Below are 115,724 nucleotides of genomic sequence, written 5' to 3'. Positions count from 1 at the left end.
AGAACCCAGTGGGCTGGATTTGGCTTATGGGCTGTGGTTTGCCAACTCCTGGTCTAGGGCATTAACTCTGACTCTTTCCCATCTGCCTCCTAGAACAATTTGTGGCCTGGAGTTCCCCTCCCGCTCTTTCTCTTCTCTCTTTCTCTTTCCTCTCTGTGCCTCTCTTCTTCCTCTCGCCCAGTCCCTCCTGACAGCTGTCTGGCCCAGCCTCTGCGGAGCATGCGCTAAAAATATCCCGTCAGTAGCCGAAGCACCTGGGGACCCTGGAGCATGCGGCGGGAGCCAGATGTGCGATCTTGACCTGGGCACCCACTCTCTGCGCTGCCTGCTCGTCGGCAGCCCCTCCCCGATACTCACCCAGAGCCCGATCCGCAACCGCCCCCTGATTTCTCTGTGTTGCTTCAGCATCCACATCCTGCCTCCCCAGGCCTTTGCACCCGCGGTGATCCACTCCCTGGAATGCCACCATCCAGCCATTCATCAGTCAGCACATACTGGATGCTGCCCTCGCGGGGCAAACAGTGTCAAGTAGGGGAGTCAGACACATAGGTGGGGACAACAACCCACAATGAAGGGTGTGGTGGGTGGCACGGGGCGCCAGAGGAGCCCCCCAGGCCTGGGGGTTGGGTAAAGCTTCCTGAGGATACAAAGGATTAAGCCAATGTTAGGGAATGACAGAGAGCATGGTTGGCGGAGGGACCCGCAGAGGCAGAGGCTTGGTCTTTTAGAGGAACCGAGAGGAGACAGAAAATTGAAGCTCCCGGAACACTGGCAGGCCGGGGGCGGTGCCGGCCCTACAGCTGCGTGGACACCCCACCGAGCAGTTGGGACTTCCCCTTCAAAGGACTGGGAGTCAGGGAGAGAGGGGTCCAAGCTGGGGAGCTGTGAGCATGCCAGGGTTGGCATTTGGAGTTGATAGAGGTTCCCAAGGGGACAGAGATGGGGCTGGGGGGACCGGGTCCCTCGTGGGGCGTGGCCAGGGCACTTTTCTGGAAAGATGTGGACTCTTTGAAGGCCACGACGGAGGAGGAGGAAGGGGTAGCCTTTCTCTGAAAGAGCAACGCAAAACCTCTATATCTTCCAAACCCCACCTGCTAGGGGCCCTTCTCCAGGAAGCCCTCCCTGTTCTTCTTCTGGTCCCCACCTCCAGCCCAGGCCCTTCTCTGGCTCTTCCTGACCCACTCCCTTTAAAATGCCACCCTATCCACCCTCTTGTGCTACCTTCTGGTCTGTAAGCTGGGTTGCTGCTGGGACAGGACAAGGTCGGCACCCGCCTACACAGTATGTGCTGTTCCCCTCCCTGGCACATTGTAGGTGCTCAGGAAATGTTGGTTGTGTCCCAGCTTGGCATCACTGGGAATGTGACCTTGGAAACGTTACTTAACCTCTCTGGACCCCACCGACCCCCCACCCCACACACAATCTCAGAAAATTGGCCTGAACCTCCAGGGGCTGTATTGGAGGTGACTGGACACCTGAGTTTCCTTCCCCAACCCCAGACAGGCCTGTTCTGCATCCTGTCTTCCCCATCCTCACAGCGTCTTTTGGGATCCAAGGTCAGGACAGGTGAGAGCTTAGGCATCAGTGCACCTGGATCAAGCCCTGCCTCTGCCATGTCTTCACTCTCTGACTTCAGAGAGTAGTCTCTTGTCCACCAGCCTTGGTCCCTTCACCTGTAAAACAAGAATCAAAGCCCCCTTCCCAACCTTGCCCCTGGCCCAGGCTTGAGAGAGGCTTGTATGGGGGTATGAATGCAGTTCAGCCCCCACCTGGCTGGTGTGGGTGGTGCCGGGCCCCCATGGATCTCCCAGCTTCTGGCACGGAGGGCGCCAAGCCTAACACAATGCCCCAGCCCTGGGCGTTATCACTGGGCTGAAAGGAAGCCAGACCAGAGCTTCCATGCAGGAACTGAGAGCTAAGTTACCAGTCAGATGGGGAATTGGGAAGAGAGCACTCCAGCTGGAGGGAACAGCTGGAGGGAGCAGCAGGTGCAAAGGCCCTGAAGTGGGGCTGATGGTGGTGGGACTGCCGCAAGGGACGCGTGGCCAGACTGGGCTGGCCTGGAGGGCTTGGTGGGGGGGCGGGGGTCTTTACTGAGGGTGCTGGGCACTCAGGAAGGGTTTGGAGCTGGAGAGGCAGGTGATCAGTTTCTGTTTGAAAACCCCTCTGTGGGTACAAGTTAACATCCTGAAGCCACTACACCTGTGCCCCTGAATGGAGTAATTAAGCGAACGGAGAGCGGTTGGTGGGAGCCAGGTTTCTCACCACTGGAGTGGGAGGTTACAGACAGGCAAGGGAGGAGGCTAGGAGGATCCATTTGGTAATGGATCAGGTGTAGACATATCTGTATGAACTCATGTTTAACTTAATATAGATACAGTTACATATGGAAATATTTACAGATCTGTGTATATACACAGGTTAGTATACAAACATATATGTCCTTGCTCTGTCAGCCGCCTAGAAGCAACTACACCCCAGTAGTGATGAGCAAACCTACTACCCAGATCTTGGTTTCTAACAGTATTCTCCAATGAAAGGCACCAGGGCTGCTCCTTGGAGAAAAGCTGATTCTAGGACTGGGGCAGGAAATATACCAGATGAGCTTGGAGCATTTTGTAGTGACAACATGAGGGAAGTGCTAAAAAAAACAAACCAAGGATGCGATGGATGGGGGCATGTCAAAGGGACATGAGAGCCAACTGAATGAGCTTCCGGGGGCCAAAGCTGGAACAATTTGAGTAGGAAAATCAATAAAGTAGTATTGGATTATAACCCAAAATGTAGAATAAATATCCATGAGTCCGTACTGATATGAATGATTGAATAGATAAATAAATGGGGAGAAGAGACATATTTCCCATCAGAGGAATTCCAAATAATTTTTGCCCTCGAGGTGGGGGAGAGTGAATACTTATCCCTTAGGTGTGGGCTGTAAATAGTGACTTCCTTCCAAAGGGTACAGCAGGGAAAGGGGGAAGAGACTACCTTGACAGTGGAGACACCTGACAGATGCTACCTCAGCCAGGTGATCTCAACATCAGAGTGAAAATTCACGTTGATGGCATGTGCCCCGGAAGTTTCACCTCTGTGATCCTCTCCAAACCCATCCCCCCAGTCTAACCCAGAGAAAAACATCAGACAGATACCAATTGTGGCAAGCATATTATGGCATATAAATGTATCAAATCCACATGTTGTACACATTAAGTTTATACAGTGTTATATGTCAAATATAGTTCAACTTAAAAAAATTTTTTTAAATCCTGATTGAGGGGCATCCTACAAAACACCTGACTAGTTCTCAAAACTGTCAAGGTCATCAATACCAAGAAATTCTGAGAAACTACTTAGCCCAGAGGAGCCTGAGAGATATGATGATATGATGGACATTAGGGGAAACTGAGGAAATCTGAATAATGTATGTATTTTAGTTAATAATAATGTCTCAATATCGGTTCACTAATTGTGAAAAATGTACCATATTAATGTAAGATGTTAACAACAGGGGAAATTGGGTGTAGGACACACAGGAACTCTCTGTATTAGCTTCACAATAATTCTGTAAATCAAAAACTGCTCTAAAATTTAAAGTTTATTAAGAAAAAAACCCTATAGTTGCCATGGGGAACAGGGATTGTCGGGGGAAGAGGTGGAGGCAACAAGAGGCCCAAGTAGAAGCCCAGGCAGCAACCAGGCTGGAGATGACTGGGCCCAGGCCACTGCAGGGTACAGGAAAGTTAGCAAATTGGGGGTGTTTCAGAGACACAGGGCCAGCAGGACCAGTGTGGATGATGAAGGGAAGAGAAGGCTCTCAGGATCTCCCAGGCCTCTGGCCAGCCTCCTGAGCGGCCTTTCTAAGCTGGGGAGGCTGGTGGAGGAGCAGGCCTGTGGGCAGGCAGATCAACCAGGAGTGGAGGTTTGAATGGAGGACCGGCAGGTGCTGTGTAAATCTCATTTTATGAGGACTCACTTGAGGGCGACCGGACCCTTTCAGACTTGTGACATGACAACATTCTTAAGGATGGTTCTCCCCACCTCTGGGACCAGATCCTGAGGCTGCCCTTATAAGGCTGTGGACTTGCTCTGTGGCCTGCAGGAGCCTTCTCTGAGCCTCAGGTTCCCCATCTGTAAAATGAGGATCAATAATGTCCCGCTCACAGGCTTGTAGAGGGAATCAAATGAGTCCTTCTCAATGCTTGGCACACATTGGGAGCTCAATAAACTATAGTCACCCTTCCCACCCAATCTCAGGTGAAAGGAGCGGGACCTGTCGCTTTAAATTATGGAGATTCAAAAAAAAGGAGCCGCTTCTCCGACTCAGCCAATCAGCGCGCTGGGCTGGCGGAGCTGGCCTCCTAAATGGTCCAATGGCTGGCCGCGCTCTCTCAGAGCCCGCCCCTGCCTCCAGGCCGCCGCGGAGGTGGGGACTCTCCCGGCCACGCCCCAAAGGCGGAGCCAGCTGGCGGCCCGCGCCGCACCGCGGAGGGAGGGAGGGGAGGGGAGGGGCGGGGCGGGGCGGGCTCGCGTGTCAGCGACCGAGCCGCAGGTGGCGGCGGGCGCGGGGCTCGGCCCGAGCTCGGGAGGTAAGTGCTGTCCACCGAGACACCCCCGAAACCCCCTGGCCCGCGCAGCCCCCCATGCGCACCGCGCCTGGCAGCCCGGCGGTCCCGGGGGTCAAAGGCGCGGCGGGGTGTGAGGGATGGAGAACAGGGGGTGGGGGGGCTGCGCAGTGGGCTCCGCGTCCTTGCCCCCCGCTCCCTCGTGATAATCGGGGATCCGCGGAGGGAGCTAGAGACCCCTCCCAAATCCTCCATCTCCTGGCCTAGAACTGGAGCGTGCAGCGGGGCAGCTATGAAGCGAGACCCCTCCCCAGATCCCTTTATTCTAAGCCTGGATCTGGGTCTAGGTTCCGGGGCAGAGATGGAGACGCCACTCTCCCTCCAGCCTGGGACCCAGGACAGCCGAAACGGGTCCCAATTTCCCTTTTCCCAGCTCTGGCCTGTAGACCCCTGGGGACCAAGATGAGGAACCCCTTTTCTCTGCTATGAACCCCGATCTAGGCCTGGCCGAGGAGCTGGGGGTCCCCTGGTCCCTCCTCTAGAGTGTCCTTTTCCAGCCCCCCCCAGCACAAGGATGGGCGGTGGGGGGGCCTTTCACTGGCGTCCTCTGCAGGGACCCCAAGTTTGGAATTCTAGCAAGGGGTCAGTGTGGGGTCCCTTGCCTGCTGGGCCAGGCTTAGAGAGACCTGGAGCATGGACTTGGTGGTGGTCCCTGCTTCAGTGGGGTTGGGCAGCGAGCATCTGTTCCCAGGGATTAAAATAAATCGTAAATTAGGATCTTGCTGGAGGCTGGCTGCAAGTGAAGTGCGGAGGAGTGTTGGGGGGTGGGTGGCCCCTCCATCTGCCTCAGATCCCAGAATTTGCCTGCCCCAGCCACAGTGGGGACCTGGAGGTGGCTTTGGTTGGACCTGACTCACTGGTGACCTTGGGCAGGTGACAGACCTCCCTGAGCCTTGATTTTTTTTTTTTTGAAAGTGGGCTTTGGAGCCTATATTCTACAGATTCTGAAACCCACCCACCCTATCTTTTGCCAAATGTAACTCCACCCTTTTGCTAAAGATGTTGGTGGTTGGAGGAGAGAGAGCAATAGGTTTGGAGATCTCCCCATATGCCTTGCTGGCCTCTGAGCCTCAGTTTACTACACTGCAAAATGGGTTGATGGTCACATTCTGGCATTGCTGGAAGGGTTGCTCTGCCAGACAGTAAAACATATTGCCAAGCTACCATCATCAGAACAGGGGCTCCTCCACCCTGGTTGCACCCACTGGACTGCCTGGGGCACAGCCTGACCCACATACCTTCACCCACACCAGGGGCAAAGCTGGTACCTGAGCAGGATCCTGGGCAGGAGGAGGTGGGAGGCACTGGGCCAGTCTAACCCCTATCCCTTGGGGCTCTTTCCCTGTGGTGGGGCTGGGAGTCCAACGCTCCCAGGTTCAAACCCAGCTCTCCTGTGCATGGCTTTGCCCCTCTGCACCTTGATGGGTTCTTCTGTGAAATGGGCTGAATCCCCCTTGGAAGATCAGAGCAGACTGTGAGAATGGGAGTGCTGCAAGTGCAGACATGATCATTATAAAACTCCAACCATTATCATACAATATTATTATTATTATAATATTGTAATTATAATACTAATTACAATATTAGTGAGCATAAATGGGGTCAACAGCTGACTCGGGTTGGGGCAGGGGTAGGAGAGAGGGAAGTCTGCAAGGGTATTGCCTGCTGTGTCTCCAGAGCTCGGTAGTCAGGTACACAGTTGGTGCTCAATAAGTGTTTTCCAAGTGAAGTGATGGAGAGGGAGGAGACCAGGGCGGGAGGACTGAAAATTCCTGAGCATAAGCTCAGATGCCATTCACAGCCCGGTCTGTGTGACATGGGGCCGGTGCCTCAGTTGTCTCATCGGGGTAATGGCTGAGATGAGACACTGCTTCCAAGTGCCATTGTGAGAATCAAGCCAGATTGTGTAAATGGGCACAGCCCTGGTGGTCAGCCTTAGAGGGGAGGAAGCACATGACAGAGCTGGTCCTTGAAACAGCATAGCCAAGCGGCCAGTCACAGGAAAGGAAGAGAAAAACCCCAAACTGGCCCTACTGTGAGCAAATTGGAGTCCGAGGGGGAGCAAAATGACATCCTGTTTCGCAGAACCTTAGAGGCCCAGAGAGGTCAGGGGCAGCCCAGGGCCACCAAGTGAGAGGTCAGGAGCTCCAGACAACCCATCAGGAACAGGAGCCCTGCCTTCTTTGCTGACTTGGTTCCTGTCTTGTTTTATCTGCTCCGAGACCTGCTCTAATGCTGAACCGGCAAGAAGCCCCAAGGTTTTGGGAATTGGTGCTGGGGAGGGTGGATCTCTGGGCAGCACCCAGAGCCTGTGTCAGCCACCTCCGGAAGGACTCTTCCCCACTTCCAGCAGCCAGAGGATGGGGACATCCAGGTCCACTGACAACCTGCTGTGTGACCTTGGGCAAGTCCCTGTCTATCTCTGGGCTTTGCCCTGGCTCTGTGGAGGCTGGGAGACCTGGGTTCACGCAGGGCTGACTTCATCAGACACAGTGACCACCGTGTCTCAGGCACAATATTTCAGGGGTCTGTAGAGGTGTTTTAACTTCTTTTAAAATCAGAAGGGGAAAAACAAACAAGCTTTGGCGTCAAAGCAAACATTTAATATATGGTATTTATATATTCGTCTCTATGCCAAATGTAATTGTAAAATATAGTTTAAATTCTCTTTTTTTAATGGAGGAAGGGGCCCATGAAAGCAAAAGTGCCTCTGGCCTATGAACGTCCTCATGCGGCCCTGGGTTCGAGTCTTGGTGCTCCCATTCATGGGCTGTGCAACCTTGGGCAGGTGGACTCCCCTCTCTGAGTCTTGGGTTCCCCCCCAGTGAAGCAGGCATCATTGGCCCCCCTCAGAATGGTGAGGTGTGGAATGTTTAGCCCAGGGTTGGTGCTCAATTTGTGGGTACTATTATTTCACAATTGTTGTCAAGATTATTTGCTTGGTAATAATAGCCCCGGCTAGGGGCCTCAGTTTATCCACCCAGGACCTGCACGGTGCCAGGGAGGTCCCATGGGTGCTGTCTGGAGGGGGAGGGGAGGTGGCTGTTGGGCCGTGGGCGGGGCAGGGTGAGCTTCCTGTCCCCCAGGCACAGGGGCCTCTGCTTGGTGCTAACGGAAGTGGCAGGGGCCACGTGGCTGTCTCCTGGTGCCTGCCCCAGCTGACAGGGGCTCTGGCCCCATTCACTGTCTGGTGAGTTTGAGCCCAGGCCGGGAGGCCCCCACTGCCCCTCCTTGCCCCGCTCAGGAGCAGAAGGGAGACTCTTCTACCTGGCCCGGGTTTCAGGAGAAACAGTAGGTGTCACTTCCTGGGCCGGGCTGGGGCCTGTGCAGGGCCACCCTTTGCTCTGCCACCCCGACCCCCATTACGACTCTTGAGTGGCGGGAGGGATGGCAGGGTGGTCGGGGGAAGATGGAGATCCAGAGCCATGTGTGGAAGTTTCGAACAGGAGTTCTTTTGCAGACAGGTCAGGGACAAAATCATAGTGACCTGGGGCCAGTGAGTGACCTCTCTGTGGCTCAATTTCCTCATCTGTAAAGTTGGGATTGAGCCTTGCGGTGTGGTTGTGAAGGCTGAATGAATGTGTGGTACCTGTGAAGAGCTGGGCACAGTGCCACGCACACATTCGTGCTCAGTGTATGTGTTGGGGGAGGGGCAATCTAATGGGAGTTGTAAAAACAGTAGCAAGATGCTTGGTTTCTGGGGAACTTGGGCCCGGTGGCTCCTAGGATCCTCTAGAGCAGCACTGTCTAGCAGAACTTTATCTGTGCTTTCCAGTTGGGTGGCCACCAGCCCCATGTGGCTCCTGAGCCCTGGAAACAAGACTGGCACAACTGAGGAACTAGGGGTTTAACTGTATATAATTTTATCTAGTTTAAAAATAAGTTGCCACGTGGGACTAGTGGTTCCCTTATCAGTTAGCATAACTCTAAGGGATTTGGAGATGCTCAGGGTCTAGGTCATGGCCAGGAACTAAGACATGAGATGGGAATTTAGGGCTTTTCCCCCTTGGGATGTCAGCTTAGCATATCCCCAGCTAGACTGGGTTTCCTCAGGGGCTACACTAGGAGCTAGAGTTTCTCAGGGGCCCCAGCATCACCCAGCACAGGGTGGTGGTTGGGAATGTTTGTTGAATCAAATAATTGTTTGCCTGGTAAACACCTATTCATGCTTTAAAACCCCAACTTCCACGCCCCCTCCTTTAGTCCAGGTCCCCCAGTCCTTGTTCCTCCATTTGGTTCAGCTTTGACCCTGCAGGACTGGGGTATCTGTGTTCAGCTCTGTTTTCCTAGACTGAGGGCTCCTCAGGAAGCAGGCCCAGGGCTGAATCATCTCATGGACCCTGGTATTGTCCTGGCCAGGTAGGCACATGGTGGGTGCTGGGTGACTTACAGAAGTCAAGTGACCAGGGGCTAGCTGATAATGGGTCGAATTAAACTCACTTTCAAGATTAGAAAACTGAGGCTCAGAAAGGGACAGCCTTGTCCAAGGTCCTTGCTCAGTCCTTTCCTGGTGAGGCCCAGGGAGCTTTCCCATCCTGCGGTCACCGGCCCCGTCCCTGCTGCTACTGTACCTCCTGGGCTCCCAGCTGCTGCTGAGCTGCCTGCGGGGTCATGAATTATGGATGAGGCTTGCGGGCTCCAGTGACAAGCCCAACCTCAAGTACATGCCAAGGACACCAAGTGTCCCTCCCTCGTCTGGTGGCTTGGCCCTGCCCCCTCTGCAGGGAGGCCTGGGGTCCTCCAGCAAGACCCCTTCTAGGCATTCCCTCTTGTTTTGCAGATGGGGAAACTGAGGCACGGAGCTGGACAGTGACTCAGATACCAGGTGAACATATTGGCTTCCAGGGGGTAGGGTTGGGACTCATAGGGGCACCAGTGTCAGCTGGGTCACCATGGTGAGGGATGAGCTTTCCATTACAGGAGTGTGCATGACATGGAGACTGTTGTAGAGGGATTCAGGAGAGCCCGAGAGAACCTTAGGGGCACTTCAAGGACCCCGACTGCCATGTGGCCGATCACAGTCCCAGTGTCCATCTCTCACCAGACCCTCTTCCCACAGGAGCTGCCCAGCGTGGGGCTGAGTGCTCAGGTTGGGACTCAGCTGGCACGAGTGCAAATCCACTGTCATTTCCTGGCTGTGTGACCTTGGCAAGTAGCTTCGCCTCTGGGCAGGGCTCAGTTTTTCCATATGTGAAATGGCCTAGAGCTTTTCTACCCATCCCCGACCATGAACTCCTATTCATGCTTTAAAACCCCAACCCCTATGCCCCTTCCTCTAGTCTAGGCTCCCCTAGCCCGTATCTCTTCATTTAGTCTGACCCCACAGGGCTTGGGCATCTGTATCCAGCTCTGTCCCCTAGGCTGGGAGCTACTTGAGGACCATGCCCAGAGCTGTATCATTTCAGGGGCCCTGGCATACTCCCAGCCTTGGGGTTTTTGGTTCCTTCTCCATCCTCTTTCTCCCTCCTCCACAAGGAGAGCAGTTGGAATTTCCCTTCCTCAGGCCCGAGCTGGCTATGACTACAGCTCAAACTTGCCTCTCTCTTCAGACAGGCACCAGACGGGAGCCTTCGGGGGTCTCCATAGAGGCCATCAGGATGTCGTATTTTGGGGAGTATTTTTGGGTAAGTAAGATCTGCTGTTACTTTGGTGGGGGCTCCTGGAAGGGCTGTGCGGGCTTTTATGGAGATGGAGGGACCTGGGGGGCTTGTGGGCAGAGTCTTGGGCAGATAGAGGATCTGCAGGGGATAGAAGTTAAAGTGGGAAAAGTCAGGCTGGGGTTGAATCTATACCCCCAGATGTCATAGGCCTTGTGATCTTGGGCAAGTCACAGGTTGAACAGGGAGACTGAGGCCCAGAGTAGGAATCTCTCACCCGAAGTTGCCCAGTGAGAAAGTGCAGAGTCAGGGCTCAAACCCAGGGCCAGACTGAACTTTCAGGATCCAGGATCATTCCAGCCAGGGAATTTCCACATCTTCCCCATCCTGGAGAGTTGGGGGGTTTTCTTCACTTGACCCCTAGGGACCCGCTCACCTGTCTGCCCTCCGAGCTGGGGACCACGTACTGTGCCTCAAGGAGCCAGTGAGACAGACTTGTTTTTATTCATTCACTCCCTCCCTCCCTCCCTGTCACCACCACCCCACACCCAGCCAACTCTGGGAGATGCTGGAGCTCCCAAGAGATTCCATCCAAGCCCTGACCCTGAGAAGCCTCCAGTCTGGGGGACACAGAGCCAGTAAGATACACCCAGCCCTGTAGGGTCAGGGCTGAACCCAGCCTTGGGTATGCCCAGAGGAGGAGCAAGGACACAGAGCTGTGTTTGCCATGGGCTCTGAAGGCTGATTTTCCAGGATGTCAGAAAGGCATTCTGGGCAGGGGGAACAGCCTGGGCAGAAATCCAGAGAAGTGACACTGGGTGGCCAGTTGAGGGCACAAGGACTCCTCCCGCAGAGCTAGGCTAATGGGGAGCCACAGAGGATGTGTGAACAGGAGAATCAGGCAAGGACCAGGGCAGAAAGCCCCTTCCTCAGTTGCAAGCCCAGAGCTTGCAGAGGAAGCTCAGTTGCTAGGCAACCCGTTGCCCATGGCAACAGGCCTTGCTCCCTCCCCAGCTGGGGCTCCTCTTACTAGCACTTGCTTTCTTAAAGGGGCTGCATCCCCTTGCCAATTGCGGAGTGGTGGCGGGGGAACGGACCTCCACCTCCTTCCCAAGGGTCAGAGTCCCTGGATTTGCCTCTGAATGGCTGTGTGACCCCATCAGAGTGCTGCCACTCTCAGAGGCCCTGGTGGTGATCTGTGTAAGGGGTGGGGGGTGGACCGTTTTCAGGATCGGTGGTCGCCCAAGTATTGGAGCCCTGACAGCGGCACCTACATTTATTTTAAATTTCTCTTAATGGCATGCGGCACCTACATTTCTTCTAAATTCTTTTTCATTGTATGAGGCATGCAAGTTCGCTGCAGAAAATTCAGACCAGCAAAGAGAAAATAGAAGCCACCCCCAATTCCTCCTTCCAAAGATAGCCTGGTACACAGTGGATAAAAGCTTTGACTTTGGGATTTGAATTGGGCTCTTCTGGGAGCCCTTGGGCAGGTGGCTTTGCATCTCAAAGCCTCAGGTTCTGCATCTGGGAAAGAGGGATGAAACTCCTGCTTCCCCAGGACTAAGGTAGTACCCCTGGAATGTCTGTTTCTTTTAATTAATGTTTCTTTTTTAATCTATCGTTAGTATTGGTGACTCTTTGCTGGGTGACGCTGGGGCCCTGACTGGCCTGAAGGGCGCTCCAGTCAGGGGAAATCAAGCCACACAGGGATGCCCCAGTCTTGTTGGACCAAGTCAGGTCTGGAGGCATGGACGGCACTGGGGAGCCACGGGGGAAGTGTGAGCAGGAGAGGGACATGATCAAGCTGTATTAGAAAGATCTCTCTGGGGCTGGCGTGGGAGCAAGATTGGAGTCCAGAGGTTCTGAAAGAAGACACAGGCCCGAGACAGCCCCTCCCAGGACCCTCGGCTGCCAGCCCAGCCTGGGGGAGCCAGACACTGCTGGGGGCTTTGCCAGATCTGGGAAACGGGCCAGCAGTTGGCTCTGAGTCAGCTCCAGATGCTGGCCTGGGCGGCGGTGCCTGGTGCAGCCTCACCCGAGGATCCCCTGGGCAGGGTGGGCGGAGGCCTGCTGGGGCTGTTTGCTGAGCCCTCAGCACTGTGCAGGAGGCCCTGTGTCTTGTACCAGCCTCATCTCACCAAGACTTTTGGGAGGTGAGTGCTGTCATTGTCCCCATTTGTCAGATGAGGAAACTGAGACCCAGAGAGGTGAAGTCACTGGCTCAGAGTGACCCAGTGCATAAGAGGAAGATTTGACACTTGGGCCTTGAAAGTATGTTTCTAGGGAATTCCCTGGCCGTCCAGTGGTTAGGACTGTGTGCTTTCACTGCCGAGGGTGCGGGTTCAATCCCTGGTCAGGGAACTAAGATCCCGTAAGCCGAGGCCAAAGATAAAATTAAATTAAAAAAAAAAAAAAGAAGTATAAGAGAAAATATATTCCTGGGGAGCTGGAGGGATCAACAATGCATGTTGGGAAGTGGGGGTCTGAGGAGGGTCTAAGAATGTTCCTGAAGGAGGAGGGCCTGGCAGTGATCCTTGAGAGGTGGGAGAATTTGGATGGGTTGAGAAAGTTGCAGGCTAGTGAGCCAGGTGACAGTAACAGCCCCAGCAAGGATACCGTGGTGGGAAAGAGCAGCATGTCTGCACCATTTGCTGTTTGCTGGCGAGGCCAAGAGGCTGTCCTGGGTCTTCCCCAGTCTTGGCCTCCATTTTTCCATTTGCACAGCAAGAGGGATCATCTGGTGGTGACTTCTGGCTTTATCCTTCAAGCTTCCAGGTAACTGGGGGGCTGAACCCCTCAGGTTGGAGGAGGATGGAGGAGACCATCATTTCCAGAGGGGCTGTGAAGTGTTCCCAAAGGGATCACTTTAGTGATTTGTGTTGGGAATTAAATAACATTGGATCCCTCCATGAGCTTCCTCTTTCAGTCTAATTACAAGGCCCCATTTGCTGCTAAAATATCTCGACTTCCCTCCGACCACAGCTGATCACCCTTTTTAACTGACAGCTCAGCGTTCAGACATGTTGCCTTTCACGTGTGACAGGATCGGGCTGGCATTAAAACATAGTCGTTGCCTTATTTTTTTCCCGTCCCCTTCATTATGGCAAGGGGTCCTGGCTTTCCACTTAGAACAGTGGTAGGGACTTCCCTGACAGTCCAGTGGTTAAGACTCCACACTTCCACTGCAGGGGGCATGGATTCGATCCCTGGTCGGGGAGCTAAGATCCCACATGTCGTGTGGTGTGGCCTAAAAATAAGAAAAAAAATTTTTTAAAAAAGAAAAAAGAGAATAGTGGTAAGCGTTGCCCTTTTAAATCAATATATTTGGAGAAGAAAACAAGAGCAACCTTAAAGCAATGATAACTAAGTAATACCATGAATCAGCAGAAACTAGGGTTGCCTTGGGGCTTTAGGGGAGCGTGATGTGGATCATCTTGGTATTTACTTCATCCCCATATGAGAGGTAGGTGACTCCCTGCCCCCATCTTAATGAGGAGCCACTACAGGTTCAGAGAGAGACGGTGACTGATCTGGATCACACAGCACAGGCCTGGCCTCTCCCACCATGGTGACCCCAGAACTAGGAGGAAAGAGGTTTGGTGCAAGGCATCAGCAGGCACCAGGGTAGAGGCTCTGTTCCCACCAGTCCCAGGTAAGAGCAAAATAACTTTGTCCATCTATTCGACAAACTGAAATGCCCTTTCTGTGCCCCACCCTGTACTGGATATTGCTGGGTCCTGAGAGAGGTGTCAGACCTGCATCCTGCTTTGTGGGGTTCTCAGAGAGGGAGTTTTCATGTTGAAGGGAACAGAAAACACAACTACAGTGACTTAAGCAACAGGGGTCATATTAGTTCATAAAATTGAAAAGTTGTGCAGTAGTGTGGCTTTCAGGGTTGGTTTGATCCAGCAACTCTACTCAACACACTTTTTATTCAGACCCTCTCAGGTTCAGCTTCTTTCCAAAGTTCATGGTTTCCACTTGGTTTCCAGTATCTCCTGTGATCACACAATCATTTATGGAAAGATAGAGAGAAAAACAGGGGAAGAGACTGATAGAGAAAGGAACAAACAGAGGCAGAGGTACACACACACACAAAGACAGAAAGATAGTGACAGAGAGAGACAACCAGTGAATGAGAATGTCTCTCCCTCAACTATGGGAGAAAAATCCCAGGATTCTTTCTTTTTTTGAATTTTTATTTTATTTATTTTAAAATTTTGTTTATTTATTTATTTATTTGTCACGCCTCGTGGCTTGTGGGATCTTAGTTCCTTGACCAGGGTTGGAACCCGGGCCCCCTGACTGTGGAAGCGCAGAGTCCTAACCACTGGACCACCAGGGAATTCTCCCAGGCTTCTTTCTGATTGGACCAAATTAAGGCCCATGAACCAATCCTTGTGACGAGGGGGAAATGCAACAGGTTGACTGGCTCAGGCCTGAACCAATCCCTACAACCAAGAGGATGGACTTCTTCTGGTTAGCTCCTCAGCCCAGCCCCTGTTGCTAGGTAACCTTGAGGTCCTCTCCATCCCCTTTCTCAGTCTCCACCCCCATTCCCTGCAGGGAGAGAAGAACCATGGCTTTGAGGTCCTGTACCACAGCGTGAAGCAGGGGCCCATCTCCACCAAGGAGCTGGCTGACTTCATCCGGGAGAGGTGAGGTCCCCAAGCCCCACCCACCCCATGGCCATGTCCCACAGTCCACACAGCCATGCTCATCTTGTGCCCCAACCCTGGTGCCCCCCTTTTCCCTTGCCCATTCCATCCTCCCACCACACCACACCCTGCCAGAAAGGATCCAGGCCCCTGGGGTCTCCAGGAACCAAATGGGCTTGAAGACCCTCCAAACCAATGGTTCTCAACACTATCAGCCCCACGCCCCATCTTAAATGACAATCACCAGGTTCTAACGCCTCCCCCTGAAGAGACGCTAATATGACCTACTTACAAGGAGAATTTTGAAAACTCAATCTCGGGGCCCTGAGTATGATAAAAGAAAGATCATGTGTAATGAAATAATCTACATCTCAGCATGTCAATGCTCCGACGTCTGAGAAAACATAATAAACTCAAATTGCAAGGCAGCCTCTGCTCCCCAGCTTCTCAGCAGCTGAACGCCCGTTAAATCTGGGCAGAAAGTCCAAAGGATTATTAACCAGGTTTTTCTCTTTGTGGCTGTCACGTGGGACCTGTCGCAGCCATACAGGACAGGGGCCACTCTTTATTTTATGGGCCTTCAGACCCTGGATCCATCCACTGTTGCTTATGCTACCCCACGGGTGCCTCTCTCAGAAAATACCCCAATGGGTAACTGGTTTTAACTGGGCACACTGCTACCCTAAACAAAACTGAGGTTCTATTAGGATGAAAATGTGAGTGGATATTAGGTAGGCATTTAGCAGTGTCTGTCTAGAGGGAAAAAGGAAATACGAGTTTGTCTTCTGCAATTAAAGGAGACAAAGCGTACAAAACATTTATATTATGTGCTTAAAAGTTGGTTTATCTGCTGCTACTACTGATGTTTTTACTTAAGGATTAAAACCTCTCCCATGAATTTCCAGAACACCTCTCCCTGTCAGGGGACTGTATCATTCTCCTGGAGAGACACCGCTCAGATGCTTGAGATGGGGAAACTGAGGCCCAGGGGTGTGGGGCCTTTCCCAAGTGTGCTCAGAACCTTCCCCATCCTTGCCTTGTCCTCCTACCCAGGGCCACCATCGAAGAGACCTACTCGAAGGCAATGGCAAAACTTTCCAAGCTGGCCAGCAACGGGACCTCGGTGGGGTGAGTGGGCTCTGGGTGGGGCAGGAGTGGCCAAGGGTGTGGTGCGCTGGTGGGGGCAACAGGAGCCTGCCCTTGGGTGGACATCTCTTCACGCTTGTGATATGTGGAACAGGGAGTCATCCCCCTGCTTATGGGGCTAATTGGACAGAGGAATATAGTTCATTCATTCACTAGTTCATTCATTCATTCACTGGATATTGACTGAGCACCTACTGTGTGCCAGGCACTGTTCAAGGCACCAGGGGGCCCGGGGCAATCAAGACAGATAAAGCCTCCAGTCACCTTCATGCCCTGTTCATAGATGTACATCTGGGATGTGTGGCGAGACGGTTGTTAACCACAAACGTGAACAAAGTCCTTTCCCAGGGAGAAAAGTGCTAGGAAGAGAACAGAATAGGCGCATTAGAGGCTGGACACTGTCTCTGGAGCTGAGACCTCAGTAATGCGAAGGAATCAGCCATGGGGGTGTCTGCGGGACAGAGACCCAGGCAGGTGGCTCAGCTAGTGCAAAGGCCCTGAGGCAGCAACGCACCGTACATGTTCAAGGAAGAGCCAAGAGACTGGCATGGCTGCAGGGCCTGGACGAACTGGAGATGAAGTAGGGAGAAATAGAGGGAAGTGGCCACAGGGCCCCAACACACAGGTGACTTTTAAACCAGGATGTGATGTGGTTCCATTGGCATTGCAAAGTTCCCTGTGGCTCCCGTGGGGCAAAGGTTCTGTCGGGGGCCGAAATGGCGGCAGCAGAGAGCGAAGGCAGTGGGGAGGCCAGAGGGGTCTTCTGCCGAGGTGGGAAAGCCCCTCAAACTTGATTTGGGCAGGTTGAGTCTCAGCTGCCTGTGAGTATCAGGCGGGGCCTGGAGTCCAGACAGAGGACTGCGGGGCCTCGGCCTGGGTTTAAATTCCAGCTCTGATATTCGTTTGCTGAGGGCCCTTGGGTGAGTTATGGAGCCTCCCATGCCTCAGTTTCCCCATCTGCCACAGGCCCACCTCACACAACTGCAGTGGGGATTATTAAATGAATTCATATGTGTTCATGCTTAGCAGGGCCCGGCACACATTCGATGCCTGAGCCAATGCCAGCCATGCTGTATGAGGGGTCCCTGGGGGGCTGGGCCTGCTGGGCCCGGGATGTGTGACCCCACCTGTTTCCAGGACCTTCGCCCCACTCTGGGAGGTCTTCCGAGTCTCCTCAGACAAGCTGGCGCTCTGCCACCTGGAGCTGACACGGAAGCTGCAGGACCTCATCAAGGACGTGCTCCGCTACGGCGAGGAACAGCTTAAGGCACACAAGAAGGTGTGTGCTGTGGGTACCACAAGGCTGGTGGATGGGGGATGCCAGTGGCTCCCAGGATCCCAGGACTTCTGGGGCCTTGGAACCTCCAGCCCCTGGTGTGTGCCTCTGAGAATTCTGTTAATTCCACGACATCAAACTCAGAATCTCACAGACCTGAGCATTGGTGAATTTCAGTCTCAAAATTCAAGAGCAGGGATTTGCAAACTACGGCCCGCGGGCCACATCCAGCCCACCACCTGTTTTTGTGCAACCCTCGAGCTAAGCATAGATTTTCCATTTTTAAGTGGTTGAAAAAAAAACCAAAAGAAGAATATTTTGTGATGTGTGAAAATGACCCCTGATCTAGAGCATCAGGGGCTACAGATCTTGTTATTTGACGTTTCTAGACTCTGGAAGAGCCAGACCGTAGACTCTCAGGATCCCAAAATATTTGAAGTTTATAATTCTAGAGTCATAAAGGCTTTGCATTTACAGATCCCTAGAACCTACAGGGGTTTTTGTTTGTTGTTTTGTTTTGTTTTGTTTTCTGGCCGTACCGTGCGGCATTCGGGATCCTAGTTCCCTGGCCAGGGATCGAACCTGCGCTCCCTGCAGCGGAAGTGCGGAGTCTTGACCGCTGGACCGCCAGGGAAGTCTTGAGTCTGTGGTTTTTAACCCCCGTTAAAAAAGGGAGTTGGGGGCTTCCCTGGTGGCGCAGTGGTTGAGAGTCTGCCTGCCGATTCAGGGACCACGGGTTCGTGCCCCGGTCCGGGAAGATCCCACATGCCGCGGAGCGGCTGGGCCCGTGAGCCATGGCCACTGAGCCTGCGCGTCTGGAGCCTGTGCTCCGCAACGGGAGAGGCCACAACAGTGAGAGACCCGCGTACCGCAAAAAAAAAAAAAAAAAAAAGGGAGTTGGTAGTACTTCATACTGTACAGTTAAAAATGGTTAAGGGGACTTCCCTGGTGGCGCAGTGGTTAAGAATGCACCTGCCAATGCAGGAGACACAGGTTTGAGCCCTGCTCCGGGAAGATCCCACATGCCGCGGAGCAACTCACCACAACTAGAGAAAGCCCGTGCGCAGCAACGAAGACCCAATGCAGGCAAAAATAAATAAATAAATAAATTTAAAAAAAAAAAAAAAAATGGTTAAGATGGCAACTTTTATTTTATATGTATTTTACCACAGTTTTTAAAAAATGGAGGAACAAGGAAGTTTTCTACAGGCTGATCTGGAACAATCTTGGGAATGAATTATTAAGTGGAAAAAGCAGTGAGTTTAACAGTATGGACTGTTGCCATTTGTCATAAAAAATGGGCACATTTGATGGTCCATGTGCCAGTTATTTCTGGAGAAGTATCATGGTAATAATGGGAGGTTTTTACCTGAACTCATCCCTTAAAACTTTCTGAAATGTGAATTATGTGTAAATATTACCTATTTAAAGAGTTAAAAATTTTGAAATTCATAGAATACTCAGAAAAAGTATTCTCTAGGACCTGGAATCCCACAGAGTTTGGGAAGCTGGGAATTTCACGGCATACACCTGGGGTCTGCTCAGGTCCTGTACCCCAGCAGGGGCTTCAGGTGGCCCGCATGCTCTTCTCCGCCCCCACAGTGCAAAGAGGAAGCAGTGGGCACCCTGGACGCTGTGCAGGTCCTTGCAGGCGTCAGCCAGCTCCTGCCCAAGTCCCGTGAGAACTACCTGAACCGTTGCATGGACCAGGAGCGGCTGCGGAGGGAGAGCACCAGCCAGAAGGAGATGGACAAGGTGGGCACACAGCTGCAGGTCCCCAGCCACCGCTGGCCCACACAGGTCAGAGGAATTTGCCGAGGGGTGACGGAGCTGCCTGCTGGGAGAGTGAAAACGTATCACAGAGCGATGGTCATTGAACCTGCATGAACCACATACATGCTGGGCACCCCAAGGAGTCTACGTGCTGGGGGATGGGGCCGGGGGAAGTGCCCTGAGTGTCACCCTCTCAACTCCGTCCCCTCCCTGTGCCTCCTAGGCAGAGACCAAGACCAAGAAGGCAGCAGAGAGCCTGCGGCGTTCAGTGGAGAAGTACAACTCAGCCCGTGCCGACTTCGAGCAGAAGATGCTGGACTCAGCTCTGGTAAGAACCAGGCATCTGTACCTTAGAGACCTACACATTCCTGGGCCCAGGATGCTCTGGCCCCAGAAGTCCAGAACCTTCCAAACCCTTGACTCCAGAAGCCTTAGAATCACAGGCTTAAAGCCGTAGAATTCTAGAGCCACTTAGCTCTTTTTACTGTTATTATTATTTCAGAAACCAGATCAGTTTTGTGCCTTAGTTTCCCCACCTGTAAAATCGGGCAGTAATAGTACCTGCCTCATAGAATCGTTGTGAAGATTAAATGAGTCACCATATGTGAAGTCTTCAGACAGTACCGGGTGCGTAGAGACCACTCTATGGAGTATTAGTATTAGTATTTTTATTATCACTGATGAGGTTTTTGAAGAAGACAGTGCAGAGTGTAGAAGCCAAGAGTCTCCTGACATGTCATGGTAGCTGAAAAGCCTGGATTCCTGGTCCAGCCTCCATCTCTCCCCAGCTCTGCCACCTTTGGCAAGGCACTGCACCTCTCTGGGTCTCTGTCTACCCAAATGTTTGAAAAGCAGATTGGGATCTCAGGATTAAGAATCAGATTTTTTTTTTTTCCGATTTTGCAGTGGTAGAAAGTTGCAAGTGATAGAAATCTTCATTCAAACTGACAAGGAGACGTATAGGCTCAGGGAACTGAAAAGTTCAGGGGGCAGAGCTTCAGGTATGGCTGGATCCAGGTGCTCCAATGGCATTGGCAGGAAGTTTTGCCTCTCTGTCTCTCAAGTCTGTTTTTCTCCCTGAGGGCTTTACTCCCAGGTAGACATACCCTCCCGGATGTGTGTGTGTGTGTGTGTGTGTGTGTGTTGCAAAGTAGCCACCAGCAGCACCCACATGCATCCACCAACACATTGACTTAGGGTATGAAAGTGTTTTCTTCCATGGTTCCAGCAGAAGTCCCAGAGCTCTTCCCCAAACCAATCACTGAGGCCAGGGATTGGAGCATCCTTATTGGTCAGGCTGGGTCACATAGCCGCTCCTTGTGGCCCCACCTTCCCATTTGCCCCTCCCCTCCTGCCTCAGCGCTTCCAAGCCATGGAGGAGACGCACCTGCGGCAAATGAAGGCACTGCTGGGCTCTTATGCTCACTCAGTGGAGGACACCCATGTGCAGATTGGGCAGGTGAGTGGGGCCAGGGGTGGGGAATGAAGCTGGGGTTCTGGGAAAGAGGGCCTTGGCCCTGCCTGATTACACACTTCGTCCGCCTGGCCCAGGTACATGAGGAGTTTAAGCAGAACATAGAAAACATCAGCGTGGAGATGCTGCTGAGGAAGTTTGCAGAGAGCAAGGGCACAGGCCAGGAGAAGCCTGGTGAGTCTGGGCGTCTGTGGGGGTTGGGCTGTGGAGCTGTAGGGAAGGAACAGGACTCAAGAGGGAAGAGAATGAACCTCTCTGGGCTTCGTTTTCCTCATCAGAAAAATGGGCTGATGACAAATCTAACTCAGCAGCCCACAGAGGAAGAGGATTTGCTGACTGATCTTATGTGTAAATCTCTTACAACTGGATACCAGAGGGGCCTTGAATGCCGAGCTCAGCCTTTCACATTTTTCCCTGAGGGCCCAAGGGAGCCATTGAGGGTTGCTGAGCAAAAGACCAATTTGAAATGTCCAGATACAGAGTTGAGGAAGAATTGAGAGCAGAAGTTTGGGGTCACATCTGGGTTTGTGTCTTTTCTTTGTCGCTCATTGTGTGACCTTGGACGTCTGTCTTGCCTTCTCTGAGTCTCAGTTTCCTCATCTGTAAAGTGGGGATGATAATAACCCCCACCTAATGGTGTTGTGGATGCTCAGTAATTTGATGCAGATAAAGGGCAAAATGTGTACCTGGCACATAGCAGGCACTCAGTAGATGCTGGTGCACAGTTTACGTCCCTAGCTCTAGTCAAACCACTAGGGTCTGTCTTTTCTCCCTCCTGTCTCTATAGCTCAGCACCAGCTCAGGTCACCTCTCCTTGTGTGGGCCCCCACTCTTGCCCTTCACTGGCTCCGGGTTTGTCATGCCCTGCTCCTGCTTATATACCCTCTATGGCTCCCCATCACCCTTGAGAGAGAGTCCCAGGTCATCATCCTGGCACCTGATGCTCAGCCCACCTCACAGACTTATGGTCCATCCCCTGAACCACCCAAGTTCCATGCAGAAATGCTGGAGGTAGAAGAAGTAACTCAGGCAGTGCCCCCTCCAGTCCATCCCAAGGTGGCAACCATCCAAGGCAGGACCAGAAACGCTTGGCCCATCCCACTCATGACCATCTCTGGGGCTGGTTCAGCATCTTGGCTCAGGCCCTGGACCCTGACTGGTCTTGAGCTCAAATCCAGGTGCCATTGTGTGGCCGGAGGTATACTGCTACCCTTGCCAGGCCCAGCCTCCCCGCCCAGCTGAGTGTCTCAATCTTTTCTGTCTCAGGGCCTTTGGACTTTGAGACGTACAGTACGGCTGCCCTGCAGGAAGGCAAGTACGTCTGGGCCTGGATGCCCAGGCTGGACCACAGGGATGAGGGAGACAGAGCTGAATGGGAAGGGGAAACCCCCCAGGGCTCAGCTGCAATCCCCCTCATCTGTCCTCAGCAATGAAACGTCTGCGGGGAGCCAAGGCCTTTCGTCTCCCAGGACTGAGCCGGCGGGAGCGGGAGCCACCTGCAGCTGTGTGAGGAAGCACCCCAACCCAGCCCTGGCCCAGGCTAACCCAAGATCCCTCCCCCTGCCCAGGGGTATCCCAGAAGGGCCCTGCTTAGGGTAGCCCAGGAGAATCGTGTTCCAAGCTAGCCCAGGAGTCCCTCTACCCAGGCTAGGCCAGGAGCTCCTCTGTCCCAGACTGGCTCAATATTACCACTGCCCAAGCTAGTCCAGGATTCTCCTTTTGCCAAGACTAGACCGGGGCCTGCCTGTTCCCCCTTCCCCGGCTGGCCCAGGATTTCTCCCTCTGTCAAGGCTAGCCTTACTGTTTCCCCACCTAATCTAGCCTGCAATTCTTGCTTTGTTAAGATGAGCCCAAGAGTCTCCCTGCCCAGACGGGTATCACATTCCTCCCTATGCCCATGGTCTCCCAGGCTAGCCCAGGATTCTTGGCCAAGGCTAGCCCCATTATTTCCCTGCCAAGGTGAGCCCTCCATTCAGACTAACTCCAGGGTTCCTCCCCTTCCAAGTTGACTGAGAACACCCCGTGCTCAGCTAACTCCAGATTCACTGCCCCGGCCCCAAGCAAGCCCCAAGTTCCCACCACCTGCAGGGCTAGTTCAGGACAACATAGCAGCCCAGGGGCTGGCCCCAGGTTCCGTGTCCGGTGTTGGGGGCAGAGGGGAGGGCCAGAGGAGGTGGGGGAGCTGACACTGACACCTCCTTCTGCATTCCCAGAGAATTCCCTGGAGCCCGATTCAGGGGTGAGTGCCACGGGAGGGGCCAGGCCGGGCTGCAAGTGGGAGGGGTCCATCCCACCTTGGGCCCCCCACCCCACCCCCGCCCAGGCCTGGAAGCCAAGCCTGGAGCTCAAGGGGCAAGAGGTAGCACAGCTTAGGGACCAGGTTCAGATCCCACCGTGGCTGCAAACTCCCACGGACCACGTGGGAGGGACCAATGTCCCCCCTTAGCCCTCGATTTGCCCCTCAGGACAGGTTGCGGCATGTTCTGTTCCTCCAAGAACCTGCCCACGAACTGCGAGAAGATCGTTATTGCCATTGGGGTTGTTCTTGGTCTGAGTGAGGGCCCACAGGTGGAGGGGGGCATGGCAGGGTGAGATGGGAGGTTTGGTACCAGAGAGACTAACTCACCACTTGTCCCCCCAGACATGTCCAGAGGTGGATGAAGAAGGTTTCACTGTCCGGCCTGACGTGACCCAGAACAATATCCTCCTGGCGCCTTCTGGGGGCAGTTGTTGGCACAGCAAGGACAGAGCTCTGTCCACAGTGACCCACCCACCATTAGCAACCCTCTCTGTGTACATCCTGAGGGGAGCCTCCGGCTGTGAACCAAGCAGATTCAAATGCAGACACTTGCCCCTGCGGGTCAGGGCTGAACAAGAGGGAGAGAGGGGAGCTTGGTTACCCCAGAGGGGGAGCCAAGGGGACTTCCTGGAGGAGGGGGTCACCAGTGTTGGGGTTTAGCAGCTGAATAGGAGTTTACTAGTTAGGACAGGGCATGCTTGTATGAAGACTTGTGGGGGGAGGCGAATGGCAAATACATGGTGTCGAGGCAAGGGTGGCAAGTGGTGAGAGATGGAATTGTGGCAGTGCCTCGAAGGGATGTGAGCAGGAAGAGATGGATTTGAGCGCTGACTGGAGGGAAACCCCGTGTTAGAATCCGCTTGGGCCCTTGACTGCAGTGCACGCACAGCGGAGCCCTCCCGCTTCTCATCCAGCGACTCCGATTTCGATGATGACGAGCCCCGCAAATTCTACGTGCACATCAAGCCCGCCCCGGCCCGGGCCCCAACCTGCAGCCCCGAGGCAGCCGCAGCACAGCTTAGGGCCACAGCTGGCAGCCTCATCCTCCCTCCTGGCCCAGGGGTGAGGCGTGGGGAGGTGCTGTGTGTGGGGCAGGTGGGGCTGGCTGGATGCCACCGACCTCATGCCACCCCTTTGTCCACAGGGCACCATGAAACGCCATTCTTCACGTGAGTAGCCTGTTAAGGGGTCTTCAGTTTGATGAGGAGCACGTGGAAGGGAGACTGGCCTGGAGTGTGGGTGTGGGTTTGAATTCCAGCTCTGCTGTGTAACTTGGGGCAGGCTGCTTACCCACTCTGATCTCCTTTTATAAAATGGGGTCATTATGAGAATTAAACGAGAGCCAAAAGGGATCGCTGGGGCTGGGAAAGAAGCCAAAAACTGGAGACAAGTTGGCTCAGGTTCGAACCCCTCTCTGCCTGATTTGCTGGTCACCTTGGGTAGCTGACTAGACAGCTCCAAACCTTGGTCTCCTTGGTGTGTGGAGTGGGAAGCAGTGCAGGCCTGGCGACAGAAAGTCTCAAGGAGGTACATCTCTTGCAGGGGACACCGCTGGGAAAACTACAGAGGCCTCGATCTGCCCCAAGGGCTGGCAGGTGGGTTCCATGGGAGGTGGGGCACTGGGCCCACATGAGTGGGCAGGTGAGGGCCGTCCCTGCCTCTCTCCTCCTCCCCTGTTGCCTCCCCATGTCTCCGACTCCCCTTCTCTTATCCTGGCAGGGAGTTAAGGGCGTGCCATCTTTGAGGGACCACTCAGTCATTCACTTGATGAACGTTTATTGAGCACCTTATGTGTACTTGTGCTATGCTGGGTTCTTGGAGATAAATGACCAAGACAGATGCTCCTCAGAGTCCCATTCTAGAGGCTCAGATTTTTTAAATAGTAAATAAGTTAGAGCATATTCGATGCTTCCAAGTGCTGTGAGAAACTGAAGCAGGCAATGTGATGGAAAATAGGAGTGGGTGACTTTAGTTGGGGCCGTGGTGGAGGGGTAGCAGGGAGGTGCGAGGACTCTGAGCTGAGCCCTGAAAAGGAGCAGGAGGTGGCCGCAGGGAGATCGTGGGGGACAGAGCTCAAGACCAAGAACAGCAAGTACAAAGGTCCTGAAGTGGGAGGAGGCATGGAAACACCCCCTCTTGTCCATTCCCTGTCCCCAGCTGTGCAGAGAAGCTGCAATCGGATGAGCAGGTTTCCAAGAACCTCTTTGGGCCTCCCCTAGAGTCCACCTTTGACCATGAAGATTTTACAGGTGATGGGGGTGGGGCTTCGGGACACGGGCGGCCAGCAGGAGGAAGGGTGGGGCCACTGCAAGGATAGGAGGCTCAGGACCGTGGGCCAGGCCGGAGGGAGGAGTGTGGGTGTCCTTTGTGGGTCAAAGTGAGGGTGGGCGAGGCCATGGCACGAATGGGCGGAGCCGGCGAGAAGGTGTGGCCTTCGTGGGAGTGAGGATGACAATGAGTGGATAGGCAGGCATCAGTGGAGGTGAAAGTAGCCAGACAGCATGGCCTGGGGTGGGGGTGGGGTGGGGGAGACATCGATATGGGGGCGGACCTTCCTCGACATGGGCGTGGCCTGCGGGAGGATGGACGGGACTCCGTGTGAGTGGGGTCTGGAGCTGGCTGTCCCCTTCCCTACCCCAGGCTCTAGCAGTCTTGGCTTCACCTCCAGCCCCTCGCCTTTCTCTTCCTCGTCGCCCGAGAACGTGGAGGACTCTGGCCTGGACTCACCGTCCCACGTGGCACCCGGCCCCTCCCCGGATTCCTGGTTCCCCGCCCAGGCACCCCACAGAGCCCACCTACCTGTAGGGTGCCGCCCCCAGAGTCGAGGGGACACAGCCTCTGCTGCCATCAGACTCACCACAGCCCCTTGCACCATCCCCGGGTCCCTGGGGGGGTGGAGGCTGTGGCTGGAGGAGGTGAGTTCCTCCACCCCTAGTCTGAGAGTTATCTGAGTCCTGGGGGAGGATTGAGCACCTAATGTGGCCAGGGTCTGAACAGGGTGCTGGGGACACAGCCGGGACCCAGGCAGGCAGAAACCGTCACCCTTGCAGGGACAATAGTGATATGGATATTTAACAAGGCAGGAGGTGGCAGGTGCCTGGTGAGGACTCAGAAGGGTAGGGCCTCCCTGAGGAGGGAACATCTGAGCTGGGATTTGATGGAGGTGAGGACGCAGCCATATGGACATGGGTGGGGGGGAAGGCATTCCCAGCAGAGGGCACAGCCTGTGCAAAGGTCCTGGGGTGGAAGCAGGCAAGACCCTTTGAGGAACAGTTAGGAGGCCAGTGTGGGTGGAGCAGAGTGATGAAGGGAGAAGGAGGGAGTGGAGGGGGAGATGTCGGCAGGGAGATGGGATCAGGGTGGGGGCTGGTGGTCCCCAGGGAGAAATGGGAGTTTTACCGCTAGCAGGGTCAGAGCCACAGGAGGGAGGGCTGTGAGCAAAGAAGGGGTGGCACCTACTTGGATTGCAGGCTCTCTCTGACCGCTTGGTAGGCAAGGATGAGAGCCAGAGACGAGGGAGGTGAGTCCAGGTAAGTGGTGATGGGGTAACAGTGGGGAGAAGGCCAGAAGAGAGTCACGGGACCCAGAGAACAGAGGAATCGGGGCAGAGGGCCTGAGGGCAGCTGAAAGGAGAGGGAAGGGCAGAAAGAGCAGGGAAGATGGGGCAGAAGAAGCTGGGGTGGGGGGCGTGTCAAGGCTGGGCCTTTAGATGGCAGGTGGATGGGGGAGGCCAGGCTGGAGCACCCTGTGGACAGCTGTATGAAGACATCATCAAGGTGAAGTGGGATGGAAGGCTGCCCAGGGAGAGGGTAGGAGAGCGCCCAGGGTGGAGCAGGGGCAGGGCTAGAGTGGGGGAGGAAGGAGGGGATTGGCTACTGGTTGGCTCCTGGGGGCCCGAGTCAGAGGGACTGTGGGCTGTGACCACATGAGGTCCCCAGCAGTGGTGACGGGGTGGCGGGGGGTGGGGTGGGGGGCTTGGTACCATCCTTGGTTAAAGAAAGAGCCTGGTTGGAGCTGGTTCAAGGGAGGGCTCAGGGGAGTGAGTGTAGACCATGAGTGTAGACAGATAAAGTTGTCTGCGCTTTACAGAAAAACTAAGGTTCTCAACTGGGCCAGTTATGCCCCTCAGGGGACACTTGGCAATGTCACCACTGTTACTTGATCGTCACCACTTGGGGGCGGGGTATACCTGACGTCTGAGGGGTGGAGGCCAGGGAGGCTGTTCAACACCCTACAGTATTCAGGGTGGCCCCAGCATCATGAAGGATCCAACCCTGTTGAGAACCTTGGCACAGCCTGGGGTGTAGGTAGGAGGGGAGATGGGCGAGTAAGCGTTTGTAGATGGAGCAAAGCAGGGACACTAGTGACGCAGAGAGCGAGGGGAACCTAGGTGTTACACCATGATTAGTTAATTTAGAAGGGTGTGACTCAGACGCAACCCAGGGTGGGAGACTACCCTTGGAAGTGCTGAATGTTGGGTAAAATGCCTCTGCCAAATCCCCACCCCCCCCACCCCCCGTAGAGTGCCTGCCTCCTGAGCATCCAGCCCTTGCTTGCATACCCCCAGTAATGGGGAGCTCACCCCTTATTGAGCCACCAGTGTAGTGTCTGGGAGACTCAGGGTTGCAGATGGTGTCTACAGTCCTGTCCAGCACCTTCTCTGTAGCCCTAGGACTCCAACCATCAGGGGGTCTCCTCCTATAAGCCCAACTCCCAGTTTGGGGCTGAGTTCCTCCCCTGGGGAGGTTGGAGAGGCCCAGGCAGCAGCTCAGCCATGTCTGTTCTTATGCTCATTCCCCAGACTTGATGCCTGTACCTGCTGACCTTGCAGCCAGGGAGGGCCTGGCAGCCCCGCCCCGGAGACCTCGCTCCAGAAAAGCATCCTGTCCCCTCATGCGCAGCAACGGGGACCTGGTAGGGTGAGGGGGGTGGGCAGGAGCCGGGCTGGGGGTCGCCTCCAGGGTCAGCATCGGGGCACTGCTGCTAGGGTGTTCACAGGCTGGCCTATCTTCTTCCCTTCCAGTCTCGTTCCCTGAGCCCCTCCCCACTGGGCTCTTCAGCCCCCAGCACCATCCCAGAACGGCCCAGCTTCTCATCCCAGACAGGACATGGTACGTGGGTCCTCTCTGGGCCTCAGTTTCACCTTCTCTGATCTGGGTGTGTGGCTTAGTGATACAATGGAGGCCGTGTCGGCAGAGGGCGGGTTCTGGAGCCTGGGACCTGTGCTCACTCTGCCTGTCCCTCGTTCCCTCCCTGCCACCCCCAGGAGTCTCCCGGGGCCCAAGCCCTGTGGTCCTGGGCTCCCAGGATGCCCTGCCCGTGGCCACTGCCTTCACTGAGTATGTCCACGCCTACTTCCGTGGCCACAACCCCAGGTACACAGTGGTGGGGCACGGTGCAGATGGTGACAGGCAAACGTAGGGCTCCCTGGGGGCTGTGCATCTAGGTTCTGGCAGGGACAGCTTTCAAATGGGTTTCATGATCTGCTTTACCGTGGAACAGCTTTGAACACTGAGCTGAACAACCAGACCCATCCTGAGGGCTGTAGGAGCCATGGAGGGCATTTGAGCAGGGCTAGGCATTGATGTAGCCACGGTTTTAGAGGAACTCCTCTGAGGCTGCTGTGGGCGTCAAACTGAAGGGAGCAAGACCAGAGGCCAGGCCCGTGGAGGGAGCAGGTTAAGGGTGAGTGGAGGGGGCAGGGATAATCTGGGGGCGGTGCCCAGACGAAAAGACCTTAAGATCAAGCCACAAAGAGGAGGAGAGTATTGGACCGGAAACCTAAGCTGAGGACAGTTACAAAAACTGAATGTTTTGCTTTGAGCTTCCTGGTGGCCTGGGGAAAAGAGAACTGGAGAAGGGGGGTGTTCCTGTCTCCTTCAGCCCAGTGTGGATTCTTCCTGGTGTCTGGATTGCTGTCCAGGCAGGGACACAAGAGGTGGAGGCTGGGGCTGGGAGGCTGGCCATGGTCAGAGCCTCGTTGATTCTGAGGGACCTGGTGAACCACAGGCTACAGTGAAACTAGGAGAGAGGGGAGCGTGAGGTGCCAGGCAGAGCCCTGAGCCAACGCCCAGTGCCTTCACCACCCGCCCCCACCAGCTGCCTGGCTCGAGTAACTGGGGAGCTGACCATGACCTTCCCTGCTGGTATCGTGCGCGTGTTCAGCGGAACCCCACCCCCACCGGTCCTCAGCTTCCGCCTCGTGCACACGGCCCCCATTGAGCACTTCCACCCCAATGCTGACCTGCTTTTCAGGTACTGTTGAGGAAAGGGAGAAAAGTTAGGGGGTTCCAGGGACTGGTGGGGGCCAGGAGCACCCCGGCTCTGAATTCCTGTTCTGCCTCCCGGGATTTGCTGTGTGACCCTGGGCAAGCTGCTCTCCCTCTCTGAAACTCACTCTCCTTCCGTCTTTTGCTTCCCACCCTCGCCCTTCCCTGGGAGTTATGCTTTATTGGTCCCAAGGATAGCCTGGTAATCTGCATCTTTAGGAAGCCCTTGGTGTAGGTGGGCTTTGGGACGGCATCTCCCGAGGGTTGGGGTGATTATTCCCGGTCTCTGCAGTGACCCCTCCCAGAGCGACCCTGAGACCAAAGACTTCTGGCTCAACATGGCGGCTCTGACTGAGGCCCTGCAGCGTCAGGCAGAACAGAATCCAGCTGCTTCCTACTACAATGTAGTGCTGCTGCGGTACCAGGTGGGCCAGGTGGATCGGGGGGCGGGGGCGGGGGGCAGAGGGGGGCAGGGAGGGGATGGTGAATGGGGACAGGGTGAGCAGGCAGCAGAAATGGAGGCTGATAGCAATGACCGTGGGGTGAGCTGTAGGCGGGGTGGGCAGTGTAGGGGGGCCTGGCCTCCACTAGTGCAGATGGCCCCATCGTGCAGATTAGAAGAGGTCCGATCCCAGGACCTGGCAGCTGGCACCTGTCCCCAAGACTTTGTTAGAATGGGGCATTCGTCTGCCCTCTGCTGGAGACGTGTTGTAACACAGCCTCTCATCAACAAAGGGCCCCTGGGGTGTCCTAGGCAGTGCAGTCAGGTCAGTTGAATGGCGGGTGGCGTGGCAGGGGCAGTGTGGCTGAATAGTATGCGGTGTGGCAGGACAGGACGGCTCAAGCCGTGTCTTCTCTCCTGCTCTCCCTTCCCCTAGTTCTCCCGCCCCGGTCCCCAGTCCGTGCCTCTGCAGCTGAGCACCCACTGGCAGTGCGGGGCGACCCTCACTCAGGTCTCGGTGGAGTACTGCTACCGGCCTGGTGTCACAGCCGTGTCCACGCCACTCACCAATGTCCAGATCCTGCTGCCCATAGGGGAGCCTGTGACCAACGTCCGCCTGCAGCCGGCTGCCACCTGGTGAGGGCATGGGGGAGGCCTGGGGAAGCTCAGCAGTGCCCCCAGAACCTAGCAGAGCTCCCTTTGATACACCAACTGAAGGGTCCACCCTAGGCCTGACCATTCACCGTGGGCTCACCTTGCTTGGAGCTAAGGGTGATATTACTAGCAATAATAATGTCTGACACCGAGAGCTTCCTACATGTCAGGCTTGTTTCCCTGTGTTCTGCACACACTGACAGGCTTGGGGCTTTTAGCAATCCCTCAAGGGGTTGGCCACCATCATCCCCACTTACGGAGGGGGAGCTGAGGCACACAGAGACTAAGTCACTTACCTAGGTCACACCAGGATTTCAACCCAGCCACCCACTGGTGGTCCCTGGCTTTTAGTCACCGCACAATGTTTGCCTTTGTTTTGTACAAAAGGTAGGACCTGCCAACCAAGAAGCCAAATTGATAGGGCCGAATGCATCATCTAAAAGTGCTGCAAGGCTGTAGAGCCTTCAGGAACCAGCTGCTCCATACCCCACCCCCATTTCACACATGGGAAAACTGAGGCCAGGAAGGAGACCCGGCTTCCTCGGGTCATGTAGCCAAGAGGCAACTGAGCTGGGACCCTGGGCTCCCAATGTCCTTTCTGGTGGAGACCGGACCAATCTTCTCTTGATGCCAGGAACCTGGAGGAGAAGAGGCTCCTTTGGAAGCTTCCGGATGTGTCCGAGACAGGGGGGTGAGTTATGATTGTGCTCAAGGTCTTGGGGTCTCAAATGGGAGAGGCTTCTTCAGCTAGGGGAGAGGGAATTCCCTGGCAATCCAGTGGTTAGGACTCCACTTTTCACTGCTGAGGGCGCAGGTTCAATCCCTGGTCGGTTAACTAAGGTCCCGCAAGCTGCGCGACACAGCTAAAAAAATTTTAAAAACAAACTAGGGGAGGATTGGGGATGTGCTAGGAGCAGGGCAGTGTAGGCATCAAGGAAAGCTTGAGAGGGCTTTGATGAAGCTGGAGGAGAGGGCATCCCAAGGGGTGGGCACAAGAGGTGTAAAGGCCCTGAGGCAGGATTCCTTTGCAAAACCACACACAGCCCCGTGGGGCCAAAGGAAAAGGGTGCAGGACCCAAGAGGAAGTCAAACGGAGCAGACAGAGCCACAGATCAAAGGGCTCGGGTGCAGGGCTGAGGGAGGAGCCCAGGTCACAGCAGGACTGGGGTCGGGGAACAGGACACAGCTGACCTCAGACCTCCCCAGGCTCTGGCCGCCTGTCTGCCAGCTGGGAGCCATGCTCGGGGCCCAGCACACCCAGCCCTGTGGCTGCTCAGTTCACCAGCGAGGGGGGCCACTCTGTCCGGCGTGGACCTGGAGCTGGTGGGGAGTGGCTACCGCATGTCACTGGTAAAGAGAAGGTTCGCCACAGGTACGCCCTCGCCCTGCCGCTGCGCATCCCCGGAGCCAAGGACCAGGCCGGGCTCTGAGCCCCACTCCCTGCTTCTGCCAGGGTGCGGGGGTGGGGGAGGCATTTGGGGTGTTCGGAAAGGATAGGTGGGTGTTGGGGCCTGGAGACCCAAGATGGGGGGCACAGGTGGAGAGGGGTGGTCAGGGCCCCAATGAGAGGGATCAAGAAGTGTCCCCTACAGGACTTCCCTGGCGATCCAGTCGTTAAGACTCCGAGCTTCCACTGCAGGGGGCACGGGTTCGATCCCTGGTCAGGGAGCTAAGATCCCATATGCCGCGAGTGCAGCCAAAAAGGGAAGAAGTGTCCCCTGGCCGGCATCCTTGCAAGAACCCAAGGCAGGGAGCCAGAAGCCCCTCTGGCGCACCCATCCCCACCCCCATTCTCCCGTCCCCACAAGGGGCTGCTGGGGTCCATGGGGCAGTGGGAACAGTGGGTTACAGGGGGGTGTTTGTAGAGGATTGGGGGATCCCAGGGTAGGGGCAAGAGCCCCCCCTGCACCCCTCACAACCCTGCCTCCACAGGGATGTATCTGGTGAGCTGCTGAGCCTGCAGACGTCGACCAGCACCACTGGCCCCAGCTCTGCACTGCGTCCTGGTGCTCACTGACTGCTCCCTGGCCCTCTTGCTAGACCCGAGGGTCCCCCCACCCTGGCCTCCCCTGAGGCCCCTGACTCCATGGAGAGGATCCCAACACTCAGTCTGGCTGAGCCTGAGATCCTCTCCTGCCCATGCCAACTCTCATGCAGGTCCTTGGCCTTTTAATGTTCTTTAAATAAACACTCTATTTTCTAATAAAATAAATAACAAGCCTTTTCCTGCTCCAGGAAGTTTCCTTCACGTCGCCAGAGAGGAGAGGAAGAAAAGACGGATGGGTGGGAGAAACCTAATATCCTTAATAATCCTTAGCCCTGCCCCTCCACCCCACCTAGCCCGTGCGGGGCGATACTGGGGGGAGAAAAAGCCAGACCTGAACACCCCCAGCCCCATGGACCCCTCCAGTCCCGTGGGCTGGTGGAAGAGAACAAGGGCCAGAGGAACCTAGAGGGGGATGCCAGAAAGACTTCCTAAGCAGAAGGCATTATAAATGGGGCTTTGAAGTTTGAGTAGGAGTTTGCAGGCTGGATATGGGCATGCCAGGCGGAAGGATGGTGAGTTGTGAGTTCTGTGAGAAAGCAATTAGTCCACAAACACTGATTGAGCACCTACTATATGCCAGGCTGTAGAGACACAGCTATGAGCAGGAGAAAGCTCTTAGAAGCCGTGAGGCTGCAAAGTCAAAAGGTGTGGGTTTAGAGCCTGCCTGACCCCCAGTGGCTGCGTGTCTGAATCAGTGACTTGACCTCCCCAGGCCTCATTTGTAACCCACCTCACTGGGTGGTTGTCAAGAGCTCACATACTTTGAAGAGTACCTGGTACAGAATAAGCACCCCAGAAGTGCTGGTATTCTTTTATTTATTGGGGGTCCTGGGGTGGAGGGTGGTCCTAAGTGCAGGTGTGCAAGGGGTAGCCCGAGGTGGGCCCAGGACAGGTGTGGTAATCAGCACGCTGTGGTGGAGAGCAGGTCTGAACTTGATGGCAAGTCCTGGGTCCCAGTGGACATGTGGGTATGCTGGGTGCCTGACCCTGAAGACCACGCAGATTCCAGGGACCAAGCCAGGGCCAGATGGAGCTCGGGAAGCAGAAAGCAGGATTTGGCCCGTGTGCTCTGATCCTCACACCCTGTCCTCCAAAGTCAGGGTGTGTGTGGGGGGGAGAGGGGCCCGGCTGTACCTCAGTTTCCTCCTCTGTAAAATGGGGGGAAATTCTCTAGTTGGGAGAGGTCTGGGGAACATCCTCAATTCAGAGCAAAGTACACGATCAACACTGTCTGTACGAAGGGCAATTACAGTGGCCTCTGCAGCCAACGGGGGCTATTTCAGGCAGTGACGTCACCAGCACACACACTTCACTGCCTCCAACAGCTAGGACTTTGGAGCCACTGGAGGTGGGGCCCTTTCCCTTTCCGGCCCTCAGCTCCTCAGCTGCAAGTTCATAGTCCACGCTCGCCCTATGGGGCTCTGCGCCCTGAGCTCACAGGCCCCATAAAGAAGCTAGAATCAAACATCTGAGCGTATGGGATTGTCCCCTCCATCCAGGTCTTTGCACACATGCGTGCACGAGTGCGTGCAGGCACAGTGGCTCTGAGCCCTCTAAGACGGTCCCTTTGCTGGTCCTGAGGCTGAGTGGCTAGGGTGCCATATCCATGCTGTGGGCCACTGAGTGAGGAGACACTTTGCACGGCTCTGAGCATTATCTGGGTTTGGGTTCTGGCCCATCTGATAAGAGAGTGGGAAAATGGCACCTCCTGGTGGCTTTCATTTGCTTTCTTTGGGTCACCAGTGAGGCTGGGCAACCTTTTAAAATACAGAAGGCCTTTCTGGGTGCGGCCTCTTATGTGCCCAGACATTCAGAGCTGGTGTGACATGTGCCTACCCGGGAGGGTGAGTCCAGGAGGGAAGGTGGTATCCCCATTTAATGGCCAAACCCCAGGCAGGTGGGTTGTCATTTGGTGGTTTACACGCCCTGGTCTCCTACACCGGGATGCCCCAAAACCTCAGTTTGGGGCACAAAGCAATTAGGTGACCAGCCAGAGGCCACACCCAGTAGGTGAATGGCCTAATTGAGATAATTTTTTTAATTGAGGTGACATTCACATAATAGAAAATTAATTATTTGAAGTAAACAATTCAGTGGCCCAATCACAATGTTGTCAACCGTCCCCTCTATCTAGTTCCAGAACATTCCCATCACCCCAAAAGGAAACCCATTCTCATTAGCTGTCACTCCCCATTCCCCATCTCACCTCCAGCCCGCAGGCCTCTCATTGTTGTGGCGTCTCCCGTTGCGGAGCACAGGCTCCAGACGCGCAGGCTCAGCGGCCACGGCTCACGGGTGGCATGTGGGATCTTCCCGGACCGGGGCACGAACCCGCGTCCCCTGCATCGGTAGGCGGACTCTTCAACCACTGCGCCACCAGGGAAGCCCCCCTGACGCTTTTGAAGCCACTCTGGCAGTATAGCAGACTCAAACTTCTGACCGGGCACATCTCAGTTTTCCACGTTGCAAGCAGGGCTGGGTGTGACCCAGCTCCCAGGGCCCTCACGCTCCCCGGGAGATGACACAGGAAGGGGCCCTTGCCTGATGTGGAGGTAGATGGGCGGAAGCCCACGCCCACCAGATCCGGTGTTTGATTCCGGCTCTTTTATGGGGCTCATGAATGCAGGAACCCAAGGGGGACCCTGTAGGATAGGAGAAGACCTTAAGCCCAGGAAACATCAATGGGCTCCAAAGTTCAAGGGTTTTGCCGCCGCAAGAAAGTGTATGAGCCAGGGCCTCTGAGGCCTGAAGTGCCCCCATTTGACGCAGACATTTAATGTAATCGACCTTCAACCGCTATAGTTGTAGTATAGTGTACATCATGCAGTTGCTCTGTGCTGACCTTGCCCCCCAGACCTGTCCCAGCTAGAGGAACCGGGGTTAGTTCCTCCACTTTACAGACGAGGTAACTGAGGCACAGCCAGAACCTGCCCCTTTTCCTCCACGGGAAGAAATCGCGATGGGAGAGGAAACAGGGGATGACTATGAACCATCACCTGGCTCACACTTGGGGACCTGGATCTTCCCCCTCCCCAGAGCCCCCAACTCTAACGTGTCAACACCAGAAACTTCTAGAGGCTCAGACGCAGCACACAGCAGGGTTCGAATCTTCACCAGCCCCAATCCCAAGAATCTTCCAATCTGACTTCTGAAAATGCCAGCTCACGGCATCCAGACGTCTGGGGTCTCAGGATAGCTTACTGGGTTCTGAAACATTCTAACCTCTTGAAGAGCCACTGGGTTCAACTCGCCTCCCTGCCCCTCTTTTTTTTTTTTTTTTTTTTTTCCTGCCCCTCTTTTAATCATTTCTTCATCGAACACACGTTGGACCAACCCTGCCGGGGCCCTGTGCCGAAAAAGGCGCTGTTTGCACACCTCCAGCCGCGGGGAGCTCACTTCCTGACTGTGGGCAGGACTCAAGTGGGGTCGTGAGCCGGGATAGGGGCGGGGGAGGCTAGAAGCGGCCTGGGTGGTGCCCTGCGGTCAGTGGAGGGGAAGGGCGGGGCCGGGGAGGGAAGAGGGAGGGGCCGGCAGGAGAACTTGTACTGGACCCTGCAGAAACGGCCCAGCTGGGAGTGGGGGCTCCGGCGGAAGGCAGGCAGGAAGCAGCGAAGCCGGGAAGGGCGGGGGCGAGCCAAGAGGAGAAGGGATAGGGGTCGGAGGCTGGACGGCAGTCTGGGGGTGAAGTACTGGGGCCCCGGAGGATCTAGCGGAACCCTGGTGGGGAGCGAGTTGGGGCTCTAGGGAAGCCCCGGCAGGTCCCTGGGGTCGGGTATCTGCCGCGTCTACCCTGAAGAGGCAGGGAGATCCTGGAGCCCCGGGTCTCAATAACCCTGTTGCCTTCACCCATCGGTAATAGTACTCGCCTGCGTCCCAAGGCCGGCTCAGTCTTGGCTGGGAAGGAAGCCTCACCCACGCCTGGGGAATGGGGGGAGACCGAGGCCCACGTGGAGCTGTGGCATCCCCTGATCCTGGACAATGTCCCGTCGCAGTCGTGGACACAATGAAGCGACCCTGGAGCCCCACCTCCCATCCTCCTCCTAGGATAGGGTGGGATCCGAACCCAGGAGTGGAGGGAGCTTTGTATGTGCTGGCCGTTACTATTACTGTTATCGTTATTGTTGAGATTGTTAGCATACTGATTGAGAGGGTATAGGCAGGAACAGCACCCGGGTTCCCAGGTTGGGTTAATTATTGTTTCTTGAGGGAACCACTGCTGAACCCCAGCGCTGCAGGCGCTGGACCAGGTTCCAGCCTGGGCACCCCAGTTCACAGTTTCCTCTGGGATCCATTCCGGTCCCTGCTCAGCCAGTACCTGGCTGTGTTGCTTGCTTTTGGTTGCTCCTGGTCTCTGGATGTACCTCAGTGTCCCCTCTGGGAGGTAGCAAAATGACCTGGCTTCCATGAGGATGCCTGAGGTGTTAGGCAGTGGAAACTGTTACGATGGGGGCGCTTCTGGTCCACTGAAAGACCCCAAGTGAGTGATTGTAGGTCTCTGAGCCTCAGTTTTGCTATGTGTCAACTGGGGCTCATGATACGGAACTGTGGTGAAAGTGAAATAGGTCAGTAAGTGCAATGGCCACTCAGTGGGGCCCACAGAATGTCAGCCATCACCGTAAGTATATTACAGTTACGTCATTAGCCACCTTTCCAGGTTTCTCAAGCAACTTTCCCTCTGGGTCAGATTTTTTTATCATGGCCACTTTTCAGATGGGGAAACTGAGGACCCATCCCCCTCCCCTCAAACCGTCTACGCCAGCCCTCCCCTCCCCCCTCTCCCTGCCCCCCTCCCTCGCCTCCCACCCCCTGGGGCCAGGGCCTCCCTGTTGTCCAGATCTGGAATTCAGGGCCCAGAGGAAGTTTGCTGGATTTGGGGCTGGCCCTGGGGCCACCACTTTCTCCCACTGCCCTTTCAGTTCCCAAGGTGGCCACCATGACAGACAGGGCTGAAGAGTCCAGAGGAAGAGGTGTGGCCCCTGCGTCAGGTCACTGGGCCCCCACCTCTTAGCAGCCTAGGTGAGCAGTTCATGTTTGCCCAGACCAGCCTGGACACCCTCCCTTTCCCTCTCCCTCGCCCCCAGGGCGCAGAGAGTGATTCCTGCCCGTACTCGGGTGTGGGGAACTGAGAAGGGGCCTTGGAGCTTCTCTGCTCCAGGCCAGAGCTTGGGGAATCCAGACAAGCCTGTTGGCCCAGGGACCCTGGGGCTGGGCTGGGTTAGCCCAGGAGGAGGAGATAAGACGTCACTGAGCGTCTTCTCTTCCTGCCAACAGCCTCTGAGGCCCCAGAGTGGGGCAATAACTTGCCCCCCACCCCCCATGAGCCAGGGAGGATGCCCATTGTGGTCCCTCCACCCGATGGGAGTCTGGCTCAGCTTGATTGCCCCCCCGTGATAGGGAACTCACTACCAAGATAGCAGACTAAAGGAGGTCCCACCGGGTGGTGGTTAAAGGCAGGGACTGGGCTACAACTTGACCTCCCTTGAATGGGTTCCTTGACCTCTCTGTGTCTCACTTTCCCCATCAATAAAAATGAGGCTAACATAGCCCTACCTCCCAGCGCAAGTGTGGAGTGTCGATGAGCTGATGGTGGAAAGGCTGCATGCAAGATATCGCATGTTAACTCTAATCCTGATTATGTGGCTCATTGGTGATATTTATCTTTGGCATGAAAGAAAATTGTGTCCGACAAAGCCTGGATTGAGGGCCCTGACCAGGTGTGGAGGTCCTCCAGAAGGTTCCCAGAGGTTCAATTTGCACATCAGCCCTGGATCTTTGGAAGATTCTGAGGTTGAACTGCGATGCACAGCCTGCCTCCCTAGCCTCAGTTTCCCCATCTAGGAAATGAGCCCAGAGATGCCGTTTGAGGCTCAGCTGGGAGCAGGGCTGCATTTAATCAGAGGCCTATGTCCAGCCTCAGAATCCTTCCTGGACTCATCCTAGGTACCCCGGGCAGTTCCTGCAGTGGGGGAGGGCAGGCTTATCCAATGAGGTCATCCATTAGGAGGCCCTGGGACCTGGAAACAGAGGACTCAAGGGTCTAAAGTGTGTGTGTGTCACCCTGCCCCCTCCCACCCTTTCTTCCACGCCCAGGGGTTCACCAGAGTGAATGTTGGACGTATATTTGCACACTTACACACATGGTAAGCAGAGTTGGCCCGTAATGAGGCTTTCTTACGAATTATCTTTACTGGGCTTTCTCTTCTTTTTTGTCCTGTTTACAAAAGCAACTCATGGTCCTTGTAAAAAGGGACCAGCCCGTCATTACTGGAAGGCCAAACTGGTATGGAACTGGTGAGGGATGGCCCGCAGGTCCAGCTCATCAGTGTTCAAATTCCAGCAACCTGGTCTCTGGTAGGTGGGTGCCTTCTCTGTGCCTACCTTGCCCCCCCCCCGGGAACTGGAACAGGGGACCTCCTTGGGAGGCTCAGTGAGAGCCACGGGGGCCCATCCACAGGCCAGTGGTTCGCACCCTCTCCTGCAAGCACCCCTGGCTCCCGTCCTTGGGTCTTCATTCCTGGGACTTACCCTTTTCTGGAAAATTGTCTCCTTCGCTGCCTCTGTTCCCCATTAGCCCATTGGCTCCCCACACATGGTGGTTTGTCTCCATCAACTTGGTTGGGTGCCCAGAACCTAGACCAGGGCGTTCAGCTCAGAGCAGTGACCAGTGTGCAAGTGACAGCGGTAGCTGCTGCCGCCGATACTGACATTGTCATTGTTGGTACTTCGTATATGTGTGACTTGGAGGAAAGGTGACCGCTGAGTCCTCTAGCCTTTCCCAGGGCTCAGGGGGTTATACACACAAATGAGGTTCTCCTGTCACCGCCCCCCACCCCTCACGTCTCCTTGTGGCAGCCCCAGAATGTTCCAGGCCCCCATCCCTATCCAGATCCCAGCTGAGCGTCGGTGGGGAGCGAAGGAGCAACTTAAGCCACGGTGGAGCTCGTATTTAGCACCTGCTGGGGGTGAGCCGTGAGTGGGCAGCTGACGCCAGGCAGCCTCACAGATGAGGCTGCTGAGGCCTGGAGCGGGCGGGGGGCAGCCACTTGCCCCGAGTCCACAGATGACCAGTAGCCGGGTCAGGCCCTCCTTCCCCGGGGGCCACGGTGGCTGTCTTAGGATCATCAGCTCTCTTGGTCCTCACGGCTGCTGGGTGAGGGCGGGGAACGAGCCGGCCTCACGTTCCTGATTCAAGAACTGAGCCCAAGTGACTGGGCTGTTTGGGAGCACCCAGGCCTGGGGGGTCCCCGGAGCTGGGGTAAGGAGGGGGTCGCGCATGGGTGTGTGTCTGACAGGCCTGGAGAGGGACCCAAGATTCACCCTCTCCAAGCCTCAGTTTCCTCATCTGGAAATTGGGAGCGTCGTGTGGGGAATCGCCTTGATGTGATGGAGGCCTCCAAGTCAGTGTCAGGCAAGCCCCCACTGTCCGTGAAATAGTGCAGGGTGGGGACGGGGGGGGTGGCTGGTCCAGGCCCCCCAAGGGTGCTAACGGGTAGGGCCTTGCCACCTGGATTGTGTGACATTCTCACTTCCCCATGTGTCTCAGCTTCTCTGCCTTCCTGGCCTCCCCAGGGGAGGTGAGGGGGACAGAGGTGCCTGGAGCCATACGTGCCTGGGTCCTTGACAGACCTTGACTGTCACTTGGGGGTGTAGGCAGAGGCTGGGGGACTAGAGCACTGTCACCAGCGGGGGTCCCTAATTAATTCTGCCAAGTGGTCAGCCCCTTCCGTTCATCTAGTGTCTCATTAATATTCAGTGGGTTATTAATATTTAGTACTGTGTGTATATATATATATATATATATATATATGCAACGAATCATGACTATTCATTGTTGCCTTATAAGTAGTTCATATATTATAAATACTGGGTGCCTCCTGCATATTTAACAGATCATTAATATTCAGCACTTCACTAATATCCATTGCTTCTTGCTCATTAAACGCATCCTGAATATTTTAGTGCCGTGAATATTTGGCCCTTTTAGCACATTAGGACTATTCGGAGTCAGGAATATCCAGTGCCTCTTGGTCCTGCCCCCTTGGCTCCAAGGATGTGCTTGCTGACTTCTCAGGACTGAATCATCTGCATCCCCAAGGTCCCGGGTAGGGGATGGTGGCAGCTGCTGCCTAGAATGGGGTTAGCCTGAAGTGAGGCACAAGGAAATAGCCAATATGTGAGTCATCGTTAGTATTATTCCTCATGCAACAAACAGCAGTGAGCACCCACTGGGGACACAGCTGTGAGGGCCAAGATGCTGGGCCCCACCTCCCCAGGCTGGCTGGGGAGATGGACAGGAGGGAAGTGAGTGGTTTTGTCTAATGGTGGTGAGAGCAGCAGAGGAAAGCAGAGCCGGGGTGGGGTGTTTTAGCTGGGAGGTTGGGGAGTCTCTAAGGAGACGATGTTGGGCGGAAACCTGAAGATCAAGGAGAACCAGGGGGAAGAGCGGGAGAGAGGGGTGTCCGAGGTGGAAGGAAAGGCAGGTGCAAAGGTCCTGTGGCAGGGCTGAGTCCGGGTGTTTGAAGGAGCTGTGAAGAGGCTGGTGTGGCAAGAGTGGAGGAAAGGGGGCAGTGGACATGGGGCGGGAGGAGAAGGAGATTGAGAGCACCCCAGGGGGAGGCTTTGGGGTTGCAGCCAACGAAAACAAGTGGTTTTGCTGTGTGCGCTGCAGGAAGCAGGGTCTGAGTGATGGTGAAGTTGCAACAGTGCATGGAGGGCAAACAGCCCCGAGCAGGATTGGCCAGTATTGCAGTGGGGGGACTGGGTGATGGGCCCTGAGAGTCAGCCCGGACATCACTGCTGTGACTCTGTACACCGTGGCACTGCGGTCCTTAGGGAGGAGCATGGAAGAGGCCCTGCCACGTGCAAGCAATATATGGATGTGTTCAGCCATCAAATGCCTGATGGATCTTCCTAGTTTACGTGGCATCGTGTCCCGAAGGCTCTCGCCCAGACACCACACCTGGGTCACCTGCTGCCCCATAAAGTCCCCTTGTGAAAGGCTCAGAGACTTCTCACATTTTGTTCTCCCTGGTCCATCCTTCTCTGTCCCCCACATCCGGGCTCTAAAATTTTTTTTCTTTTTTTTTGGCCATGCCACACTGCATATGGGATCTTAGTTCCCCAACCAGAGATCGAACCCGTGCTGCCTGCAGTGGAAGTGTGGAGTCTTAACCACTGGACCGCCAGGGAAGTCCCAGGCTCTAAATATTGATGACTCCCTTCATCTTATTTGCTGAACTCACCCACGTCCCTGTACCCCGCCAGCCAGCCCCTGTCCAGGTCCCCAAATTCTTCTTCCTGGTTGCTGCCCTGGCCTCTAACTCCTGCCCTGATCGCCTTTTCCCCCTTCAGTGGCCCCACAGGGGACTTCTTCAAAGCATAACTCAATCTTGTCCTTCCCCTGCTCACACACCGTCCATGGCTCCCCATTGCGCCTCACCTGCAACAGAAGAGCTGCTTTGTGGTCTGCCCCGTTTCCTGTTCCTCCCCCACCATCATCTGGCAACCCTGCCTGTATCTCCCTCCTCCTCCACTTCTCCAACCACACCGCCTCTCTCTCCCTTTGATAACCTAAATTTGTGCCCACCTCAGGGCCTTTGCACTTCCTGTGCCCTCTGCCTAGAATGCCCTTCCCCTGGGGCTCTGCCCAGGTGATTCCCCTTCATCCTTCAGGATGTCCCCAGGCTGGTCAGGTCCCTCCCCTGCCAGGGATCCCTCCTTCTTCAACAGCATTTATCGAAGCTGCGACCTAAAACAAATCACTTCCTCATGTATTAATATCATAAAAGAAGGGGCTGGCTTGGCCATGGCTATGTCCCCTGCACCCTGCATACAGTAGGTGCTTAGTAAATACTCTATGGCCCACAAGTCAGTGCAACAAGTAAACGGTTGGATTCGTACACATTCATAGACATTCCTGCTTTATGCTGAGCCTCAATATCCCCATCTGTAAGTGGGGGCACTAAAGGAGCCAGGACAATGAACCAAGGTCACTGAGGTTGTCATCGCATAGTCAATGTATGCCGAGCCCTTAATACTCAATACAAAGTGACCCATTGTGTGTCTGTGGGGCAGGGAGTATTCTCAGCACTTCCATGTGCTAATGAGGAAATAGACCTCCCAAGGGGAAGTGACTCACCAAGGTCAACTCAGAGCAAAGAGGTACCATTCAACAAGGAATCTGACCTCTCTGCTCCCTGCTCACACACCTCCATGGCTCACCCATGCCCCCAGGAAACAGCCCCACTACTCAGCCTGGCGTTCAAGGGTCTTACAGGGTCTGGCCCCACCTCTTAGCCTCAGAAATCAACCCCTCTCCAAATTCTGCTTTTCAGCAAAATAAACTACACATGATTCCTTGAATAGGCTTTGTTTTCTTTCCCTTCCTTGCTTTTGCATTTGCGCCTGAACTCCCCTTGGTGAACTCATATGCATCCTTCAAAAACCTCAGCTTCAATATCCTGATCCATTCTTCTGGCCCAGCCTGATCCCACAGGTGTCTGGACTTGTCTCCCCCAGATTGAGGGCTTCTGGGGGCCAGGCCCAGGGATGAGGCTTCTCAATTCCTCCAGAACCTATTTGTTGAACGAATGAATAGTTTTTCATATATGTATTTTGAGATAAGAGCCACTGAGACCCTTCTCAGAGCTGAAGGACTTGGAGATAATGTGGATTTCTGTGGCAATGTGAGTCACCCACTGGGCCACCTTGGGACGACTCTCTGAGCTTCACTTCTCCAGCTATGAAATGGGGGTGGGGATTCCCCCAGAGTTATTCAGACCCCACAACTTCAGAGTGAGTAGCTATTTGGGCTTCCAGAAGCCCAGTCCTTCCAGAACTGGAGAGGGTAGACAGGAGAGTCTTGTGTGGGGTCAGGGAATCGAAAGCAGACCTGAGGGGAACTTCTCACCAGCCATACAGCCCCCACCAGCAAAGTCCCCAGAGCTGCCGCACAGTCGCTTAGGAGGAAGTAATACCAAGAGGCTTCCCGTCCTTGGTTAAGTGGAGCCCGTAAGTCCCAGCTTTTCCCACGGTAGGTGTGAGGTCCCAGCCCATTTAGAAAGTAAGGCCTGTAAGGAGAGGCTGGGGACTACCTGGGATACAGCCCCACTGAGACACCCAGCAAGGTATCCTGGACCAGTAAATCCGCAGCACTTTTAACCTGGCTGAAAGCGGGGCCTGGAGTTTCTTTTTTATGCCAGTCTGGATGTGGGATGTTGCGAGTTTGGAAACATTTGCTGCTTGAAGTTCTAAGGGGCCATGAGTTAGGGGTGGAGGTAGCCTTGGTGGCTGGAAAAGGGAAGGGAATCTGGGATGCATTAATAGAGGTCTAGTGTAAGGGGAAGGGGACGTGAGCCTCCAGCCCCTCCACCCCCAACTTGAGCTCTCAGACCCCAGTCAGGAGCCTTATCGGGGTTGGGAGGGTGAAGTCGCTGTAAGATCCCTCCATTTAAAGAAACCAGAGACCCCGCAAGAAAAAGTTGGGAATGCAGGTAGCCAACAAAGATTAAGTGTTTCATATGCAAAGGGATCTTACAAATAAACAAGAAAGAAAATGCAAGGAAAAGAACTGGCGTTAATGGATTTAATTAAAACCAAATGGCCACCCCCAAGAGCTTCTATTTCACCCAGATACCCTGATCCCAGTGATATGAGCCATTTAATCATTTTACCTCTTCTCACACCTTCCCCCTCCCCAATGTCCAGGTTTGGCTGAGTTGTAAATATTCCTATTTGTTGAGGTATCTTTCTTTGTTTTGGAGCTCTTGTTTGGCACTAAACACATTCCCAGCCAATAGATCCTTGGCCATTTAGGTTTGATTTCTGTTTAAATAGTAATAAATACTCCATCTAATGAACTTAACTAAACCTATATCAAGCTTCTTTGTTCAGTCCCTCATTCTCCTCTTTGGATCCTTCCTCCTTTTGAGTTCTCTGTTCTGGTTTCTGTGTTCGTTTAGACCAGGATTTCTCAATCTTGAAAAATGCTGGATCATCTTCTGTCATGGGGCCGTCCTGTGCCCTATAGGATGTTAATTTAAGCAGCATCTCTGGCCTCCACCTGCTCGATGCCATTAGCAGTCCCGTATCTCCACCCTGCCCCAATCATGATAACCAGAAATGTCTCTAGACATTGCCCAGTAAGTATCCCGTGGGAGCAGAATAACCCCTGATTGAAAACTGATTTAGACTCTAAACTGCAGATGGGGTAGGGGGTGAATCACCCTCTAAATTTTCATGGGATTCTGAATGAGGGTGTCTCTTAGCCAGAAGTTAGGGTCCCAGGCACACCCTTGTCTTCCAGCATCTGTGAGTCTCTGGCCACCAGTGTCACCGAAGAGAATGTTGGTGACATCTCTGGTCTTATTTTTTGGTGACTTGGGCTTTCTACTGCAGCTCTTGAGTTTTTTCCTGTCCTCGGAGCTCAGGGATCTGCCAGGTTCACCTGGGAACGCTCCTTTCTTGTGGTCCACTCTGGACTCGGGCCCCTCTTCAGCTCAGGAAAATGTCCTTCTAGGATTCTGTTCGTTCTTGCGTCATTTTTCAGTTCACAGTCTCCTCTCAAGATTATGATTTGCCTTTTTGGGTCTCCAAAACCCTCCAGATGGTGAACCACCTGCTGAGGCTGGCAGCTAACCCAGGGACGCCATGGAAACAAGACAGGCTCTGTGCCACCCGCAGACAGGGTCCCCAGCTGCTCGGACTCCACCAGCTCATTCCCACCTCAGGGTCTTTGCACCTGCTGTTCCCTCCCTGGGGATCTTTCCCTCACAACCTCAGCCATGATGGCTCCTCTGTGCCATTCACATCCCAGCTTAAATGTCATCCAGATCTCAAAATCCACGCCCCGCCACCCAACCCCATTTCCTCCCGTGGCATTCATCCCCTTGTATCTCTTCACCGAGGTTTTTATTTAGTGTTTGTTCCCCCTCAAGCATGTGGGTCCCAGAGTGGCAGAGGACATTGAGGTATCCCGTGCCTGTTCACCACTGTGTCCCCGCTCCCGGGAGGTGCCTGGCACACAGGAGAAGCACAGTAAATATTGGCTCGAATGAATGAATGTATAAATTCACTCAGAGAGTCAATATATATATATATTTTGGCCGCGACTTCCAGGATCCTTAGTTCCCTGACCAGGGATCGAACCCGTGCCCCCTGCAATGGAAGCACGAAGTCCTAACCACCGGACCTCCAGGGAAGTCCCAAGAGTCAATATTTTTTCAGATGCTGTGGCATGCCAGCATTCGTTTGTTCATTCATTCATTCAACACACGTTTACTGAGCGCCCTACTACGCACCAAGCACAGTTCTAGGGGCTGGGGATAAAATGATGAATAAGACTATTGCATGGAGCCTGTATTCTGGTGGGGAAGATAGATGAGAAGCAGTACATTTTTTAAGGTTTTTTAAATTCATTTATTTTTGGCTGCGTTGAGTCTTCGTTGCTGCACGCGGGCTTTCTCTAGTTGCGGCGAGCGGGGGCTACTCTTTGCTGCGGTTGTGCCGGCTTCTCGCTGCGGTGGCTTCTCTTATTGTGGAGCACGGGCTCTAGGCGCGCGGCTTCAGTAGTTGTGGCACACAGGCTCAGTAGTTGTGGCTCGTGGGCTCTAGGAGCGCAGGCTCAGTGGTTGTGGCGCACGGGCTTAGTTGTTCCGCGGCATGTGGGATCTCCCCAGACCAAGGCTCGAACCCGTGTCCCCTGCACGGGCAGGTGGGTTCCTAACCACTGCGCCACCAGGGAAGCCCCATTTTTTAAGTTTTTATTTAGGAGGTGAAAAGTGCCGTGGAAGAAAGAAAAAGTAGGCTAGGGTGGGGGATCAGGGCTGCCAGTGAGATGGTGTGTCCTTCCTGACGAGGTGTTCCTGAGAAGGGGACATTTGAGCAAAGACAAGGAGGAGGGGGAGGAGGGAGTTGTATAGAAATCTGGAGAATCAGGCAGAGGAAACAACCTGTGCAAAGGTCCTGAGGCAGGACCGTGCTCAGCACGTTTGAGGTTAAAATCCCAACCACACTTTTACATAGGGTTAATTCCCATTTTACTTTGAAGCTCAGAGAGGTCAAGCTTCTTTCCCAAGGTCACACAGCAGAACCTGTGGAGTGGGATCTGAGCCCCATTTCGGGGAGACACCTGGCTGGAGAGGTCTTGGCCAGGCAGTGTGCAGAGACAGTGATGGGCACGTTGCGGAAATGGCCTCATGGATCAGGGAAGGAGCCTCTGTTCCCAGCACCAGCACCCATTTGTGGCTCTAGATAAAATGGGAAACTACTCTCTTCTTGCTCCCAGGCAATTGCTGGGTGGGTTTGCTTGGAGCTCGAGGGGCCTACCAGAATCCACTGACTACCCCACAGTGTTTCAGGTGCCAGAGGGGAGAGCGAGGAGACCCCAGACGAGCACAGACATCCTGAGGCAATCTGAGGTAAGTGCTGGGGTTCACATATTCATTCAACAAATACTTGTTGAATACCCGCTAGGTACCAGGTGCCGGGAACTCCCTTCACACCTGCACACCTAGTGAGTTGCTCAGATGCCCCCTTTATAACTGAGGAAACTGAGACCCTAGGTGTGGAGGGCACACAGCCAGGGAGTGATGGAGTTGGGATTTAAACCCAGGAGTTGGACTCCAGTGGGCATCTCTCTGAGGTGAGACAATAAGTGTTTACTGAATTGGTAAGTTCTGCCTTGGGTCTAATCTGGCATTTTCATGCTGCGCTGGAAGATAGATCTTCAAATTTAGGGCTGGAACACAGCACAGATACCACCTTTCCAGACGAAATGACATTGAGGGAGTCCAGGGAAGCCTGGGAAAGGGATCTGGACAGGAGACCAAAGGCTCTGCCTACACATGGGAAAGGAAATCTTCAGGCGGGGTTGGGGTGGGGGATTGATGGATAAATTAAGAGTGTGCCAGGCTGCTCTCACCTTCTGAGCTGGCCCACACTCTGTCGAGCGTGTTTCTCTCTAAATAAATCCACTTCTTACCTATCACTTTGTCTCTCACTGAATTCTTTGTGACGAGACATCAAGAACCTGAGCTTTGTTAAATCCTGAGACCAGAACTAAAACCCCAACAAATGGAAAATGTTAGCATTCTTCACTCCAGAAAAGACCACCTGAGACCAGATCAAAGGAGCGCAGGCCCTGCATACACCCTAATCCTTATCAGCAACCCTGCCCTTGAACCATTGCCAAGTCCTCCTGGGTTGGGACACACAGTTTTGAGGGGCACTGCTTCCCCCTTTTCCCTGGCAAAGCAATAAAGCTCTTCTTTTCTACTTCACACCCCACCCCCGCCCAAAAAAAGTGTGCCAGAGAGAAACTCAATGAATTTACTTTTATTCATAAATGCATTCATTCAGAAACTCTCTGCTTCCCCCATGTGTTTGCCTCATGCTGGGCAATGCCAGGACCCTCAAGAAGCCCCAGTCTTGGGACGAAAAAGTTAGAGATCATGATGAAACCGTACACCTCAGATTGGGACTCGAACCCAGCCTAAACCCAGACTGACACTTGGACTCGTACCCGGCCAAAACCCACAGTCTTCCTGCTGAGATCACACACCATATCGGGTGAGAAAGGCACCAGGGTATGGGGTTATCAGTTTTTATAGGGGTGGGTAATTTTATAGGCTAATGAGTGGGAGGAGTATTCAGCTATAGAGGAAAGGGCGGGGATTTCCAAGAATTGGGCCACTGCCCACTTTTTGATCCTTATGGTAGGTCTTGGAACTGTCATGGTGCCTATAGTGTCATTTAGCTTGCTGATGTGTTAACAGTGAGTGTATACTGAGGCTCAAGGTCTAGTGGAAGTTGACTTGTCTGCCATCCTGGATCCATCGGGTTCTAGTCAGTTTATGTCATGTCTGTGGGCTATGTCATTCTTTCAAAGGTTGTGCCCTGCCCCCTTCCCTCCTGTTTCAGTGACTTAGCCAGAGAGGGAGACAGGGCTAAATAGGAGACCAGGACTCTTCCTGAGAGGTCCAAGAGGACTACCCAGAGAATGGATCATTTGAGATGGGTTTTAAAGGAGGAAGAGGAGTTTGCCAAGGAAGATAGCTTTGTTTGAGACATGCTGGGCCTGAGGGTTCTGTGAAGAGCCAGGGCCCATGCTCAGCTCACAGGACCATTAAAAATAGTCAAGAAGAATGAGTGACGGTTATATCAGAATCCCAGAAGCTCAGAGCTTCCTGGAGGAGCAAGTGAAAAGGGAAGCAGGAAGGATCCCAGCAGCTCTCAACTGCTAAAAAGGGAGTTCTCTGCCTCTCTCGGGGAGGCTCCTGGGCCATCTCTGAGAGAGGGATATAAAGAGGACCCGCTTGGATGGGGGGGGTGGGATTCTGGGCACACTGAATCTGGGAGGCTCACCTTGGCATTTCCATGCCTGTTTTCTCTGTAACTACTGATCCCCGGTAGGACCTGGGCAACAGTCAGAGCCAACATGGGGTACTGGAGGAGGTGGGAGCCGGGGGAATCTCTGGGGGTGAATTTCAGTATTTTTCCAACTTGAGCAACCGTAGGGCTGCAACCAGGTGTTGAGGTCCACAGGTAGCTCTGGAAAAGTGCTTGGCCCATCTGGCATCTTCAGGCATCTTCAGTGAGTGTTATTGTCTGCAGGAGCTGCCCAGGGGTCTCTTCGGACCAATCCCAAACTCAGGCGGACCAGAATGAGGTGTTCTCGGCACCTGCGGACAGAGTTGGGCCTGGCTGTGGCTCTGGGCACCTTCACCCTCCTCCTTCTCTTCAATCTGCAGGTCACCACCCACCTGCCCAGGCCTGAAGGAGCCACCGGGCACCCCCGTGGCTCTGGTCTGGCCCTCGCCACCCTCCCGCCCACCGCCCGCCCCCTGCCTGGCCAACTCCTCCACGGCCGCCCTGCCGGACTTCGCCAGGCAGCCGCAGCACATCCGCAACTTCCTGCCGTACAAACACTGCCGCGATGTCGTGCTGCTCCAGGACGAGCCGCCTGACAAGTGCGTGCAGCCAGTCTTTCTGCTGCTGGTGATCAAGTCCTCGCCCGGCAATTACGAGCACCGGGAGCTGGTGCGGCTCAGGTGGGGCCGTGAGCGCCAGGTGCACGGTGTCCAGCTGCGCTGCCTCTTCCGCGTGGGCACGGACCCCCAACCCGCTGGAGACGCGCAAGCTCAACCGGCTGTAGGCCATGGAGGCGCGGATGCACGGTGACATCCTGCAGTGGGATTTCTACGACTCATTCTTCAGCCTCACGCTCAAACAGGTGGGCTGGGGGAGGGAGGGTGTCACGTGATTGGGGCCACCTCTTCTTCCTGTCCAAAGTTGCTACCACCTCCTCTGAGGAGCTCTGGGGACCAGAAACTCCCATCAACCTCGCCCCAACCTCGCCGCTGTCCTCATGGTGATCCGAAGTCTTCTTTGTCCAAGGGAGGCAGGGAGAAAGGACTTACAAGCCTGGCTTTCCAAGCCTTGATGACCTGGGCTCAGGTCCAGACTCTGCTGCTTATCTGCTGCTTGCCATGATCATTCACCTCTCTGTGCCTCAGTTTGCTCATCAGGGAAACGGGATATTAATTGAACTCACCCACCTCTGAGGGCTGCTGTGAGGATTACATGAGATGATATTCATAAGGCACCTGGACCAGTGCCAGGTGCTCAGATAACATTGGGCAATGGTGCATGGGGAGAGCTGGACAGAACACATCTTATTTCTTTTTTCTGGTTCTGTCTCCCCATGAGACCCAGGTCTGTGTGGAAGATACTCAACAAAGACCTTTCTGATGGAAAGAAACCATGAGAGGGAGACAGAAACTTGCGCATGCTCAGAGGAGGAATTGAAGGCTCCAAGGACCTACCCAGGATGTGGAGGGCGGGGGATGGAGTAAGCTGAGTAGAGACACAAGTTGAAAGGGGGCCCAGTGCAGGTTCCTGCTCATAGTAAGTACAGACAGATCTGGGTTCAAGACTTTGAACAACAGACCTTCTCTGTTGTATGACCTTGCTCAAGGCACTTTCTCTGGAGAGCCTCTATTTCCTCATCTGTAAATGGGATTGAAGACCACACCTGCCTCTTAAAACTGTATTAAGGATTCAAGGTAGAGCAGGCACTGAGTACACTGCCTGGCATGCAGCCAAGGTTATGGAGGTAACTGAAGCCGAGGTGGGTAGAGGGCCCAGAACCTCTTAACATGCCACGTTCTTTGTTTTTTTTGGTTTTGTTTTGGGGTTTTTTTTGCCATACGCCTCTCACTGTTGTGGCCTCTCCCGTTGCGGAGCACAGGCTCCGGACGCGCAGGCTCAGCGGCCATGTCTCACGGGCCCAGCCGCTCTGCGGCATGTGGGATCTTCCCGGACCGGGGCGCGAACCCGTGTCCCCTGCATCGGCAGGCGGACTCTCAACCACGGTGCCACCAGGGAAGCCCACATGCCACATTCTTAACGCAGAGCACAAAAGCATGTGATAAACATCAACTTTGACAACATGAATCCAGTGCCTACAAAGTATTGACCCCATAATGGGTGCCGAAGAGATGGCACATAGGAGAGACACAGCTCCCACCCAGGGGGACCCCAGAGTCTGGTGGGGGAGGTAGATGTTATATAACAGTCATACAAGTAATTATTTAATGGTAGTGCTTGGCAAGGCAGAGTCAGAAGGAATAGCAATAAATGTAAATGTGACAATTTTCAAGCACTTCTTGGTGCTTTATGGAGCATCATCTCTGTAGATCCCCAACACTGCTGGAGGCAAGTCCCATGATGTGTCCTGTCTGGAAAGTTGGAAACTGAGGCACAGAGAGGGGCAGTTGGTTGCAAAGGGCCACAGAGTGAGTCCTTTAACCCAGAATAGCCTGACTGGAAAACACATCCTTGCCTGGCCTCACTGGGCTGGGGTGGCCGACAGGGACCCAAAGCTGATGGCCCCAGGCATCAAGCCCGTGTGCCCTGTCCACCCCCCTTTGCAGGTGCTCTTCCTACAGTGGCAGAAGACACGGTGCACATGCCAGTTTTATGCTCAACTGGGATGATGACGTCTTTGCCCACCCAGACAACGTGGTCACCTACCTTCAGGGTGACAACCCTGACCACCACCTCTCTGTGGGGCAGTTGACCCGCAGTGTGTGCCCCGTCTGCCTTCCCTGGAGCAAGTACTATGTGCCGAAGGTGGTGACAGAGGAGGAACGCTACCTGCCCTACTGTGGGGGTGGTGGCTTCCTACTGTCCTGCTTCACAGCCACCGCCCTGTGCCACACACCCCTGCCCTGGACCTCTTCCCCATTGATGATGTCTTCCTGGGCATGTGCCAGAAGCAGGAGGGCCTCACACAGTGGTATCCTCACGGCCGGTGTTCAGGCCCCCTCCAGCTGCTCTCTCCTCCTTCGACCCCTGCTTCTACCGAGAGCTGCCGCTGGTTGCACCGCTTCCTGCCCTACGAGATGCTGCTCATGTGGGACGTGCTGAACCAGCCCAACCTCACCTGTGACAAGCGGACACAGATCTACTGAGGTTGGAGTCAGGGCCCCAGCCTCGAGGCTACTAGTCTCCATCCCCATAGAAAGGGCAGCAGCTTCCTCCCCAGAAGCTGAGACCTTTGTCCTCCAAGTGGGAAGGACCTAGGAGAGTACCAGGAGGTTGGATGAGTCTGGCTGGTGAATTCCTACACATCCTTCAAAACTCACCTAGTACTGCCTAGACCGTGTTCCATCATCCTCCCTAGACTCTCAGCTGGAAGGACCATCTCTTTCCATGTCAGCTAATGGCAGAAGCACTTCTGCTAGGGCCGCAGCTGCCTGCTGCTGCATCTATCCCTTTTCCATGTCCCACTTCCTAGCCCTGACCTTGATCATGGGCTAAAGCTAAAGCAGTGACCAGCCTCTCCTTGGTTGTGAACCTGCAACAGTGGGTGAATCCCTGCAATGGTTCAAGGCCAATTGAGGACACCTGGGTCCACACGCAGCTGAAGCAAGAAGGATTTTTCAGCTGGGAAGAGAGGGTTTCTTCTTCTCCACCCCTCCCTGGATCTTGGACCCCTCAGACGGTGGGAGGGGCCAGAGAGTCTGGGAATGGGACCGCCCCCTCCCTGCTTGTGGCTTCAAGTGCTCTAATGGTGGAAACATTGGCAGAGGAGGGAGGGAGCTATCTGTCTCAGGCTATGGGAGCTCAGAGTTTCTGGAGTCCCTGACAGGACCCAGCCCCACACTGGTGCTCCCCGACAATACAGGAGAGAGTATTGGGGCAAGAGGGGTCTTCCCTGGGCCCAAGGCCAGCACACACACCTTAGTGCCCAGAGAAGGGGGATATTCAGGTCCTTGGGAAACCCTAAGTTCTCGGACCCAGGACTGGCCCCCGCCCCTGTGTGTCTCTCAGACTGGGGAGATCCAAGTGAACTGGTGACCCCCCCCCCCAGCCCTGCCACCTCGGACAGGCTTCACAGGGATTGGGGCAGTGGCAAAGGGGGCTTCACACAGCAGAGTGAGGACTGGAGACCAGGTCCTCAGGGAATAAAATGTTTTGCAAAGACTTAGAGGTCTTTTTTTTTTTTGTTTTTTTTAAAGTGATTTACAAGTTTTAACTCAGATCAGTCTACATTCATCCTTAAAATCTCACTTCCAGAGAAAATATACACCAGTAAAACAGGGCAAGGATGAAGTAGAGGCTATGGAAGCTTCTCTCAGGCAGATCTCACATCATCCTCCCCTGCCCCCCCCACCACAACCTCCATGGCTCCCTATTGCCCTCAGCCTACATTCCCCCCCGCAGACTGATTCTCACTGCCAGCTTGATGGCAGGCTCCGGAGAGAGAGGCACAGCGGTGATACCGCTCCTAGCTGCATGGGGTGCTGGACCCACCTGCTTCTGGCAAGGCTCCTTCTGAATCCCGCCCCACCACCACACAGCCTCCCCTCTCTTCCCCGGGCTCACCTCCTCTCACTGGGACTACAGCTCTACTGTCCTCTGTCCCCACTCCTTGTGTCCCCTCTTTAAGTGTTTATTGTGCACCTACTGTGTGCTACACACCCTTGCCCCGTGCTACACAACCTTGCCCCGTACTCCTCCTCCCAGCCCCATGGGAAAGGTCAGTGGGCACAGACCCACCTTACAGTGAGGACACAAACCTGTGAACAGTGAAACAGGAAGTTACCAGAAGTGGTAAGAACTTTGAGGAGAATTAAAATGAGGTAATTGGACACACAGTGATGGGGACCGGGCGCTAGCCAGGAAGGAAGTCAGGGTTGGGACTGCAGAGATGGGGCCTGAAAGAGGAGGTTATGGCCTTGGGGAGAATTGGGAGGAGGATGTTCCAGGCAGATGATACAGCATATGCAAAGGCCCTGAGGTGAGCCGATCTGAGAGCATTTAAATTGCAGCCAGGAAGCTGTGACTGGAGGTGGGTAAGGAGGAGATGGAGGGAGAGGGGACAGGAGATCACAGGGACTAGTCGCATGGGGCCTTGTGGGTTTGGGTGAGGAGAGAGGGTATTGTTTTGAGGGTTACGGCATCTTTGGAGCAAGGAAATGACATGATTAATTTTATTTATTTATTTATTTATTTATGGCTGCGTTGAGTCTTCGTTGCTGCACGCGGGCTTTCTCTAGTTGCGGTGAGTGGGGGCTACTCTTGGTTGTGGTGCGCGGGCTTCTCATAGCGGTGGCTTCTCTTGCTGCAGAGCATGGGCTCTAAGCACACGGGCTTCAGTAGTTGTGGCACGCGAGCTCAGTAGGTGTGGTGCACTGGCTTTGTTGCTCCACAGCATGTGGGATCTTCCCGGACCAGGGCTCAAACCCATGTCCCCTGCATTGGAAGGCGGATTCTTAACCACTGCGCCACCAGGGAAGTCCCGACATGATTGATTTTTAAGTTTTAAGAAGCCCTGCAGCTGCCATGGAGACTGTTGGAAGGTGGAGGCTGAGGCAGCCTCCAAGCCAGAGGAGGCAGGCCTGGATGAGGCAGGGGCTGCAGGGGTTTTTACCAGGTAGATGTGATCTCATCCTGCCCCTGCTCCAACACCTTCTGTGTCTCCCCATTGCCCTTGGGAAAGAGTGCTACTCCCCTGCTGCACCGGATTGAATAGTGTCTCACAAAAGTTCCCATCCACCTGGCACCTCAGAATATGGCCTTATTTGGAAATAGAGTCTTTGCAGATGTAATTAAGGTAAGGATCAAGATAAGATCATCCTGGATTAGGGTAGGCTCTGAATCCAATGAGAGTGCTTTTAGAAGAGACAGAAATGAACACACAGAAAGACATGGAAAAGAAGACGACGTGAAAATGGGGGCAGAGCTTGGAGTGACACACCTACAAGCCAAGAATTGCCAGTAGCCCCCCAGAGATGAGAGAGGCAGGGGGACAGAATCTTCCTCAGAGCCCTTCAAAAAGAATCAACCCTGCAACACCTTGATTTCTGACTTCTGACCTCTAAAACCGGAGGGAATAAGTTTCTACTGTTTTAACCCACCCAGTCTGTGGCTGTTCCAGCAGCCTTAGGAAACTAATACACATGTGAACAGATCACATAGTCAAATGCCCGAGCATTTTTTTTCAAGAGGGTCAAATCATACAATTCCTATCTCAGGATGAAAGGAGGATGCAAGTGAAAAGAATGGTGAGAGTTGGATCACTAAATATCCACTGTGAGGGAAATTCCCTGGCAGTCCAGTGGTTAGGACTCACGCTTCCATTGCAGGTGGCACGGGTTCAATCCCCGGTCAGGGAACTATGGTTCCACAAGCCCCACGGCGCCGCCAAAAAAAAAATTAAAAATCCACTGTGACTCATTCAGACATTCATGTGTTGTGTTGGACGTTCAGTGAGGTTAAGGCCCCCCATGAGCCATGACAGAGACCTGGATTCGAATCCTGAACTTGACCATTCCCTCCCTGTCTGACCTTGGCAAACAGCCAGCTCCCTTGGCCTCAGTTTCCCCACTTTTTATTGTGATGATTCTCCAATTGTTATTAAGTTCCTGAAGTGTTGGTGGGTCCACGGCTGCCAGAGGACAATTCCACACAAAGGCTGACCCAGGCTTCTGCCTTTTCTTGAGAAAATGCAAAAAGTTTCTTCAGATTCTGCAGGCATCTTATTTATTTACTATTGATAAGACAGCAAGAGGGGTGTCAAATGCAGGGAGCGGAGTAACTGGGGCTCCTCTGAGGTGAGAACATATGAGAACAGGTGTCTGGCATCTCCACGAAACCAAGGATCCTCCAAGCCAGGTTTGGGATCTGGTGTTTTCCTCAGTTGGCCCCCCAGAGGACAGGTGGCCTCGGTGAGGTGGTGAGCGCCTTGTCCTAGGAGGTAATCAACAAAGTCCCCCCAGACATGGGGCTTCATGGCACTATGTGGCATTAGGAGTTCACCAGACCGGACCCCTGTGGGTCTCGGGCTCCCCCAAGGCCACACCGCAGGAGGGTTCAGTGGGGACAGAGGGTCAGTAGGTCTTGCCGGGTGCAGCCACTGAGGCAGCAGTGACGGACAGGGTTGGTGGCAGCTGCCCGGTGGCGGCGGTGGTGGTGATGGCGAGAGGCCTGGGGCAGGGCCTGTGGGGCGAGTACCAGCACGGGGTCCTCACTAGCCATCAGCCCATGGAGGAGATGTTGTCCTTCCAGCCACTGTAGCAGCTCACCTGGGGACAGGGAGGAATTCAGCATAGAGGGGGGGACCCCAGAGGACCCCACTCACACTGCACACACAGCCTCCACTCATCATGCACAGAAACAGAAAGTAAGCATTTATTGAGTGCCCAGTGTATACCAGGCACAGATTGAATCCCCCATCCGGACGTGTGCAGTCTCGACCCACACCACACTTAAGTCTCCAGCTATGCACACTCCCACGTGTCACCTATGGTAAGAAGGCACAGACACTTCACAGAGCAGATGACAGAAGGGGTGACATACGACGTATACATGTACACACAGACGCAGGCGCACACCCTCATAGCCCCTCCCACTTCCCTGCGCACCTCTGCACACCCATCTGTACCCGTGTCACACACACAGGACACACACGCATGTGACAGACGTTGTACACAAAGCTGTTTGATACTCCCTGCACCAGGGCCGGGACTAGGGTGAAGAGGGGCCCGCGATTTTAAGGGGTCGCCAAAAAACCTCAACAACCAAGATCAAACATATTGTCACGGAATATTTTAAAATTAAAAGGAATGCAGAAATTCCTGAAGATCAAAATATTGACATTGTAAATAAAGACAGGATCTGATCTGGCTACGCACTTGTTAAGACTCGCTCGCGTGGCTCGCCGCGCACTGATTCCCGCTCCTGGCAGGGGGCGCATCCCCTGTGGACTTGCACACACCCGCGCAGCCGGCAGGTGGACCCCAGAACATGCATGCAAACCCGTCTGCATGCACCTGCCCCACGCCCGGCCCCAGAGACCTCACAGCACAGTCCTCGCCCGCCCCTACTCACGGTCGCCGCCAGCCACAGGTCGCCCATCCTCGGGGGACCAGCGCGGGCCCCCGCACAGCCGCACCAGCGCGCGCACGAAGTGGTGGCCGCACAGCTTCTCGGGTGCTTCCTGGGCGGGGGCAGGGCCTAGAGCGAGCGCCAAGGCCGGGCCCAGCAGCACCAGCGCCCAGGTGAGCCGACGGGGGTCCATGGCTGCGGGAGGCACCGGGCCCCAGCGGGGATCCCCCTTATAGGCGCTGGCCCGCCCCAGCTGGGAGCCTTGGAGGGGGAAAGAGCGTTCCTGCAGGATGGTCCAGGGAGAAGGTCAAGGGCAGGGTCAGGGCAAGCATACTGGAACCCCTGATAGTTAGGTTTCCTTTTTTTTATGATATATGAGTGCCTGACAGTCTTTGAGTGCGGAGGCATTGGCTGCATAGATGGCTCCCCAATAAATGTGACTAGGTAAAGGGCCAGGCCACCTCCTCCCGCTGAGGCACCTTTGTTTTACACATGTCAGTTGATTTCAGTCACTGTCCACTCGGGCCACTTGGTTGCTTGTTTTGTTTTCTCTTCTTATGCTTTAAATTCCAACCTATGTTAAATTCACCAATAAAGAGTGAGCCCACGAACTCTTAGGCTCCCACCCTTGACCCCAACGAAAGCAGGACCCCAGACCCACACTGCTCTCTCTACCCAGGACCTTGCTCTGTGGCCCCGGGAGTGCTGTGTAATTTCCAGGTGTGCTGTGTAATTTATAAGTAATAAACCTTTATTTTCTCAAAGTTTCCTGATGGTTGCTGCTGAATGGCATGTTTCAGTCATAATAAGAACTCAAGGGCCGGTCCAGCCACAACATTGATTTCTTTTTAATTAATTAATTAATTAATTTTTTTAATTTTATTTTTTGGCTGCATTGGGTCTCCGTTGCTGCGCGCGGGCTTTCTCTAGTTGTGGTGAGCGGCAGCTTTCTCTTCATTGCGGTGCGCGGGCTTCTCATTGCAGTGGCTTCTCTTGTTGCGGAACACGGGCTCTAGGCGCGCGGGCTTCAGTAGTTGTGGCGCATGGACTCAGTAGTTGTGACTCGCGGGCTATAGAAGGCAGGCTCTGTAGCTGTGGCGCTCAGGCTTAGTTGCTCCGTGGCATGTGGGATCTTCCCGGACCAGGGCTCGAACCCGTGTCCCCTGCATTGGCAGGTGGATTCTTAACCACTGCGCCACCAGGGAAGCCCAACATTGATTGTTGATAGGCCGAGATCCATACAAAACAGCCATGGTCTCTCTCCCTGGGCCAGGGCCTTGGGCGTATCTCTCCCAGGGGGACCACTGGTTGAGGAGTCTTTATTTTTTAACCATTTTAAAGAGGAGAAATAGATAAACTGAGATATAATAATTCCATGGGATGGTGGCAGTGGGCATCCAGCCAACTGAGACCAGGGCCATTCAGAACCTTGTTGTCCTTATTAGTGGACAAATAAGGAAACTGAGGCTCAGAGAGGGGACCCCCACACTTGCCCAAGGTCACAAGAGGATGGGCCCTGGGGCTGCGAGTCTTGGTCGGTTCTGCCTCTCCCACAGCAGGGTCTCCTTGGGTTGGGCAGGGGATGGAGGGCCTCTACCAGGTGCCAGTCTGGATGCCAGTTTTACCAAGGAGGGAAACTGGCAGAGAGGGAGGTTACTCAACCCAATGCGGGTGAGACCCTGAGCTGAAGACCCTGCCTTGCAGCTCCTCCCCCTTTTCACCAAAGCAGGCTACGACAGCAGGCACAGAGATCTCTGTCTCTGTCTCTCCCCTGCTCCCTCTGTCTCTCTCTTGAGTCTCTCTTGGCCTTTCTCTCTCTGTCTTTGTCACTCTCCAAATCTTTCCAGCAGTGCTGAGCAAACGAGGGACTGGTTTGGCCCCCACTAATGTTGGACCCCTCCCCATAGCCTAACCCTCCCAACCAGGCCTTGCTCTCTGGCCCCCACTAGAGCAGCCTGTTCCCTCCACCCACCAAGAGCCTGTAATCAGCTCCACAGGACAATGCCAAGGCCAGCAGCTGGGGCTGGGGGGAGGGCTTCTGTCCTCAAGGGCCCCATCCTCCTGTCCCTCCTCCCCCAGCCTGCCCTGAGGCTCCCGTTGTGGCCCCCAGGGGTCTCTATCCCCCAGCCCTAAGCATATTCCTCCCCGGCTCACACCCCCCCAAGGATCCCCATTGCCCAAGTCCAGCAACAAACCATCCTTTTCACTGAACTTCTTTATTCATTCAACAAACACTCCCAGAGTCCCCTCTGTGCCCAGCCCAGCCCCCAAGGAGCCTCCACGTCAGAAGAGACGGAGCTAGACGCAGACACCACCCCAGCCCTAGGGTCAGAAGTACAGGGCTGACTGGGAGTGGTGGGAGAACGTTCGCTAGGGAATGCTGCAAGGAGGTGATAGCTGGGGTTCTGAGAGATGAATAAGAGTTTTCCAGGGAGGCAAAAAGTGGCAGTAAAACCTTGCAGACTGGTGTGAAGGAGTGGTGGGGTAAGCTTAACCTGCACAAGATGCCTTCTCACAAGCCTCCAGAAGTTGATTCTGTATAGCCAAAGGGCCAACACTATTGCCCATTATACAGAGGATGGAACTGAGGCCCAGAGAGAGGAAGCAACTCTCCCACCATCACACAGCAAATAAGTGGCAGAACCATGGGCTCCAACACCTGCGCTCTTAACCTCTGTACTCTGAGCCTCCTCCTTTCACCATGCTGTTCCCTCTGCCAAGAATGCCTTTCCTTCCTTCACCCGCTGAAAAACTCCTGTTAGGCTCCATTGTCATCAGTTGTGTGATCCTCTAGTCCAGACTGAAAGGGCCCCAGCGTACAGGGAGGAAAACTGAAGCCCTGGGACACTCAGGTTCAGTTAGGGTGGAGTGGGACATCAGCTTCTCCTGGTCTCTTACACAATTCTAAACAGTCACACAGGCTCCCCCCAAAAAGTGAATTTTCAGCCAGGGCAGCTCTCTTGTCCTTGGCTTCCTCCAGCTAAAGAGGGAGGGGGGAATAGAAGCCTGTGATCACATATTTAAAGCTATATAATGTCTCCTCTGGAAATGAGACAGGAAGCTCCAGGCCAGGCCCTGAGACGTTGGGAAGATCGGGGGGTACTTAACTCTGGTCCCTCAATTCTGGGGGTGGGGGCTCAGTAGACCCCACCATTGTATCTGTCTTGAATCTTTACAAGTTCCCAATGCTGCTGTTGCTCTACAAGCCAGGGGTGCTCCCCCAAGTGCAATGTCATTTGCCCCATGAGGGGGTCTCTGAAGCGGGAGGCCCAGAGAGGGGTAGGTCCCTGATCAAGGTCACACAGCCAGTCCATGGAGACCAGAACCCAGAGATCTGTGTGCAGGAGATATAAAAAAGACAGAGAATGGGGTTCTCCCTCTAGACAAGCAGGTGAGGGTCTCATGCCTCTGGACACTATCCCTGGCTTCCACTCCACAGTGCATCCAGCTGGGGGCCCAGGGTGCTGAATGGTGGCCGGTCTTGTGGGCTAGGGGCCCAGCACAGCTTCATGAGCTCATGAACCTGAGGGGGTGGGAAGAGACAACAGGGTCACATGTGAGTGGTAGGAAGGACATGACTCCTGTTCACAGTTTTAAAATATAAATTAGACTCCATCCCTCCCTTGCTCCAAAGCCTCCCATGGCTCCCTATGGATCTTAGAACAAAATTTCATCACCTCCCCTGCCTCCCTCCCTCTACCATCACCTCCATCACCTCCTCTCTTGTTCCATGCAGCCACATCTGCCCCCATCTCATTTTGTAAATACACCAAACTCATTCCCACCTCAGGGCCTTTGCACCTGCTGTGTGCCCTCTCCCAGCTTTCCCCATGGGTAAGATCCTCTTCCTCCTTCACCCCCTCTAAGAGGCCATCCCTGACCACACACCCCCCCATCTCTTTCCAGACATTGATCACCACCAGAATGTTCTTGTTAGCTTCTGCCGGTTACAGGGAAGAGGGGTAGTATCTCTTCTGTCCCCTGCTGGGTCCCCAGCACCCAGCACAGAGCCGTCACACAGTCAGCGCTCAATAAATGTTTGTGGCCTGAACAGATTAATTTGTGAATGACCAACCACATGTCAGACACTTCCACAAAAGCTGTGATGAGAAACTGTAAGAGTCACCATCATTTATTGAGCGCCGACTGTATGCCAGGCTCAGAGCTGAGCAATGGAGAGATGTTAGCTAATCTGATCCTCTCCCACCCTATAAGGCATTGTTATTCCCATTTTGGAGACAGGTAAACTGAGGCTCTGAAAGTGTTTGTGACTTGCCATACAGTGAGAGAGCAGCAAGGTAGAGGCCAGAAATCCCCTTCAGCCTCATGCTCTGGTCCCTGCTCTCAATCAAGAGATGTCTGTGGTGGAGAGACCCAGAGGGACCAGCAGGCTTGCCCAGGCCCCCTGGTGAACCTACAAAGTGGGAAACTGAGGCAGGCCCTCCAGTGCTCACCTCACCAGGACAGGCAGGAGGTGCGGGCAGCCTCTGGCCGTCGGCCAGCAGCTCCAGGAGGCGGCAGAGGGCTGGCACATCTCTCTCACATCCCATCATCCGCAGGAACTCCTGGAGCCAAGGGGGAGGGCCCGAGGTGGGGGAGGAGCCATCCATGATGGAAGGGGGAGTGGCCGCCCGTGATGTGGGGGTCAGCCACAGTGAAGGGAAGAAGGGAATCACCCACCCGTGGTGGGGGAAGGGGCCCTCCTTAATGGAGGAGTTGGAATTGTCTGTGATGCATGGGGGAGGGGCTGCCTGTGGTGATGTGGGAGGTGGGGGTCTGCCATAGTGAAAAGGGGTCTTACTGGAGCCTCTAATGCTGGGACCAGGGGACCCTGAGCAAGAGAGGGACGCGGGCATAAACAGGACAGGTGTTGGCCAGGAAGGGGTTGGTGGGGAGGAGGGTCTTGGGGATCCAGGGGTGCCGACTCACGGCTGAGGGGCTACAGCTCTTGTCACTGTAGGTGAAGAGCTCGTACAGGACGACCCCGAAGCTCCAGACATCCGACTGGCGCGAGAAGATGTTGTCCGAGAGGGACTCTGGGGCGTACCTGGAGGGGAACAGGGAGGCCTTGGGGGACGACAGTAAGGCATAGGACGGGAAAGGACGCAGCCTCGGACTGGGGTAGCTGGTCAAGGTAGGTGGGAGTTATGAGAAAGTCTCCAACCCTGTGGCGCCCCAGGGCGGGGCCTGGGCGGGGTCAGGGCGGAGCCAGAACAAGAAAAGGAGCGTGGTCCGGAAGGGGCCGGGGCCGGGGCCGTGGGGGCGCGGCCAGGGCGGGCCCCAGAGCCTGGGGAGGAGGGGCGGGGCCAGGAAGGTGGGAGCAGGGGAGGGGCCTGAGTAGTGGGGAGGAAGGGTGGGGCAGGGGCGAGGTCTCTACCAGAAGATGGGGCTCTGGCCTGGCTCGCGGACCACGTAGTAGTCTTTGTCGAGCGGCAGCAGCTTGGCGAGGCCGAAGTCAGCGATTTTGACATGCGTCTCGCTCTCCACCAGGATGTTACGGGCTGCCAGGTCGCGGTGCACGCAGCGGCGGGAGCCCAGGTACTCCATGCCCTGCGGGAGGGCATGGAATATGGACCCCAGGATGACTCCGCAGGGGCCCCAGTCTGACATGGAATCCAACACCAGCCCCAACCCAGACCCCGAGCCTAACCCTACCTCTGACCCATCCTGCACTCCAGTCCTGACCTCAGCCCTAACTCAACCCCACTTCCAGCCTGACCTGGATCCCAAACTTCAACCCTCAGCCTTCCTGGCGAATCCACGCAGACCTTGCCCTGGTCGAGCCAGGTCAGTTCCCGCAGGTCTGACGGGCGCCCCGCCCTCTTCCGACCCGCACCTTGCAGATTTGCGAGGCGTAGAGGAGCAGGCGGCCAGCGTCAAGGCGCGCGCGGTGCCGCTGCAGGAAGTCGCGCAGGCAGCCGCTGGGCAGGTACTCCATGACCAGCCGCAGGCTCAGGCGGCCTAGGGGAGGCGGGGGAGGCAGGGAGGAGTCACCACAGGGCCTAACTTTGTCTACTCCCCTCCCCATTCTCCTTCCCGGTTCAGAGTAGGACCTCGTGTCCCTCCTGGCCTCAATATTGCTTTCTGTAAAAGGGGAACGGCAACAGTGACGCTTATCGCTAATGTCTTTTTGAGTACTTTCAACAATATTCATTGATTCTTTTAAACCTCATAATGACCCATTTTTTTCCAGTGGGGAAATTGTCGATCCCAAGGCAGTCTAGATCAGTAAACAAGACCAGTCAGGGGGATATATGTATGTGTAAAACTGATTCACTTTGCTGTACAGCAGAAACTAACCCAACATTGTAAAGCAACTCTACTCCGATAAAAATTAATTAAAAGAAAAAGACCAGTCAGTAGCACCCACACTGGCGTTCTCAGACCACCCTAAAATGGTACTACAGAAGGATGAGGATGTGTGATTTGAAGAGCATCCACTTGGGAGGTGGCTCACCTGGGCCATAGCTGACACCCCGGTACTTGACGATGAAGTCACTGTGGAGGGCTTTGAGGATCTGGATCTCCCGCTGGAAGTCCCTCTGCTGTTCTGGCCCGCTGTGCTGCAACTGCTTCACGGCCACCAAGGCACCTGTGTTGTCGCCCAGCGGGTCATAGCGGCACAGTTCCACGCTGCCAAAGTTGCCCTGGGGGGGACAGCAGGGCTGGTGTCCACGTGCATGGGTGCTACCCCACCCACCCCAGCCTAACCCTCCTCACCTTGCCCAGCTGTGAGATGTACTTGAGGTGTCTCTCCTCAAAGATGGTAGGGTCCTGGCAGGCATAGAGCTGGGCGCCATTCCAAAGCCCATCATGGGGAGCCAGGGCACCAGGTGTGGGGTCTGAGAGGAGCTCATAATCTGGGGGGCACAGGCAGTGAGTGAGCAGTGCATTGGGCCCTAAGCCCCCACTCCTAACTGACTTGCTGTGTGACCTCCATCTGAATGTTTAGCCTCTCTGTGCATTATGGCAGGGCCTCTGCAAGCCAAGAAGTACTTTGTGGGGCTGGAAAAAGGTGCTCCTGGGCAAAGGCAGCCCTCTTATGCAGTGCACATGCCGTACACAGACCGAAGGGCATTTCTCAGACTCCACTGCCGTGGGGTATGGTCAAATGACTGAGCTCAGTCTGATAGTGGACAGAGACATGCTGAATGCCCCCTTAGGCCCGGCCCATGGAAACCTAGGTGGGACCTTCTACACTCTCTCTTTTTTGCAGAGGATCCAGCAGGGGCCTGAGGCCATGGGATGGGGGGAAGCACAAAGGGAGAGTTTCTTGTTGACTTGGACACCCTCATTGAATGAGAACTAAACATCCATCACGTTCAACCTTGAATTGAGGGGCCTGTTTGTTACAGCAGCTGTTGAAACTCGTGCTGACTGTCACAGTCACCAACCATTCCAACCTTGCCAGGCACACAGGGCAGGCTCTACATGCAAACTTCGCTCTCCTACTGGGCCCAATATGACATGCCGGCCCTGCCCACCCTGCCTGGCCCAGTGGGCACCTGAAGTGATGAGGCTGTTCAGGTCACGGATGACAGCGCGGAAAGAGGGCCTCTGGCCTGGCTCGTAGGCCATGCACTGTTGGATGAGCAGGGCCAGCTCCATCCACTTGGGTGCAGGCAGTTGCTGCCGTTCCTGGTAAAACTGGAGCTTCTGAGGGCAGGAGGAGGGGCTGGTCACCCCCAGTGTACCCTCAGAAGGCACCCCCAGACACCCCCATCCTCCCCAAGCTGGACTTCAGTCTACCCTTCTGTCAAATGAGAGCTCTAGAGGCCAATACGCGTGCTCTGACCTTGGCAGGATCCAGGGTGCTGATGGGCATTGTGACACCGCTGAACACCTCCCAGACTGTGGCACCAAATCCCCACTTGTCAGCTTCCAAGCCAAGTGTTCGGGCCTCCTGGAGACACTCAGGGGCCACCCAGGGGATCCTGTCAGTGAGCACTGGTGGAGGGGCAAGGATGGGATCAGGGATCTGCTTCCTTGCCTCACTAGGCCCCTCCCTCCTCCACCCCTCAGCACTCACTCTCCAGGCTTAGCACAGTGGGGCTGACACCGGGATCACTCAGCTTGATGAAAGGCAGGTTCCCGTCAGCCCCCTCGCGAGCCAGGAGCACCTTCCGGGCTGAGACATTGCCGTGAGGGAGACCTTTGTCTTCCTAAGTGGACCAAGCATAGGAAAATGCCAAGAATGATGAATGAATATTCTGGCTGGCGAACTCCTGCACATCCTTCAAAGCCCACCTGGTACTGCTCAGGCTGTACTTCAGCATCTTCCCTAGACTATTGGCAGTCCACCCCCCGTGTCCCACCCTCTTCTCAAACACTGCTCCCCCATCCCATGGCTCCCCACTCCCTTCAGGATAAAGTCCAAGGTCCTCAGCCCGGCACTCAAGGGCCCTTTGAGATCCAGCTCTTGTTCATTCTTCCCATGAGCTTCTCTCTCCCACATCTCCACCCTGTTCTCCTGCCAGGCAACCTGCCTGGTGCACCCCAGGACAGACAACACACCTTCTAAGCTGCAGCCTTTGCCCAGGCTGTTCCCTCAGCCTGACATGCCCTCCTTCCTTTCTCCTCTTAATGAACTTCTACTTAATCTTCAAGGTCCCAACTCTAATGTTCTTTCTTCTGGAAAGCCCCCTGCCCTGGCCAGCCTCATTGCTCACTACTCCCCTCAATTTCCATGAATTACAAGCTGTTCCCTTCTGCTCTTACACCTCTGAACCTGTTTATATGCTGTTCCCTCAGTCTAAAATGCCCTCCCCTTGCACCCTTGCCAAACTCCTGTCCACACGACAGAGCCCACTCTCAAAGCCCCGTACACTCTGTGAATGGAGGGTGGAGCAGCAGAGGAGCACTCACCAGATAGTTGAGGGCATAAGCCAGCTGTTTGATCACCTGTAGCTTCCAGCTGGCCGGCACCAGCTGGCCACACTTGCGCAGATATGTGTCCAGCGCTCCCAGGTATACAAATTCCTGCACCATTATGCCTGGTGGCAGTAGCGGGGGGCACGGTTGGGAGGTAGGACTGCACTTGTGTTCAACAGGCTGTGCCCCAGCTCCACCTTCAAGGGTCCCTTGAACTCTCAGCTCTGAATTTTCCCTCCCCTATTCCTCCATCCTTACCCTACTCACCTCTCTTCCTCCCCATTTCCCATCTCAGAACCATTTGTCTGAAATGCCTGGAAGGTGCCAAGCTCTCTCCATGACTCACTTCCAGCCCTTTGCATGTTCTGTGTTTCTGCCTGGAACATCCCTCTTCCTTCACTTCCGTAATGCCTATTTATCCTTGCCTTTCCAGCTTAGAACTTATCCTTGCCTACCCAGAATCATTGCTTGACCTCCAAGCTGGGTTAGCAGCCTCTGATCACCCACAATGCCCTGCGCTGCCCCCATCACACAAAATCATTTATCATCCTGATCAGCTTATCGTGTTCTACGCTAGGCACCCAGCTCCTGGCACATACTTGGCTCCCAGTAAATAGCTGATGAGCTGAACTGATGGAACCGAGGCTTGGAGAGGTAGCATGGACCTTGCAAAGCTGCAACAGAGTGAGATTGGAACCCAGGTCTGCCTGACTTGAGATAATTTTGGGGGGCTGGTATTGGTGGGAGCCTGGAGTTGCTTGCCCAAGGAGTGGTGATTCAGGGAGATGGATATAGGCTTGGAGATTTGAGGGGGAGGGTGATAGACCCTGGTGGAATGGAGCCCCAGCCAGGGCAGGCTCTGGATGTGTACAGCTATTGCTGCTGTAGATGGGCTCAATGAGGCAGGGCAGGGGTGGGGCGGGGAATGTCTCTCACTGTCTCCAGCCATGCACACGCCATGGAGCAACACGAGATGCTGGTACGACACTTGGCTCATCAAGGACGCTGCTTCCAGGAATGACTGGGGAGGAAAGAAGGGAGAGAAGATGCATGGGTTTCTTCCACTTCAGGGTCAGACCAAGGACCCCAAACTTGCTGCTCTCACACCTGCTTAGGAGACCTGGCCGCCAGCCTCCTTTGGCCCTGGAGTCCGCCATTAGTGCACACAGCACTCTGTATCATGATTTTCTGATGGAGGCAGGAAGTCCCCACTGTATTCTACCTTGAATCTCTCACACAAGTGGGAGATCTGGGGTTTGAGAAGGGCTCAAACCTTCCTCTGTGTTGCCCAGCCCCTGCTGATGCCTCCGTCCGCATCATTCCTCTCTTCTACTTTGCTCGTTTCTCTCTGACCCACTGGCCTCCTTGCTGTTCCTTAAACATGCCAGGCTTGGCCCTGCCTCAGGACCTTTGCACTGGCTGTTCCCTCTGTCTGGTGTACTCTTTCTGTTTGCATCTAACTTCCCCGACCCTTCTATATTTCATGGAGATGCTGTGGCTACATTTCTGTTGTTTTAAGACCCTGTGTGTTTCAAATTCCTCTGAATCCATGACTCTCTCTCCACCCAGGCCCTAACCCAGGAGGCCTGGTTCCACCTTGCTCACCTCCATGCAGTTCTTGTGCTTGGCATCCATCACTTTGAGCAGCACCTCTGTCTCTCGGGCCTCCCCATCCACAACCTCATGGCGACAGCCCCGGTAAATCTTGGTAAAGGACCCGTGACCCAGGTTCTCATGCTGGAGAGTGAGGGGGCAACATGAGAGGCCAGTAAGGGGGCTCCCATGGATCCAGTCCCCTAGCCCTGGTCCAAGCAAGGCACAGATAATGGACTCATTTTACAGATGATGAAACAGAGGCATAGGGAGGTTACATCACATGCCTGAGGCCACACAGAAGAGATGGATGTAGACCTGGTCTCTCTGGATCTCAACTGAGGCATCCCCCCCATTTCCTGGGGCCCCTTACCCACTCCAGGCTGTCAGCAGGGATCTTGTGAAATGTCATCTGACTCAGCTGGCATTGGGATTGGGGCTGAACAGGGGATGATGTGGGTGGGTTGCAATCTCTCCGGACCACAATCAGATTGGACTTTTCTATGGGGAGTGGATGGAGGAAGAAAACCAGAGGTTAGAGGTGAAAGGTCCTCAAAGGTTTGCTCACTCCCTGTCTCAGTGTGGGGTCTTCTTCAGAAGCCAATACTAAGAGGAGGACTCGAGGGCACATAATTTATTTGAAAGGAGACTCCAGGAAGTCCCAGTGAGGGGTGGGAGAGTGAGACAGAGAGGGAAGGAACCCTGCAGTGGGTGCAAATGAGCAGGTGATGCTGTGGGCAGCCTGGTCTCAGTCCTGCTAGGGATTCTGGGAGACTCTGGAGAACTCACACCTCAAAGCTGTCCCATCGAAGGGGTTTGTCTGAGAGCAAAATTCACCCAGAGGAAGAGGCAAGAGATGGACAGAGGCTAAGTGCTAGTGACATCACTCAGATCCAGCTGTGCCCGGATCTAACCATGCCTGAAAGCAGCCTCTATCCCACGAGTCCCGAATCACCGTTTTTTCCCTCCTAGACTACCTTGACCTGCAGTCTCTGCCACTTGCCATACAAGAGCTGGAAAAGACACAGAAAGGCAGGGACCCAGATTGATCACTCAGCTCAGGGGAGAAAGCAGGCTCACCTTTGGGTCTGGGGGTGCAGCAGAAGGTGAGGTTCAGCTCAACCCCATCCACGTGCAACCCACCATCCCAATAGGCTGCCAGGAGATCTCGAAGACTGCTGTGGGGCTGGCCAAGGCCAGCCAGGGAGAAGGTTCCTGTGGGGTCGCACCGGATGAGGCAGCCCTTGTAATCAGGGCCCAGGGGGGTCTGCAAAGAGGAGTGGTCCCTGAGTGGGAGTGGGCGGCACCCTCCCCCTCAAATCTCCAAGCCTTTGCCTATGCTGTTCCCTCCACTGGGAATGCCTTTTCCCTCCCCTTCTTCAGGAAGTAATGCTGACTCATCTTTCAGTTCTCAGCTTAAATATCATCTCCTCCAGGAAGCCCTCCTTGCCCTCCTGGCCCCTATGGTAGACTGACCGGGACACAGACAGTTAGGAGGTAGCTGTCGAAATCCTGGGGACTGCGGCGGAGAACGTAGGAGCCTGGAAGTGAACCCCCAGTCTTGAGTTTGTTGATGGCAAAATCCAAGCTGTGGGGAAAGGTGGGAGGGAACTGAGATTTGAAGACGGAGAGAAACAGAGAGATAGAGGCACAGAAACCAAACTAAACCTGAGTTCTAATTCTGGTTTCTCTGAAGCCCTGGGAAGGTCACCAGGTAACATTCCCTCACTCCTTCGCATTTATAAATTGAGCCAGAAGTTGGGCTTCTGCCTCAGGGATTGAAGAGGAGGCTGCAGGTGAAGCCGGGCACTGCGAGCATCCCCAGAAAATGGCTCTGGGGCCTCGAGGAGGGAAGCGGCTGCCCTGGCAGCAGAAAGGAGACCCCAGACTCGTTCAGCGCCAACTATGCACCTGGCGCTGTTCAAGCACTTGATCCCTTGTCCAGGGCTCCTGAAAGGCGAGGACACAGAGGCTCCAAGAAGGGGAGTGACCGAGATTCGGTCCCGGTGAGTCTGGCCACATGGGGGCGGGTCCTTACGTGATGGGGCCATGGCACTGCTCAGCCACCTGCTCCAGCAGCCGCGGCGGCGCCACCTCCTTGCAGAAGTAGTGCCCGGAGTCAGTGGTCAGCCGGAAGTAGCCATCCACGAGCGCCACGAAGGACAACGCTGCGGGCAGCCCCGGGAACTCGGCCTCCTGTGAGGATCCGCGTCAGCGCACGCTGCGGCCCGAGGGTGACAGTCCCGCATCCCTGCCCTCGGGTAAGGCAGGAGGGGAACGGGGTCCAGCACCCACCAGGATCTGGTTGTCTGTCCTGGTGATGGTGACCAGGCGGTGCTCCCCGGCGGGGCCAAAGCGTGGGGCCTGCTTGATGCTGATATCCACGATTTCTGGAAAGTCGCAGAAGGGCTGGAGGACCTGGGAAGAAGGGGGAGGACTGCAGCTGGGGATCCCTCCCACTCCGAGCCCCCAGTCCCTTTTGGAAGCCTGGACCCCACCAACCCATACAACCCGTACTCATGAGACCTGCCCCTCTCAGCCTCACCCAGTCACATCCCTCTTCCACCCCACCACTGCCAAACCCCGCCTCCTTCTCTCGGCAGGTCCCCCAGCCCACCTCACCCCGAGCCCCTCCCTCACTTAGCTCCACTTTATCTCGCGGTGTCTCTTAGTACAGTCGGGAGCCCCACCCACCCTCAGTCCTGCCTCTTCCCTCAACTTGCAGTTAGCCCCACTCTGAACCCCGCCCACCCAACTAGCCCCTCCTTTTACGCCCCGCCCATTTCATTCCCGCCTCCTCGCTCAGCCCTACACCTCACTCAGCCGGGTGCCCTCTCCCACAAGCCCTCTCACAGTCCCTCCTCTCTTCGGCCCCGCCCTCAAGCCCCTCCCACTTCGTTGGCCCTGCCCAGAGCCCCAACCCACCCGACCTCGCACCTCGTGTTCTCCCGGGCTCCAGGCGATGCCACTGCCGCCAGACACGCGGAGCTGCCCCGGCGCGTCCTGACCACCAGCAGCTCCGGGGAGGCCCACGCGGAAGGTCTCGGTGGCCCTGTCTGGGTCCAGCCGCTCGAGGTCCATGATGTACTTGGCCATGAGCGAGTGCTTATCAGCCTGGCAGGCGGCCAAGCGGCGCAAAGCCCGGCGCACTGTCCTTCGGATACGCCTCCGCGTCACGAAGTTCAGGCCCTGGATAAGGTCGCGCAGGCCCGGGGGCAGGCAGACCTTGTAGCTGCGAGCGGGGGGAGTGGGACCCTCAATGTGGAGAGGGCCCTCCGCAGGGAGGGCAGGGACGTACATCAACCCAGACTTTAGTTGAGGGGCTGGAGTGTCGCCTCACTAGGGGGGCACAGAGACACACTCAGGGACAGGCATGGGCGTAGGGCCTCTATAGGAAGGGCCATTGGGGCCCATAAGACAGATAGGGACACACATAGTCCTTTTAGCTGCTTGAAGCCCGACAATGGAGTCTCAGTGGGACTGTGTTGAAAGGAGGGGTGTGGGCTGGGTCACACGAACACACTGGTGGCTTGTAGGTGGGCAGCCCCAAGGTGGGCCTGGACTCTGGCAGTGCTCTGGTGGAGCCATGCTGGCTCACTCCCAGGTAGAGGCTGGGCACCACAGCCTGGAAGCCCTCACCTGATGGTCTTCAGCAGCTCCTCGGGCCGCTGACCCTGCTCGAGGGCCATCTGGGCCAGGTCCAGCACAGCCAAGCTGAGACACTCACCCTGCTCCTTGAGGCTGAGGCCCATCGGGAGGCGGCCGCTGACCAGGTCATTGCGGTGCTGCAGGCCAGTCACAGCCCAACCATGAGCCCTGATGCTGTTCTGTAGACCCCCACACCTGGGCTGACCACCCCTGGACTGCCACAGGGAGGGTCAGCCGAGACTGCCCAACCACAAGCCCTGATATTGCCCCAGGGACCCCACCCCTGGGCTGAGCCCCAGGCAGACCCCTACCTGGGCAAAGAGGTGCTCCAGGACTGGCAGGTCAAGGATGGCACTGGCTAAGTCCTTTCGTAGCCCAAAGCGGTGGCACTTCTCTAGCCCAAACCAGTTGGGGAAGTAAAAGCTGTGCGAGAGGGGAGAACCCTGGAGTGGGGATACGATGGAAGGACTGTGCCAGGACCTCAAAGAGCCCAGGTTATGCCACTGACTTGCTGTGTGACCTTGGACAAGTGACCCACCCTCTCTGGCATTAGTTTCCTCACCTGTGAAATGAGCAGTGATCATGCCCTCCCTGGGGCATCCACCAAGAGGTACGTGGAGATGATGATTGAGGGGTCACTGTTGTTTTAAACTCCCATTTCCAAAGCCCTCAGCCAAAGGCATGCTCTCTCGGTATCATTTAACCCATACCTGTGGTGGGGGGGGGGCAGGGGATACTTCCTACCGGAGCCTGTAGACAAGGACCTGGGTGCCCACGTCCTCCACGGAGAAGATGTGGCTCGGGGGGAACCAACAGGACAGGTCCTCCAAGGCCAGAGCAAAGAGGGAGTGGTACACGGGCAGGATGCCTGAGGGGACGCCCCCATCAGTTCCCTCCAAGTCTCCCCATCTGTCCCCTGCAGGGCTGCCATGTTATCCCCATGCAGCCCCACAGGCTTTTTCTCACCTTCAGCTCTGACACCATGTCCCACCCCTGCTCGCACCCATTCTAGGGCTCCCCATTGCCCTTAGGCTCAATCTGCTTCTCAGGGCTCCCTGCCCCTCTACCCAGAGCATCTCTTTCCATGTACAGTTTACCTCGAGGGATGACTAGCTGTTTCCCCTAGTATACCATCACGCCTCTGAGTCTTGGCACATGCCATTTCCTGTGCACCCTTCTCCCTTACCACACCCCTACTCATCCCTCTAACCCCAGCTCCAATGCTGACTCCACTTGGCAGTTCTTCCAGCTCCCAATCTGTGTTCCGCACAGTCCTACCCCTCCCTCTGGCCAAACATTCTAGGGACCCACTCACCACTGGCCTTAGCAGCCCAAACACATAGCTCTTCAGCTGAGTGGTCCCCAAAGGAGAAGGATAGGCACTGTGGGGGTCCAGGGCCCCGCGGGGGCAGCAGCACGTGCAGGGCACCAGCCTCTGAAGAGGAGAGGCTGCAGGAGCGCTGAGGGATCAGGGGCGTCTCCTCACTTGGAGGTGCCATGAGTGCAGCCTGCCTGGACACAAAAAGAGGCAGCCCCTCAGCTGTGATCAGGGAACAAGGCTACAAAGCTTCTGGGGTGGGGTTGGGGGCAGAGATGCTGATGGATGAGGTAGGGATGAAGCCGGAGAAAGAGGGAGGAGACAGGGACAGAGAGAAACTCAGAGATGGAGAGAGACAGAGAGGGGGAGTTGAGTGTGCAAGGTGGGTGAGGAGCCATAACCCCCCAGGTGAGGGCTGTGCTGGGAGGCTGCAAGACGTTCACACAACTTTGTGTGAACTCACACTCCAGACTCTTGGTGCCCAGGACAGACATCTCTAGTCGATCTCCAGCCTCCACACATACCACTTCTCCAACCCTCCTCCAGACAGTCATGACCAATCAATCACAGATATAGGGATTTGCTAACCAGAAAGCAGATAGATACTGGCCTGTGCACATGGGTAGGGATAGAAGTGGCCATCCCTCCCTGTGAAGCTGGAGGATTCAAGCACTTCTGAGGCTGGGGCTAGAAGCTTTTGCAGCTGGTGTGATGCATGCCTTGGGGGCAGATCCAGACTGATGACTCAGTCAACAGAGATCTCTGTGTCTGTCTCCCCTGCTCCCTGCATCTCAGTTCCTTTCATCACTCCCACCATTAGGTCCCCATAGTAGGAAGCCCTCCCTGGGATAGGCCCAGGAGGAAATCGTCCATCTTATTTTCAGGCGTTCTACACCAGCCAACTTCCCGATCTCTGTCGCCCTGGGGGACCCAGAGCTCAGGACCCCTGGCTGGGTAGAGGGAGGAGTAGGGTTTCAAACCCAATGAGGAAAAGGGGGGAGACAGAGAAGATCCACGTAAATTGACCCAAATGAAGAAGATACAAAAAGAGAATGTTGGATAAAAACTATGTTCCAAAATAATAGCAGGACGGGGGCTGATAGCATTAATTAGAGTTTAACACACCCAGAATATAAGCCTGGGACTGGGGATAGGTAAAAACCCCAGGCTCTGGGTTCAAATCCCAGCCCCACCGTACTCTGGTTTCATGACCCCAGCAGGGCTTCCACTGCTGGGACGCAGCTTTCTCGGCTGTGAAATGTGCTGATTCCCACCTGCTTCAGTGAGGTGGCTTGCTGAGCCCAGCTTGAGCTGTCAACACGTTTAATCCACGCTAAGTGGCACAAATCCTTGGTGACATGCCCAGCAAGCCCTTGACAAATGCCAGATGAACCAGACAGGAAGGTCCCTTAGCACAGTGGTTTAGGGGTTACCATCAGGGAGGCAGGGCGTGGGGGAGAGAGAACTTTCCCCAAGGGACAGTCCATTGTCACCAGCTCCCAGACCAGGAATTGGAACATTCCCGTCCCGTGAGCTCTGACCCTCCCCGCCACCACCCCCTCTTGTCACTCCCCACAGAGGTGCCCACAGTCTTATTTCTAACAGTCGTCCTGATCTTGGCCAAATTTGCACCTTTATGTAAATGGAATCACACAGTGTGTCTTGTGTTTAAAATAAATCTTAAAGGAACATGATTTTTAGGGCTTCCCTGGTGGCGCAGTGGTTAGGAATCCACCTGCCAATGCAGGGGACACGGGTTCGAGCCCTGGTCCAGGAGGATCCCACATGTCGCGGAGCAACTGGGCCCGCAAGACGCAACTGCTGAGCCCGTGAGCCACAACTGCTGAGTCCACATGCCACAACTACTGAAGCCCACGCGCCTAGAGCCTGTGCCCCGCAGTGAGAGAAGCCACTGCAAGGAGAAGCCCACGCACCGCAACGAAGAGTAGCCCCCGCTCGCCACAACCACAGAAAAGCCTCCTCACAGCAATGAAGACCCAACGCAACCAAAAATAAATAAATAAATTTATAAAAAAAAAACCCAAAAACATGATTTTTAAAATATCGAAAGTAAAAAAAGAAAGTCTGTCTGGAGCCCAGAAAAATGCCCCTGTTTTAACACCAAAAGTCCCGCATGCCGGGAAGGTTGGCTGGTCCCCCAGTGTTCTGGCCTGGGACCTGGGATTTTAGGGGCATCGAACTGTCCCCTCAGGGACCGGGAGCCCTGGGCGCATGCATAATGATTCTTTCAGGTCCAGGAAGCTCGGAATTCGAGGCTTCCTATGCAGAACGAAACTGAGGCCCAGAGAGGGGAGCGCTTTGCCAGAGGCCACACACCCAGCTGTCCCAGCTCACATCTGGCAGCTGTCCTCAGAGGCCTGAAAGGCAAACTTGCCTTTGTCCCCAGCTGCGACCATCCACACAGTCTCCTCCCACGCCCATCCCCGACCAGAGCCCTGTGACACCACCAGCTCTTACCTGGAGGTGAGGACCTCTGGGCCAGCTACGGGAGGGCAGAGGCGAGCAACAGCGGGAGGAAAGTCCCACTCGCTCCTTCCTGTGTGGGCCCCTCAGCTTCCTGAGCTGCTGTCACTTACCGAAAGTCACGGCCATGTGGGCGACGGGGTTCGGGGGGGGGGGTGCGGGGAGGGGCAGAAAGTTCCGGAAACCTCTGCAGCAGCAGTCCTGCTCAGACAGGCTGCTGGAGACCCCAGACCTTAAGGGAAGGGGTGACAGCACAGAGAAGAGCCCAGGTCACACAGGAGGACCTCAGCAGGCTCCAGGACTCACTCTCTGTGGGGGCCCTGGCAACACCCTCGCTTCTCCAGCCTCAGTTTACCCATCTGTGGCATGTGTGGGTTGGGCACCTAGATTAACTAATTTCGCACCTAAGGAAGGGAACTGGGCTGGATCTGCCCGGGAAGGAGGCAGGGAAGTTGCCCCAGACAAAAGTCAAGTTCTCCTTCAAGGTATTTCTCCCATGAGACCCTGGGAGGGATAATAGCCCGCTATTGTGCTCTGTGCCCTAAGCCCAGCCCTAGAAACTGTGAAAACCAGACAGACCCGGACCTGCCCTCAGGCTCACTTCACTATCTGGTCTGGCAGGGAGGCAATTAATCATTATGGATAACAAAGAAAACCAAGGTGACAGGACAGGCACTGGCTGGGGCTCCAGTGCAGGGTCGGAGGCTCTGTGTAGAGGCCAGGATGGATCAAGCAGGAATCTGAAGCGGAGGCCAGGATGGATCAAGCAGGAATCTGAAGCGGGATGAAGAGGGCTCCTGGCAGAGAACACTACAAGCGCAAAGGCCCAGAGGTGGGAGTGAGTCAAGCTGTTTATGGCCCCAAGGGCGTGGCTGGGTGCAGTGAGGAGGGAGGGGGATGGCAGGGCAGTCAGCTGGGGTCAGATCACAGCCGAGTCTGATGGATGCTTTTTAACACCCCTGAGGCTGTCATGAGTGGAGGAGTGGGGCAGTGTCCAGGTCAGACCCGGGTCAGTGTCCTTAGTAGGATACAAACCCCAGAAGGTAGAGCTTTGGGGATAGATTTAAGAGGACACTTGCATCTCTGTAATCCCGTCACAAGCCCTGGCACAAAAATGGCTTTGGTACGATTTTGTTGACTTTAATTCAGTCACCCACAGACACTTCTTGGGCACTTCCTGTGTGCAGGGCATTGGGGACACAGCAGGGGACAGAGCAGACCCAGTCTCTGCCTGGTGGAGCCAACAGTCTAGTGGGGGAGATGACAATAAATAAACTATTATCGAATCAGTGTTTCAGTGGCCCTCGGTGCCAGGCTGCTAGGAGAAACGCTGAGTCTGGGAGGGATGCGTGGAGGAAGTGACTTTGATACTGAAATCCAAGGACAAGTAGAATTAACCAGAGAGTGATCTGGAGGCGTGGGGAGTTCTGGCAGAGGAACAGCCCAGGCAAAGGCTGAGAAGCTGGGCAAGGTCACAGTGTTCCTGAGAAGGACAGGGTGGCAGGGAAAAGGTGTGCTGAGACGTTTGGAGGCATCAGTGGGGCCTTGTGGGTGGAGGCAAGAGGTATGAGGTGTGTCCTCAGCACAGTGGGAGCCAGAGCAGGCTTGTGGCAGGAAGTGCTGCATGGGAGCTTAGCCATGGTATTTTTCTTTCATTTCCTAGGTGGCTTCAGCAGAGAAGAATGCAAACGTGTACTCCCATCCCTGGCCCTGAGAGGGAGGTTCCTGCCCTCCAGGAAGGACAGTGAGTCTCTAGGCCCCTGACAACTCTATGGTCACTGTGGTATGTTGAGAATGAGTAGGAGGGGAACAGAGTCAGGACAAAGGTGGCACCACCAGTCCCAGATAGGAGCATGTGACGTCACCACCAGTCCCAGATAGGAGCATGTGACGTCTCCATGAGGAGACTCCAGGAAGCAGAGCCCAGAATTTGCCCAAGAATAAACTGGAGGGCTTCCCTGGTGGCGCAGTGATTGAGAATCTGCCTGCCAATGCAGAGGACACGGGTTCGAGCCCTGGTCTGGGAAGATCCCACATGCCGCGGAGCAACTAGGCCCGTGAGCCCACAACTACTGAGCCTGCGCGTCTGGAGCCTGTGCTCTGCAACAAAAGAGGCCGCGATAGTGAGAGGCCCGCGCACCGCGATGAAGAGTGGACTCCGCTTGCCGCAACTAGAGAAAGCCCTCGCGCAGAAACGAAGACCCAACACAGCCAAAAATAAATAAATAAATAAATAAAATTTAAAAAAAAGAATAAATTGGAAACTTCAGTGATGCAAATATCCCAAATTTTCTCGAGGCAAAAAGCCATAAATACAAAGGATAAACAAATGGAACTGGAAACAAAGGTAAGCTCATGTCATGGATAAAATATCTTCATAATATAAGCAACTCCTAGAAGACAATAAGAAAATGCCAATGACTTAGCAGGATATGAATCCAGAAATCACAGAAAATGAAATACAAATGGCTGTTAAACCCAGAAAAAGATACTCAGCCTCACTCATAATAAGAGAAATGCAAATTAAAAGCAGGATTGACCCTTGAATAACATGGGGTTGCACTGTGAGGGTCCACTTACGCACAGATTTTTTTCAATAAATATGTACTACAGTACTACACATTCTGCAGTTGGTTAAATCAGTGGGCCCTCAGATATGGAGGGCTGAATATAAAGTTACGCATGGATTTTTGAATGTATGGGGTCAGCACCCCTAACCCCCCAAGTTGTTCAAGGATCAACTGTATAGTGAAACCATATGATTATTTTAATGGATGCAGGAAATGATAAAATTCAACACCTATTCATGATAAAAAGTCTTAGCAAACCATGTGCAAATGGGAACTTCCTCAATCTGATAAGGAATACCTACCCAAAAAATCTACAGGTAATATTATACTTAATGTAGAAGACTGAATTGTGTCCTCCTGAGATTGGGAAAAAGACAAGGATGTCCATTCTCACCTCTTCTATTCAACATTGTTCTGGAGGTCATAACCATTGCAATGAGGCAAGAAAAATAAATAAAATGTTTAAAGGTTGGAAAGGAGGAGGTAAATTTGTCCCTGTTTGCAGATGATATGATTGTTTATATAAAAATCCAAGGGAATCTATGACAACTACTAGAACTAATAAATGAATTTAGCAAGTTCACAAGTTAAAAAATTAATGTGTAAAATTCAGTTGAATTTTTATATACTAGCAGGAAACAACCGAAAATGAAAACAATCTTAAATGCCATTTGCAGTAACACCAAAAAGATAAAATACCTAGGAATAAATCTAACAAAAGAAGTCTAAGATTGTTATACTAAAAGCTACAGATATTGCTGAGAGAAATTCATGAATACATAAATAAATGGAAAGAAATACCATGTTCATGGGTTGGAAGACTCCATGTTATTAAAACATCAATTGTCCCCAAAATGGTCTACAGAGTCAATGTAATTCCAATCTAAATTCAGCAGAATTTTTTTTTATAGAAACTGGCACTGACTTTAAAATTCATATAGAATTGCAAAGGGCCAAGGTGACTTTTAAAAAGAAGATAAAATCCGAGGACTTATTCTACCTGACTTCTAGGCTTATTATAGAGCTAGAGTAATCAAGACAATTTGGTATTGGTGAAAAGATAGAGACGTAGATCAATAAAACAGAATAGATTACACTAATGGACTCATATAAATATAACCAGTTGATTGTTGACACAGATACTAAGGCAACTAAATGGAGGAAAGGAAAGTTTTTTCAACAAACAGTACTGGAACAACTAGACATCATATGGGAAACAATTAACATCAACGCTTACCTCACACCATACATAAAATTAACTCAAAATGGATCACAGACCTGAATGTATAACCTAAAGGTATAAGACATCTAGAAAAAAACAGAAGAAAAATTTTTGCAAACCGTGGTAGGCAAAGTTGTCTCAGCTAGAAAACATTGATAAGTTAGAATTCATCATTTTGCTCTTCAAAAGACACACAGAGGGACTTCCCTGGTGGTCCAGTGGTTAAGACTTCACCTTCCAATGCAGGGGGTGCGGGTTCAATCCCTGGTCAGGGAGTTAAGATCCCACATGCCTCATGGCCAAAACACCAAAACATAAAACAGAAGCAATATTGTAACAAATTTAATAAAGACTTTAAAAATGGTCCACATCAAAAAAAAAATCTTAAAAAGAAAAAAAAAATCTTTTTAAAAGACACCACTGAGAAAACAGAAAGGCAAGACATAGATCAGGAGAAAATATTTGCAATGCATATATTAAATAAACAAAATACCTGTATCCAAGAATATATCAATAACTCTAACAACTCAATAACAAAAGACAAACAACTCAATAAGAAATTGGGCAACAGATTTGAATAGACACTTCACCAAAGAGGATGTATGAATGGCCAACAAGCACATGAAAAGATGCTCAACATTGCTAGCCATCAGGGAAATGCAAATCAAAACCACATGAAGATACCACCTCACACCCACTAGAATGGGAAAAATTGTAAAAGACCGACAATAACAAGTGTTGACAATGCATTGCTGGTGGGAACGCAAAATGATGCAGCCACTGTGGAAAAGAGTTTGGCGGTTTCTTAAAGCTGAACATAGAATTACACTCTGACCCAGCCATTCCACTCCTAGGTATTTAGAGAAAATAAAATGGATGTCCACGCAAGGCCTTGTATTCCACTATGCATCGAAGCTTTATTTGTAATAGTCTTAAACGGAAAACAACCTAAAACTTCATCAGCAGGTGAATGAATGAACAAGCTGTGGTCCAGCCATCCAGTGCAATACAACTCAGCGATAAAAGGGAATGAACTATTGATACAAACAACGACATGGAACAATCTCTGAATCATGATGCTGTGTGAGAGAAGACAAGCACGAAGCTTCCATATAAAATTCTGGACCGTGCAAACTCATCTTAGTGACAGAAAGCAGATCAGGGTTGCCTGGGGATGAAAGTGGAGAAAAAGCACAGCAAAGGGGTGCAAGACACTGTGGGGGATGGCGTTCATGATTTTTTTTTTAATAAATTTATTTATTTTTGGCTGCATTGGGTCTTCGTTGTTGGGTCTTCGTTGCTGCACGCGGGCTTTCTCTAGTTGCAGCGAGCAGGGGCTACTCTTCGTTGCAGTGTGCGGGCTTCTCATTGCAGTGGCTTCTCGTTGTGGAGCATGGGCTTTAGGTGCGCGGGCTTCAGTAGTTGTGGCACGTGGGTTCAGTAGTTGTGGCTTGCAGGCTCTAGAGCACAGGCTCAGTAGTTGTGGTGCACGGGCTTAGTTGTTCCGCACATGTGGGATCTTCCTGGACCAGGGCTCGAACCCGTGTCCCCTGCATTGGCAGGCCGATTCTCAACCACTGCACCACCTGGGAAGCCTGGTGTTCATGATCTTGATCGAAGTCATGATTTCATAGATTTACACACTTGTCAAAACTATGTAAAATGTGCATTTTAAATAAGTGCAATTTTGTGGACTCCAATTATACTTCAGTCAAGCCGAAAAGATGGGTGGTAGGGAGGAAGGAATACCAAAGGGCCGTTTCCCACCTGTCAGACCATCACAGATGAAAAGTGTGAGAACTTGGTGTATTCTTGAGGGTCTGCAGGAACAAATTCTCGTTTGCTCTGTCAAGAGTGGAAATGAGGGAATTCCCTGGTGGTCCAGCGGTTAGGACTCCTCGTTTCCACTGCTGTGGGCTTGATCCCTGGTTGGGGAACTAAGATCCTACAAGCCGTGTAGCACAGCCAAAAAAAAAAAAGTGGAAATGACCCAGCCCAATGGAAGGGACCAGACGAAGCTGAAGAAATCGCCCTGAAACTCAGCAAGTCTCCTTCTAGCAAATAAGCCTTCCAGGAACGATACCTATGCAGTGTTATTTATTCATCAAAGCACTCTTATAACAGCAATCAGTTGGAAACAACCTAGATGTCCAGCCACAGGGGATTCACGGAATAGAGTATGGCCATTCTCAGCATGGAATATTATGCAGATATACAAAAGAATAAGGTAGCCCCAATGCTGACAGTGTGGGAAGAGCACCCAGATATTCTGTGAGGGAAAAAGCAAGGTGCAGGAAGTCTGGGCAGGAAGCTTCAGTTTGTATAGAAAGAGAAGAGACAATGAAGATTTCCCCGTATTGGTGAAGACTCTCTTTGCAGGGAAACATAAACAACTTGTTCCCATGGTGCGCGGGCTTCTCATTGTGGTGGCTTCTCTTGTTGCGGAGCACGGGCTCTAGGCGCGCATGCTTCAGTAGTTGTCGCGTGCGGGCTTCAGTAGTTGTGGTGCACAGGCTCACTTGCTCCAAGCATGTGGGATCTTCCCGGACCAGGGATTGAACCCACGTCCCCTGCATTGGCAAGCAGATTCTTAACCACTGTGCCACTAGGGAAGCCCCCCACTGAGGCTTTTGACACATAATAATTCATTTAATCCTCAAAACAACCTCAGAGGTGTGCACTGTGATTCCCATTTACAGATGGGAAAATTGAAGCTGGGGGAAGTGGAGCCTCCAGCTTGCTTTGCTTCCCCACCTCACAACGCCCTAGGACTCCCCCACCCCAAATTAGGCTGAGAAAGGGAAATGGGGGTTTGGTCCCTGGGCATGGGTTGGGGGGTGATATCTGCACGGAGCCCACATAGAGCACCTTCCTCACTTAATTTTTCTCCCTAGCACACACCACGCTCTGCTGTGGCATGCATTTTTCTTATTTATCTTGTTTTTGTCCATTTCCCCCATTAGTATGTCAGTTCCCTCAGGGCTGGAGTTTTTGGTTAACCTTGTCAGGGCTGTGTCCCAGCTCCCGATACACAGTAAGCACTGATGAATGAATGAATGAATGAATGAATGAATGAATTTGGCGGAGGAGCCTTAGGAAGTTGGGAGCAGGGACAATTGGGGACAGGAGAGGAGGGGGCAGAAGGCTAGGGCCAGGATGGGGTGGCACCTGGGGTACAAGGGAGTGGATGTCTTGGGGACGTTTTGGGGACAAAGAGAAAGGAGCAGAACTCCTGCCAGCCGGGCTCTGGAAGGATGGAGGTGCCAGTAGCCGAGATGGAGAAGGGGGTGGGCAAGATAGGGGAGCTCCGAAGGTGACAGTCAAGATAGGAGGGGCTACTTGGTGATGCAAGCCGCGGTGCACCCCAGAAGCCTGGATTAACAAACTGTTCCCAGGTGCTCAGGGGCCGCCTCTCGAACCAGGAACCTGGCTGCACCTAATTGAATGGTGATGACTGAAACGGAGGGACGCCTGCCTTGAGATCCCTGGTCCAGCACCAGCTTATCCGGCTCGGGTTCCGGCATGGCGCGAGGTGGGGGAGCCGGGAGGGGTGCGCAGGCGCAAAAGGGTGGGTCAGGGGCGCGGCAGAGACCATGGCAAAACTTGCCAGGCAGGACCAAAATGCCAAAAAAAAAAGCTTTTTAGGCAGAACACACACACACACCCCACACGTTCGTTCCTCCTCCTAGTTGCAGGGGTCACCCTGACCCAGGCTTTGGAGATAGAAGCGCCATGTCCCAAGGCCAAGGCTCTGCTGTGACCCTCCCTCTCTACTTCATCCTCCTCCCCTTTCCCTTCTCCTCCCCTGTCCTTCTTACTTCCCTTTCTCTGGACCCTCTCCTGCCCTCCCAGGACTTGATTTGTGCCCCAGGCTCCAGGACCTCTTTCCGCCGCCTGTTCCCTCCCCACAGCCTGGGGAAACCGAGGCCTAGAGTTCAGGCACAGTGGGAAGGGCACAGCCAGCAAAGGCAGAGCCCCTGCCACCCCAGTCCAAACAATTATATGCCATTTAAACCTCCTAACAATCCTAAGAGCTGGGGACTATTCTTTTTTTTTTCTTTTTTTTTTTTGCTGGGGACTATTATTAACCTCACATTACGGATAGGGAAACTGAGGCCCAGAGCAGTGATGCGCCAGGACACATTCGGTGGGATTCGAACCTGTGCCTATCCCACACAGATGTCCCCGGCTATGGGCCTCGACCCGGCAAAGGCTCTGCTGCCACCTGGTGGACACTTGCGGCAGCGCTGTTCGGGTGGAGTCGCCTCTCGCCTGTCGGACGGCCCAAGCAAGGGGCCAGAGCCAGGAGGGTGCAGGCCTGATGCCCTGACCGCCCTTCCTCCATCATGTTCTCCGGCCAAGCTTCCCAGTTTTCACAACCTAAGTGTCCACCTGGAAGACATGGACTAACTAATCTCCTTCCCATGTTGGGCTCACGACTTCTTCAGCACAGAAAGACCCCTAAGTGCAGGGGGGGTAAAAAAAAAGCATTAATTGGAATGCATACAAAAAAATTAAAGACCACAGATAAAGGTAATTCTGTAATTATAAAGAACAGCATACATGCATATTTCTTCTCCTTTTGTCTCATCTGATTTTAAAAAGCGGGTGTATAAAAATATATATTAATTTTATTTGTGAGCCTATAACATGTAGAAATGTAATATATTTGTCAATAATAGCGCAAAGGAGATGAGAGGAACAAAGCTGTATTGAAGTCAGGAAATGACACCAGGTAGTAATGTTACTGAAATTGCAGTCTGGCTGCTCGCTGCTCAAAAGCCAATAAAGAGGCAAGCTAGAGCTTCCCTGGCGGCACAGTGGTTAAGAATCCACCTGCCAATGCAGGGGACACGGGTTCGAGCTCTGGTCCTGGAAGATCCCACATGCGCGGAGCAACTAAGCCTGTGCGCCACAACTACTGAGCCTGCGCTCTAGAGCCCGCAAGCCACAACTACTGAGCCCGTGTGCCACAACTACTGAAGCCCACGCACCTAGAGCCCATGCTCCGCAACAAGAGAAGCCACCGCAATGAGAAGCCCACTCACCTCAACAAAGAGTAGCCCCCGCTCACCGCAACTAGAGAAAGCCCACGCTTAGCAACGAAGACCCAACGCAGCCAAATTAATTAACTAATTATTTTAAAAAAGTGAAATACCACTTCACACCTGTTAAAATGGCTAGCATCAAAAAGACAAGAGTGGAAAAAAAAAAAAAAGACAAGAGTGGGACTTCTCTGGCAGTCTAGCGGTTAAAACTCCGTGCTTCCACTGCAGGGGGTGTGGGTTCGATCCATGGTCAGGGAACTAAGATAGCACATGCCTGCTGTGCGCCCAAAAAAAAAAAAAAAAAGACAAGAGATAACAATTGGAGGTGAGAATATGGAGAAAAAGGAACCTTCTTTCACTGTTGGTAGAAATGTAATTGATGAAGTCACTATGGAAAACAGTATGGAGGTTCCTAAAAAACATTAAAATTAGAACTACCATATGATCCAGCAATTCCACCTCTGTATATTTAACTGACGGAAAACAGTAACACTCACTCAAAAAGATATTTGCACTCCCATTTCATTGCAGCATTATTTACAATAGCTAGGACATGGAAGCAACCTATGTGTTCATCAACAGATGACTGTATAAACAAAATGTGGAATATGTATACAGGGGACTATTAGCCATTGAAAAGAAGGAAATCCTGCTATTTCCAACAACATGGATGGACCTTGAGGGTATTATGCTTAGTGAAATAAGTCACACAGAGAAAAACAAATACTGTATGATCCCCACTTACATGTAGATACCACACATAGGTTCCATTTATATGTGGAATCTAAAAAAAATGAACTCATAGAAACAATAGATTGGTGGTTGCCAGAGGTGGGGGTGGGGTAGGGGAGATGGGTGAAGGGAGTCAAAAGGTACAAACTTCCAGTGACAAGATAAATAAGTTCTGGGGATGTAATGTACAGCATGATGACTATAGTTAACAATACTGTATTGTATATTTGAAATTTGCTGAGAGAATAGATCTTAAAAGTTCTCAACACAAGGGAAAAAAACTGTAACTATGTCAGGTAATGGATGTGTTAACAAAACTTATTGTAGTGATCATTTCACAATATATACGTATATCAAACCCTTATATTGTACACCTGAAACTAATACAGTGTTATGTGTCAACTATATCTCAATAAAACTGGGGAAAAAAAGAAGGAAAGCAGTAAAGGAAGAATAGAGGAAAGAAAAAACAGACGTAGGACACAGAAAAACAAAGTAAAATGGCAGATGTACTGTTGTTAAGGTGACAACACTCCCCCAATTGATCTACAGATTCAAAACAATCCCTGTCAAAATCCCAGCTGGCTTCTTTGCAGAAATTGATAAGTTAATCCTAAACTTCATATGAAAATCTAAGGGACCCCAAATAGCTTTTTTGATCTTGAAAAACAAGGTCAAAACTGTAGAATTCACACTTCCCAATTCAAAACTTACTACAAAGCTACAGCAATCAAAACAATGTGGTACCGGCATAAAGGTGGATATATAGATCAATGGAATAAAATTAAGAATCCAGAAATAAACACATTTATCTTTGACAAGACAATTCAAAGGGGAAAGAATAATCTTTTCAACAAATGGTGCTGGAACAACAGAATATCCTCATGTGAAAGAATGAAGTTGGACCGTTGTTTCATATCACACATAAAATTAACTCAAAATGGATCAAAAGCCTAAATATAAGAGCTAAAATTATAAAAGTATTAGAAGAAAACATAGGCATAAACATAACTCTGTATTAGGCAGTAGCTTCTTAGACATAACACCACAAGCACAAGCAGCAAAAGAAAAAATAGATAAGTTGGACTTCAAAATTAAAAACTTTTGTGCTTCAAAGGACTCCATCAAGACAGTGAAACGTTAACCCACAGAATGAAAAAAAATTTGCAAATCATATATCTAAACTATGAATCTCTAGAATATATGAAGAACCCTTACAACTCAATTATTTTTTTAAAAAACCACTCAATTTAAAAATGGGCAAAGAATTTGAATAGACATTTCTCCGAAGAAGATATACATATGGCCAATAAGCACAGGAAAAGATGCCCAATATCATTAGTCATCAGGGAAAAGTAAATAAAAAATACAATGAGATACCACTTCACACCCACTATGATGGTTATAATAAAAGACAAATAATTAAAAGCGTCAGTGAGGAAGTGAACTTGGAGCCCTCACACATTACTGATGGGAATGTAAAATGATGCAGGAATTTTATAAAATACTCTGGCAGTTAAACATAGAATTACCATGTGACCCAGCAATTCCACCTCTAGCAATACCCAAGAGAAATTAAAACATACATTGACACAAAGATTTGCACGCAACTGTCATTATTTACAATAGCCAAAAAGTGGAAACCACGAAAATGTCCATCAACTGAAGAATGGATGAACAAAATATATCTACACAATAGAATATTATTCAGCCATAAAAAGAAATGAAGTACTGATCCATGGTATAATGTGAATGAACCTTGAAAATATATGCTAAGTGAAAGAAGCCAATCACAAAAGATCTCACTTTGTATGATTCCAATTATGTAAAATGTCTAGAATAGGGAAATCCATAGAGGTAGAAAGTAGATTCTTAGTACCCCTGGGATGGGGAAGGGGGAGAGAATGGAAAGTGACTGCTAAGGGTAAGGGGCTTCTTTGGGGGATTATGGAAATGTTCTAAATTTTGCGGTGATGTTGCACAACTGTGTGCGTGTGTATATATATATATATATATATATATACATACACACACATATATATATCTGTAAATGCAATTTAAAAAACCATTGAATTGTACAATTTAAATGTGTGAATTGTATGGCATGTGAACTATATCTTAATTAAGCCATTATTAATTTTTTACTTAACAAAAAAAAATTCTAATTGGGCTCATTTGTCACCTCCTCCAAGAGCCCTCCCTCCTAAAATAAACCCTCCAATTTACCCTCTTTCCTCTTTGCTTTTCTTCACAGCCTGACATCGTGAGTTCTTTCCTTTTCCATTCTCCGTTTCCCCTCCAGGAGAGCCTCTTTTTGTCCCAACAAATTGCTAAGCCCGGAGCCCCTCAAAGGTGGGGCTGCACCTTGATCGGTTCTAGCGTCTCCCCCCGCCCCGCCCCACCCCCCCCGTCCCCCGCTGCCCCAGGATGTGTACTGGAAGCAAGCAGATGGGGTTTGAATATCTGCTACTATGAAACACAAATCAGACACCCCTCCATAATAATAATAACTACCACTCCATCTTTTTTTTTTTTTTTTCCCCATCTCTTAATGAACGCTAGCGATTGTTAATCGCTCTGTCCCTGGCGTTTTACTTTTTTTTTTTAGTTTATCTAATTTTTCTTTTTTTTTTTAGTTTATTTTTGGCTGTGTTGGATCTTCATTGCTGCGCGCGGGCTTTCTCTAGTTGTGCCGAGCAGGGGCTACTCTTCATTGAGGTGCGCAGGCTTCTAATTGCGGTGGCGTGTCTTGTTGCGGAGCACGGGCTCTAGGTACACGGGCTTCAGTAGTTGTGGCACGCGGGTTCAGTAGTCGTGGCTCGCAGGCTCTAGAGCGCAGGCTCAGTAGTTGTGGTGCACGGGCTTAGATGCTCCGCGGCATGTGGGATCTTCCCGGACCAGGGCTTGAACCCGTGTCTCCTGCATTGGCAGGTGGATTCTTAAACACTGCGCCACCAGAGAAGCCCTATTTTATCTAATTATTGTAACATTTCTAGGAGGAAAAACACCAGTATTATTCCCATTTAACAGAAGAGAACTCGAGAACTCCATTAACACACCTCCGGGAGAAAAGAGACCCGGAGTGGGAAGAAGCGCCGTGACCTCATCATAGCCCCTGGACCACCCGAGGTCCGCTTCTACCTACATAAGGATCCCGGGTAAGTGGAACCCGGAACTGACCACCGAGACCTGCCGGCGTATCTACAACGCCCGGCATGCGCGCGCGCCGACGCTCCCTTACGTCGCGTTTGAACAGGAGTGCTAATCTCCCCCGGTCTTGGGAATTGTAGTCTTGCCGCAAACGGAGGCCGGGCTGCGAGAGTTTGGTGGATCTGGAGCCAATGAAGAAGCAGATCTTATTGAGCTCGGGGCCGACGAGCCAATGGGTCCACGGCCTCGAATGGGAGGGACTTCCGGCCACGAAGTCGAGATGAGCGGCTGCGCGAGGCTGGTCATTTCCTTTTCGAGGGTGGCGGCGAGCGTGTATAGGGCGCTATGAAGGCCTCGGGCACGGTAAGACAATCGCGGTGGGGCAGGGAGTCGGGAAACGCGAAGCGGACCGAATCGTGGGCCACGGGAGGAGGCATGGGACACGCGGGAAGTGCTTGTTCTGGCTAGGTCCCGCGTGCCGCCGTCCCCAGTTGCAGCCAACATGGCGGCCACTGCGGGAGCCGCGTGGGGAGGCCGGTGCATGGCCCTGGCCGGCTCGGGGATCGCGGAGGCCGGGGAGGCCGAGTCTCCTTTCCAGGGGAAGGGACAAGTTGCACGGCATGGAAACACGCGCCGCGGGACCTCATCGAGCTTCTGAGCCTCAGTTTCCTCGTCAGCAAAGTGGACAGGGTGGTGGGAGGGCGGGGTGGGGGGGGAGGGCAATAGAATTCTGTTTCTCCTGGCATGGCTGTGAGAGAAATAGAAGAAATTTATAAGTTTGAGCTGACATGGGGAGTGCGAGCCTTATCGCTGTGGAGAGTACTGGGCAAAATCAGAGGGTGTTAATAGCACAGAGATGGAAGAGTAGGCCCTGGGGAGAAACAGTATGGGTGGGTCATTTTCAGCTTTCCAGCCCCAGTTTCCACACTGGAAAAGGGACCGACCGCATCGGTATCCCTTCCTGAATGGATGGTCCGGGAGGCCGATGAGTTAGGTTGACAGAAGTAGGAACCGAGTTTGTGAGGTTTGGAGTTATTTTCTATTGATATTAGTAAAATGGTGTTGGGTCATCTTATGGAAATGGTTCCTTTCTAGTATAGCACAGGATTTGGACCTGGCAGACATCTTCACCTTTTGCATCTGTGTAAACAGGGAGCTTACACTTGGGAGTCCAAACCCCTTGGACAGCAGCTGGGAAAACTGAGGCAGCTGAAAGTCATGACAGCAGTGCAGGGAGCCCAGAGCTGGACAGGGAACTGGATTCTTGTCCTGGTTCTGCCTGGAGTTGGCTGTGAGATCCCAGGCTGGTTACTGTCTCTGGGGTCTGGAATGAAAGAGTATCTTGGCAAGTTACTGTGAGCTGCAGAGATGCTCTGGAGGAAGGAGACAGCTTGACTGTTCCAGGCCAGCCCATAGAAAGGGAGAGGAAGGGAGCGGTTGCGATGCTCACCCAGCTTTCTTGAGCCAGGGCCAGGGGCACACAGGCACCTTGGTTAATCCTCCCCACTCTCCCTTTTATGTGGAAGGTTCAGACAGTGGCATGACCCACAGTCAGCCAGATTTCGCACGGAGGCCCTGGGGTGGGACTTGCCCTTCTCCATCCCCTGATCCAGTTGTCTACAGGCTTGGGAAGGGGAGCAGAGTGAGTCTCCACAGTTACCTCTGGGTTTTGGGTGCTGGCCCCACCTCACCCCCATTCTCTTTCAGCTTCGAGAATACAAGGTGGTGGGGCGCTGCCTGCCGACCCCCAAGTGCCACACGCCGCCCCTCTATCGCATGCGGATCTTTGCGCCTAACCATGTTGTTGCCAAGTCCCGCTTCTGGTACTTTGTATCTCAGCTGAAGAAGATGAAGAAGTCTTTAGGGGAAATTGTCTACTGTGGACAGGTATGGGGTGTTTGAGGCTGGGTGGGATCCGGAGAGGATTTACACCCTCCCATGGGGCATCTGTCACCCCACAGAGTTAGCAGACTTTACAAACTCTGGCCTGTTTCCTTGTGCTCTTCAGGCCCTAGGTTGGGATGGAATAGGTGGCTCGGTGCTCTTTTCCTAATGAGAAAGCCCAAGGCCCAGGGAAGGCCTGCTGGGATCCCTTGGTTGAGGCTGGGCCTTGTCTGTAAAGTGGGGGAGGTGCTGGACTCTGCACTGTGAGGCTACGTTGGGCCCAGATGGTCCCAGGAGAGTTGTGTTGAGGGGTGGTCTGGAGCTATGTTGGTCCCCATGGGGGAAGCATCTCGGCCTGGACTGCTCTGCACCCCTGCTGTTGCCATGGGAATTCCCCTTGCACAGCACATTTCCCCTCAGATGTCTGAAGGTGCAGGGACTGGGAAACAGGCAAGAGAGGCCGGGGGGCTGGGCTGTCCTTTGGAGCGGCAGGGCGGGGCGGGAGCAGAGGTTCAGGGATGGAGGGGGTCTGATTGAAGCTCACTTGCTGCTCTCGCCTCAACTGGTCTCCTCTCTTTGGCAGGTGTTCGAAAAATCGCCCCTGCGGGTGAAGAACTTCGGCATCTGGCTGCGCTATGACTCCCGCAGTGGCACCCACAACATGTACCGGGAGTACCGGGACCTGACCACAGCCGGCGCTGTCACCCAGTGCTGTAAGCCACCGGGTCCCTCCTTCAGGCTCACAGGGCAGGCACTTGCGGCTCAGTCTGGCATCCTTCCTGCCAGACTGAGGCAGGACAAACGCAAGAGCTTCCTTGGGGGCAGGTGGGAGTCCCAGGGATGGTGACAGGAGAGGCACAGGAGGTGTTGCTTTGGGGGCAGGAGGAGTGGAGAGGATGCCCCAAGCACACCTTTTTCTGGAACCTTGGCAGCAAGTGGACTTAGGAGATTGGAGGGAGGGTACTCGAGTCATTCCTGAGCTGGTTCAGTCACCCACCACCAACTGCATCTGGAACCTCCTTCTTGAGGTTTGAGGTCAGCCCCTTGTGTAGAGGCAACTGTTGCTCAGAACCTAATCCGGCTCCTGTCCAGTGTTGGGACCTGCCATTCGCAGCCCCAGGTGCTCCCAGGGTGGGTCACCTACCAGGACCAGAGCCCGAGCACCTAAACCCAAGAACTGCTGTTTCTTGTAACAGCAGTTTAAACAGAGGTGCTAACAGCAAGTGGATCTTGTCGCCTTTGGGGGCCTGCAGCCATGCCCCTCGAAGTGAATTTGGAGGTTCTACACACTTGGTAGCCAGTACCTGCTGGGACCAGGTGCTGTGGCCACTTGTTCACCAAGTGCCCCCATTCCTGATCCTTGTAGACCGAGACATGGGCGCCCGGCACCGTGCCCGGGCCCACTCGATCCAGATCATGAAGGTGGAGGAGATCGCAGCCAGCAAGTGCCGCCGACCAGCAGTCAAGCAGTTCCACGTGAGTGCCCTCGGGGCCCTGCTGGGCAGGCTGGGCTGAGGGGGCTGGCCTGGCAGCTCCTCCAGACTTGGGAGATGCAGTAAAGCACCGGGTTTGACGCAGGAGCCCAGTGGGGGTGGCCACACCTCAGTGGTCCCTGGGAGACAAGGTTAAGAGCCTCCCCACAACCCCCTTGCCTGCCTTTTCTTATTACAGGACTCCAAGATCAAATTCCCACTGCCCCACCGGGTCCTCCGTCGCCAGCACAAGCCACGCTTCACCACCAAGAGGCCCAACACCTTCTTTTAGATGCAGGACCTCCCTGTCCCCAGGTCTGCCCAAATAAAACTCGCTGGGAAAACCGGGCGCTCAGATACAGTTGTTTTCTTTGCACACCCTGCAGAACTCAAAAGGGTGCAGCCAAGCTGTGAGTGCTCTGGGAGGAGTCCTCTCCTCGAGTAGGACCCTGACATTGGATTCTCCAGAAGGGGAGCTCTAGGAATGGCCAGCCCCTGCCCCCCCTCAGCTCTCTCAGTGCCAGCAGGCAGCTCTGTGCTGTGAGCTTCGGGGTATGCTGTATGGTCACAGGTTTGGCCCCCATATCTTTCTTACCTCCCTTGTTAGACACAGTTCTCAGCTCTGTGCCTCCCCCCGCCACCCCCCATTTCTGTGGTGGTGAGATGACAGCTGCACCCTGGGGGAGATCAGGTTGATGGGGTTGGTTTCATTCTGTGTGTGGCCTTCCCCACCCAGCCTACAACTCTGGTCAGGATCCTCACAGCAGGCACAAGGGGCCGTCCAAGAGGGTCATGAGCCTGCTGTGCTAGCTTGTTTCCCCTTCGCCGGCTGGGGGCCCCTTGAATGAAGCTGTCCTAATCCTGCCCAAGGAGGTCAAGGTTTCACAGTGGGCATCTGTCTCCTGGAATTCCAGGCATGAAGCTAATCCCACCCTGGCCTGAGCTCCTCAGCCAGGAGGCTGAGGCACAGCTAAGAGCTCAGATGTTGGGAACATCTGTCCTTGGTGTGTCACCCTGGGCAACCCTGGCCGTTTGAACCTTGAGTGTCCTCTTCAGAAGGTCTGGACACTGACCCCATTTGCTCAGTTGACAGGCCTTAGGGAGTCACTACTCTGCAGGCGGTGGGTACGCAGGTCAACGAGGACCTGCCTTGTGTTCCAGAGAGCCGTCGATTGGGAAGAAGCTGAGGCACTAAGAGGTAGTTGAGGGGGCGGGGAGAGCAACCAGTCCTGGAGGGTGGTCCTGGATAGGAGCACAGTCTCCCCTTCCCCACCTGTGGCGGTGGGGCTAGTTGGCAGGATGCTCCTGGGTGGTTTCCAGAAAACCAGCTCACTTCAGACCCCACCTGTTCTTGGAGAGGTGCCCGAGGCAGGGCTCAGGCACAGCTAGCCATTCTCATGGGAAAGACAGGCCCTGGGTCCTTGCTGGCTGCTTTGCCTGTTCCGACACTGGTGCTTCTTTCCCACTTCCCGGGCCTTTGCACTTGCTGAGCGCTGTGCCTAGACTACTCTCCACAGATCATCACTGCCTCACTGAAGGCTATAAACCATTGGGTTTCTGTCCCCCACCAGACTGAGTCTGAGAGGGCAGGGACCACGTGTGTCACTGCGTCACCAGGAGGAGTTAAGTAAGTCTGAGAAGAGTAGTGATGGCCAGTGAATATCCCTCTACCTGTATCTGCACCACGTGGGGTAAAGTCCTGGGTCTGGCAATGCTGGGTCAAATTTTTGATGTTAACTGCCAAAATGTCTTCCACGGATGTACCAGTTCATTCTCAACATCACTTAATAAGAAGTGGTCATGTTTTCCTCCAGCCTTGCCCACAACTTGGGTTAGCAAGCCGGTGGCTGAAAAACACCACATCTTAGGATATGAATTTGCTTTTCCTTATGCGAAAGCCTTCTGCCCTGATACAAAAATCGTTTATATGAAAGAAGAAAACCTTACGAAGTTGAACCACTTTTTAAAAGCTCTGGCATCGTTATTCCCTGGCAGTCGGGTGGTTAGGACTCTGCACTTTCACCTCTGGGACCCGGGTTCAATCCCTGGTCGGGGAACTAAGATCCTGCAAGCCGTGTGGTGTGCACCCACCCCACCCCCCGAAAAAAAAGCTCAGGTATGTGGGGCAAAAGCCTGAAAAATATCTCTACATATGTTGCAAATACTTATTTCCTCAGGGTACTTTCTGATGTTTAAGGTGTATTTTGGGGGGCCAGGCCAAGTTTTTCTTTGTTTCCCTAGTTGATTTCATTAACCCTGTGCTTTCTGGCAGAAATTCCTAAATATTCTCTCCTTCCTCAGTAAGAGGAATCTCCATAGCTAGATGACACCCAGAAGTTTCCCAGCCTCCTTTTAATCTACTGGTGGGCATGTGATAGTAGCAGTAGTGATGTGTGCCATTTCCAGGAACTACCATCTGGCTAGAATATAGGCACAATGGCTGGTACTCCAGCAGCTGTTTTTACTCTGGGTCTGCATGACTAGAACATGAGAAGTAAACACCTTTGTAGGCTTTCCAAAGCTGGCTAGAGGTGAGGACCACTGAGCTGAACCCTCAATCTCCAGTGGGAGTTGAGATGCCAGGACCAACCAGCGCAAAGGCCCAGAGCTAGGAGGAAATGGGCCCATCCATGTGTGGTCTGTGAGGCAGGACTGGCCACTTGGATCACTGACTCCTCTCTATGGTCAGCTGGGGCCCAGGAACAGGTCCTTGCCCGGACTCACCCGGCCAGCCCAAGGATGGGCAAGAATCTGGAACCTGAGAGGCCTGGTGGACCCCTCCCTCCTCCTCAGGTGCTGAGGCACTCCCAGGTCCCACCTCGGGGCTTGTCAAGGTGCTGGCTGTCACAGACTGGTCAGAGCTGGGAGCCCTGGGGAAGAGCCGCCCATCCCTGACCCACCCTGTACCTCACTCCTGTGTCAGGACCAAGGGCAGGTGCCAGGGCAAGACGGTGGGGGTGGGGGTGGCAGGAGACCTGTAGTAGATCCTGACACCCAGAGACTCTGAGAATCGTAGGATCAGAATCCTTAGGACTTGGAATCAGAGAATCTCACAATGACAATGACCATGACAGCCACCAGTGGTAATAAAGGTTTGCTTTTACTGAGTGCAGGGTTAGATGTTCAAGGACAGATACCCAGCAGGTCATGCTAGGGCTAGAGTAGCTCACGACCTCTCGTCTCCGCCCCTTGCCCTGTCACCAGGGAGACGTGGGAACGCTGGAACCCAGGCAGCGGGCAGGAGTGGGGGCAGCAGACACCCACCCAGCCCCCCGACATTCCTGCCCCTTTTGCTTAGACTGCTGCTGCTGGGCCTTCAGGGATCGCCTGCTCCTCTCCCCCCATCGACAGGGGGGTCCTGGGGTCCTGCGTGCCCTCCTCCCATTCCATGAGGAATCACACAGTCAGGGAAGGTGTGACTGCTTCCCCTCCCTAATCCCTGCCCTCCATACTTTCTCCTCCACCACGCCCCCTGCAGGGCTTCCAACTCTGGGCCTCCCGTGCAGGAAGTCCAGAACATGTCCTGAACCCACCCATTTCTCCCCACCCCTCAATCGCCGCCTTGGACATGGTGGGCTTTTCAGAACCTAGAACTCTCGTTAGGTCCCTCATTTGCTCCAGACTCTCTAATGGCGGCCCGCCCCCACTGACCAGCGCCCTCAGAATAAAACCCAGAACACTCGCCAAGGCTCAAGGTCCACTGCGTCCCTCCCTGTCCTGCTCCTTCCCACCTCAGGGCCCTCCGCCCAGCTCTCTCGAAGCCTGGCTCATTCTCTGCCTGCAGGGCCCCTCCCTGAGACCCCACATTAAGTGGCCCCCCGGGCTGTCTCCATCTTCGACCTTGCTTCACTCTTGTCATCTATTAGCTTCTGAAATGGGTATTCATCTGCTGGCTTGGTCAGAGCCATGAGGCCGTGAGCGGGGTGGGTCCACCTGGATCCTGTTGTGTCCCCAGTGTCCTGATCCTAGAACCTCCCTGGGGAGATACGACAGGTTTTGCCTGAGTTTGCACAATTTGCATATATTTGCATTCGCTTGCTTGGCATTGTGGGAATCCTGGATTTCCCCTTTCCCACCAGGTTTTCCAGGAGGATGCAGCAGGGGAGTAGAAGGAGGAGGAATTCGGTGTCCTCCCCATCCTCCTGGCACAGGTGAAAGGTGCACACCAGCAGGCAGCAGATGCAGGGAAGAGCAGGCTGGCTCTGCACCCTTGCGCGGAGAAAGAGTGAGAAGACGGTCCTGGGCGAAACGTGAGGATGCCTGGGGGACGCTGGACCCAGCGTGGGTGACGTGTGTAGGCCAGAAGAGGCCACCAGGGGGCGGCAGAGGCTGGGGAGGGTTCCTAGTGCCCTAGCATGAAACCGGGCAAATTCTTAGATCCCTCTCGCTTATGGAGGAGGGAACCCAGCTTTTGGAGGTCGAGCTAGGACTTGAACCCAGAGGTCAGAGCCTCCAGATGACAGTGTCTGAGTTTCTTGATGGCATGACCCTAGACAAGGGACTTCCCCTTCCCCTGTACCTCTGGTCTCCTCATTTGTGCAATAGGGACATGCCAGACACTGCTTCCCCAGGTAGTCCTGTCTCCATTTATTCAGGTTCATGGCCACAGACAATCCGTCCCCCGTGACCTCCCTTATACACTTAATGTCTGGCACAGGGTAGACACTCAGTGCATGTTTGGTGAAGGAACCAATGAATGGACAAAGGAATGAATGAATGAGGTACTTACTCTGTGCCAGGCTTTTGTTATGCAGGTTCAATTTACTCCTCTGAGGCAAGGGCTATTTTACCCCCATTTACAGATGGGGAAACTGAGGCCCAGAGAGAAGCAAAGACTTCCTCAAATATGTATGCATTCAGGACTTGAATGCCTCCCACTCAACTTAGCCTGAGAGTGGGGTTTGGTGATGCCCTCCCTCTAGGTTCTAGAGAAAGGGAGTGGGTCGTGGTGCCAGTTGGGGGCGGTGTTTCAAGCAGAGCAAACTTTCCTTATGGGACCCTGCAACCTTGAAAGTAAACCCCACTCCTGTGGGTGAGTGAGCTCCCCGTAGCTCAAGGTGCAAAAAGCACAGTGGGGATTTGAATGGTACAGCCACTGCTCCAGGCTGAGTGGCCTTGGGTGAGCGACATGCCATCTCAGAACCTCAGTTTCCCCACCTGTCAAAGGGAGGCATTAACAGCTTATGGTCAGCGGAAAGTGCCACACGAAGCAAGGCGGGGGGCATTTGGGAGCCTCCCCAGCTCCGCCACCCCACCCCACCTCCCCCAGCAGCCACCTACGTGTCCTGTCCCGGCTTATCCGATCGAATCCAGGGAGGAAAGGGTGCGGGTCCTGCCCGCCCCCACGTCTGGGGGCGGAGTTTTGCTGACCCGGGAGCCCAATAAATCCACAGCCCGCCACCGCGAGCTGCCCCTTTAAGCCCCACCGAGACCTCCTGCAGTCAGCGCTGAGCACAGCTCCCAGGGAGAGGGACAGACGTCTGGGTGGTGGACGCACAGCTGCACCTGGCAGTCGGACCGAGTGGGAGGCCAGGTGGACGGACAGGCAGACAGACGGTGGAGACAGACACGAAGACGAAGAGGAGGGACAGGGAGACAGGCGACCGCAGCAAGGAGCCACAGATTCCTTGCCCAGGGAGCCCCGGCCCGCGGGGGACCAAAGGGGACAGGCTTGCCGTGTAGCTGCCGAGGCCGAGCATCCTCCCACCTCTGCGCAGTCCTGCCTCCTCTGCCACTGCCAACTTCCCTTACCCGAGACACGCGGGGTGGCTGGGAGGGCGGAGGACACGCCTGGTCCCCTCACCCGCACCTCATGGCCGCCGTCGAGGCAGGGGCGCGGGCCACGTTCGGAGCCTGGGACTACGGGGTCTTCGCCCTCATGCTGCTGGTGTCCACCGGCATCGGACTATGGGTCGGGCTAGCCCGGGGCGGGCAGCGCAGCGCCGAGGATTTCTTCACCGGGGGCCGGAGCCTGACTGCCTTGCCCGTTGGCCTCTCGCTGGCCGCCAGCTTCATGTCGGCGGTACAGGTGCTGGGCGTGCCGGCCGAGGCCTACCGCTACGGCCTCAAGTTCCTCTGGATGTGCCTGGGACAGCTGCTCAACTCTCTGCTCACTGCGCTGCTCTTCCTGCCGGTCTTCTACCGCCTGGGCCTCACCAGCACCTACCAGGTACCAGGCAGAGGCCTGGCAGCGTCAGGACCTGCCTGGCTGGGAACGCAGGGTCGCGGGGGGGGGGGGGGGGGGAGATCCTGAGGATTTGAGCTGCAGTGCAGGGGGCCGCAGGCGGGCTCCTTAGTGCTTTAATGTGGGGGGGCCCCCGGGCGGACAGGTGGTGAGGGTTGTGGGAAGAAGCCCCAGGCACTGGGGCCAGGGGCAGGAAGGAGGGAGACGAGCCGGCGTCTGGATTCTCTTTGGTGGAAACCCGGTCAGGGCGTGGCCAGGCTCGGCCAGGAGCGCACTCACGTGCGCACAGGCACACACTTGCAACCCACATGCCTGGGCTTGCGTACACCCGAGTGCTCGCCGGACGGCGGGCTCAGGATTCGAAATCCGACATCCCCGCCTCCTCCTACCTTCGGCAAGGGGTTGCCTCTCTGCTCGGGTTTCCCAAACGTCAAACTGGGCTAATTACAGGACCTGCCTCCAGGGCAGTGAGCAAAGTGATTAAAATCTTGACCAGTGTACGGTAGGCAGCCTGCTACAGGCACTGTCTGTATCTTGCCAAAGTTGACTCAGAGAGGCGGCAGCCCCGGGGGATGATCAGACATGAATGGGAGTGGGTGGGGCTGATGTGTACACACTTGATGGCTCAGTCCTCCTGGGCACACGCCGTGTGCACAGGCGCGGGGATGGCGCGTGTGCGCAGGTGTGTGCAGGTAGGTCGGAATGTGTGCTCCGGGCGGGAGCCCCCGTGGGCAAGAGTGCGGAGAGCGCAGTTGCCCTCCCGAGGGCGGGCAGAAGCCAAGAGGGCGAGTGAAGGACTCCAGACGCGTCGGACCCCTGGGTAAGGCCATTCCAAGTGACCATGAGCCCTCGGCTCCTCCTTGCAGTATCTGGAGCTGCGCTTCAGCCGCGCTGTGCGGCTCTGCGGGACCCTGCAGTACCTGGTGGCTACAGTGAGTGGCCTCGGCCCCGCCCTCGCCCCCAGGGTCCAGCTCGGGTCAAATCTTTGTCGGTCCCACCCAGAGCCCTCTTCTTTCCCTCACGACCCCGCCCCGTGGGTCCCGCCCCCACCCGCAAAGCCTTGCCTAGGCCCCGCCCACAACCCCGCCTGGCCCCGCCCCCAAGAGGCTTCATCTATAATACAAGTTTGGACCACAGGCCTCCCGCAAACGCGCTACCCGAGCCCGCCGCGACCCTACGTGGCCCTGCCCATCTGCCCCCAGTCACGTACCCCAACCACCCTTCTCCCCCTATCTCCTAATGCCTTCTTAACCCACCAGCCCCCCAATGCCCCCGCCCCTACTCACCTGCCCCTGCCCTCTACCTGCAGATGCTGTACACCGGCATCGTGATCTACGCCCCCGCGCTCATCCTGAACCAAGGTTTGACTCGGGGGAGGGTGACGGGGAGGGGACAAAAGCTTAGAGACTGGACCAGGGGAAGGAAGGGGCAGCCCTAGGAGAGACTTGGGAGGGAAGTATCCTCCTGGAGAGAAGAGGGCCCTAGAGAGTGGAGGCCAAGTTTACACCCTGCACAGCGGCCTAATGGGAGGGTCTCCTTGCAGTGACAGGGCTGGACATCTGGGCATCGCTCCTGTCTACCGGAGTCATCTGCACCTTCTACACTACTGTGGTGAATGTCCCCCTACCCCCACCCGATGTGGGGCTCCATGTCCACTGAGTGGGAGAGACTGTGGGCAGGCCCATCCACTCCCTACCTTCCCTTCCTCCGGAGGAAGCCTGTGTCCCAACTGGGCCTACTTCCTCATCTTTATTATGAAAGGTGATTTGAAAGGTTTATTGCTGAAAGTCCAAGGACAAGCTAGCTTCAGGCATGGGTGGATCCAGGGGCTACAACAGAGTCTTCTGGGCCCCTCTCGCATCTCTAGGGACCTCATTAGCTCCAGGCTTCCATCCCTTTTGGCTTCCTTCCAGCAGCAAGTGAGTTCCAATTTCAGGATGGGCTGGCTGAAGTCCCCGAAGGGCTCTGTTTGGCTGGCTCTGGTATTCTGTGAAGGATGAGCCACTCACAGATGTTTGGGTGGCTAGGGTGTTCTGATTGGCTATTCCTGGAGCTGGGAGCAGGGTTAGCTTCACCCAAGTGACCTGGGTGGGGGAAGGGGCTTCTCCAAAGGAAAATCCAGGGGCTGCCAAGACAAAAACATGAAGAACATGCCAAAGACATGAAGGCTGGATGAGTAAAAACAACAGCTAATAATAACAGTAGTACTAATAATGATAATAATGGTGGCAGCCATCACTCACTGAACACTTGTATGTGCCAGATGCTCTTCCAAATATTTTTCTTATAGTAACTAATTTAGTCCTCACAATGATACCCTGAGGAAGGTACTGTTATTACCCCCATTTTACAGATAAGGAAACCGAGGCAGAGAGGGGTATTGGTCCCAGCCACTGCTGGAGGCCAGGTCAGGTTGGCCCCAGCCAGGTCCACTACCTGACTCCTTCTCCCTCCTACCTCTGCCCTGTCCTGTAGGCCCCAGACAGATTCCCGTCTGACACCCTGTCTCCCTCCCTGTCACATCTTGCAGGGCGGCATGAAGGCTGTGATCTGGACCGACGTGTTTCAGGTCTTAGTGATGCTGAGTGGTTTCTGGGTTGTCCTGGCTCGCGGAACTATGCTCGTGGGTGGACCTGGGCAAGTACTTGAGCTTGCCAAGAACCACTCCAGGATCAACCTGATGGAGTAAGTGAAAACATAAAGGGGGATACTGCCAAACGATGGAGCTGACATCTGTCTGCCCTGGGAGAAGCCAGCCAATGCCTCCTGCTCCAGGAAGCCCTCCTTGCTCCCCTCCCGAGACTCCCCACGGACAGAACCCTGGCTCCCCCTCTCTGTACTCCCACAGCCCCCATCCCTCCATCTGGCCCAGACTTCTGCACCACACCACCCCCTAGCCCAGACTGGGGACTGCAGGCTCTCTGAGCTCCCAGCTGAACATAGAAAAAATGTTTTCTGAATGCATACATGGATGATTCAAACTCCTAGTCACATTTCAGAACCTACCCCAAATATCCCTTTAAGGCCCATAAGGTGCAGAATGGCTATCTGGGGCACTTTGGGTGGGTGAAGTCAGTGTGGCATCCCCACATGGCTGACTTTCCCTGCCCTCATCCAGCTTTGACCTGGACCCAAGGAGCCGCTACACATTCTGGACTTTTGTTGTCGGTGGCACATTGGTATGGCTTTCAATGTATGGTGTGAACCAAGCACAGGTGCAGCGCTACATGGCCTGTCGCACGGAGAAACAGGCCAAGCTGTGAGTATTTGGGAGGGGCAAAGTGGATACTTCGGGGACGTGCTGCTCCCCTCCCCTTCTGAGACCACCTCTCCCCCCAGGGCCGTGCTCGTCAACCAACTGGGCCTGTTCCTGATCGTGTCCAGTGCCGCTTTCTGTGGCATCGTCATGTTCACGTTCTACCTTGACTGTGACCCTCTCCTGGCAGGGCGTATCTCTGCCCCAGACCAGGTGAGTCTGGTCCAGGCTCCTAGGCCACTTCTATCTACCCACCCCCACTGTGAACCTCTGGATGAGTCTCTGCGGGTGAGAGTGGAAAAGTAGAGACAGCCTGTGCAAAGGTCCAGAGGCAGGAAAGAGCTCAGCTCACAGGAGGATCTGGGAGGTGATGGGAAGCCATGGGAGGGAGTAGGGGAGGGGCATTTCAGACTCCCTGAAGGCTATCAAGGAGGAGATGGGACCATGGTCCATCATGAAATGATGACATTAACCATAATGACCCTCTCTCATGTCCCAAGTGTCTACTCTGTGCCTTATGCTGTTCCCTTCACAAGCAGTTAATTTCCCATCAAATCGTTCAACATGTGATGAGGCCAAGGTTGCCATGGCCCTTGACGTACAGATGAGGAAACTGAGGCAGGAGGTCGTGGGTAGAGCAATTGCCTGAGGTCCACAGGCAAGTCAGGGGCAGCACCAGGGCCAAGACCTAGACCTGCACACCCTGGCGGGATCTCTGACCCTGGGGTTCAGAGCTGGCAGAGGCTGCAAGACCATCCCATCAGATCCTCCTCTGGGGTCAGATCCTGGACTGTCTGACTGTGTAACCTCAAGCAAGGTGTGTACCTCTTTGGTCCCACTGGCTCCATCAGTAAAGTGGGGATGACACAGGACCTTGCCTCACTCAGGTCCCAGGGCTCTTTGCATGGTATCACAAAGTCGATCAACAAACACACACACACTAAGTGCCCACTGTGAGCCTGGTCTGTACAGGGTGCTGGGGACGTGCAGTGTAAGGACAGACAGAAGCCCCTGCCCTTGGGGTGCTGCTGTCCTGGAGGTTGACCCCCGACTCCCCCCAGTACATGCCCTTGATGGTGCTGGACATCTTCGTGGACCTGCCTGGAGTCCCTGGGCTCTTTCTGGCCTGTGCCTACAGTGGCACCCTCAGGTGAGTGGCACAGCTTGCTCACTTGGCCGCATCTGAGCCCGTGGGTCCTCCTTGTCTCTACCAGCCACTCCCCTGTGAGATGGAATGTTCTGGGCATGTCCATCATTTACTGCTCAGTCCCCATCAGGTGGGCTCTGGCAAAGGGCACACCCTGGGCATCCGGACCCCAGCTCCGGAGTCTTTACCGTCTTATTCCCCGGCAGGGCCACACGAGACTCCTTTCCCTTCTTTCTGTCCTCCATCCCCCGAACAAATGTTTGATAAGCACCTATGTGGCAGGTACTGCTGTTCTAAATACTGGGGCACAGCCATGGCCAAGCGGTCACCCACTCTTGCCCTCAGGGGCCTCACACTCTGGTAGTTTCAAATCTTCTACAACTTGTGGCCTGCTCCTGCTGTGACCAGAGTTCCATGAGACTGTTCTCTGCACCCCATTATTGCTCTGTAATGAGAACTTGTGTCATTTGTGGCCTTGGTCACGGGTGTCCTTGCTCCTGAGAGGGTGTCTCAGGTCTATGGGGGAGTGTGGAGATGTGGACATCTCCACTCCTGAGGAATTCTGTCGCCCCTGCCTCTGCCCTCGGGCTGGCTGGGGGTCCTGGCAGGCCAGATGGTGTGGGCAGCTGGGGGCCTCCCCTAGCAGGTAGGCCCCAGGGTGTGTGTGGCCAATCCCTTGATGTGGCCTGAGGACACCCCTCTCCCCTCCCTTGTACCCGCCAGCACTGCATCCACCAGCATCAATGCCATGGCTGCTGTCACTGTGGAGGACCTCATCAAACCTCGGCTGCCGAGTCTGACCCCCCGGAGACTTGTCATCATCTCCAAGGGGCTGTGTGAGTTGGGGGGACCCGGGTGGGGGACCAGGGCAGCCTCTCCCCGCTGACAGTGCCATCCCCATCCACTACAGCACTCATCTACGGCTCGGCCTGTCTCACTGTGGCAGCTCTGTCCTCCCTGCTGGGGGGTGGCGTTCTCGAGGTGAGCCCCGCTCCCGCTCCCCACCCTGCCCTAATCTCCCCAGGAGGTGAGGCAACATCCACGTTGAAATGAGGCTCCGAGAAGGTTACACATGTCAGCGGCAGAACTGAGTTCTGACTGATGCCACAGGCAGGATAATTCCTGCAGCCACCTGGCCAAAAGCGGGGGGGGGGGGGGATGGGGGATGAGGGGCAGCTAGGAGCGGGAGTGGTGGCCTGGGGGCAAGAAGGGCCTCCTTCTGGCCTGGAGGTGGAACCAAGTTTGTCAAGAGAGAGAATCAGCATCTTTGGGAGAGAGGCAGGCACAAGGAGTCGCCTCCCCTTTAGGGCACAGAGGAGTCTCAAGGTCCACAGTAGAATTCCCCAGGTCTTCCTTTCCCAGCGGGTAAACTGAGGACAGGAAAGGTGGGAGAGCTCTGCTCTCAGTCTCAACCCCACCCACTCTCCCAGGGCTCCTTCACCATCATGGGAGTCATCAGCGGCCCCCTCCTAGGAGCTTTCATCCTGGGAATGTTCCTCCCCGCCTGCAATACGCTGGTGAGTGGGGGTGAGCGAGGTGAGGGGCTGGGAATACCCTCCACTGACACTGGGTCCCCCATCAGGGCGTCCTGTCCGGGCTGGCGGTGGGCTTGGCGCTCTCGCTGTGGGTGGCCGTGGGTGCCACTCTGTACCCGCCTAGCGCGCAGTCCATGGGGGTCCTGCCTTCATCGGCCGCCGGCTGTGCTGTGCCCTCGGCCAACGCCTCTGGCATCCTAGACCCGCTTCTCGCCGCCAACGCCTCCAGCAGGGCCTCCAGGTGAGCGAGCTGGTGTGAGCAGGAGGCGTGACCAGGGAGGGATCCTGGCCCGATTGAGAGGAGGAGCGGGGAGCAGGAAGAAGTGAGGGAAGGGCATTCCCAGCAGAGGGGAAAGAAAGTGCAAAGGCTCTGAGACCAGGGTTCAGTTTATTTATTTATTTATTTACTTATTTATTTATTTATTTTGGCTGCGTTGGGTCTTCATTGCTGCGTGCAGGCTTTCTCTAGTTGCGGCGAGCGGGGGCTACTCTTCGTTGTGGCGCGCGGGCTTCTCATCGCGGTGGCTTCTCTTGTTGCGGAGCACGGGCTCTAGGTGCGCGGGCTTCAACAGTTGTGCCTCGCGGGCTTAGTTGCTCCCCGGCATGTGGGATCTTCCCGGACCAGGCATCGAACCCGTGTCCCCTGCACTGGCAGGCGGATTCTTAACCACTGCGCCACCGGGGAAGTCCCCCAGTGTTCACTTTAGTGCATTCCAACTATGGTGAGGTTGGGGTGGATTTAATGAGAGGAGTAAGGATAGGAGAAGAGGTCCAGCCAGAGGAATCTGATTCTTTTTCTAAATTGAGATATCATTTACAGACCATAAAATTAGCTGTTTAAAAGTGGCTTTTAGTATATTCCCCAGGTTATACAATCATCACCACTAACTGAAGAACATTTTCATTACCTCAAAAACAAACGAAACAAAAAAGACCAAAAAATAAAACTCTGTACGCTTTAGCAGTCACTCCCCATTTCCACCTTCCTCTAGCCCCTGGCAACCACTAATCCAGTTTCTGTCACTATGGATTTGCCTATTCTGTACAGTTCATATGAATGAAACTGTACAACATACGGCCTGTTGTCTCTGGCTTCCTTCACTCACATGGTGTTTTTAAGGTCCATCCACATTGTAGCATGTATCAGTGCTTCATTCCTTTTATGGCTGAGTACTATTTCACTGTATGGATGGATCCATTTTATTTATCCTTTATCAGTTGATGGACATTTAGTGATTGTGAACAGTGCTGCTATGAACATTTGTGTACAAGTACTGGTGTAGACATATGTTTTCATTTCTCTGGATATATACCTAGGAGTGGAATTGCTGGATCATATGGTAATTCTATGTTTAACTTTCTGAGGAGCCACCAGACTGTTTTCCACAGTGACTACATCATTTTACATTCCCTCCAGCAATATATGAGTGTTCCAATTTCTCCACATCCTCTCCGATACTTGTTATTTTCCCCTCTTAAAAACCCTAGCCATCCTATTGGGTATGAAGTGATATCTCATTGTGGTTTTGATTTGTGTTTCCCTAATGACTAAGGATGTTGACCATCTTTTCACGTGCTTACTGGCCATATTTATATCTTCTTTGGAGAAATGTCTCCTCAGATCCCTTGCTCATTTTTAAACCGGGCCATTTGTCTTTTCATTGTTGAGTTGTAATTTATATATTCTTTATATCTTTATAATGCTGGATATTAGATCCTTATCAGATGTACGATTTGCAAACATTTTCTTTCATTCTGTGTGTTGTCGTTCATTCTGTTGACAGTATCCTTTGATATACAAAAGTTTTCCATTTTGATGAAGTCCTGTTTATCTATGTTTTCTTTGTTTTGTTTTGTTTGGCTGTGCTACGTGGTTTTTAGGATCTTAGTTCCCTGACCAGGGATTGAACCCACCCCCTCAGCAGTGAAAGCAAGGAGTCCTAACCACTGGACCGCCAGGGAATTCCCTCTATGTTTTCTTTGGCTGCTTGTGCTTTTGGTGTCATATCTAAGAAACTATTGCCAAATCCAAGGTCATAAAGGTTCACAGCTGTTTTCTTCTTAGAGCTTAATTTGGTTTGATTCTGAGGGCAATAGGGATCCATGGAGGGTGATGAGAAGTAGCAGGAGGTGATCTGAGTTACATTTTAGTAATGCTCCCTCTGCTTGTGTGCACAGAATGCCTGAGGGTGTTGGTGGGATAGCAGCAGGGAAGGAGAACTGGCACATGGCCAGATGAGCAATAATGGAGGACTGGGCTGGGTCGTGGGAGTGGAGACAGGAAGAAGCAAATGGGCTGGGAGTGGATTTTAGACTCATGCTCAACTCTCCCTCCCCCAGCCTCGAAATGGACCCTGATCCACCCACCTTAACTGACAGCTTCTACGCCATTTCCTATCTCTATTATGGTGCCCTGGGCACAGTGAGCACCGTGCTATGTGGAGCTCTCGTCAGCTGCCTGACGGGTAAGGAGGGCGTGTAGCATTCTTAGAAGTCATCCTGTCCATCCCTCTGCCTCTAGGACCCACCAGGCAGGGAGGGAAGGAAGGACCCTTCTGCCGGCCAAGTGGCCACTGTGTGCTAGCCGCATCTACACCCTTTGTGCTGCATCACCTTCAGGACAACCCTCCACCTCGTGGGACTCGTCCTATTTTGCAAAGGCAGAAACAGAGGCATCCCCTATCCACCTCTCTATTCCCTCTTCGCCCCCCAAAATTAAGCCTTTGCGAGAGGAAGGCCGGTAGGGCCACGAGACGCTGTCCCTGGTGCTGATATATCTTCTCATCAAGGCCTTAGCAATTCTGCGCTCCTCCAGGAATTCTGAATCCCATGGAGAAGTGGAAAGAGATCAAAAGAAATCAACAGAGATAATAGCACCTGTTCTCGCTTCCTGAGTCTCAGACTTCACATTCACCAGGCCTTTATTGAGTCTTTCTCTGTTGGGCAATATTCTAGACGATAGGGACATAGGAGTGAACGGAACCATGTGCCGGACCCTCCTGGCCATCCACTGTTGTGCTATTACAACCCCTCACTGTATAGATGAGACAACTGAAACCCAGAGGGGGGCAGAGACTTGCCAGTGTCCCCAGTGGGTCACTGTCAGATCTCGGATTGGAAACCATCAGAGCTCTCCCTTCCCCTCCCCAGGGCCTGGTCTCCAGTCCCCGCCCCCCACCCCTCGCTAAATAATTCCATTTTCTCTCTGCCCCCTCAGTCCCCACCAAGCGCAGTGCCCTGGGTCCTGGTCTGCTGTGGTGGGACCTCACACGGCAGACGGCATCTGTGGCCCCTAAGGAAGAAGTGGCCGCCCTGGATGACAGCTTGATGAAGGTCAGTCTAGGGCTGTGCTCTCGGAGTTGGGGGGGGGGCAGTGAAGTGGCTTCGGGTGCTCTGTGTGTGGCCACAACTCAGGGAAGTGACAGGGTGAGTCAGCATGTTTGTCTTTCTCAACTTCTCCTTACCTCCTGTGGAAAGGCTCAGTTGGGAGCTAATGTGTCTTCAACACCTTCCCCTTTAACAAGCACGGAGCAGAATTCATTTTCATCGTATCTGTTTTTACAATTACTTCCAATCTATGGCAAGTGAAACTGGTTTGTCTTTTGGTGTTGATATAAAGTGTCTCCTGAAAAGAAAATTGCTTAATTCAAAAGTGAGTCAACTTAGGAAAACTCTTACGTAAGAAACACCACAGGGAGTAGACCAACCTTGGCCAAAGCCGTGTGGCTGCTATTGGAATGTCCTGAGTTTAAGAAACATTGTCCCTGGGGGGTCTGATCCAGGCCTGCTCTTGCTTTGGAATCCCTGTTTCATTCCCTTATTTATTAAGCACTTGCTGTGTACCCAGACCTGTACTGGCAGGAGCAGAAGAAAGCTAAACCAAGAAAGGAATAGGATCTAAGCAGGTGGTGAATATTAGGAAGAAAATAAAGCAGAATCCTATGATGGGGATAGCCTCTTGGAAGAGGGGACATTAATAGAGTCCAGAATGAGAAGGAGACAGCCATAGGGAAATCTGAGGGAAGGGCATTCTTGGTGGAGGGCACAGCAGGTGCAAAGGGTCTGAGGCCAGCGCAGACTCAACGGTGAGGGCTGGGGAAGGAGTGGATTTGGCTTAAGTGTTTTAAAGCTCCCTCCAGCTGCTGTGGGAAAATATTCATTCTCTGGAAGAACAATAGGCAGAGTCAGAGAGAGGATGTGGGCAGGCATCCATGGAAGCTCTGATGGCCTGGACTGTAGGTGACACGGGCACGGGGGAGAGAAGTGGATGGAGGTTTTTGAGGCAGAAGGGACAGGACTGACCTGTGCACTGGACAAGGGGATATTGTGCAACTCTGCCCAGGTTCTGTCCTCCCAGGCCCTCTGTCCCCAACTGGAGGATATCTGAGCTGACACAGCAGAAGTGGTCTTTATGACAGGGTCTTTCTTCTCTCCTCCCCCTAGGGTGCTGAAGAATTGTCCCCAGGAACCAAGAGGCCTCCTGACTTCCTGCCCACTGACGAGGACCATCTGCTCTTCCTGGGTCAGAAGGAGATGAATGGAGCTGGCTCCAGGACCCCAGGCAGTGAACATGACAAAGGTCTTAACCTGCGAGAGACAGACCTCTGAGGCAGTCAGGAACTGACCGCCTGGGATGGAACCCCAGGGGAGCCAATCCCAGGCCATGAGCCGATGGTCTTGGGCTCCTATTGGCAAGGCCACATCATATGCAAATAAGCTCGGGACTGCACGTCCCTACCCTATGGGAAGAGGTGAAGCCCCACCTCCAGAAAGTCATTTTATCCTGCCTTCTCCTTCCAGCTGGACCCAAGTCTTAGATGCTGCACCCCTGCCCACTCCCCCAAAACAAGGCCAGATATTTCTCTACCTACAAAAGTAAGATATTGGAGTCCCCTCTGGACAACATGGGAAAACCCCAGGCCCAACACTGGGGTCTGAGAAAGACCCCAGTTCTTCCCTGGGAATTATCTGAACCTTAGCAATGATTTTGGACGTCCTCAGGCCCAACCCCTTGTGCCCACTTCACAGGTAGGGAAACCAAGGCCTGGAAAGGGGCATTGACTTGGCCAAGGTCACAGAACAAACCAGACACTCATCGAGAGTTAGACACCAGCTCTCCCTCCTTCATCCCTTCCCTATTTTCCCCCCTTTGGAGGGACAGACGTCACATGGCCTCTGATCTTGTGAGGAGGAGGGAAGGAGAAAGGAAGAATAATGTTTTCAGCCTTCCTTCTGTGCCTGGACACTTTACCCATCTCATCCATTAAGGACCATGAGCCCACTTTACAGAGGAAGAAACTGAGGCTCAGCGAGGTTGCCTGAGGTCACACAGTGAGTCGGGTCAGGTCGGGGACAGACCTGGGTGCTACATGAGGCGGAGGCTCCGTTGACGATGTGTTGCTGGTATACAGGCGAGCTCACATACCAGAGACGCGTCTGACCCTTGGTTGGAGACTTCATCCATGCACATCAAATAAATGGACTCTTGATGTTCTGTCTTCTCTGAAAAATCATTTTGGCTGTCACCCTAGATCTCCTCAGTCAGATCTGAGTGCAAATCTCTTTATCACTATCCCCGAGCCTATGATGAATAAACCTGAGTATTTAAAGCATCAGAGCAAGGTGATCACTCCCATGCTAGGGTGCATTACACTGCCTTCCCAGACACACAGCTTCTCTCCCCTCCTGACTCCCTCCCAAAGGATCCCCTCCTCACTGCCCTTTGTACACTGTCCCTGCACCAGCCCCTGGGGTTTCTGTGACACTGACAGCTGGCTGTACCCACCTCTGCCCACAACTGCCATGGCTCCCATGGCCTCCAGAGAAGCGTCCCCTGCTCACCTAGCAGTGGGAGCCCTTATACTAGATTCAATAAGGTAGCCCCAAAATTCACGTCTACCTGGAAACTCAGAATGTAAGCTTCTTTAAAAATAGGGTCTTGGCAGGTGTACTTGGACAAGTTAAGATTAGGTCATACTGGGACTTCCCTGGTGGCGCAGTGGTTGAGAATCCGCCTGCCAGTGCAAGGGACACGGGTTCAAGCCCTGGTCCAGGAAGATCCCACATGCCACGGAGCACTACTACAAGCCTATATGCCACAACTACTGAGCCTGCGCTCTAGTACCTGCGAGCCGCAACTACTGAGCCCAAGTGCCACAACTACTGAAGCCGGCACACCTAGAGCCTGTGCTCCGCAACAAAGAGAAGCCACCGCAATGAGAAGCCCGCACACCACAACGAAGAGTAGCCCCCGCTCGCCACAACTAGAGAAAGCCTGCATGCAGCAACGAAGACCCAATGCAGCCAAAAATAAACAAATTATTAAAACTAAAAATTAGGTCATACTGATTAGAATGGGCCCTGAATCTAATGACTGTGTCCTTATTAGAAGAGGAGAAAAGACACAGACACACAGGGAGAAAACTATGTGGACAAAGAGGCAGAGATGAGTAATGTACGTACAAGCCAAGGGATGCCAAGGATTGCTGGAGTCACCAGAAGCTGGGAGTGAGGCAGGGGAGGGATTCTATCCTAGGGCCTTCAGAGGAAACACGGCCCTGCCAACATCTTGACTTCGAACTTTGGGCCTCCAGTACTGAGAGAAAATTAATTTCTATTATGTTAAGCTGTGGCAGCCTCAGGAAATGAATGTACCCCTCCTGATCTGGCCTCTCTTGACCACTCAGAGACCTGGCCCTCTGTGCAGGCTGTTTTATGGAGACCTTTAGATTTGGACTTAAAAATGACCATCACAAATTTTTTTTTTTTTTTTTTTTTTTTTTTCGGTACGCAGGCCTCTCACTGCTGCGGCCTCTCCCGTTGCAGAGCACAGGCTCCAGACGCGCAGGCTCAGCGGCCATGGCTCACGGGCCCAGCCGCTCCGCGGCATGTGGGATCTTCCCGGACCGGGGCACGAACCCGTGTCCTCTGCATCGGCAGGCGGACTCTCAACCACTGCGCCACCAGGGAAGCCCTAAAAGTGACCATCACGAATTTTAAATCAATGACTGAGTAAAGTGGGAACCAGACTTTCAGCTGGTTGATGGTCCTTCCTCAAAGCACAGTTTGGGGTGGGGCAGGGAGCAGGGCTGAGGCTTCCCAGTGCAGGCAGAACAAGCTGGTCTGGCTGCTGTTTTAGAGATCCAGCCATGTTGTTGTGTGTATTGGTAGCTCATCACTTACTATTGCTGAGTTGTACTCCACTGTATGGATGGACCACCGTCTGTTCATCCATTGACTAACATTTCCAGCTTTGGGCTATTACAAAGAAAGTTGCTAAAAACATTAGTGTACATGTTTTTGTGTGAACTTTCATTTCTCTTGGGTCAATTCTTAGGAATGAAATGGCTGGATCCAACGGGGTAGGTGTATGTTTATTTTAGAAATTGTCAAACTGTTTTCCAAAGTGGTTGACTCATTTTACATTGTCACAAACAATATATGAGTTCCAACTGCTCAACATCCTTGACAGAACTTACATGGTCCATCCTTTTAATTTTGGCCATTCTCGTGTGTGTGGGGTAGTATCTCAATGTGGTATTGATTTATATTTCTCTGATAACTGAAGATTTTGAACATCTTTTCACATGCTTGTTATCTATCCATATAGTTTTGACCAAGTGTCATTCAAATCTTTTGCCCAGTTCTTAATGGGGTTCTTTATTTTCTTATTGTTGCAAGAATTATTTTTGTATTCTGGATACAAGTTCTTCATTGGTTATAAGCATTGCCAATATTTTCTCCCAAATTGTGTCTTGCCTCTTTAGTTGCTTAATACTGCCTTTGAAAGATCAGAATTGTAGTTTTGATTTCCGAAAAATTACAATTTTTTCTTTTCCTCTTTGTGGCAAAAATTACGTAAAATAAAAGTCATGATTTTAACCATTTTAAAGTGTATAGTTCAGTGGCATTAAGTACATTCACATTGTTGTACAATCACTACCATCCATCTCCAGAACTTTTTACTCATCTGAGACTGAAATTCTATACCCGTAAATACTAATTCCCAATTCTCCTCTCCCACCAGTCCCTGGTAGCCATCATTCTATTTTATTTTTTGGCTGTGCCATGAAGCTTACAGGATCTTAGTTCCCCAACCAGGGATCAATCCTGGGCCCCCTGCAGTGGAAGCTTGGAGTTCTAACCACTGGACAGCCAGGGAATTTCCTCGGCATTCTATATTCTTTGTCTATGAATTTGACTATTCTATGGAGCTCATATAAGTGAATCATACATTATTTGTCTTTTTGTGTCTGGCTTATTTCATTTAGCATAATGTCTTCAAAGTTCATTCATGCTGAAGCAGCTGTCAGAATTTCCTTCCATTTAGAGGCTGACTAATATTCCACTGTATGTATATACCACGTTTTGTTTATCCATTCATCCACCAATAGACTTTTGGATTGTTTCCACCTTTTGGCTATTGTGAATGATACTGCTGTGACCATTGATGTCAAAATATCTGTTCTATATTCGCTTTCAATTCTTTTGGGATTATACCCAGAAGTGGAAAACTGGATCATATGGTAGGTAATTCGGTTTAATTTTTTAAATATTGTTTTACATTCCTGTTTTAAATACTATTTAATTTTTAAAATACTGTTTTACATTCCCACCAAATACTAACAGACATAAAGAGAGAAATTGGCAGCAACACAATAACAGTAGGGGATTTTAACACCCCACTTACATCACTGGACAGGTTATCCAGATAGAAAATTAATAAGGAAACACTGGCCTTAAATGATACACTAGATCAAATGTGTGTCACACACTAGGACTCCACATATATATATGGAACTTTCCATCCAAAAGCAGCAGAATACACATTTTTTCCAAGTGTGCATACACATTTTTTCCAAGTGTGCAGAAAATTCTCCAGGATAGATTACATGTTAGGCCACAAAACAAGTCCCAGTAAATTTAAGAAAACTGAAATCATGTCAGGCATCTTTTCTGACCACAACACTGTGAGCAACTACAAGAAAAAAAAAACTGCAAAGAAAAACTGCAAAGAAAAAGCAACTACAAGAAAAAAAACTGCAAAAAAACACAAACACATGGAGGCTAAACAATATGTTACTAAACAACCAATGGGTCACTGAGGAAATCAAAGAAGAAATTTTAAAATACCTGACAAATAAAAATGAAAACACAATGATCCAAATCTACGGGATGCAGGAAAAACAGTTCTAAGCGGGGAGTTTATAGAGATAAAAGCCTATCTCAGGAAACAAGAAAAAGTCAAATAAACAATCCAAATTTACATGTGAAGAAACTAGAAAAAGAAGAACAAACAAAACCCAAAGTTAGAAGAAGGAAAGAAATTGTAAAGATCAGAGCAGAAATAAATGAAATAGAGACCAAAAAAGCAATAGAAAAGATCAATGAAATTAAGAGCTTGATTTTGAAAATATAAGCAAAATCAGTAAAACTTTAGCCAGACTCATGAAGAAAAGAAGAGAGAGGGCCCAAATCAATAAAATCAGAGATGAAAAAGAAGCTATAACTGACACCACAGAAATACAAAGGATCATAAGATTACTACAAACAATTATACCTCAATAAAATGGACAACCTAGAAGACATGGGTAAACTCCTAGAAATGTAAAATCTCCCAAGACTGAACAAGGAAGAAACAGAAAACATCAACAGATCAATTACCAGTAATGAAATTGAATCAGTAATAATAATAATAAAAACTCCAACAAACAAAAGTGTAGGACCAGATGCCTTCACAGGTGAATTCTACCAAACATTTAGAGAAGAGTTAACACCTATCCTTCTCAAAATATTCCGAAAAATTGCAGAGGAAGGAATGCTTCCGAACTCATTCTATGAGGTTGACATCATCCTAATACCCAAACCAGATTAAGATATCACACAAAAAAAGAAAATTACAGGCCAATATCACTGATGAACATAGATGCAAAAATCCTCAACAAAAAAATAGTAAGCCAGGGCTTCCCTGGTGGTGCAGTGGTTGAGAACCTGCTTGTTAATGCAGGGGACACAGGTTCGAGCCCTGGTCTGGGAAGATCACACGTGCTGCGGAGCAACTAGGCCCGTGAGCCACAACGACTGGGCCTGCGCGTCTGGAGCCTGTGCTCCACAGCAAGAGAGACCGCGATAGTGAGAGGCCCGTGCACCACGATGAAGAGTGGCCCCCGCTTGCCACAACTAGAGAAAGCCCTCGCACAGAAATGAAGACCCAACACAGCAAAAATAAATAAATTAATTAATAAACTCCTACCCCCAACATCTTCAAATATATATATATATATATATATATATATAGTAAACCAAATTCAACAATATGTTGAAAGGATCATACACAATGATCAAGTGGGATTTATCCCAGGGATGCAAGTTTGGTTCAATATCCACAAGTCAATCAATGTAATACACCATATTAACAAACTGAAGAATAAAAATCATATGATCATCTCAATAGATGAAGAAAAAACTTTTTTTTTTTAAGAAAAAGCTTTTGACAAAATTCAACATCCATTTATAATAAAAATTCTCCATGAAGTGAGTACAGAGAGAATATACCTCAACATAATAAAAGCCATATATGATAAGCCCACAGCTAACAACATACTCAATGGTAAAAAGCTGAAAGCACTAAGATCAAGAACAAGACAAGGATGTCCATTCTCGCTACTTTTATTCTACATAGTATTGGAAGTCCTAGCCACAGCAATCAGACAAGAAAAAGAAATAAAAGAAATCCAAGTTGGAAAGGAAGAAGCAAAAACTGTCACTGTTTGCAGATGACATAATACCCTACATAGAAAATCCTAAAGATGCAAACCAAAAAACTGCTGGAGCTAATCAAAGAATTAGGTAAAGTTGCAGGATACAAAATTAATATACAGAAATCTGTTGCATTTCTATACACTAATAACAAACTATCCAAAAGAGAAATTAAGAAAACAATCCTATTTACCATCACATCAAAAAGAATAAACTAACTAGGAATAAATCTAACTAAGGCTATAAAAGACCTGTACTCAAAAAACTATGACACTGATGAAAGACACTGAAGATGACAAAAACAGATGGAAAGATACACTGTGTTCATGGATTGGAAGAAATTATATTGTTAAAATGACCATACTACCCAAGGCTATCTACAGATTCAATACAATCCCTATCAAAATATCAATAGCATTTTTCATAGAACTAAAACAAATAATTCTAAAATTTGTATAAAAACGCAAAAGACCCTGAATAACCAAAGCAATCTTGAGTAAGAAGAACAGAGCTGGAGGTATCACACTTCCTGACTTCAGGCTATACTACAAAGCTGCAGTAATAAAAACTGTATGGTACTGGCCACAAAAACAGATACAGAGATCAATGGAACAGAATAAAGAGCCCAGAAAAAACCCACACATTTATGATCAATTAATCTACAACAAAGGAAGCAAGAATATACAATGGAGAAAAGAGAGTCTCTTCAATGAGTGGTGTTTGGAATATTGGACAGCTACATGTGAAAGAATGAAATTAGGGGCTTCTCTGGTGGTACAGTGGTTAAGAATTTGCCTGCCAATGCAGGGGACAGGGGTTCGAGCCCTGGTCCAGGAAGATCCCACATGCTGCGGAGCACCACAACAACTGAGCCTGTGCTCTAGAGCCTGCGAGCCACAACTGCTGAGCCCGCATGCCACAGCTAGAGAAGCCTGCACTCCTAGAGCCCATGCTCCGCAACAAGAGAAGCCACTGTAATGAGAAGCCTGCGCACCGCAATGAAGAGTAGCCCCCACTCGCTGTGACTAGAGGAAAGTCCGTGTGCAGCTACCAAGACCCAACACAGCCAAAAATAATAATAATAATTAATAAAGAATGAAATTAGAACATTTTCTTATGCCATATACAAAAGTAAACTCAAAATAGATTAAAGACCTAAATTTAAGACTGGAAGCCACAAAATTCCTAGAAGAAAACACAGACAGGACACTCTTTGTCTTAAATCATAGCAATACTTTTTTGGATCTGTCTCCTAAGGCAAAAGAAACAAAAGCAAAAATAGACAAATGGGACCTAATTAAACTTAAAAGCTTTTGCACAGCAAAAGAAAACATTGACAAAATGAAATGACAACCTACTGCACGAGAGAAAATATTTGCAAATGATATGACTGATAAGGGGTTAGTATCCAAAATATACAAACAGCTCGTAAAACTCAATATCAAAAAAGAAGACCCAAGCAAAACATGGGCAGCTGACCTGAATAGACATTTTCCCACAGAAGACATACAGATGGCCCCAACAGGCACACAAAAAGATGCTCAAGATGGCTAATCATCAGAGAAATGCAAAGCCAAGCCCACAATGAGATATCACCTCATACCTGTCAGAATGGCTAACATCAAAAAGAACACAAATAACAAATGTTGGAGAGGATGTGAAGAAAAGGGAACCCTTGCACACCATTGGTGGAATGTAAATTGGTGCAGCCACTATGAAAAACAGTGTGGAGGTTTCTCAAAAAACTAAAAATATAACTACCATATGACCCAGCAATTCCACTGCTGCGTATATATCCAAAGAAGACACAAACACTAATTCAAAAAGATACATGCACCCCAATGTTCATAGTAGCACTATTTACAATAGCTAAGACATGGAAGCAACCTAAATGTCCATCAATAGATGAATGGATAAAGAAGATGTGGTGTATATATACAATGGAATATACTCAGCCATTAAAAAGAATGAAAGTTTGCCATTTGCAATAACATGGATGGACCTGGAGGGTATTATGCTTAGTGAAGTAAGTTAGACAGAGATAGACAAATACTGTATGCTATCACTTATATGTAGAATCTAAAAAATAAAACAAGTGAATGAATATAATGAAACAGAAAGATAGTCACAGATATAGAGAATAAACTAGTGGTTACCACTGGGGGGAGGGAAGGGGGAGGGGCAAGATAGGGGTAGGCA

At 53.0% G+C, this 115,724-nt stretch overlaps 6 protein-coding genes and 1 non-coding gene across 9 annotated transcripts; 5 read left to right on the top strand and 2 right to left on the bottom strand.

The window, feature by feature from the left end:
• Positions 1-4,524: 4,524 nt before the first annotated feature.
• Positions 4,525-32,428, top strand: FCHO1 (FCH and mu domain containing endocytic adaptor 1). The gene is given in 34 exon segments (XM_032628561.1): positions 4,525-4,586; positions 9,403-9,447; positions 9,682-9,770; positions 10,172-10,246; positions 14,789-14,880; positions 15,934-16,008; positions 17,164-17,305; positions 18,905-19,057; positions 19,299-19,403; positions 20,436-20,534; positions 20,627-20,723; positions 21,816-21,860; positions 21,977-22,055; position 22,144; positions 22,765-22,788; positions 23,191-23,248; positions 23,732-23,910; positions 23,993-24,028; positions 24,391-24,443; positions 25,006-25,097; positions 25,489-25,611; positions 25,614-25,676; positions 25,679-25,737; positions 25,739-25,763; positions 27,650-27,762; positions 27,872-27,959; positions 28,115-28,223; positions 28,948-29,103; positions 29,410-29,542; positions 29,996-30,195; positions 30,848-30,904; positions 31,421-31,502; positions 31,504-31,585; positions 32,146-32,428. Coding segments are annotated over 31 exon segments (2,670 nt in total). The 5' UTR covers positions 4,525-4,586; positions 9,403-9,447; positions 9,682-9,770; positions 10,172-10,219; the 3' UTR covers positions 32,169-32,428.
• Positions 32,429-35,793: 3,365 nt separating this feature from the next.
• B3GNT3 (UDP-GlcNAc:betaGal beta-1,3-N-acetylglucosaminyltransferase 3) lies at positions 35,794-52,747 on the top strand. Its single transcript, XM_032625896.1, is given in 11 exon segments — positions 35,794-35,941; positions 46,618-46,677; positions 47,666-48,996; positions 48,998-49,372; positions 49,374-49,490; positions 51,193-51,227; positions 51,229-51,476; positions 51,479-51,545; positions 51,547-51,592; positions 51,594-51,641; positions 51,643-52,747. Coding segments are annotated over 9 exon segments (1,101 nt in total). The 5' UTR covers positions 35,794-35,941; positions 46,618-46,677; positions 47,666-48,921; the 3' UTR covers positions 51,733-52,747.
• A 2,548-nt stretch (positions 52,748-55,295) lies between these two features.
• INSL3 (insulin like 3) lies at positions 55,296-57,457 on the bottom strand. Its single transcript, XM_032629213.1, has 2 exons — positions 56,657-57,457; positions 55,296-55,851 (listed from the first exon to the last, which is right to left on the bottom strand). The coding sequence occupies exons 1-2, from the start codon at positions 56,844-56,846 to the stop codon at positions 55,640-55,642; spliced, it is 402 nt and encodes a 133-aa protein (XP_032485104.1). The 5' UTR covers positions 56,847-57,457; the 3' UTR covers positions 55,296-55,639.
• Positions 57,458-58,850: 1,393 nt separating this feature from the next.
• Positions 58,851-74,667, bottom strand: JAK3 (Janus kinase 3). Of its 2 annotated transcripts, none has more exons than XM_032627836.1 (24): positions 74,562-74,667; positions 72,081-72,277; positions 71,510-71,633; positions 71,077-71,188; positions 70,757-70,902; positions 70,055-70,349; positions 69,413-69,535; positions 69,156-69,313; positions 68,594-68,705; positions 68,198-68,384; positions 67,491-67,618; positions 67,130-67,261; positions 66,461-66,545; positions 65,519-65,646; positions 64,683-64,815; positions 64,449-64,600; positions 64,159-64,309; positions 63,374-63,513; positions 63,111-63,300; positions 62,490-62,614; positions 62,031-62,203; positions 61,583-61,700; positions 61,108-61,218; positions 58,851-60,176 (listed from the first exon to the last, which is right to left on the bottom strand). In XM_032627836.1, the coding sequence occupies exons 2-24, from the start codon at positions 72,262-72,264 to the stop codon at positions 60,069-60,071; spliced, it is 3,315 nt and encodes a 1,104-aa protein (XP_032483727.1). In that variant the 5' UTR covers positions 72,265-72,277; positions 74,562-74,667; the 3' UTR covers positions 58,851-60,068. The 2 variants fall into 2 exon arrangements, with proteins under 2 accessions (XP_032483727.1, XP_032483726.1); XM_032627835.1 differs by having other exon boundaries at positions 58,858-60,176; positions 72,081-72,273; positions 74,562-74,621.
• Positions 74,668-75,241: 574 nt separating this feature from the next.
• Positions 75,242-91,002, top strand: RPL18A (ribosomal protein L18a). The gene is made up of 8 exons (XM_032629061.1): positions 75,242-75,399; positions 76,231-76,311; positions 87,170-87,297; positions 87,430-87,652; positions 88,997-89,176; positions 89,757-89,886; positions 90,540-90,649; positions 90,845-91,002. The coding sequence occupies exons 4-8, from the start codon at positions 87,635-87,637 to the stop codon at positions 90,935-90,937; spliced, it is 531 nt and encodes a 176-aa protein (XP_032484952.1). The 5' UTR covers positions 75,242-75,399; positions 76,231-76,311; positions 87,170-87,297; positions 87,430-87,634; the 3' UTR covers positions 90,938-91,002.
• LOC116752415 lies at positions 90,331-90,463 on the top strand. Its single transcript, XR_004349487.1, has one exon. It is a non-coding gene; the product is annotated as a small nucleolar RNA SNORA68 (small nucleolar RNA).
• A 5,351-nt stretch (positions 91,003-96,353) lies between the features above and the next one.
• SLC5A5 (solute carrier family 5 member 5) lies at positions 96,354-108,733 on the top strand. 2 transcript variants are annotated; one of them, XM_032625062.1, is made up of 15 exons: positions 96,458-96,814; positions 97,696-97,761; positions 98,139-98,190; positions 98,373-98,440; positions 99,360-99,514; positions 99,948-100,088; positions 100,169-100,298; positions 101,147-101,235; positions 101,956-102,068; positions 102,143-102,213; positions 102,663-102,749; positions 102,815-103,008; positions 105,108-105,232; positions 105,985-106,100; positions 107,211-108,733. In XM_032625062.1, exons 1-15 carry the CDS (start codon positions 96,458-96,460, stop codon positions 107,373-107,375), a joined length of 1,929 nt encoding a protein of 642 aa, XP_032480953.1. In that variant the 3' UTR covers positions 107,376-108,733. The 2 variants fall into 2 exon arrangements, 1 of the variants encoding a protein (XP_032480953.1); XR_004349016.1 differs by lacking the exon at positions 107,211-108,733 and having other exon boundaries at positions 96,354-96,814; positions 102,969-103,008.
• Positions 108,734-115,724: the final 6,991 nt, after the last annotated feature.

The sequence above is a fragment of the Phocoena sinus genome, chromosome 3, assembly GCF_008692025.1.
Source record: "Phocoena sinus isolate mPhoSin1 chromosome 3, mPhoSin1.pri, whole genome shotgun sequence".
Classification (NCBI taxonomy): domain Eukaryota; kingdom Metazoa; phylum Chordata; class Mammalia; order Artiodactyla; family Phocoenidae; genus Phocoena; species Phocoena sinus.
Note: the sequence above shows the minus strand (reverse complement) of the source record. Positions and strands in the feature narration are given on the sequence as shown.

What these genes read in the sequence shown, in the direction of transcription:
- INSL3 (XM_032629213.1), bottom strand. Translation starts at nt 56,846, where the DNA reads ATGGACCCCCGTCGGCTCACCTGGGCGCTGGTGCTGCTGGGCCCGGCC. An exon ending in ACCTGTGGCTGGCGGCGACC is followed by an intron (nt 55,852 to 56,656) that starts GTGAGTAGGGGC and finishes CCCTGTCCCCAG; the next exon opens with GTGAGCTGCTACAGTGGCTG.
- JAK3 (XM_032627836.1), bottom strand. Translation starts at nt 72,264, where the DNA reads ATGGCACCTCCAAGTGAGGAGACGCCCCTGATCCCTCAGCGCTCCTGC. An exon ending in CTGCACCCCCAGACCCAAAG is followed by an intron (nt 67,619 to 68,197) that starts GTGAGCCTGCTT and finishes CACTCCCCATAG; the next exon opens with AAAAGTCCAATCTGATTGTG. An exon ending in CTCCTGCCTGTCCTGGTGAG is followed by an intron (nt 60,177 to 61,107) that starts GTGAGCACTGGA and finishes CCACCCCCTCAG; the next exon opens with GTTCATGAGCTCATGAAGCT.
- SLC5A5 (XM_032625062.1), top strand. Translation starts at nt 96,458, where the DNA reads ATGGCCGCCGTCGAGGCAGGGGCGCGGGCCACGTTCGGAGCCTGGGAC. An exon ending in GCCTCCAGCAGGGCCTCCAG is followed by an intron (nt 103,009 to 105,107) that starts GTGAGCGAGCTG and finishes TCCCTCCCCCAG; the next exon opens with CCTCGAAATGGACCCTGATC. An exon ending in TGGATGACAGCTTGATGAAG is followed by an intron (nt 106,101 to 107,210) that starts GTCAGTCTAGGG and finishes TCCTCCCCCTAG; the next exon opens with GGTGCTGAAGAATTGTCCCC.
- RPL18A (XM_032629061.1), top strand. An exon ending in AAATTGTCTACTGTGGACAG is followed by an intron (nt 89,177 to 89,756) that starts GTATGGGGTGTT and finishes TCTCTTTGGCAG; the next exon opens with GTGTTCGAAAAATCGCCCCT. An exon ending in CAGCAGTCAAGCAGTTCCAC is followed by an intron (nt 90,650 to 90,844) that starts GTGAGTGCCCTC and finishes TTCTTATTACAG; the next exon opens with GACTCCAAGATCAAATTCCC.